The sequence below is a fragment of the Aotus nancymaae genome, unplaced genomic scaffold (genome assembly GCF_030222135.1).
Source record: "Aotus nancymaae isolate 86718 unplaced genomic scaffold, 86718_ANA_hifiasm-v0.15.2.pri h1tg000008l, whole genome shotgun sequence".
Classification (NCBI taxonomy): Eukaryota; Metazoa; Chordata; class Mammalia; order Primates; family Aotidae; genus Aotus; species Aotus nancymaae.
The window spans coordinates 35774512-35905366 of NW_026988419.1; the positions used below are offsets into that span (position 1 = coordinate 35774512).

The window sequence follows — 130855 nt, forward strand, 5'->3', positions numbered from 1 at the left end:
AAAACAATACAGAGGTTCCTCAAAAAACTAAAAATATAAAAAACTAAAAATGACCCAGGAATCCCAGTTCTGTCTATATATTCAAAGAAACTGAAATCAGTATGTCAAAGAGATATCTTCACTCACATATTGAATGCAACATTATTCACAAAAGCCAAGACATGGAAGCAATCTAAGTATCCATCAACAGATGAAAGGGTAAAGAAAATGTGGTATATGTACACAATAGAAAGCTATTCAGCCTTTATAAAAAAAGGAAATCTTGTCATTTGCAACAGTATAGGTGCACCTGGAGGACATTATGTCAAGTGAAATAAGCCAACCACAGAAAGACAAATACTGCATGATCTCACTTACATAAAGAATCTTAAAAAGTCAAATTTATAGAAACAGAAAAAGGGAAGACATTGGTCAAAGGGTACAAAATTTTACTTAAATAGAATGAATAAGTTTTACTGATACATTTCAAAATTGCTAAAAGAGTATATTTTAAATGTTCTCACCACAAGAAAAATGATAAGCAGACGAGGTGACGGATATGTTAATTCGCTTGACTTAATTATTCTACAATATATACATATATCAAAATATCACATTATGCCCCATATACAACTGTGTGTTTATAAAATATTTTTATTTATCAATTAAAAAAAGTAAAGAACCACAGAACATCAGAGTTGTTAAAGAACCAACCGGTGAGCTTTTTAGATTCGCCTACCACCGGGATGGCAGAAGCTTCCAAGAGTGAGAACTTACAGTGTGCCAATGAAAAGGAATCTGTTCTCTCATAAATTGCTAACATGAAAATCAATCAGGAGAAATCAATTAAAATTTAAAATCCACATAGCCATTGAGGGGAAAAGAACAAAGAAAATAGTTCTCTGGCAATAATTAATTGTTCTTCACTCTTAATCCAGAAGGATGTCATAGTGGTCCAGAAGGACAGCTGTGTTCTAGCCATGAGCTAGCCTGTCTGAAGTATCAAGAAGTCTCCTCGTTTTTATCTTATTTAAAAAAAGCCACCTGTTCCTAAGCATCACCACTAAAACTTTCCTTTACAGGTAAAGATATCCGAAAGTCCTTCTGGGAGTTAGGGACAAAAAAGTAAGTATCTGATCTCACTCTATTGATAAGGATTAGAGGATAATCCATCTGGTGAGCCTCTTAATGGTCCAAGTGTCTAAAGTAAGAGTAAAATGGTGGGGGCTTGGATAAAGTGTGTTATGAAGTAAGGCTTATCCGTTCATTTATTCCCTTATTCTACAAATATTTTCTGAGTTCATACTTTATGCTACGCAGTAGGTTCTATATTGTATATTCTTGTATCTAAGTAGTGCTCATAGTAAACAGCATAAGTAAATAAATGAACTAATTTTCACCAAAAAAAATCCAATAAATCAAATATTGTTCTAGTCTTTGTCTCTGTAAAACCCTCTCCAAGAGTAAGTGTTGTGTTCCTTGTAGGAGAAAAGATCTGAGCTGTCCTCTTTGCTTCCTTAAGGCAGATTTTTTTTTAGACTCTGTCCCTCACCTCTCCTATTTCAAACATCCAACCATTACAGAGAAAAAGAAAGCACCTACAATCCTCCAAAATGAAACAATACATTTATAGACCTGGAAGCAAGAAAAAAATGAAATTGAAACAAAAGCATCTTCTAAACACATATTTCCATGTTGTTTTATCTATCAAGTCAAATCTCTCCCTGGTCTGGGCTATCTCTGTACCTGACAACTCTTCTACTGCCATGCTTAACACAATGAATGTATAAACTTTCTACTTACTTAGCTGCTTCTTGCACTAGACCACAGGCTGCCACTAGGTCTCGCTACCAGAGCAAGAACTAGGACTTAATCATTGCTATATCCCATGCCATAGCATAAAGCCTCCCCACAGGAGGCACAAGATGGTTATCCACATCTATGAACTAGAGAATGCATCCAAAGGGTTATCAAGAAAATGAGAGCCAGAAGTAGATATTAGGAGCTATAATCTGAAGTTAGAAAACTCAAGAGGCAAGACGGGAAGAATTGCCAGCTAGGGAATGCAAGCAAGAAGGGGAGGTTTGGGTAAATCCCTGAAACAAAGACTATGTTCTGAACAGATTGTGTGAAGGAAAAAGATGAGAAACATTGGCAAGTTGGAAGAAAACTTAAGAAAATGGGATATTTAGGTTTGCAATTTGTAATGTGCTATACTTTTCTGTTTATATTGGTAAACAGCATCTCTAATATGTGAAGCCAGATTTCTGAATGAGTCTCACCAATCCCTCTCCATCATCACCCATGCCCAACAGTCTCAATTCCTCACTAGTATCTCTTTAACCCTTTCCCAGTGTTTGATTCTCACTCCTATCACCTTTGTTCAGGTCCCCATTATTTTTCACTTGAGTTGTTTGCTCCTCCAAATTCAATTATCTGTTTCCAGTCTGTGTCCCTCAAAAACTCTTCTTTGATATGAAAATATCTTACTAAAATTTGGCTCTGATTATACTACTTCCTGGTTCAATCATCTTCAATGGCCCCCTATTTACAAAGGTCTCCAGAATAAAATTCTCTTTATTGCCACAAAGTATAAGTAACATGGCAGAGTGCTCCCTACCTGAACAACAGAGTCAAATGGAACTAAGTTTTGAAAATGGCATCCACCACTTACTAGCAATGCAATCACGAGAGTCACTTTTGCCTAAGACTCAGGTTTCCAATGAGATAGAGAAAAAGAGAGAACTAACACTTTTAAAAAGAGTGTGGCTAGCCCAGCATTGGGTACATGATACAGGCCCAGTATCTTTCCCTCAATTTTTCTGCCCAGACCAGCACTCCAGCCTTGATGATGCCCTTACCCAACCCTGGACACTGTGCTCTATGATGTTATCCTCTGTGCTCCCAAAGACTATTGATCTTAATTTATATATCACTTACCCTGTCATGCTTGTATTTTATTTTCTAAGTATATTTATTTATAGTTACTGTTTTGAATAATCAGTTTTTTCTACCTTCTAGATTTAAAATGCTTTGAGAACAAAGTTTTGACCTTGTTGATCAAGATTGCCCAACTGGTGGCCCAACACAAATTGATAAACTTTCTCAAAACATTATGAGTTTTTTGTGATTTATTTTTTTAGCTCATCAGCTATTGTTAGGGTTAGTGTATTTTATGTGTGACCCAAGACAATTTTTCTTCTTTCAATGTGGCCCAGGGAAGCCAAAAGATTAGACACCCCTGTTCTTCATCTTCATATCTCCCATATTATATTCCATTATGTGCTGCATAGAATAGGAACTCTTTAAGTGTCTACTAAATTGGGGTTCATTGTATAATTTTATGTGATTTATCCAAGTTTTAAGCTGAACATGCCTTTTGGTGTAAGAATTAATAGTAAGGAGCAGAATAGAGAATTGCCATACTGAAAATAGAGTATATCCCTATAGTACCCAACACCAGCCTTGAAATACAGTTAGTGTTCCCCAAGTTAATTTTTGTCAGATTAAAAACCTACTGTGGAATATGTTTTTTAAGAGAATGTTGTCCTTGAAAATAAATGGTTTTAGTCAAAAAATATTTGGGCAAGAGAGGATAGTAACATCTACCCAAATCCATCAACAGTCTTGGGGGCGAAAAAATGCCTAAAGAAGATCAGTTCTAATGGGATTGGACAGCAAAATTAACATACTTTAGAATATGAGTGTTCATCTAAATAGGTTTGTATTTTCTATTTCCACAGAGACTTAAATCTGAGAAAATGAGCTTAAATTGCATACAGAAATGTACAATGACCTAGGATTCTTTGGGTAAGATACACAAAAATTGTTTCCTATTTTATTTTGGGTAAATAATATGAAGAGCTAATCTTTGAACAAATTAAAAATTAATATAGTCACTCTTTTTTAATTCTATATCTTGAAGGCAAAGTAACCAAAGTCAAACTTTTATAGTAATATGTACTATAGTTATTACTGATATAAGTTTTAACAGTTGTTACTGTTGATTCTTTAAAAATATATGGCAAAATGGTTAAGATCAAGAACTGTGGCGGGGTTGGGGGGCGGACCCAGGGTTAAATCTCCTACAGCTCTAGATCATGACCAAATTACCTTTCCTCCAAATCTCTGTTTCATCACATACTATCGCGACAATTGGAGCATCTAACTGAAAGGTTGCTGTGAGAATGAAAAGATTAGATGATGCTGGTCATAAAGCATTGTGCCTGAAACAAAATGAGTACTTGAAAAATGGCAGCTATAATAATGGTAATCATTACTATAAGTTTATCCAGTTGTAATCATTTTAGCTACCTACTAGAAATACATATTCTTTACAAAGCAGTCTTCTTTCATCCAGGCGTGGTGGCGTGGGCCTGCCTGTGGTCCCAGCTACTCAGGAGGCTGAGGTGCGGGGATCACTTGAGCCTGGGAGGTTGAGGCTGAAGTGAGCGAGATTGCACCACCGCACTCCAGCCTGGGCGACAGAGTGAGCCTCCGTGTCTACATAGTTAACTGGCCGGGAGTGGCGGCTCACGCCTCTAATCCCAACACTTTGGGAGGCCTAGACAGGCAGATTACTTGAGGTCAGGAGTTCAAGCCTAGCCAACATAGTGAAACCCCGTCTCCACTAAAAATATAAAAATTAGCTGGGCGTGGTGGCGGGGACCTGTAAATCTCAGCTACTTGGGAGACTGAAACAGGAGAATCGCTTGAACCCGGAAGGCGAAGGTTGCAGTGAGCTGAGATCGCGCCATTGCACTCCAGCCTGGGCCACAGTGCGAGACTCCGTCTCAAAATTAAAAATAATTGGTTAATTCATTAGTTTAAAAACAAAGCAATCTTCTTTCAAAGGCGATCCCAAGGCTGCTGGAGGCTGGACCCGCTAAGTCGCCCCCTACCGCGCGGGTGGCTTCGTCCCGGACCCCCTTTCGGTGCTGTGCGGCTGCTGGAGGCACTCAGCGGAGCCAGGGCGGGCACCGGAGCCCGACTGGGCTGAGCCGCAGGTCCTGACCAAGCCACCCGCACGGCCCCGCCCGCCCGGCGGGATGAGTGACGGCGGCAACAGGTGCAGAGCGGCATCCGCGGCTTCTCGGGAGCCCCCGAGTTTGGCGCGTCAGGCCCCGAGGGTCAGAGTTTGACTCTGGAACTTTCTTCGCTTTACACCAGTCTTCGGAAGTCACCAGTCAACCGGCTTCTTCTACCTCAGTAAAGCCTTAAGGTCACCTCAATCTCTCGAAACCCACCAGTCCCAGAAGCCGACTATTCTCAAGTGGAGGAGAGGGGAAGGAGTGCGGTGCATGGAGCTTTGCCTGACCGCTCGCTCTCTCCTCCCCAGCCGTCTGAGAGCAGGCGAGAGGGGTCCTAGAACCGAGCCCTCGCTCCGCACGCCCCACGCCCGCCACGCTGTGCTGTGCGCTCTGCCCCTGAGGCGCCCCGGCTCGGAGTCCCAGGGCCACAGCCGAAACTCGCCCGCCCGCGCCCCTCTCCGGCTTGCGGCGCCCGCCTGCACCGCCGCCTGCCACCCGAGGCGACGCCGTTTGCTCCTCCCCACCCGCCAGGTGGCAGGTTCAGGGCCTGGGACCGAGCCTGCTCCCCTACAGCTGCCACCCCCGCCCTCCCCGCCAGGGGGCGAGAGTCCCAGCCAGGACACGCACGCTGCTGCCTTGGCGTGAAGGTGGTTTCAAACTTTAAACTTCTCTTCCCTACTCGTCGTCTCTGAAGAGGGGAGAGGAAGATGGAAACCGAGTCCAGGCCGGTGAGTACGGCGATCAGGGCCCGCGGTAGCGGGGAGAAGGAGCAGTGTGGAGCCCGTCGTCCCTGAGAGCCCGGAAGGGCAAGGTGTAGACCCCAAACTCTCGCTATCTGGTTGGGAAGAAACGTAGCCAGGTGCCCCATCGACCGCTGCGAGGAGCCCCCGCCCGCAGGCCTCGTCTGGCTGTGTCGTGAGGTCAGGAAGGCGCCGCCACGGGGCCTGGACTGGGTGTAGACGAGCTAGGGGACCTCAGGCGCGGATGTTTCTGGAGGTGGCGGCAGCCGGGCACCCAAGGGAGTCCGAGCAGATAAACCACTTTCCCGCTGAAACTGGGCTCGACAGCATCTTTGACGCTCCCTCCGGCCGAACTCCACCCAGCCGCCCAAGGCAGGAGTTGCCAGGGCGGTCGACGCCTCCACTCCCCGATTGGTCAGCGAGGACCAGAAGGTCTGAGAGACCTGGGGCGTGGGGTAGGGGCAGGCTTTAGCCCAGGTAGGACTCGGACACTCTAGCACTGGCTGCGTGCCAAAGCCTGTCAGGGCGGACTCGGGGAAGTGAGGGAGGGCGGCCAGGACAGGCCCGAGGGGCAGGGGCAACGTGCCGCCCCGCCCCGCCCTGCCACCAGCAGCCAATCAGAGCGCGCCGCACGAGGGTGGTGGCCAGCTGCGCACGAGGGAGGCCGGCGGTTGGGTCGTTTGCAGTTGAGGGTTCCCGCCACTGCTAGTGGCGGATTTACAGGGCAAAATTTCTCGCTGGCTCTCCTTCTCTTGCCTCCCACACTTAGGTGGGGAGGGGGTGGATCCTCGTGTCAGTCCCCAAGTTCACGATGACCCGAGAGAACTCGAGGAAGTTGTCGCCGCGGCCATTTCTCCCAGTGCCTCAACTTGCTGGCCTCGGAGGGGTAGGAGCGCCGAAGCCATGACTGCGATGGTTAGCCCGCCCTGTTCCTGCTGTCTTCGTTTGTAAAATAGATGCTAGATCTCGAGGTTGATTCTCAAGGGGAGGAGGCAGTGAGGGCACATTGCTTTGGAGGAGACGTTTAATAAACTCTTTAGTGCTGGAAGTTTTAGCAAGCGGAGGAGCCTTCAAACCCTACTGCAGTCCCCATCTAAGTGCTTCCATAACACTTGAGGAATTATTGCTAGTGGCATTTCAGGCTTTCTTTGTTGTTTAACTCAAATGTATCACTAATTGGTTCTAATGAACTTAGATGTTGCCTTTACCTGAGCCTTGCTATCGCTTAACATTAAAATATTTTGTAGACTGCTAGTACACTGTATTTTTTAGCCCTCAGCCTGTTTGGCATATCGTGAGCAGGTCTGTCCTGAAGAAATGATTCACTCATTTGATCATTCAACAGATATTCATTGAGCACCTGCTGTGTACTGTCAGTACTTTAGATGCTGCCGAGAAAAATGCAAAACTTCTGCCCCAGTGCATTACATAATAGTGGAAAGGGACAGAAAATAAACATAATAAGTAAATTATATCGTATGTTAGAAAATGATGAGGGAGAAAAATTAAGCAGTTCGAGCCCACAGTAGACCAGGAGCCTTAGAGAGCGGAGGAGAATGAAGTGGATTGAGTGTAAAAGGTTGTTTTTCTTTTCTCAGGGAGCATCCTTTAGTTTCTCGAGATTGGAAATAAAGCACTGTTTACTTCCATTCATTTCATCCCTCTCTCAGTGAAATATGATGGGGCTTATCCCTTACTTAAACTTGAGAACGAATGAGTTCATCTTATTCGTCTTATTTTCAGTAAGAGAATTTCATGAAGAACGATTTTTTTAATTTAGCAAATAGGTAATTTTGACACTGTAAACAAATGGGCATAGAGCTGTTATATTATCTCTAGCAACACAAAACAGTTGAACAATACTAAGCATCCCAGAATTACCCATTCTGAGCATTATATCCTACTGAACAAAGTGACTGAAGCCAATAATAACCTCTAAGTGCCCAGAGAGAAAGCTGTTAAGATTAGAGTCCCAATTTTTTTAATTGGAAACTAGAACATAGTAATTATTAACTGCGGTGGCTTTTCTGTGTTTTAAAAGAAGTATTTACGTATTCCTCATTGGGAGTACATACTTTCTTAACTGGAGGAGGAAGAGAGCCCATAAGATCTAGCCTATAGCCTACTTGCCACTGCTGCCCTAGTCATTTCTTTGTATGTCTTGCAGAGATTAATTTAGGGATTGCAGTTTTATTGGCCAGAGAAGAAAGAGCAGGACAAATTTGAAAAAGAACAACTCTATTACCTGGAAACTCATTTTCATGTGTTTGTTTCTCAGAGAATTGGAATTATGAACTTCAAGTTTTTTGTTATTTTCTTTTTCTTCTTTTCGAGACAGGATCTTGCTTTGTTGTTCAGGCTGGTCTTGAACTCCTGGCCTCAAGCAATCCTCCTGCCTCAGCCTCCTGGGATTATAGGCACAAGCCACAAAACCCATTTTACTTCAAGTTTTTTGAAGCATACATTTAGTATATTAGACTGTCCCAGAAGTCTGTTTAGTGTTTCCAGATGGAAAATAATTCACAAGTTTTTGAATTGGTTTCTTTTCGACATAATTCTCGTCTTTTTTTTTTTTTTCAATTATACCTTAAAAGTATATTATCTTACCATTCTGCAAAGGTTTACACATTTATATATATTTATTAAAATTTAAATTAGGTCCTCTAACTTAGAATTGTGAACATATGGATATGTACTGAACTAATTCTTTGGAATAAACATTTATTAGCTATAAGTATATAATTTTTAACAAAATCAGTCCAATCTTCAAATTGACAAATGCATTTAAAATTTTTACTTTCAGGATGAAAATGGTGAATGTGAATGTCAGAGTTTATTAACTTGGCAATGACCATTAGTTAAAGACCACCAGGAATACATACATCACTTAATAAAGTTGGGTCTGCTAATTGTTCAAACAAGGGAAAATATAAACCATAGGGCCTCTCAGTCAGAGGGTGTTAGAACTTGTAAGATATAGGCTTGTGTTGAATGATTTTTAGAGAGGGTTTAAGTAGAGCTTTACTCTAGAATGCATGTTGTCAGGAAATGGTAGTAATTCTATGATTGGGTGTGTTAACTTTTATCTAAAAGGCAAGAGAAATGGATCTAGACTAAAGCTATAAAGAAAGAGCAGTCACTTATCATCCAGAATAGGGGGATGTTTGGTTATTCTTATGGTTTGGGCAATGCCTTTGTTTTTGTCAGCATTCAAACATGATTATGAAGTGGTCTTGTTTTTAATCTTCATCCGTCAGATCACAGGGTGACTTAGTCTGGTGATGGTGTTCTGTTAACAAGAGAACACCACAGCCTAGCTGTGAGTGCCAGGCCAATTCCTAACAACACCAGGGCCTAGTTGATTGTGTCAGACTGGAACTGCTTTTCTCTTTCTCAAACATCTTCATGAGTTTAATATTCCCCTTAATACTTAAGTAATAGGTTTGATAATGATATAAGCATTTTAAGTAATATACTTAATATTTAAGATCTCTATAGTGGAGTACATTCTGTTTTCTAGTTCTGTTCCTCTAAAAAGCTCTTATCTCTAATTATAATTTTTGTAATATTAAAAGTAAAGTCTAGAATACTAAATTTTGCCTAAATGACTCCTTTTGTGAAAGATAAATGTTTTCAGTCTGCATCAAAAGCAGACTGCATTGTACCCAGTGCTGAAAGTTTAAAAGAATCTTATTTTACAGCAAACATCAAATCAGATGCAAACAGGTTCATTATCTCCATCCTCCAATCCTGTGTCACCTGTGCCTTTGAATAACCCAACAAGTGCCCCAAGATATGGAACAGTGATCCCTAATCGCATCTTTGTAGGAGGAATTGACTTTGAGGTACCTATTTATGCATGCAGTAAAGTGTATTTTTTTGTTAGAAGTCTTTAGTTCTCAGAAATTGTTTCTTGTGCAACTATAAAATAATAACATGTTTGCATAATGATTAATAGATTTCGAATTGTCTTATCATAAAGAGTCTTTTCAACCAGCACGTAGGTACATAGAGCATAAACAATTATTCAAGTTCAAATACAAGGAAATTGAGCCTCATTGACTTGCTATAGGCTCCTTAGCCTTTTAAGGAGACTTTTAAGCATTTTAAGTAATATATTTAATATTTAAGATCTCTATAGTGGAGTACATTCTGTTTCCAGAATGTATTGGAAGCTAGTACATTCTTCTAGTTTTGTACTGGAAACTTAGTTTTCTCTCTTATAGCTCCACACTCTTCCATACCAGAACAAATTATACTTTCTTGCCTAATACTCCAATAGCCAAAATAATGATGATTATTATTTTCTAAACAGACTCCATTTTTTAAAAACTTAGTTTTATGAAATCCTATTTCTTTATCCTAACTCTTACCTCAGGTTCCTGAGCAACCTCCTAGGCTTCTATTCTTTGCAAAGTACTTTCTATGTTAGAATTTAGGATTTGATCACCAAAAAAGTCCTGTGTCCTTGTCAGAATAAAGCATCTTAAAAGTAATCCTAGCACTTTGAGAGGCCGAGGCAGGCAGATCGCCTGAGGTCAGGAGTTTGAGACCAGCCTGGCCACCATGGTGAAATCCCGTCTCTACTAAAAAATGCAAAAAATTAGCTGGGTGCAGTGGTAGGCACCTGTAATCCTACCTACTTGGGAGGCTGAGGCAGGGAGAATTGCTTGAACCCTGGAGGCAGAGGCTGCAGTGAGCTGACACCATGTCACTGCTGCACTCCAGTCTGAGCAACAGAGCAAGACTCCATCTCAAAAAAAAAAAAAAAAGGTAATATATTCAAGCAGAAAAAATAACTATTGGGTATCAGACTTAGTACCTGGGTGCTGAAATAATCTGTACAACAAACCCCCATGACAAGTTTATCTTTATAACACATCTGCACATGTATCCCGAACCTAAAATGAAAGTTTTTTAAAAAGTAATATATTTACATCATGTTATTAGCCATTCCTCTCTTTCAAGGAAGCATAGTTCGTGAGATGTGCAGCACGACCTGCCCTTGCATATGGGAGGTAATAGAAAACACCTACAAGAAAGGCATGCATTGATATTTTAATGGAATACTCTTACTTTCAAATGAATATATAGAAGGATTTCCAAGCTTCTATTTTACATATTAGAAATTATATGGAGAGTTATCTTTTTTAACAAAAAAAGAAAACCTTCCTTCTGCCATTAGGTGTGACATTTGACATTTATAACTCACTATTTCCATATAATCAATCCATTACAATTCGGGTGAAATTTCTTTTTTCCTGCATGAGAGAAATGTTACATTTAGTGTATTTGCCAAAACAATGAGTCTTAAACAAGTGTATGGTTGTTTCACTAAAAATAAAGTAAGAAAAATTATTTCTTATAAAATGTTTATTCTTAAAAAGATTTCCTGTATTTGTGGAAAATACTGACGGCTGGCAGAAATATTCAATTTGGGAATTCATTTATATTACAATAGCATAGCATGTTTTTAAAAATAAGTTATCGATAAATATAAACATTCATATGGCCAGGTTATTTTAGGTTACTGGAGCCCATCAGCTACAGCATGAGCTTTGGAGACGGTGTTATAATGCAGCCATAGCTTTAGGGTAACTGCTAGGGCTCCCTCCTCTACACTTACACCTTTTTCAAAACCACAGATAAAGGCCAGCAAAGAAATAGTTTACTCTAACAGCAAGTAGTCACAGATGTTTTAACCTCTCATTTTTAGAAGCAAACCGACTATACCTCTTAATGCTTATTTTTCTTGACTATCCCATTGTCACTGAAAAAGTGGAGCTACAAAATTGAGCTAGTGATTATTCTACCAGAGAATAGCTGGAATTAATTTGTTTTCAAATATCTAATAACAATCCTTACTCTAGCATTGATTTCATTTTCTGTTAACTGAAATAAAAGGCATTTAATTCTTCTTAGATTGAATCAATATTTGTCATTATCCAGCTTAGCAGGCTTTATGTTACCAGCTAAAAACCAGTGGTGTATATAAGTAGTGAGGTAGTAGTTGAACTCAAAAGGCATAGCTCTGCTCTAGAGCATGTCTTTTTCCAGTGTATATAAAGAAATTTTTTTCTAAAGAAAAGTTACTCTTGGAGACAAACAGTAGCAGCTAAACCAGAAAATGAGATTGCAGTGAATTTAGTGTCAGTATTCTGGGAAAAGGTGACGTGAGTCTATCAGACTATTTCAATTAAAAAACCAGATATGCCAAAACTATCTTTGTAGATACCCTGTATGTTTTAAATCTAATTATGATTCCAATTTTTATTTTTAATATCAAAACAATGTCTGAATTTAGCTGAAATACATATGGAGTACAGATAAGGAATCTAATAACTTTAAATCTTACAGTCACTCTGTTGTTCTCACAGTTAAGTTCAAGCACTTTTGGAAATACATTCCTTTCCTAAAACCTGACTTAGGAAAGGAGTTCCTGACTACTGATTAAAATAGAATGAATGGTGTAGGCCAACACAACCTACTTCCACTGCCATGACTGTCAGCTTCTCTGTGCCACAAGAGCCAACAGTAATATACCCTTACTATGGAAATAGCATTCCTAATACAAATTGCTTTTTAAAAAACTGGCCAGCTAGAGAACAAGAATCATTTAAAGATTTCTTTAAACAGTGAGCATTGCGGTTTTAAAATAAGTCAGCTTAAATTTTTTATTGACATATACTAATTTAACAACATAACTATCGCATAAAGCAAGGTGTTTACAGTGATTTTAATCACCTAGTGGTTTATGCACTGTTTTGATGATGAGAGGCATTTTTCATGCATCTTATCTATAACTTTCTGTCTCCAGAGCAAGCATAAGAATTATTCATCTTTTATCAACTAAAAAATGTTTTTTCTTTTTATGCCATTAGACAAATGAAAGTGATTTAAGAAAATTTTTTTCCCAGTATGGGTCTGTGAAAGAAGTGAAGATTGTAAATGACAGAGCTGGAGTATCCAGAGGGTTAGTATCACTATAGATTACATATAGAATTAACAACTCTATTTTTATTGGATTACTAGGTTTTGTATGCTAATTTACTTCGGTTCCATTTTCCAGTAGAGACTATCATGCCCTCTTCTTTCCTCTCACCTTTTGATTTCCTATTTTGTGTGTGTGTGTGTGTGTATGTGTGTGTGGTTATGTGTGCATGTGTGTGTATTTTGGAGGGAGGAGGCACTAATATTTCTTAATTTGTTGGGAAGTTATTTTTGCATGGGTGGAGGGACCATTCATTGTTAGGCAGCAAGCACTTAATGTGAGTAGCAGATGTACATTAGCTGAGGAACCAGAAGCTAAAGGAATCAGATTCTTTTGGAATTATATACCTGCTTTAGGCTATAGAGAGCTTTATTTGAAAACAGCTGACACCAAGAAATGTCTGTAGGTTGTGCCTCAGAGACCTAATTAGGGGACCAAAGTGAGAAATATAATTCTAATGAGAATGATTTTAATTGCCATATCAATGAGAATGAAAATTGAGAAGAAAGCAGTTGAATGTGTCTTTAAATGTATAGAGCTATTTTAGTGGATTGCTATGTGTACAAAGCCAAATTTCAGAAAGGAAAAAGGTAGTTTGCATAGTGTACTCACTTAAGGAGTTGGACTGCAAAGTTAAAGAAAATAGATAAGGCAGTAAGGGATTGTATTTATTTTCTTTGAAAAGAGGCGAGACATACAAATTTACAAGCAAAGAGAAGAGACCCAATGAGGTGGTATTAGTGAGAAACAACATTCAACAGATAGATACTCTGGAAGAGATTGGATTCTACAGAAAGGTTATTTTTAAACAGATGAGATACATCCTCAGAATGCCAAACAATATTAAGATGAATGAGATTTACTGCTTTTGTTTGACTAACAGAATTTGCAATGTTTTGGTAATATCCATTTTTTATCATTGAAAAACACACATGAAAATGTAAACTGTATTTTATGCCTTTTCCACTGGGTGGTGTGTGTGTTCTACCAAAAAAAGTAGTCTAAAAATAATTCCTTAACTTTTTAATGTTTGGGCAAATAGATAAAGAGAAATTTCTTTGTTTAAAAGAAGAAACTTTGTATATGATGCAGTAATTATGAATTGAAGAAAATAGTAGAGAAGATATTTAGCATTACTTAGAAGAGTTTTCTTAAGTTATCTAAATAGCCATTATGCTTTGAGAGATACACTTTTTCTTTCTTTTTTCTCTACCTATTTTGGCTTTTTGGACATAGAGCACATCATTTATGTGTATTTGTATCTTGAACATTATATGAATTGTGCTTGAAGGTAGCCATGAATTAAAAACATGAACTTGCTCATGCCTGTAATCCCACACTTTGGGAGGCCAAGGTGGGCAGATCACAAGGTCAGGAGATCGAGACCATCCTGCTAACATAATGAAATAACCCCGTCTCTACTAAAAATAAAAAAAAATTGCCAGGTGTGGTGGCATGCACCTGTAGTCCCAGCTACTCGGGAGGCTGAGGCAGGAGAATCGCTTGAACCCAGGAGGTGGAGGTTGCAGTGAGCCGAGATTGTGCCACTGTTCTCCATCCTGGACAACAGAGCAAGACCCATCTCAAAAAATAAAGAAAAAAAGAAAAGCATGAAATCTGGGTTTTATGTATTTTTAATTGATATTGTCTGAAAAATATGCTAATAATTACATTATCAATTATATGTGTTAATAATGGTAATTAAATAATACATTTACAGTCATTCACCAATATAAGAAATTTTATTATGTTGAAATTTTTAATTTTTTAAAGTTATTTTTCTACTTTGATTTCTCTTAACCAAACTCCTGTTAGCTTAAAAGGAGATTATTGCTCTGTATTGAAATTTATTGCATCCCAGTTTTTAAGCCACAGCATGAATCTCTTGGGCTTTTCTTCCTTACATACAGTTGAGAGCTGAAGCTGTTTCAAGATCTCAGGGGTTTTTTTTTTTCCTTTTAGTTCCCTGACTCTAAGAGGAGGTGACAGTGTTAAGCTGTGAATGATCCTTCTAAAATTCCCACACTGGTGCAGCATAGAAAGACGCTTATTCCGACAGTGGCCCACTATTTAAAAACAAAATTTTTAAAAAATTTGATATAATTAATATAACATTCCAAGAAAATGATTAATTAGTAATAATTAATTAATAATCCTTGTTATTTAGGTATGGTTTCATTGCTTTTGAAGCACAAGGAGATGCACAAAAAATTTTACAAGAGGTATGATCTTTTGGTGTATTTAACTTTATTTCTGGAACTTTTTTATTTGAAGCTAATCTTTTCATGGTTCAAATACAATAATCAATTGCTTTTTTTAAAAAAAATTGCATCTTAAGATTGGCATTGGTCTCTAGGAAACTTTTTCTGCAGAAGAGCAAATTCCAAAATCATTGCAAGTATGGTTGTGAAATTGTAATATAATGTTTCACTTTATTTGTTTAAACTAAGAACTTGGGAATATGTCTTTTGCCAAGTGTTAATAGCATTTTGAATGTTTAACACTACAAACATGAATTCCAACAGCGAGGTTATCTGAAATGATTTCTCTCCTGTGAAAAACTTTATATAAACTAAGAATATTCACAGAAAAAAAGTCTATAGCCAGTAATTTAGTGTAATAACTTTAAGTTAAGGCAAATATAGCATTTAACTTTTTTAGAAAAAGAGTAGAATTTGAATTTGAATCATATGCAGTCAATTCTTATTTGTGGCAGTTATGTTCTATTCTATAACATTACTAGGAACACTGAATTAGCAAATATTGAACTACTCTTTCTAGAGGAAATACAGGGTAAGCTTCCCAAGAACCTCTGGTCACAATATTGCTGTCAACCAATCAATATATAACCTTGTTTCATGTGTTTTTCCATTTAAAGGCATCATATATAATAGATTAATGGCTCATTAACATTGAACTCATAGCCAATAGCACTGTAATTCATGCTTGAATTAAGCACATCTAATATATATCTTCTCCATAAGGCCTATGGCAGTCTTCTTGTGCCAACCAGCACTTCAGCACCACACATGGGGGCCATTTTAAATAGCAAAATCACCAACAAAAAGCACAAAAATCGAGAAAACATGGCACTAAATAGAAAGCTCTCTCTTAGAGTATGAGCACTGGAACAAGAAGAAAGAACATCGCCTTATTTGACCTCAGCTGAGAGCATGTGCATCAGGCTACTCAAATTTTCCACTACTCTGCACATGGCCACTAATAACCTCAAAATTGCTACAAATATTAATTTTAGGGTTACAAATAAATTTTAGCAAATAGGCAAATTTATAAATACAGAATCCATGACTAATGAGGATTGACTGTATTACAAATGGGGATTTGCAGTCAGATCCAGATCTATTTCAATCTGAAGACTGCTCTTTCCCACTATTCCTTGCTGCTTTCAAAGAATGTTATAGTCTGAATTTTTGAAATTCTTTCTACCTAGTTTTTCCTTATTGATTTTATAAATAACAGTGCTAAAATAATAAAATAGTTTCTTTTTTCTTTGTTTTAGGCTGAAAAACTTAATTATAAGGGTAAGAAGCTGAATATTGGTCCAGCAATAAGAAAACAAGAAGTAGGGATCTCTCGTATGTATTGAGACCTGATGTATTTTTAAATATTTTTGCATGGTTCTTTTTTGAAATATTAGACTTTTTATGGAACTTTATTAAAATATCATGTTTCTTTCATTTAATAAAGTTATTTTAGCAAAGTTGGTGGTCAAATGAATAATTTTTGCCACAAAATAATATATCTCAGTTTTTTTGGCTGGGAAAAAAATGTATATATACAATGATGCTTAAGTATATTCCATGTAGTTACATCATTAAAGGAAAAATCTTTTGTGACAAAAATATCATTTAAAATAACAAAAGTAATTAGAAGTAATTTAATAATTTAGACTTACTAATAAGAAAAAATTTAATTAGAAAGTAATTTAAAATTAATCAGAGTAAAAACATTGAAAGTGAAAACATAGAACTAATATCAGAAACTCGATGCATGCTATGTACTGTAACCCAGCCAGGTGTGTCATAATTTTCAGGGGGGACAATCCTAGCGCTTTAAGAATTAGCTAAATTATGTATCTACCTTCCTCAAATTTCTCTAATGCTTTCAATTCTATTATTTTTTCCTCACTCTATTTATTAGGTTGGCATCTTTATAGTTAACTTTTTACCTTTAATATTTATTAAAATCCCTAACACCGTTTGGCTAGAAGGAGAAATGTGATATAAAATTAGTAACTAACTTATTTTCCCTTAGCCAAATCCTAGTGCCTACGGGGATGTTTAAAGCATTGCCACAACTACAACAAAAGAGATTAACATATGTTAAGTTTAATTTTGACTTAGTATTTGTTAATTTAGGAGACAAAGTATCTCCGGTAGGTTATTACCAAATGAAATGCACTAAATATGGCAGAATGCTGAATATTTTCAGACTACTGTTGTTACTTGCAAAGTTTAAGCTGGAACATACAGTAATGGTCCTTTAGCCTATTATCACCAGCAATCACCACTAAATAGAAATGTTCATAGTATGATCCACCAGTTGCTGAAATAGAAAATAAATCAGCACTATGCTGAATGCTTTTGAATATACAAATAGTTTTTTTAAAACTATTTAGTAGCCGGGCGCGGTGGCTCACGCCTGTAATCCCAGCACTTTGGGAGGCCGAGGAGGGTGGATCACGAGGTCAAGAGATCGAGACCATCCTGGTCAACATGGTGAAACCCCGTCTCTACTAAAAATACAGAAAATTAGCTGGGCATGGTGGCGCGCGCCTGTAGTCCCAGCTACTCGGGAGGCTGAGGCAGGAGAATTGCCTGAACCCAGGAGGCGGAGGTTGCGGTGAGCCGAGATCGTGCCATTGCACTCCAGCTTAGGTAACAAGAGTGAAACTCCGTCTCAAGTTCTTCATATATACCCCAAAACCTAAAATGCAATAATAAAAAAAAAAAACTATTTAGTGCAAGGGTCAGTGTTATAGATTTTCATTTATTTCATTTAATCTTCATAGAAACCCATGAAGTATTATTATCTCTATTTTTGTAAATAGAAAATTCAGTCTCGAAAAGGTAAAATCATTGTTTTAAAAATGTTTCTGCTGAAGTACTCCTAAAGGTAAAGGAGAGTTAATTTTGGCATGTTGTCATTCCTAACCCACTGCAGCATACTAGAATTGCAAATTTTCTCATGGTTTATTTAAAAAATCATGTATAATTTGCATTCTTTTCCATAATATCATAGTGTTTATTTGAATACAAATGTTTATTTGAATACAAAAATGTTTTCCAAAAACAACTGAATAAAACTTATTCTCTAGGAAGATTACTATGTTCAGCCTCTGCTTTTTCATATCTCCTGGTTTGCCATCCATCCCTTATCCAACTTGGAGAAGTATGGGGTTAAATAGCCTAATGGTGAGTGGTAGCATTAGCCTTCAAATGCAGGACTGTTTGACTCCAAAGTTCTTTTGACTTTTCTCCAAAGAAAAATAGGTATTAAAAGTACATTTACAAATAAGGGATTCTTATCTTAGTTTTTTCTTACATCTGTCATTTCTTTCCATCTCCATTACTAACACCCTAGTCCCAACCAACCACTTTGCTTACCTTAATTCCTGGAAAACCATCCTAAGTGGTCTCTCTAAATCCAATCCATCTACCTTTCAATCCATTGTTCACAAGGCAGCCAAAGTGATCTTTCAAAAGTGCACCTCGGCCGGGCGCGGTGGCTCAAGCCTGTAATCCCAGCACTTTGGGAGGCCAAGGCGGGTGGATCACGAGGTCAAGAGATCGAGACCATCCCGGTCAACATGGTGAAACCCCGTCTCTACTAATACAAAAAATTAGCTGGGCATGGTGGCGCGTGCCTGTAATCCCAGCTACCCAGGAGGCTGAGGCAGGAGAATTGCCTGAACCCAGGAGGCGGAGGTTGCGGTGAGCCGAGATCGCGCCATTGCACTCCAGCCTGGGTAACGAGAGCGAAACTCCGTCTCAAAAAAAAAAAAAAAAAAAAAAAAAAGTGCACCTCTAATTGTTTTATGCTCACTTTATTTTAAGGTGTTGTTCCCTTTTCTTTCCATGCTTTAGCCATCTAGCCTTCTTTCAGTTCCAGAACATACTATATTGCTGTTCTCAGAATCTCATATTCTGTTCTCTTTACCTAGAATATTCTTTGCCATCCTATTCATTCTTTAGAGCTTAGCTGAAACATCATTTTATCACAAATGTTCCATATATATGTGTATATAGAGAGAGAGATTTCACATAGGTTTTATATGTGCAATAATTGAAATGTTCAGTATTGTACTTTATACTGCCTCCCCATGTATTTATCAAAATTGTATTTAATTAATTAACTATATAATCAACTAATGACTGTCTTTAGTCATTAGTTGTAACTTCTTTGAGGATACAGACCCATGCCATGTCTAATTTTTTAATTTTTTTGCTGTATCACTAGGGCCCAGTTCAATGCCTTGAAATAGTATGCACTGAAATTTTATTTATTTATTTAGCAGGTAAAGCGTGGTTCATTGATTATCTTTTGGGGGGAATCCATGGACCTCCTGAATTGTGTGTAAAATTGTGTTTGTATATATATCTGAGGAAAAAGGTCCCTGGTTTTCATAGAATTCTCAAAAGGATCTAATTAAGAACCATTAAAATAATAACAATACTAGATCAAATACAGTGAAAATATAAAAGCTGAGGAGCAATAGTATTACTTAACGTGGTAGGCTGTTGCTATTTAACGTGTGGTTTGCAGACAGTATCAGTACATTGGAAGCTGTCAAAATGCAAATTCTTAGGCCCTGTTCCAGATTTACTGATTCAGAATCTCTTAAGATAAGTCCCTGGAATTTGTATTTTAATAAACAATGTAGGTGATTCTAATTTATGTGAAATTTTGAGAAGCACTGGTGGAAGAAGCATTGTCAGTTTCACTAATTTATATAACCTTGCTGGTTAAGACCCTAATCTAATTTGACCAATTTAACTTTTAAAATCTCCTCCATGACAAAAAATATATATGTATATTATTTATTGTTTTTTGGTTTGGTGGAGGTGGTTATATAACTTGGCCTGGAAAAAGAGATGAGAACCCCAGACTAGCCACATGAAGACTTACAGTCATGTTTACAACAGCAGCAGTTGTAGCAATGGGAGAGTAGATAAAAAATAGATCATAGAAAAGAGAGAGAAAAGAGAGCCATAGCATGAATGAATGTTTGCTGGTAGGATAGCTAAAGAATTAGTAGGGTGGAACCAAAATGTCTTCAGGAAAGCAGAATCTTCTCCAACTTTACTGCCTCCATCACCTTTGGACTTTCAGAAATAAAAGGTCTAGCCAAACCTTAGGAACTTGAGTACAGTGTATGTAGTCATCAAGTAACTTTAAATTATACATAAATTATGTTTGTACAAATGATTACTTTGCTGGTTATAATCTAAATTGTTAAGCTTTGTGTAACATTATACTGGTGTTGGAATCTGAACTGATAAATTTTTAGTATTTGTTAGTATTATTTATCTTTTCTTTTAATCACCTTAAACAAAAAGCTTTAAAGTATTGAGTTCAAAAATACATGCTTCAAAGATACTTTGACATAAGGATTTTTTTTTAAATACCTGTGTCATCCAATTTTTACTATAGCCACATAGGTTTATTAAGATAAATATTTTTATGAAGCGTTTAGAAACTACAGTTTTAACAGTTAAATTGAACATTTCAATTATTATCATTTAATCTTTGCTTTAGGTTCTAGTATAATGCCAGCAGTTGGAACAATGTATCTAACAACTTCAACTGGATATCCTTATATTTATCATAATGGTGTTGCTTATTTTCATACTCCAGAGGTAACTTCTGTCCCACCACCTTGGCCTGTAAGTAATTTCATTTAAAAAGGATTTCCATCTATTACTATCAATTTGTTAATGTTTGCTTTATTTCTGAAATATTTCAACAACAGATAATTACATATAATAATATAACACACATCTCTACAAACCAAATATAATAGACATCAACATTTTGCCATATTTACTCAAGTTCTTAAAATGGGAAGTAAAGTAAGACAGCTTCAGGCCAGTTCTCCTTATCCCCACCTCCTTACCCTCTTTCCCTCTTCAGAAGTAAGCAGAATATCTCTCCTATTCATTTTAGATAGTTTTACTACAAATATATGAATTCATAAATGACATATAGTATTGCTTTGGTGGTTTTTAAATATTGTACAAATAATCTGGTTTTTATACTCAGCATTATATTTTGTAGATCAAACCAAGTTTATCTCTTTTTAAATTATGTCATGTCCATCCTTACATATCTAATTCACCTTTTTAAATATTTTATAACATTCCATTGTATGAGTGGATTACAATTTTTTATATTCCTCTATTGATGGACATTTTAAGTTTTTTCTACAAACAAGGCTACATTGAATATCCAGATCTTATATGTATTATGTGAGAGTTTTTCTAGAACAGTGATTTTCTAAGGTTTTGCTTATTATATAAATTCTCTTATATAAATTTCTCTAAATTTTTTGAAATAGTATGAGTACATTCACTCATGTTTAAGTTGCTATCTGGAATTTTTTGTAGTTTAAATAGTTTAGGAATATTGTATATTATAGATTTATATATTTTCATCAAAACTTTGTATCTGTAAATTTAGCTTATTTTACTAGTGGAAAGTATCTGCTCTATAACTCAGTTAACAAAACCAGTTAACCAAATAAAACTACTGAATAAAACTTTCTATTAGAAAATTCCAACTTTATTTTTAAACTCAAATAAATGAACTAATATGTATCCATGTGACCTTCAGCTAATTTAAGTTTGTTCCCTAGATAAAATAGTATCATCTCTCCTTTAATATTTCTTATGCAAGCTCTTTCTGCTTTGCCTTCTTTCATTTCTCAGGGCATTGCCCTCTTTTTTTTTTTTTTTTTTTAATTGCATTTTAGGTTTTGGGGTACATGTGAAAAACATGCAAGGTTGTTGCATAGGTGCATACGTGGCAGTATGATTTGCTGCCTCCCTCCCCTTCACCTAAATCTGGCATTTCTCCCCATGCTATCCCTCCCCAACTCCCCACCCCCCCCCGCTATCCCCCATCCCCCCCAACAGACCCCCGTGTATAGTGCTCCCCTCCCTGTGTCCATGTGTTCTCCTTGTTCAACACCCGCCTATGAGTGAGAACATGTGGTGTTTGATTTTGTGTTCTTGTGTCAGTTTGCTGAGAATGATGTTTTCCAGGTTCATCCATGTCCCTACGAAGGATGTGAACTCCTCGTTTTTAATGGCTGCATAATATTCCATGGTGTATATGTGCCACATTTTTCCTGTCCAGTCTATCATCGATGGGCATTTGGACTGGTTCCAGGTCTTTGCTATTGTAAACTGTGCTGCAATGAACATTCGTGTGCATGTGTCCTTATAGTAGAACGATTTATAATCCTTTGGATATATGCCCAGTAATGGGATTGCTGGGTCAAATGGAATTTCTATTTCTAGGTCCTTGAGGAATCGCCACACTGTTTTCCACAGTGGTTGAACTAATTTACACTCCCACCAACAGTGTAAAAGTGTTCCTATTTCTCCACATCCTCTCCAGCATCTGTTGTCTCCAGATTTTTTAATGATCGCCATTCTAACTGGCTTAGATGGTATCTCAATGTAGTTTTGATTTGCATTTCTCTAATGACCAGTGATGATGAGCATTTTTTCATATGTTTGTTGGCCTCATGTATGTCTTCTTTTGTAAAGTATCTGTTCATATCCTTCGCCTATTTTTGAATGGGCTTGTTTGTTTTTTTCTTGTAAATCTTTTTTAGTTCATTGTAAATTCTGGATATCAGCCCTTTGTCAGACGGGTAGGCTGCAAAAATTTTTTCCCATTCTGTTGGTTGCCGATTCACTCTATTGACTGTTTCTTTTGCCATGCAAAAGCTGTGGAGTTTGATTAGGTCCCATTTGTCTATTTTGGCTTTTGTTGCCAATGCTTTTGGTGTTTTGGTCATGAAGTCCTTGCCTACGCCTATGTCCTGAATGGTTTTGCCTAGGTTTCCTTCTAGTGTTTTTATGGTGTTACGTCTTATGTTTAAGTCTTTAATCCATCTGGAGTCAATTTTAGTGTAAGGTGTCAGGAAGGGGTCCAGTTTCTGCTTTCTGCATATGGCTAGCCAGTTTTCCCAACACCACTTATTGAACAGGGAATCCTTTCCCCATTGCTTGTTTTTGTCAGGTTTGTCAAAGATCGGGTGGTTGTAGATATGTTGTGTCGCCTCCGACGCCTTTGTTCTGTTCCATTGGTCTATATCTCTGTTTTGGTACCAGTACCATGCTGTTTTGATTACTGTAGCCTTGTAGTAGAGTTTGATGTCCGGTAGTGTGATGCCTCCCGCTTTGTTCTTTTTGCTTAGAAGTGACTTGGCTATGCGGGCTCTCTTTTGGTTCCATATGAAGTTTAAGGTGGTTTTTTCCAGTTCTGTGAGGAAGGTCATTGGTAGCTTGATGGGGATAGCGTTGAATTTGTAAATTACTTTGGGCAGTATGGCCATTTTCACGATATTAATTCTTCCTAACCATGAACATGGAATGTTTCTCCATCTGTTTGTATCCTCTCTTATTTCATTGAGCAGTGATTTGTAGTTCTCCTTGAAGAGGTCCTTTACGTTCCTTGTTAGTTGTATTCCTAGGCATTTTATTCTCTTTGTAGCAATTGTGAATGGCAGTTCGTTCTTGATTTGGCTCTCTTTAAGTCTGTTATTGGTGTATAGGAATGCTTGTGATTTTTGCACATTGATTTTGTATCCTGAGACTTTGCTGAAGTTGCTTATCAGTTTCAGGAGATTTTGGGCTGAGGTGATAGGGTCTTCTAGATATACAAGCATGTCATCTGCAAATAGAGACAATTTGACTTCCTCCTTTCCTAATCGAATACCCTTTATTTCTTTTTCTTGCCTGATTGCTCTGGCTAGAACTTCCAGTACTATATTGAATAGGAGTGGTGAGAGAGGGCATCCTTGTCTAGTGCCAGATTTCAAAGGGAATGCTTCCAGTTTTTGCCCATTCAGTATGATATTGGCTGTCGGTTTGTCATAAATAGCTTTTATTATTTTGAGATATGTTCCGTCGATACCTAGTTTATTGAGAGTTTTTAGCATAAAGGGCTGTTGAATTTTGTCGAAGGCCTTCTCTGCATCAATTGAGATAATCATGTGGTTTTTGTTTTTGGTTCTGTTTATGTGGTGAATTACATTTATAGACTTGCGTATATTGAACCAGCCTTGTATCCCCGGGATGAATCCTACTTGATCATGGTGGATAAGCTTTTTGATGTGTTGTTGTAATCGGCTTGCCAGTATTTTATTGAAGATTTTTGCATCTATGTTCATCATATTGGCCTGTAGTTTTCTTTTCTTGTTGAGTCTCTGCCGGGTTTTGTATTAGGATGATGTTGGTCTCATAAAATGATTTGGGAAGGATTCCCTCTTTTTGGATTATTTGGAATAGTTTCAGTAGGAATGGTACCAGTTCCTCTTTGTATGTCTGGTAGAATTCGGCTGTGAAACCATCTGGGCCTGGGCTTTTTTTGGGTGGTAGGCTCTTAATTGCTGCCTCGACTTCAGACCTTGTTATTGGTCTATTCAGGGTTTCGACTTCTTCCTGGTTTACGCATGGGAGGAGGCTACTGTCCAGGAATTTATCCATTTCTTCCAGGTTTTCTAATTTATGTGCATAGAGTTGTTTGTAATAATCTCTGATGATGGTTTGAATTTCTGTGGCATCTGTGGTGATATCCCCTTTATCATTTTTTATTGCATCTATTTGGTTATTCTCTCTTTTCTTTTTTATTAGTCTGGCTAGTGGTCTGTCTATTTTGTTGATCTTTTCAAAAAACCAGCTCCTGGATTTATTGATTTTTTGAAGGGTTTTTCGTGTCTCTATCTCCTTCAATTCTGCTTTGATCTTAGTTATTTCTTGTCTTCTGCTAGGTTTTGATTTTTTTTGATCTTGCTCCTCTAGCTCTTTCAATTTTGATGATAGGGTGTCAATTTTAGTTCTCTCCTTTCTTCTCGTGTGGGCACTTATTGCTATATATTTTCCTCTAGAGACTGCTTTAAATGTGTCCCAGAGATTCTGGTATGTGGTGTCTTCGTTCTCGTTGGTTTCAAAGAACATCTTTATTTCTGCCTTCATTTCATTGTTTATCCAGTCAACATGCAGGAGAAAGTTGTTCAATTTCCATGAGGCTGTGCAGTTCTGGGTTGGTTTCTGAATTCTGAGTTCTAACTTGATTGCACTGTGGTCTGAGAGACTGTTTGTTATGGTTTCCGTTCTTTTGCATTTGCTGAGGAGTGATTTACTTCCAATTATGTGGTCAATTTTAGAGTAGGTGTGATGTGGTGCTGAGAAGAATGTATATTCTGTGGATTTGGGCTGGAGAGTTCTGTAAATGTCTATTAGGTTTGCTTGTTCCAGGTCTGAGTTCAAGTCCTGGATATCCTTATTAATCTTCTGTCTCGTTGATCTGTCTAATATTGACAATGGTGTGTTGAAGTCTCCCACTATTAATGTGTGGGAGTCTAAGTCTCTTTTCAAGTCTTTAAGAACTTGCCTTATGTATCTGGGTGCTCCTGTATTAGGTGCATATATATTTAGAATCGTTAGCTCTTCTTGTTGCATTGATCCTTTTACCCTTATGTAATGTCCTTCTTTGTCTCTTTTGATCTTTGTTGCTTTAAAGTCTATTTTATCAGAGATGAGAATTGCAACTCCTGCTTTTTTTTGCTCTCCGTTTGCTTGGTAAATCTTCCTCCATCCCTTTATTTTGAGCCTTTGTGTATCCTTGCATGTGAGGTGGGTTTCCTGGATACAGCACACTGATGGGTTTTGGCTTTTTATCCAATTTGCCAGTCTGTGTCTTTTGATTGGGGCATTTAGTCCATTTACATTTAGGGTTAATATTGTTATGTGTGAGTTTGGTCCTGTCATTTTGATGCTAGCTGGCTGTTTTGCCCATTGGTTGATGCAGATTCTTCATTGTGTTGCTGCTCTTTACCATTTCGTGCGTTTTTGGAGTGGCTGGTGCTGGTTGTTTTTTTCTATGTGTAGTGTCTCCTTCAGGAGCTCTTGTAAAGCTGGTCTGGTGGTGATGAAATCTGTGAGTACTTGCTTGTTCACAAAGGATTTTATTTTTCCTTCATTTATGAAGCTTAGTTTGGCTGGATATGAAATTCTGGGTTGAAAGTTCTTTTCTTTAAGGATGTTGAATATCGGCCCCCACTCTCTTCTGGCCTGTAGGGTTTCTGCTGAGAGATCTGCTGTGAGTCTGATGGGTTTCCCTTTGTGGGTAACCCAACCTTTCTCTCTGGCTGCCCTTAGTATTTTCTCCTTCATTTCAACCCTGGCGAATCTGATGATTATGTGCCTTGGGGTTGCTCTTCTAGAGGAATATCTTTGTGGTGTTCTCTGTATTTCCTGGACTTGAATATTGGCCTGCCTTGCTAGGTTGGGGAAGTTTTCCTGGATAATATCCTGAAGAGTATTTTCCAGCTTGGATGCATTCTCTTCGTCACATTCAGGTACACCTATCAAACATAGATTAGGTCTTTTCACGTAGTCCCATATTTCTTGTTGACTCTGTTCATTCCTTTTTACCTTGTTTTCTCTAATCTTCCCTTCTCGTTTTATTTCATTGAGTTGATCTTCGACTTCTGATATCCTTTCTTCTGCTTGGTCAATTCGGCTGTTGAAACTTGTGCATGCTTCGCGAAGTTCTCGTGTTGTGTTTTTCAGCTCCATCAATTCACTCATATTCCTCTCTAAGTTGTCCATTCTCGTTAGCATTTCATCAAGTCTTTTTTCAAGGTTCTTAGTTTCTTTGCATTGGGTTAGAACATGTTCTTTTAGCTCACAGAAGTTTCTTATTATCCATTTTCTGAAAGCTGATTCTGTCATTTACCCGTCCAGTCTTGTTCCCGTGCTGGTGAGGAGTTATGCTGCCTTGTAGGGGGAGAGGTGTTCTGGTTTTGGTTGTTTTCATCCTTTTTGCGCTGGTTTCTTCCCATCTTTGTGGATTTATCCGCCTATTGACTTTGTAGTTGCTGTCTTTCTGATTTTGGTAATTTTAAGTCTGCAGCAGCTGAACTCTTAAACCCCCTTTTCTTCTCCCCAGGTGTTCTGGCCGAGGGGGTTAGCGCTTTATGCTTTTCAGCTATGTTGCTACCATTTTCCCTGCCCATAAGGTGGCAGTCTAGTCACACTCAGCCTGCAGAGGCTTCGCTGAGCTGTTTTGGGCTCCGCCCAGCTTCCGTGTGAGCTTCCCTGCAGTCCTGTGGGTGTAGTTAGAACTGCTTCCGCTATGCTGGCCCGCCCCTGTAGTGACGGAGTCTCTGTAGTGGCGGGTTGTCTTGGTTACGGAAAATTGCCTCGGGAACTGCAGGGTGTTTCCCGATGGAGGACGCCCCTCCCCCACAGAGCTGGACCGTCCCGGGTTCAGCCGTGTTTCCAGAGGGGCCCTCTTTGCCCGGTAATCTCTTGGCTTGCCTCCTTGCCACAGCTCCCCTTGCTGGCCCAGAGGGGACACAGTCTCGTTCACTTTGCTCAAGGAGCCGCTGCTCCCTGCCCCCGGTGCAGGCCGAGCGGCTGCTCTGGTCCAACCAGCAGCGCTGGGAACCCGTGGAGCTTCTCCGCCTGTGAATCTCCTGGTCTGTGGGCAGTTAAAATCCGCTGCCCTGTGTGCCGCTGCATCAGCCGAAGCAGCGGCTCTGAGATTCGTGGCGCTCCCTTGCCCGGGGTCTCCTGGCTTGGCTCCCTGCTTCAGCTCCCCTTGCTGGCTCAGAGGGAACTCTGTCTCTTTTGCTCTGCATAAGAAGCCACTGCCCCCCGCCCCAGGGCGTAGGCTGAGCAGCCACGCCACTCAAACCAGTGGTGCTGGCGACCCATGGGGCTTGTCCTCCTGTGAATCTCCTGGTCTGTGGGCAGTAAAAATTCGTCTGGAAATGCGGCGTCCACTCACCCTCTGCGCCTTCTCTCGGAGCTGCAATCCCGACTTCCTCCTAAGCGGCCATCTTGGATCCTCAGCATTGTCCTCTTGAGTTGTGTGTCTGTTTGATGCCCTGTTTTTTGTTTTTTTTTTTTTTTTTTTTGGAGGAGATAAACCAATTTTTTTGTCTATTATGTTATACAAAAATCTACAAATAATAGATTTGTATAGAAAAAAATGGTAATAAATGAGAGCGTAAAACATCATATATAATTTAAATTTGGTATTTTTTTCCCATGATATTAGGATGATAATCATTTCAAAGCATGTGTCTAGCTTCAGACTTGATTTGTTCAATGACCAAAGCCTGCCGTAAAACTATGGCTTTCAGTGTCTGTCTGCTCTACTTGCTCTTGACAAAACTTTTGAGGTCTTCAAGAAAAGTAATGTACTCCTGGTGCTCCAGGGCTGTGCTGAGCTCCACCAACTCATCTGCAAAAGTGTTGTCCACCCCTTGGTCCGCAAGGAAATCCATTAGGTGGTCATATAAGGCCCAGTCCAGGGAATCTGTGTTTAGTGTATAATTAGTATCCTTCCATTCAGAGTCGCCAGTGGACTGAAAGCTAACTTCCCTGATAGAGAAGATGTCACTCTCAGCCTCATCCTCTTGTCCAACCTCATCTTCTGGATAATGACAGTCCAGCACAAGGGCCTTCTTGCCATCATTCTTTATAACTTCAACCACAAAATTGGGAGTTGACGTCAATTCAGGCTCCTGTTCTTCAACCTTCTGCCCTTGTGAGGGTTCCTCTTCACCATCAAATGTTGATGGGATGCTGTTGTTAATGTTGAAAGTGACAGTGATTGTTTCCCCGGCAACTTTCCGCACTAATTTAGCTTCTGTCCCATTCAGTTCCAGCTCCCAACCTCCAGACATCTTAGGGAGGGTTTTATGCTTCTGGATTTTTCTTTCCTCCTTAATTTCATCACTCAGGAAATCAACAAAAGCTTTGTCTCCTTCGGTGTGCAGCGCTCCGCAGCCACAGCCGCAGGCGCAGGGCCCGCGAGGCCGCAGGAGGCCCGGCCGCTGCTCGGAACCTGCGCGCACGCTGAGCAGCCCGAAGGGCTGGGTGCACAGCCGGGGCGCCGGCTGCAGGAGCTGCCAGAATGGCGAAGCAGGCGAGGCGGTAGCCGCGGTGCGGAGGCTGGCAACGGAGGAGCCCAGCACACGGGGCACGCAGCGTAGCAGAGGCAGCATCGCGGAGAGGACTGCAAACACGTGCAGATGCAAAGGCGCCCTGTTGTTATTATTTAATAACATTATAGCAAGATTCAGAAGAAGTGAGAAATATGCCTTTCTTTAGAGAAGCAAAAGAGTGATGGTGAAGGTGGAGTTTTTAAAAGAAGAATCCATGTTACACAGACGCAGTCATGGGTGGATCACATCAGAAAGGAGTATATATGAAGTTTAGAATCTGAAAATTGGTACTCTTAAAGTTATTCATGTCCACGTATTACTGGAAAATTTTTGTATTTCCCTAATGTACCTTGGTCTAGGCAAGGATATATACATAGAATTTCACATTCATCAAGTATGCACATCTTTGACTAGATGTTGCCAAAGAGCTTTTGAAAGCTATTTGAAATCCTAGCCAACAGTTTATGACAGCCCTAATTTTTCCATAAGCTGCCAACCCTTAAAATTACCAGATTTTTACATGTATACCAATATTATTTTATGCAGTGGTATTTTGTTTTATTTTTATTTTTTTTTTTATTTTTTGTCTAACTTCTAGTAATATTGAATATATTTTTGTATATTTATGGTCATTCCACTTTCTTCTGTGAGCTGCCTGTTCATATCCATTGTCCATTTTTCTATTGGGGTGATTTATTTTTAATCTTGAGTTTATTACATGAATTTTGTGGGTTGTCAATATCTTCTTCCAGTTTATGGCTTGTCCATTAACTCTTTTTTATTTTTTTCTCATAAAAAAATTATTGTTTTTTTGCTCTTTGTTACAAGACTTTTTTCCTCTTTTTTGTTTTTATTTTTTACTACAGGAATATAGTTATTCTATTTTTTATTTTTAATTCCATATTATTGCCACTTTTCACTGCCAGATCTTAAATCTTGAATTTATGTATTAACTAATCCATCTGTTTCTTACTATTTTGAAATTAATCCTCTGCCAAATACTAAGTTTCCATGTGTATGGGTCTTTTTTCTGCTCTCTATTTTGTTCCATTGGTATATTTGTTTGCCTTGTTCAATTCTAATTATTTTGACTTTATAATGAGTCTTGAAATCTTAAAGGACTTTGTTCTTCTTCAGGATTCTCTCTTCTATCCTATGTCTTTGTTTTTATAAGTATACATTTTATAATTCAGCTTGTTTAGTTCTGTGAAAAGCCCTTTTTGTTATTAGAATTACATTAAATAGTGTGGGTAACTTGGCACATTTCAGTATTTTAAATATTGACTCTTTATATCCCTGAACATGATACATCTCTCCATTTATTTGTCTTATTTTACTTCTATCCATAAAAAAGTTTTCTTTCTCCATAAAAAAGCTTGACACATCTTTTGTTGAATTTATTCTTAGTGCACTATAGTTTTGTTGCTTTCATGAAAGCTGTTATTTAAATCATGTTTTCTAATAGATTATAGCTGATGTATAGCAATGCTCTTGATTTTTCAATATTGATATTGTATCAGCAACCCTACCAAACTCTCATTTACACAATTATTTATGATTTGGTATACTTCTAATTCTTTCTCTTCTTTTTTTCCTGGAGTTTTTGCACTGATGGTGTCTCTGCTACAGTATTGATAGAGTGAAAACATCATGACCTTGTTCTTGAAAAAGGAAGCAAGTTCAGTGATTCACCATTAAGCTTTACATGTGTGCATATACATATACATACATATGATAAATTTATAAGTGGAAAACCTATGTATATACACATATAAATACATACGTATGCATATAAATATATATATGTATACACACACAAACATAGAGAGAGAGAGACACACACACACACGCATACTTTGTAGGTTTTGGAAGATACTCTTAACCAGAATTTCTCAATCTTAGCACTGTTGACATTTTGAGCCAGATGATTTCTTGGTTGAGGAACTGTCCTGTGCACTGTAGGATGTTTAGAAGTGTCCCTGGGATCCTCATAGTTATGACAATCAAAAATGTCTCCCAACATTGCCAGATGTTCCCTAGAGGACAAAATCATTCATGGTTGAGAGTTACTGCCCTAAATAAATTAAGGAAGCTACTTTCTACTATTCATTAAGAGTTTTTAATCATAAAAAGGTCTGGAATTTTAACAAATACATTTTCTGTCTCTGCTGAAATTATAGTTTTTCTCCTTTAATCTATTAATACAGCAAATTACATTATTATTTTCTAATGTTAATCTGTGATACAGTTTTATTAGCATACCATAGTGTGTGAATTGTAAAAAACATACTTTTCTTCAGTTTTCAGGGTCTGAACCTTAAAACAATACAAGTTAGATTCCACATTAGAGACTGAATTTTAATTGCTGTATTAGAGCCAGTTTTACTATCTTGCAATACAACTTGCCTATTTTATTAATAATCTGGTTTTAAGTAATCTGTTTTGGGGCTTAAAAGAGTAAGCCCAAAAAGTGAAAGATCACTTTGAATAATCAAGTGTTACTTGTACTTTTTTCAGACGTAGATTTTTCACTTATTAGTTTATCAACCTATTAACTAATTTAAATGTCAAATTACTAAAATAAAAATAAAATATCTTTGCTTTAATTATATGTATAGCAAAGGAATAGAACATTGATTATTTGTAACTAGTGGAAAAATTAGTTACGACTATTCATTCAGTTCTAAATGATATTATAAACATTAACTGTTTACTGCTGGTCCCCACAATGGAAACAGGCAGTGTCAGCCTAAGTGTGGCTGTCATTTTCCTCTAAGTATCGTCTTAGAACTATATTTTCATAATCTTTGGAGGAAAAAGTTGGAAAAGCAACTTTTCTGGTGGTTGTTTTAGCATTACTATGGAACTTAAACCACATGGAAGTAAGGATACTATGATGATTTTAACAAAGAGACTTAGTAGAGTTGGTAATAATATCAATAAGAGGTAGAAAAATAACATTTCTAATCGTAAACCAGAAGTTGACTGGGTTTAGGTAATAATTTGAGATAAATTTTATTGTGAGCTATTTTAAAGGCTTCTGCCTAATTTTTCTATTTTTCCATCCTTTTATAGTCACGTTCTATATCTAGCTCCCCTGTGATGGTAGCTCAGCCCATTTATCAGCAACCTGCATATCACTACCAGGTAAACACAAATTACAATTAAAATTCTCTCTGAAACTTTCAGTCCTTTCTTAGGTAACTTCCATTTATTTCTCATGCAACCATTCTACTAATTACAAAGAGATAGCTCATTAGAGAAATGCAAATCAAAACCACCATGAGATACCATCTCACACCAGTCAGAATGGCTACTATTAAACAGTCAAGAAATAACAGATGCTGGTGAGGTTACAGAGAACAGGAACACTTATACACTGTTAGTTGGAATGTAAATTAGCTCAACCATTGTGGAGGGCAGTATGGAAATTCCTCAAAGAACTAAAAGCAGAACTACCACTCGACCCGTTACTGGGTATATACCCAAAGGAATATAAATCATTCTACCATAAAGACACATGCATGCAAATGTTCATTGCAGCACTATCCACAATAGCAAAGACATGGAATCAACCTAAATACCCATCAATGACAGATGAATAAAGAAAATGTGGTACATATACACCAAGGAATACTATGCAGCCATAAAAAAGAATGAGATCATATCTTTTGCAGGGACATGGATGGAGCTGGAGGCTACCCTTAGCAAACTAACAGAGGAACAGAAAAACAAATACCACATGTTCTCACTTGTAAGTGTGAGCTAAGTGATGAGAACTCATGAATGCAAAGAAAGGAATAGTAGACACTGGGGTCTACTTGAGGGTGGAGGGTGGGAAGAGGGAGAAGAGCAGAAAAGATAACTATTGGGTACTAGGCTTACTACCTGAGTTATGAAATAATTTGTGCAACAAACCCCTGTGACACGAGTTTACCTATGTATCAAATCTTCACACGTATCCCTGAACCTAAAATAAAAGTTTTTAAAATAAATAAAATAAAATAAATGATTAGTTAGAAAACAAAAAATGAAGAAGAGGTAGTTAATCCTTGGTGGTGGTTTTTCTTTTTTAAAATTTTTCGTTGACAAATGATAAGTAATCTATTCATGTAGTACATGGTGATGTTTTGATACATATAATATGGTGATCAAATGAGGGTAATTAGCATATCCATCATCTCAAACATTTATCATTTCTTTGTGTTGGGAACATTCAGTAGCCTCCTTCTAGCTGTTTGAAACTATGTATTATTGTTAACTATAATCATCCTATAGTGGTATAGAACACTAGAACTTATTCCTCCTATCTAGCTGTAATTTGGGGACTTTTTTGTGGGGGTTTTCTTTGTGTGTGTGTGTTTTTTTTTTATTTTTATTTCCATAGGTTTGTGGGGATTTGGTTCCTTAGTGGTGATTTTTGAGATTTTGGTGCACCCATCACCCTTGCAGTATACACGAACACAATTTGTAGTCTTTCATCCCTCACCCCCTTCCCACCCCTTCCCTCTAAGTCCCCAGAGTCCATTGTATCATTCTGATGCCTTTGTATTCTCATAGCTTAGCTCCCACTTATAAGTGAGAATATGGAATGTTTGGTTTTACATTCCTGAGGTAGCTGTAATTTTGTATCCTTTCACAAACCTCTCCCTATTTTTCCTTTCCCTCTATCCTTCTCAGCCCCTAGTATTCTTTTTACTTCTATGAGATCAACTTAGTTTTTTTTCATAGCACACAGCACTCTTTATTGTGATGCTCAGTGGAAAACATCTGTAAATCAGCTTACTGCAGTGATGACAGTTGCAATGCATGCTAAGGCACTTCTATTACATAAAAAAGGGATTAGGGTGGGAGTTACATTCATTTCTTTGTGACAGCAATGGGACCTGAATTCAGAGCTTTGCAGGCATATGCAGCTTTTACATCACTTCATTATTTGAGAGTTTGTTTCCTTTAACAACAACAACAACAAAAATGTCTTCTTGCCATACGTAAGTCTTAATGCAGCATATGCAAAACCAGGAATACAAGTAAGTTTGGCAACCAGTGTAGACCAGCAGAGGACAAGCTACTCTCTTCTAAACATGGCTCAAACAGCAGTGAAAAAGACTTGGAAACTTATCCTTTATTACAAGAAAGGGGGGAAAAAAGAAACCTTTTCTTTTTGGAGATATCTGTGCAGGTGGCATATTTTTGAGACCAGTGTTTTTTAGCTTCCACATATGAGTGAGAACATGTGGTGTTTAACTTTCTGTTCCTGGCTTATTTCACTTAACATAATGACCTTCAGTTCCATCCATGTTGCCATGAGTGATAGGATTTTATTCTTTTTCATAACCAAATAGTATTCCATCACATATATATATTATATATATATATACACCACATTTTCTTTATTCGTCTGTTGTTGGACACCTATGTTGATTCCATATCTTGGTTACTGTGAATAATGCTGTAATAAAGATGGGGATGCTGATGTATCTCTGATACAATGATTTCCTTTTTTCCAAATACATTCCCAGTAGTGGGGATTACCAGATCATATGCTAGTTCTATTTGAGGTTTTTTTAGGGACCTCCATACTGTTCTCCACAGTGGTTGTACTAATTTGCATTCCCACTAACAGGGTAAAAGAGTTCCCTTTTCTCTACATCCTCACCAGCATTTATTATTTTTGTCTTTTTGACAATAACCATCCTAACTGAGATGAGAAAATACCTCTTTGTGGTTTTGATTTAGTTTCCTGATAATTAGTGATGTTGAGCATTTTTTCATATATTTGTTAACCATTTCTTTTCTTTTACAAAATGTCTGTTCAGATCATTTGCCCATTTTTAATCAGTTTATTTTTTGTTTGTTTGTTTTGCTGTTGAGATGTCTCAGTTCCTTGTATATTTTGGATATTAATTCTGTATCAGATAAGTAGTTTACAGATGTTTTCTCCCATTCAACATGATGCCTCTTCACTCTGTTGATTGTTTTCTTCACCGTGCAGGAACTTTTTAGTTTAATATAATCAAACTAATGGAATGAATTAGGGAGAATTCCCTCTGCTTCAATTTTTTGTAATGGTTTGTGAAGACCTGGTATTCTTATCTAAAGGTTTGGTGGAATTCAGCCATGTAGTTCTGCACTTTCCTTTGTTGGAAGACATCGTAATTACTGATTCAATTTTGTTACTTGTTATTTGTTTCTTAAGGTTTTCAATTTCTTCTTGGTTCAGTCTTGGTAGATTGTGTATGTTCAGAAATTTATCTGTTTCTTCTAGGTTTTCTAATTTATTAGCATGTAGTTGTTCATAGTAGTCTCTAATGATCCTTTGTATTTCTGTGGTATCCATTGTGATGTCTTTTTCATTGCTGATTTTATTTATCTAAGTCTTCTTTCGTTTTTCTAAGGCTAGCTAATCGTTTGTCAGTTTTGTTTTTCTTTTTAAAAATCAACCTTTTGTTTTATTAATATTTTGTATTGTTTTGTAGCCTCAACGTTGTTTATTTCTGCTCTGATTGTTAATATTTCTTTTCTTCTACTAATTTTGGGTTTAGCTTGTTTTTGCTTTTCTAGTTCCTAGAGGTACATTGTAAGGGTGTTTGTTTGAAATATTTAGTTTTTTTTATGTAAGCATTCATTGCTATAAATTTGCCTCTTAATACTGCTATTGTTGTGTCCCACAGGTTTTGGTATGTTGTGTTTCTATTTTCATTCTTAATTTCTTCCTTCACCCACTGGTCATTCAGGAGTATGTTGCTTAATTTCCATAGCTTCGTATAGTTTTTCTTGCTATTGATGTCTTGTTTTATTTCATTTTGGTCAGTTAAGGTACTTGATATGATTTCAGGTTTTTAATTTCTTGAGATTTGTTTTGTTTCCTAAAATATTGTCATTCTGGAGAATGTTTCATGTACTGATGATATTTTGCAGCTGTTCAGTTAAATGTTCTCTAAATGGCTGTTAGGTCTGTTTGGCCTATGGTGCCATTTAAATCCAAGTTTCTTTGTTTATTTTCTGTTTGTTTGTTTGTTTTGAGATGGAGTCTCACTCTGTCACCCCGGCTGGAGTGCAATGGCGCGATATAGGCTCACTGCAACCTCCACCTCCTGAGTTCAAGCGATTCTCCTGCCTCAGCCTCCTGAGTAGCTAGGATTACAGGCGCACACCACCAGGCCTGGCTAATTTTTGTATTTTTAGTAGAGATGGGGTTTCACCATGTAGGTCAGGCCGGCTAATCTGAAACTCCTGAGCTTGTGATCTACCCACCTCAGCCTCAGCCTCCCAAAGTGCTGGGATTACAGGCATGAGCCACAGTGTCCGACCTGTTTATTTTCTTTCTATATGATCTATACAATGCTGAGAGTGGGATATTGAAGTCCCCAACTACTATTTTATTGGGGTCTCTCCCTCTCTCTTTAGGTCAAATAAGACTTGCATTATATTATCTGGGTGCTTTGGTGTTGGGTACATATATATTTACAATTGTTATATTTTCTTGCTAAATTGATCCCTTTATTAAATGTTCTTCTTCGTCTCTTTTTAAAACTTTTCACTTGAAGTCGGTTTTGTTTGATATAAGTATGGCTACTCCTGCCTGCTTTGGTTTTCATTTGCATGGAACATGTTTTTCCATCCCTTCACTTTCAGTCTATGTGTGTCTTTACAGTTAAGGTGAGTTTATTTTAGGTAGCATATAATTGGGTCTCTCTTTTTTATCTATTCAGCCAGTGTCTATCTTTTAAATGGAGAATTTAACCCATTTACATTCAGGGTTATTATTGATAGGTGAGGACTTACTCCTGTCATTTTTTTTTTATTGTTTTCTGTTTTGGGTTGTTTTTTTTTTTTTTTTTTTTTTGTATATCTTTTTTTCCTTATTCTCTCTCTTATTGGTGATTTTTGGCAGCTGGGTTCTCTGCAATAATAAGATTTGATTCTTTTCTCTTTGTCCTCGTGTAATGGCTCTCCCAGTGAATTTTATAGTTTTGCATGTTTCATGATGGTGCTTATCATCTTTTCACTTCCTGATGTAAGACTCCCTTGAGTATTTTCTTGTAAGGCCAATCTAGTGGTGATAAATTCTCTTCAGTTTTTGCTTGTCTATGAAAGAGCTGGGTTTTTCAGAGGCAGTGTATAGTGGCATGCTCATAGCTCACTGCAGCATCAAACTTTTGAGCTCAAGAAATCTCTCCCACCTTAGCCTGCCACGTAGCTGAGACTACAGGCATGTGCCATGCCTGGCTAATTTTTTTCTAAGAGATAGGGTCTTGCTATGTTGCCCAGGCTGGTCTCAAATTCCTGGGCTCAAGCATCTTCCTGCCTCAGTCTTCCAAAGCACTGGGACTACAGGTGTGAGCCACCACACCTGGACTTGTGAAAGACTTTATTTCTCCTTCATTTCTGAAGGATAGCTTTACTGAGTACAATATTCTTGGCTGGGAGGTTTCTACCTTGGGTTTTTTGAATATGTCATCCCATTCTCCCCTGGCCTGTAAGATTTCTGCTAAGAAATCTGCTGTTAGTATAACAGGGATTTCTTTAATTGTGACTTGACACTTTTTCTTGCTGCTTTTAAATTCTTCTTTTTAAAATGAAAAAAACAAATGTGTTATTATTTCATTAAAACACGTTTGATGAAATAAGGGCAGCATTAAACATGTTTTCCTCACCTTTTGCCTTCTCTTTTCCTTCTGGAATGCCCATTATATGAATGAATATTTATCCTCTTCATGGTATCTTATAAATCCTGTAGGTTTTCTTCATTCTTCTTTTTTTTTTTTCCTGCCTGTGTTATTTCAAAAGACCTGCCTTCAAGTTCAGAAATTCTTTCTTCTTCTTAGTCTAGTGTATTGTTGAAATTCTCGGTTAGATTTTTATTTCATTCATTGATTTCTTCAGCTCTAGGATATCCATTTGTTTGTTTGTTTTTGATATCTATCTCTTTGTTGAATTTCTCATTCAAATTATGAGTTGTTTTCCTGATTTTGTTGAATTGTCTATCTGTATTCTCTTGTATCTCACTGAGTTTCCTTCAGATTATTATTTTGAATTGTTTTTCTGGCATGAAATACATATAACTATTTCTGTATGATTGGGGTCCGTTAATAGAGAATTATTGTTTTCATTAGAGGTGACATGTTTCCTTGATGGTTGATGTGTCCCTACATTGATTTCTACACATCTGGTGTGAAAGTCATCTTTTCAAATTTGGAGTAGGTTTCATAGGGGAAGACTTATTTCCATGAATGAGTCTTGGGGTGTTGGTTCAGTGGGGTGCATTGGCCTTGGTTCTAGGTGGACACACTAGTATAGTCTCTGTGTAGTCTCAAGCTATAATCCTCTCGGGTTGTATTTGCAGGTTTCTCAGTGATCTAGGACAAGAAAGTCTGTGACAATGGTGGTGGGGCTTTGCCAGGGGTGGGCTTGCTGGGCTGTTGCCCAGGTCAGGGTTGTATCTGGATCATGGTAAGGCTGGCTCACCGGGCTTGGGGCCACAAGACTGTTACTCTGGCTGAGAGCACAGACATGTAATTTCTAAGCCAGCCTGGGGTAGTGCCCACCAGAGGCAGTCTGTGGGGCTGTTTCTCAGGTCAGGTATGCAGGCACTTGGCTCCTTGGCTGGCCTGGGGGTGTGTCTGCTGGGGCAACCCATGGGACTGTTTCCTAGGCCTGCAACACAGCTGCATGGCCATTCATTTGGCTAAGGATATGTTTGTCAGGGGCTACTTCTCCAGCTTGGGATGCAGGTGCACAACTGCTCACCTGGCCAAGGGGCATGTCTGCTGGGGGTGGCCCATGGGGCTATTTCTCAAGTCTGGGATGTAGGCACAGGGTGGATCACCTGGCCTGGAAATGTTTCTGTGAGGGCTGTTCCATAGGCCCAGGATACAGGCACAGGGCTACTTGGTCAGCCTGGGATCATGCCCACTGAAAGTGGACTATGGAGCTGCTTCTCAGGCCTGGGACACAGGCTCAAGGCTGCTCAGCTGTCCTAGGGATGTGTCTTCTGGAGGGGTGGGCATGAGGCCTGAGGCATGGACACACAGCCACTCCTACTCTCCTGGGGACGTTTCTGCCAGGGGAAGTTTCCAGAGCTATTTCTTGGGCTCTAATTCCATACACAGGGCAGATCAGAGGCTTATCTGCAGAACATGAGGCACCTCTGGGTGGTTTCTCAGCCCTGTATGCAGATGTGTAACCATTCTATCCTGGGAGCATTTCAGCTGCTATGAGGATTGAGGACCTCTCTTGCTCAAGGGATTGCAGCAGTTGGACCAGCTCAAGAGTGGATTCACCCTGGGCAAGACAGCCAGATTGTCCCTCTAGCTGGAAGTGAAGGCAACAGAAGTTGGTTTCCCTACGGTACAGGACCAGAATCAGCCAATCTTGAGCCTCAGGTTCCATGCTGCTGGGGTTCGGCCACTGGTATGGACTTGGCAGAATGAAAATGGAACCCCAGTGCTGGACACATGCAATAGCTACTGGCCCCCTAGAAGAGGGAGCACTTCAGAGGTGGCTATGGCCTCGAGATGCTATCATGCTGCAGCAGCTTGACTCACAGGGTGGGGTTGAGAGGGTGGGGAGTACACACTTTGTACTCCTAATTTGGGGCAATACAGCCACAAATTCCCAGCAGCTCTCCAAACTGTGAGACTTGCAACACATTCTTCTGTTGCAAGGAGTGTAGATGTCTGCAGTAGCAATGCAGGCTGGTGGGGATCTTCTGCTTACCTTTTCCCTGCAATGAGAAATTGCAGAACTCCAGGCAGATCCAATCCTATCAGGAGAGAAGGGGTTGCAGAGGCTGAGTGGCTCCAGGCTGCACTCCTGGATTTGAAATCACCACAAGTGTGTCTCCACTCCCCTGCTGCACTCCAGTACTCTCCCTTTGATGCTCCTGTCAAATTGTAGCTGTTTATTTGTTGCCTTAGTCCTTTCTTGTGGCAGGGTGGGGAGCCAGTGGAAAATGAATGCCAGGCATCTCTGGTCAGTCATATTGCTGACATCATGCCTCTCTTTTTTTAAGACGGAACTAAACAATGTCATACAAGAAGATGGACGCTTTGCTTCCTTTTACCAAATATAATGAGGTCAGATTTGGTCCCCTGGCTAACATTTAAACTAAAAAGTCTTTAGCAATAATTCCCCAAGTAAGATATAGGTATTGGATGCAAGTTAGTTTTTAAATGTTAACATATGTCAGTTTTCCACATAATTTACATTAAAGTAAATAATATATTGTGGTTTATTATGTATTATGACATCCTCTTTCAGTTAACCAGGACTCTTCATTAATTCTAGTAAGAAATTGGGGATAAGTGAACTATAATGCCAAACCATTTTGGTCCAGAGCAAGGTCATCGATTTATGGTTTGCAGACCAAACTCCAGCCAGCAGACTGTTTTTGTAAATAAAGCATTATTGGAACACAGCCACATTTGTTTAATTATTGTCTGTGGCTCCTTTTGTGCTACAGTGGATGAGCTGAGTAGTTGCAGATACTCCTTTTTTCCCCCTTATCCCAACCCTAGGCAACCAGTCATCTATTTACCTGTTTTTCTAGATTTGCCTATTGTGGATATATCCTATAAAATGAATCATGCAATATGAGGTCTTTTGTGACTGGCTTCTTACATTTAGCATAATGTTTTGAAGATTTATCTATGTGATGGCATGTCTCAGTACTTCATTCTTGAATAATAGCCAATTATATGGCTGCAGTGTATACCACATTTTGTTTATACATTCATCAGATGATGGGCAAGATGGTGGACACTTGAGTTGTTTCTATCTTTTGACTGTTATAAATAATGCTGCCATGGACATTCACATACAAATGTTTATGTAGACATATATTTTTATTTCTCTTAGGTCTTATAACTAGAGTGGAATTGCTGGGTCATATGATAACTCTATGTTTAACCTTTTAAAGAAATAGACTATTTTCCAAAAGGCGGCACCATTTTACATTCCCGCCAGCAGATTTTGAGGGCTCTAATTTTTCCACATGCCCATCAACACTTGCAATCTACTTTTTTGATTAAAGCCATCCTAGTGGGTATGAAGTGGTGTTGTATTATTGTTTTTATTTTTATTTCTCTGAAGGCTAGTGGTGTTGAGCATTATTTCTTGTTTTTATTGGCCATATGTATGTATTCTTTGGAGAAAATTCTATTCGTATCACTTGGCTGTTTTTAAGTTGGCTTACTGGTCTTTTACTGGTCTTTTGATTATTAAGTTTTAAGAGTTCTTTTTTTTTTTTTTTTGAAACAGAGTCTCACTCTGTCGCCAGGTGCCAGGCTGGAGTGCGGTGGCGCAATCTCGGCTCACTGCAACCTCCGCCTCCCGGGTTCAAGCAAGTCTCCTGCCTCAGCCTCCCGAGTAGCTGAGACTACAGGCGCACGCCACCATGCCCAGCTAATTTGTGTATTTTTAGTAGAGACGGGGTTTCACCATATTGTCCAGGATGATCTCAATCTCTTGACCTCGTGATCCGCCAGCCTCGGCCTCCCAAAGTGCTGGGATTACAGGCATGAGCCACCGCACCCGGCCCTGTAAGAGTTCTTTATACACTCTTGATATAAGTTCCATATTTTCTTTCATCCTGTGGGTTGTATTTTCACTTGCACAAAAGTTTATTTTAGAGTTTTGATGAAATCTAATTTAACTATTTTTTTGTTCTTGTTGCTTTGTTGTTTGTGCTTTTGGAGTCATAATTTTTAAAACATTTCCTAATTCAAGGTCACAGACATTTACACCTGTTTTTTTTTCCTAAGAGTTTTATAATTTTTGCTCTTACATTTAAGTTTCTGATCCATTTTGAGTTAATTTTTGTATATGGCTTGAGTTAATTTTTGTGTATGGTGTGAGGATCTAAGGTCATATTTTTGCCTGTAGATATCCAGTTTTAACCCTTGTTTATAATCTGAGTGAGCTTTTGTTTTCTTTTATTTGATTTTAGGCCACTACACAGTATTTACCAGGACAGCAGTGGAGTGTTCCTCAGGTAAATGTTAACTCCTAATTTTAAATCCTTCTTTCATTATATTCTTGTGAAGACTGCATGAATACTAAAGTCAGGAGAACTAGGTTTGAGACTTCTTCTATTCGTTAACTGTGATTCTTTCAGCAGTTCATTTTCAGTTTCTTCATTTGTAAAATGGATGTAATGATACTATATTTTTGTAAGTTTCCTTACATGATTTTTGTGAATATCAAATGATAATGTATAAGTGAAAGCATTTTATAAATGAGTGCTGTATAAACATGAAATTTTACCGTTTTTCACTATTAGTATTATTTGAAAATTTAGCATTTTTCTAGCTTTACTTCAGATTTGGCTTCAGTTTTTATTCAGTTCCTAAATAAGTATTCTATTTTCCAACTTTTGGTAACAAATAGTTTATCACCAAAAAAATTGTTTAATGACATGTTCTCACTTCCATTAGAAGTAACAGAGCTGAGAGCAGACATTTATGTCAATTTAAATACCATTGGCCACATTATTACAACCTTTACTGGTGATACTAATATAATCATAATTATTATCTGAATTTATATGTGAGGTTCTGAGTCATTAAGAAGTTTTAGTGCTTGCCAGTGATAGGATTCTTTAACTACATCTACTCAATTGGAATTTATAACAGATTAGGTCCTAATCTGTTGCTGAGATACTTACATGCTATTCCTTAAAAAAAAAAAAAAATAGGAAAATATAAAACAGATACTTCTCTCATCTGTTGGGTAAGTCATTTGGTTTAATGGAAATAACTAATCATATTTGAATTAGAAATATGGTTTTGTATTTTAGTCTCCTGCCTCTTCTGCTCCATTCTTATACCGACAACCTTCTGAAGTTATTTATCAACCAGTGGAAATTGCACAGGATGGTGGATGTGTTCCTCCTCCACTGTCTCTGATGGAAATTTCAGTTCCAGAGGTATGTATTAGTCTAAAAGTAATTGATCTATAACTACCTCATGTTAACATTTATTTCTTTTTCTCTCTTTTTTAAATTTGTTCAAGACCCTTATTGAAACTGCTTCGTCTCTGTTTTGTTGATTTATTCAAATCTCTTCCCTCTTCTTATATCTAGGAATGCATCGTCTTAGACTTTTTCACTAATTAGTTCTGAAACATTCCCCAAATCAACTGTTTGCTCCACTATGCCAATCTTTGACTTGATCTTTTTGAAATAGTAAAATTCCAAATGCTCTGCATTCTAATTTTGGCTGTCAATCTATATTGTTCCTAACATTCTATTAGTCAAAAGCATATAATTAAGGTGAAGAAGAAAAAAATCTTTAAAAAATTTATCCTACAAAAATGTAAATTAAATTTATAATTAGAAATTTTAATATCCTGTTTAGCATGTTTAAATTATATTTCTGATCCATTACTGATATCTTCACCATCTGTGTGTCAGGAACTGTGCGTGGTATGTTTTATGTTATATCTATTTTATTTTTTTTTTTTTAAGTTCCAGGATATATGTGCAGGAGGTACAGGTTTGTTACATAGGGAAACGTATGCCATGGTGTTTTGCTGCACCTATCAACCCATCACCCAGGTGATAAGCCCAGCATGCATTAGCTATTTATCCTGATGTTCTCCCTTCCCCAGCCCCCGATAGGTCCCAGTGTGTAGTGTTCCCCTCTCTGTGTCCATGCATTCTCATTGCTCAGCTCCCACTTACAAGTGAGAATGTGCAGTGTTTGGTTTTCTCTTTCTGTATTAGTTTGGTGAAGACAATGGCTTCCAGCTCCATCCATGTCCCTGCAAAGGACATGATCTCATTCCTTTTTATGGCTGCATAGCATTCCATGGTGTATATGTACCACATTTTCTTTATCCAGTCTATCACTGATGGGCATTTGGATTGATTCCATGTCTTTACTGTTGTGAATAGTACTGCAATGACATACATGTGCATATATTTTTATAATAGAATGATTTATATTTTGGGGGTATATACCCAGTAATGGGATTGCTGGGTCAAATGGTATTTCTGCCTCTAGGTCTTTGGGGAATCACCACACTGTCTTCAACAATGGTTGAACTAATTTACATTTCCACCAATAATGCAAAGAAGCATTTCTATTTCTCCACAGCCTCACCAGCATCTCTTGTTTCTTGACTTTTTAACAATCACCTATCTGACTGGTGTGAGATGGTATCTCATTGTGGTTTTGATTAGGATTTCCCTAATGAGCAGCGAAGTTGAGCTTTTTTTATGTTTGTTGGCTGCATAAATGTCTTCTTTTGAGAAGTGTCTGTTCATGTGTTTTGCCTACTTTTTAACAGGGTTGCTTGTTTTTTTCTTGTAAATTTGTTTAAGTTCCTTGTATATTCTGGATATTAGACCTTTGTCAGATGGATAGACAGCAAAAATTTTCTCCCATTCTGTAGGTTGTCTGTTGACTCTGATGATAGTTTCTTTTGCTGAACAGAAGCTCTTTACTTAAGTAGATACTGATTAGTCAATTTTTGCTTTGGTTGCAAGTGCTTTTGATGTTTTCATCATTAAATCTTTGCCTGTGCCTATGTCCTGAATGAATGGTATTGCCTAGATTTTTTTCCCCATGGTTTTTATAGTTTTGGGTTTTACATTTAAGTCTTTAATCCATCTTGAGTTAATTTTTGTATAAGGTGTAAGGAAGGGGTCCAATTTCAATTTTCTACATATGGCTAGCCAGTTTTCCCAGAAACATTTTTTTTATTATACTTTTAAGTTCTGGGATACATGTGCAGAATGTGCAGGTTTGTTACATAGGTATATATGTGCTATGGTGGTTTGCTGCACCCATCAACCCGTCATCTACATTAGATAATTCTCCTAACGCTCTCCCTCCCATTGTCTCCCACCCCTCAACAGGCCCCAGTGTGTGACGTTCCCCTCCCTATGTCCATGTGTTCTCATTGTTCAACTCACACTTATGAGTGAAACATGCAGTGTTTGGTTTTATGTTTCTGTGTTAGTTTGTTTGTTGAGAATAATGGTTTCCAGCTTCATCCATGTCCCTGCAAAGGATATGAACTCATTCTTTTTTACAGCTGCATAGTATATTCCGTGGTGTATAGGTGCCACATTTTCTTTATCCATTCTATCATTGATGGGCATTTGGGTTGGTTCCAAGTCTTTGCTATTGTAAATAGTGCTGCAGTAAACATACCTGTACATATGTCTTTATAGCAGAATGATTTATAGTCCTTTGAGTATATACCCAGTAATGGGATTGCTGGGTCAAATGGTATTTCTGGTTCTAGATTCTTGAGGAATCATCACACTGTCTTCCACAATGGTTGAACTAATTTACAATTCCCACCAACAGTGTAAAAGCATTCCTACTTCTCCAGATCCTCTCCAGCATCTGTTTCCTCACTTTTTAATGATCACCATTCTAACTGGCGTGAGATGGTTCTCATTGTGGTTTTAATTTACATTTCTCTAATGACCAGTGATAATGAGCTTTTGTTCATGTGTTTGTTGGCCGCATAAATGTCTTCTTTTGAGAAGTGTCTGTTCATATCCTTCACACACTTTTTGATGGATTTTTTTTTTTTTATTGTAAATTTGTTTAAGTTCTTTGTAGATTCTGAATATTAGCCCTTTGTCAGATGGATAGATTGCAAAAATTTTCTCCTATTCTGTAGGTTGCCTGTTCACTCTGATGATAGTTTCTTTTTCTGTTCTGAAGCTCTTTAGTTTAATTAGATCCGATAGATCAATTTTAGCTTTTATTGCCATTGCTTTTGGTGTTTTAGTCATGAAGACTTTGCCCATGCCTATATCCCAAATGGTATTGTCTAGGTTTTCTTCTAGGGTTTATATGGTTTTAGGTCTGACATTTAAGTCTTTAATCCATCTGGAGTTAATTTTTTTTATAAGGAAGGGGGTCTAACTTCAGTTTTCTGCATATGGCTAGCCAGTTTACCCAACACCATTTATTAAATAGGAAATCCTTTTCCCATAGCTTGTTTTTGTCAGGTTTGTCAAAGATCAGATGGTTGTAGATGTGTGGTGTTATTTCTGAGGCCTCTGTTCCAGTTCATTGGTCTATATATCTGTTTTGTTACCAGTACCATAAACTTTGGTTACTGTGGCCTTGTATAGTTTGAAGTCAGGTAGAGTGACGCCTCCAGCTTCATTCTTTTTACTTAGGATTGTTTGACTATATGGGCTCTTTTTGGTTCCATATGAAATTTAAAGTAGCTTTTTTTAATTCTGTGAAAAAAGGCAGTAGTAGCTGGATGGGAATAGCATTGAATCTATAAATTACTTTGGGCAGTATGGCTATTTTCACAATACGGATTCTTCCTATCCATGAGCATAGAATATTTTTCCATTTGTTTGTGTCCTCTCATTTCCTTGAGCTGCGGTTGTAGTTCTCTTTGAAGAGGTCCTTCTTATCCCTTGTAAGTTGTATCCCTAGATATTTTATTCTCTTTGTAGCAATTTTGAATGGGAATTCACTCATGATTTGGCTCTCTGTCTGTTATTGGTGTATACGAATGCTTGTGATTTTTGCACATCGATTTTGTATTCTGAGACTGCTGAAATTGCTTATCAGCTTAAGGAGATTTGGGGCTGAGACCAATGGGGTTTTCTAAATATGCAATCATGTCATCTGCAAACAGAGGAAATTTGACTTCCTCTCTTCCTATTTGAATACTCGTTATTTTTGAATCTTGCCTGATTGCCCTGGCCAGAACCTCCAATACTCTGTCAAATAGGAATGGTGAGAGAGGGCATCCTTGTCTTGTGCTAGTTTTCAGAGGGAATGCTTCTAGCTTTTGCCCATCTAGTATGATATTGGCTATGGGTTTGTCATAAATAGCTCTTATTATTTTGAGATATGTTTCATCAATACCTAGTTTATTGAGTGTTTTTAGCCTGAAGGGGATGTTTAATTTTATCAAAGGCCTTTTCTGCATCTATCGAGATAATCACATGGTTTTTGTCACTGGTTCTGTTTATGTGATGGATTATGTTTATTGATTTTTGGATGTTGAACCAGCCTTGCATCCCAAGGATGAAGCTGACTTGATCATGGTGGATAAGCTTTTTGATGTGCTGCTGGATTTGGTCTGCCAGTATTTTACCGAGGATTTTCACATTGATGTTCATCAGGGATACTGCCCTGAAATTTTCTTTTTTTGTTGTGTCTCAGTCAGGTTTTGGTATCAGGATGATGCTAGCCTCATAAAATGAGTTAGAAAGGAATACCTCTTTTTCTATGGTTTGGAATAGTTTCAGAAGGAATGGTACCAACTCCTCGTTGTACCTTTGGTAGAATTCAGCTGTGACTCCTTCTGGTCCTGGGCTTTTTTTTGGTTGGTAGGCTATTACTGCCTCAATTTCAGAACTTGTTACTGGTCTATTCAGGGATTTGACTTCTTCCTTGTTTAATCTTGGGAGAGTGTATGTGTCTAGGAATTTATCCATTTCTTCTAGATTTTCTAATGTATTTGCGTAGAGGTGTTTATAGTATTCTCTGTTTGTATTTCTGTGGGGTCAGTGGTGTTATCCCCTTTATCATTTTTTATTGTATCTATTTGATTCTTCTCTCTTTTCTTCTTTATTAGTCTGGCTAGCAGTCTATCTATTTTGTTGATCTCTTTAAAAAGCCAGCTCACAGATTCATTGATTTTTTTTGAAGGGTTTTTTGTGTCTCTATCTCCTTCAGTTTTCCTCTGATCTTAGTTATTTCTTACATTCTGCTAGCTTTCAAATTTGTTTGCTCTTGCTTCTCTTGTTCTTTTAATTGTGATGTTAGAGGGTCGATTTTAGATTGTTCCCACTTTCTCCGGTGGGCATTTAGTTCTATAAGTTTCCCTGTAAAAACTGCTTTGGCTGTGTCCCAGAGATTCTGGTATGTTGTGTCTTTGTTCTCATGGGTTTGAAAGAACATCTGTATTTCTGCCTTAATTTTGTTATTTACCCAGTAGTCATTCAGGAGAAGGTTGTTCAGTTTCCATGTAGTTGTGCTGTTTTGAATGAGTTTCCTAATCTATAGTTCTAATTTGATTGCACTGTGGTCTGAGAGACTGTTTGGTATGATTTCTGTTCTTTTGCATTTGCTGAGGAGTGTTTTACTTCCAATTGTGTGGTAAATTTTAGAATAAGTGCTACGTGGTACTGAGAAGAATGTATATTTGTTGATTTGGTGTGGAGAGTTCTGTAGATGTCTATTAGATCTGCTTGTCCAGAACTGAGTTCAACTCCTGAATATCCTCATTAACTTTCTGTCTCATTGATCTGTCTAATATTGACAGTGGGGTGTTAAAGTCTCCCACTATTATTGTGTGGGAGTCTAAGTCTCATTGTAGGTCTCTAAGAACTTGCTTTATGAATCTGGGTCCTCCTGTATTGGGTGCCTATACATTTAGGATAGTTAGCTCTTCTTGTTGATCGAACCCCTTACCATTATATAATGCCCTTTTTTGTCTTTTTTGATCTTTGTTGGTTTGAAGTCTGTTTTATCAGAAACTAGGATTCCAACTCTTGCTCTTTTTTACTTTCCATTTGCTTGGTAAATATTCCTCCATCCCTTTATTTTCAGCCTATATGTGTCTTTGCACATGAGATGGGTCTCCTGAATACAGCACACCAATGGGTCTTGAGTCTATCCAATTTGCTGGTCTGTGCCTTTTAGTTTGGACATTTACCCCATTTACATTTGAGGTTAATATTGTTGTGTGAATTTGATCCTGTCATTTTGATGCTAGCTGGTTATTTTGCCAATAAGTTGATGTAGTTTCTTCATAGTATCAATGATCTTTACATTTTGGTGTGTTTTTGCAGCGACTGGTACTGGTTTTTCCTTTTCATATTTAGTGCTTCCTTCAGGAACTCTTGTAAGGCAGGCCTGGTGGTGACAAAATCCCTCAGTGTTTGCTTGTCTGTGAAGGATTTGATTTCCCCTTCACTTATGAAGCTTTGGCTGGATATGAAATTCTGGGTTGAAAATTCTTTTCTTTAATAATATTGAATATTGGCCCTCACTCTCTTCTGGCTTGTAGGATTTCTGCAGAGAGATCCGCTGTTAGTCTGATGGACCTCCGTTTGTGGATAACCTGACCTTTCTCTCTGACTGCCCTCAACATTTTTTCCTTCATTTCAACCTTGGTGAATCTGGCGATTATGTGTCTTGGGGGTGGTCTTCTCGAGGAGTATTTTAGTGGAGTTCTCTGTATTTCCTGAATTTGAATGTTGGCCTGTCTTGCTAGGTTGGGGAAGTTCTCCTGGATAATATCCTGAAATGTGTTTTCCAACTTGTTTCCATTCTCCCTGTCACTTTCAGGTACACCAATCAAATGTAGGTTTGGCCTTTTCACATAGTCCCCTATTTCTTTGAGGCTTTGTTCATTCCTTTTTATTCTTTTTGCTCTAATCTTGTCTTTATGCTTCATTTTGTTAAATTGATCTTCAATCTCTGAATCCTTTCTTCGACTTGATCAATTGGGCTGTTGATACTTGTGTATGCTTCATGAAGTTCTCATGCTGTTTTTCAGCTCCATCAGGTCATTTATATTCTTCTCGAAACTGGTTATTCTAGTTAGCAGTTCCTGTAACCTTTTATCAAGGTTCTTAGCTTCCTTGCACTGGGTTAGAACATGCTCTTTTAGCTCAGAGGAGTTTGTTATTACCCATCTTCTGAAGCCTACTTCTGTCAATTTGTCAAACTCATTCTCCATCCAGTTTTGTTCCTTTACTGGCAAGGAGCTGTGATCCTTTGGAGGGGAAGAGGCATTCTGGTTTTGGAATTTTCAGCATTTTTGTGCTGGGTTTTCTTCATCTTTGTGGATTTGGCTACCTTTGATCTTTGATGCTAATGACCTTTGGATGGGGTTTTTGCATGGACTCCTTTTTGTTGATGTTGATGTTAGTGCTTTATGTTTGTTAGTTTTCCTTCTAACGGTCAGGTCCCTCTTCTGCAGGTCTGCTGGAGTTTGCTGGAGGTCCACCCAGACCCTGTTTATCTGGGTATCACCAGCGGAAGCTGCAGAACAGCAAAGATTGCTGCCTGCTCCTTCCTCTGGAAGCTTCGTCCTAGAGGGTCACCCACAAGATGCCAGCTGGAGCTCTCCTATATGAGGTGTCTGTCAACCCCTACTGGGAGGTTTCTCCCAGTCAGGAGGCATGGGGGTCATGGACCCACTTGAAGAGGCAGTCTGTCCCTTAGCAGAGCTTGAGCACTGTACTGGGAGATCCACTGCTCTCTGCAGAGCCAGCAGGCAGGAACGATTAAGTCTGCTGAAGCTCCACCCACAGCTGCCCCTTCCCCCAGGTGCTCTGTCCCAGGGAAATGGGAATTTTATCTATAAGCCCCTGACTGGGGCTACTGCCTTTCTTTCAGAGATGCCCTGCCCAGAGAGGAGGAATCTAGAGAGGCAGTCTGGCTACAGCGGCTTTGCAGTGCTGAGGTGTGTTCCGCCCAGTTCAAACTTCCCAGAGGCTTTGTTTACCCTATGAGGGGAAAACCATCTATTCAAGCCTCAGTAATGGTGGGTCCCCCTCCCCCCAACCTGGAGCATCCCAGGTCAACCTCAAACTGTGCTGGCAGCAAGAATTTCAAGCCAGTGGGTCTTAGCTTGCTGGGTTCCTTAGAAGTGGGATTTGCTGAGCAAAACCACTTGGCTCCCTGATTTCAGCTCCCTTTCCAGAGGAGTGAATGGTTCTGTCTTGCTGGGGTTCCAGGCACCACTGGGGTACAAACAAAAAAACCTCCTGCAGCTGGTTCGGTGTCTGCCCAAATGGCTGCCCAGTTTTGTGCTTAAAATCTGGGATCCTGGTGATGTAGCACCCGATGGAATTTCCTGTTCTGCAGGTTGCGAAAACCATGGAAAAAGCATAGTATCTGGGCCTGATAGCACTGTCCCTCACAGCACAGTTCCTCATGGCTTCCCTTGGCTGGGAGAGGGAGTTCCCCGACCCCTTGCACTTCCCAGGTAAGGCAATGCCTCACCCTAATTCTGCTCGCCCTCCATGGGCTGCACCCACTGTCTAACCAGTCCCAATGAGATTAACTGGGCACCTCAGTTGGAATTGCAGAAATCATCTGCCTTCTGTGTTGGTCTCGCTGGGAGCTGCAGACTGGAGCTATTCCTATTCAGCCATCTTGCCCTGGACCTCCCCAGCACCATTTATTAAACAGTGAATCCTTTCCCCATTGCTTGTTTTTGTCAGATTTGTTGAAGATGGTTGTAGATGTGCAGTCTTATTTCTGAGTTCTCTATCCTGGTCCATTGGTCTATCTGTCTGTTTTTGTACCAATACCATGTGCATGATATGTTTTAAATCATTGTCATGAAAGATTAGGAAATTAGCATTCACCTCTCAATTTAAGTACATTGTTTTATTACTTTTGTAACATTATAATTCTGTTCTGAGACAATAATTTCCACAGTCAGATCTTAATATTTACTATCAATACTTTTACTAGGATTTCTTTATTCTTTGTTTCATGCCCCACATATTTTTTTTTTGTGGTTGCTTTTTTCTTTTTTTCCCCAGTTTTACCAAAGTGTAATTAACAAAAAATGGTATACATTTACAGTGTACAGCATGATGTTTCGCTATAGGTACACATTGTGAAAAGATTACCCCAATCATGTTAATCCATCACCTCATATGGTTATCCTTTTTTTTGTTTGTGGTGAGAACATTTAAAGTACCTTAATTCATAGCAATTTTCAAGTATATAATACATTATTATTAACTGTAGTCACCATGCTATGCAGTAGATCTCCAGAGCATATTCATCCTTTAGAACCAAAACTCTGCATCCTTTGACCAACATCTTCCATCTCATTCCCCATCCCCAGCCCCTGGCAACCACCATTCTTCTTTCTGCTTCTATGAGTTCGACTTTTTCACATTCTGCATATAAGTGAAATCATGCAGTATCTGTCTTTCTGTGCTTGGCTTATTTCACTTACCATAATGTCCTCCAGGTTCATCCATGTTGTCGTAAATGACAGGATCTCCTTCTTTGTTAAGGCTGAACAGTATTCCATTGTGTATAGAGATACTACATTTTCTTTATCCATTCACCCACTGATGGACACTAAAGTTGATTCCATATCTATTGACTATTAAGAATAATGCTGCAGTAAACATTGAAGTGCAGATTTCTCTTTGACATACTGACTTCGTTTCCTTTAGATATGTATACACAGTAATGGGATTTCTAGATCATATGAGAGTATTTTTAATTTTTTGAGAAACTGCCCTACTGTTTTCCAAAATGACCATACTAATTTACATTCCCACCGTCAGTGTACAAGGATTCCCTTTCTTCCACATCCTTGCCAGAGATCATTTTCGTTCCTTGTGAAGTCCTTTTTATCACAGGTATTCTGTATTGGGATGTGGCAGTGCTACTTCCTTTCCCACTTTTACCCTGCTTCACCTCCAGCAGTGTTCCTTAGGTAAAAGCTAGATAGCAGACAAGAAAAAATGTATAAATATGATTTCTCCATCAATTCTACCTTCCCTGTTACTAAGTCATGTAAAATAGGATCTCTGTGGAGATATTTTGTGCTTCTACTTCACCCTACCAATACATACTTCTGCACTCAAGACGCTAAAATATCTTTGAAGAGGTCTTCCAGAACATCAACCTCTAGGGAAATCTTTATCCTTTCTGATGTCTGAGGAGGCTTCAGAATCTTCCTCTATATTGGTCCAACTTGCACTTGGCAGACATTTTACATTGTGTTTGGTTTGGGAGTCATAGACGTTTTCCTCTTTAATTGATGATGGCATTTTACAAATCTATATTTTGTCCTTTTTGTTATTTTCTTGTTTGCAAGGAGCAGGTAGTGAGATAAGAATGCTTTTACATTTGATTTTTTGTCAGAATCTCTTTTGGCATTAAATCATTATTTTTAATTCCTGATATCAGATGCTGTCAGAATATATGCACTATTTAATAGAATCTAGTAAGGCTTTTCTGAAAATATTGCTCATTATTATCTTATAACTTGTACTTTGTGTGGTATTTCCATACAAAATATTTGCATGTTTTGGTTTCAATATTGTTTCTAGTAGACGGTATAGTCTGACTAATATATAACTTAATGAATAGAGTGGGATGGTTTATAGAGTTTTTTTCCCTAAAATTAAGAACTTCAGAACTTTTCTTGAGAGTGTTATAGTCAGACTTCCTTTTTAAAAAACAAAGTTAGCATCTTCACTCACTTATTTCAATGATTATATTAAACCTTTGCCAAGCCCTCAGTACTACCAGATTGCCCCCACTCCAACAACTGCCTGTGTCATTCTGAGAATATAGCTTTGCCTTCTCTTTTGCAGAGTAAGAACCAATTTGTGGAAACCAGCTCAGCCTCCAACCCTCAAAACACAAACTTACCTGAATCCTAACTCATCCTTAGCTTCTTATATTTATTTAGTGACTTTCAGTCTTGTCCAAGGTTGTTTACACCTCTTGCAATCTAGATGCTGTCAGTTCCCTCCTCCTCAGGGACCTCATTCCATCTACTGTTATTTTTCTCTCTTGGACTTGAAGTCTTCTTGTCTCTATTGGTTTACAGCTTCACCACTTACTGTGTTACTTTGAGGAATTACTTAAACCCTTCATAGTCTTGCTTTCAAAATTTTCTTATTTGTAAAATGAGGACGTCAGGAATATCTATTTTGCAGGATTGATGTAAAGACTAGAGATATGTATACAAAGTTCTTTGTATAGTGCCTAGCACCTTGTAAGAGGCAATGTTATCGATAACTATGATACACACCCTCACCAATTCCCTAATTTTCTGCTACCCTTCAAAGCTAAGTTTCTTGAAAAAGTAATCTACATTCAGAATTTCTGCTACTTCACTATCCATTCACTCCTCACCTGCTGAAGTCTACTTCATTACCTTTCTGCCAAAGCTGCCTTGGACAAAGGTCCTTAATGGCTTCCTAACTGCCACAAACTTTCCTTCCTTTTTAGTCTTATTTGACTTCTCAAAACATCGTACCTACTCTTTAAAACTCTTCCTACCCTTGATTTCCATGATACTACTCTCTTCTGGCAATCCTTTTACCTCCATTTGTTTTCCTTTAAAGGCAGATTTCATATTTTGTTCTCCATTCTTTCACCACATATACTCATTCTGATGTTATCATCCATAGCCATATATCTAGCCCCAGTCTCACTCCTGAGTTTTAGACTGCACTATCCACTACAATAGCCACTAGCCACATGTGGCAATTGAGCACTTGAAATGTGGCAAAACCAAACTGAGCTGTCCCCTAAGTGTAAAATACATACTGGATTTTGAAGACACCATATGAAAAAAGAATGTAAAACATCTTGGTAATGTTTATATTGATTATACTTTTATATGATAATAGTTTAATATGTATTAGTTTAAATAAAGTGCATTACTAAAAATTAATTTTATCTTTTTTTTCTTTTCTAACATGACAATGGGAAAATTTTAAATAACATGTGTAGCTCACATTATACTTTTATTTGACAATGCTGGTCTAGAGCCACATCTATCAATAGTATACTTCTACTAGAATTCCTACAAATATCACAAATTTTGTATATCACAAACCTAACTCCTTCTCTCCAACCCGTCACGCACAATTACATGAATATTAAGCTTTCCTTGTATTCTATATCCCAATGAATGGTACCACCATCTAGTGGACAAGCCATAATTGCGTTTATTTTGACTTTATAATGAGTCTTGAAATCTTAAAGGACTTTGTTCTTCTTCAGGATTCTCTCTTCTATCCTATGTCTTTGCTTTTATAAGTATACATTTTATAATTCAGCTTGTTTAGTTCTGTGAAAAGCCCTTTTTGTTATTAGAATTACATTAAACAGTGTGGGTAACTTGGGACATTTCAGTATTTTAAAATATTAACTCTTTATATCCCTGAACATGATACATCTTTATTTGTCTTATTTTACTTCTATCCATAAAAAAAGTTTTCTTTCTCCATAAAAAAGCTTGACACATCTTTTGTTGAATTTATTCTTAGTGCACTATAGTTTTGTTGCTTTCATGAAAGCTGTTATTTAAATCATGTTTTCTAATAGATTATAGCTGATGTATAGCAATGCTCTTGATTTTTCAATATTGATATTGTATCAGCAACCCTGCCAAACTCTCATTTACACAACTATTTATGATTTGGTATACTTCTAATTCTTTCTCTTCTTTTTTTCCTGGAGTTTTTGCACTGATGGTGTCTCTGCTACAGTATTGATAGAGTGAAAACATCATGACCTTGTTCTTGAAAAAGGAAGCAAGTTCAGTGATTCACCATTAAGCTTTACATGTGTGCATATACATATACATACATATGATAAATTTATAAGTGGAAAACCTATGTATATACACATATAAATACATACGTATGCATATAAATATATATATGTATACACACACAAACATAGAGAGAGAGAGACACACACACACACGCATACTTTGTAGGTTTTGGAAGATACTCTTAACCAGAATTTCTCAATCTTAGCACTGTTGACATTTTGAGCCAGATGATTTCTTGGTTGAGGAACTGTCCTGTGCACTGTAGGATGTTTAGAAGTGTCCCTGGGATCCTCATAGTTATGACAATCAAAAATGTCTCCCAACATTGCCAGATGTTCCCTAGAGGACAAAATCATTCATGGCTGAGAGTTACTGCCCTAAATAAATTAAGGAAGCTACTTTCTACTATTCATTAAGAGTTTTTAATCATAAAAAGGTCTGGAATTTTAACAAATACATTTTCTGTCTCTGCTGAAATTATAGTTTTTCTCCTTTAATCTATTAATACAGCAAATTACATTATTATTTTCTAATGTTAATCTGTGATACAGTTTTATTAGCATACCATAGTGTGTGAATTGTAAAAAACATACTTTTCTTCAGTTTTCAGGGTCTGAACCTTAAAACAATACAAGTTAGATTCCACATTAGAGACTGAATTTTAATTGCTGTATTAGAGCCAGTTTTACTATCTTGCAATACAACTTGCCTATTTTATTAATAATCTGGTTTTAAGTAATCTGTTTTGGGGCTTAAAAGAGTAAGCCCAAAAAGTGAAAGATCACTTTGAATAATCAAGTGTTACTTGTACTTTTTTCAGACATAGATTTTTCACTTATTAGTTTATCAACCTATTAACTAATTTAAGTGTCAAATTACTAAAATAAAAATAAAATATCTTTGCTTTAATTATATGTATAGCAAAGGAATAGAACATTGATTATTTGTAACTAGTGGAAAAATTAGTTACAACTATTCATTCAGTTCTAAATGATATTATAAACATTAACTGTTTACTGCTGGTCCCCACAATGGAAACAGGCAGTGTCAGCCTAAGTGTGGCTGTCATTTTCCTCTAAGTATCGTCTTAGAACTATATTTTCATAATCTTTGGAGGAAAAAGTTGGAAAAGCAACTTTTCTGGTGGTTGTTTTAGCATTACTATGGAACTTAAACCACATGGAAGTAAGGATACTATGATGATTTTAACAAAGAGACTTAGTAGAGTTGGTAATAATATCAATAAGAGGTAGAAAAATAACATTTCTAATCGTAAACCAGAAGTTGACTGGGTTTAGGTAATAATTTGAGATAAATTTTATTGTGAGCTATTTTAAAGGCTTCTGCCTAATTTTTCTATTTTTCCATCCTTTTATAGTCACGTTCTATATCTAGCTCCCCTGTGATGGTAGCTCAGCCCATTTATCAGCAACCTGCATATCACTACCAGGTAAACACAAATTACAATTAAAATTCTCTCTGAAACTTTCAGTCCTTTCTTAGGTAACTTCCATTTATTTCTCATGCAACCATTCTACTAATTACAAAGAGATAGCTCATTAGAGAAATGCAAATCAAAACCACCATGAGATACCATCTCACACCAGTCAGAATGGCTACTATTAAACAGTCAAGAAATAACAGATGCTGGTGAGGTTACAGAGAACAGGAACACTTATACACTGTTAGTTGGAATGTAAATTAGCTCAACCATTGTGGAGGGCAGTATGGAAATTCCTCAAAGAACTAAAAGCAGAACTACCACTCGACCCGTTACTGGGTATATACCCAAAGGAATATAAATCATTCTACCATAAAGACACATGCATGCAAATGTTCATTGCAGCACTATCCACAATAGCAAAGACATGGAATCAACCTAAATACCCATCAATGACAGATGAATAAAGAAAATGTGGTACATATACACCAAGGAATACTATGCAGCCATAAAAAAGAATGAGATCATATCTTTTGCAGGGACATGGATGGAGCTGGAGGCTACCCTTAGCAAACTAACAGAGGAACAGAAAAACAAATACCACATGTTCTCACTTGTAAGTGTGAGCTAAGTGATGAGAACTCATGAATGCAAAGAAAGGAATAGTAGACACTGGGGTCTACTTGAGGGTGGAGGGTGGGAAGAGGGAGAAGAGCAGAAAAGATAACTATTGGGTACTAGGCTTACTACCTGAGTTATGAAATAATTTGTGCAACAAACCCCTGTGACACGAGTTTACCTATGTATCAAATCTTCACACGTATCCCTGAACCTAAAATAAAAGTTTTTAAAATAAATAAAATAAAATAAATGATTAGTTAGAAAACAAAAAATGAAGAAGAGGTAGTTAATCCTTGGTGGTGGTTTTTCTTTTTTAAATTTTTTTCGTTGACAAATGATAAGTAATCTATTCATGTAGTACATGGTGATGTTTTGATACATATAATATGGTGATCAAATGAGGGTAATTAGCATATCCATCATCTCAAACATTTATCATTTCTTTGTGTTGGGAACATTCAGTAGCCTCCTTCTAGCTGTTTGAAACTATGTATTATTGTTAACTATAATCATCCTATAGTGGTATAGAACACTAGAACTTATTCCTCCTATCTAGCTGTAATTTGGGGACTTTTTTGTGGGGGTTTTCTTTGTGTGTGTGTGTGTGTTTTTTTATTTTTATTTCCATAGGTTTGTGGGGATTTGGTTCCTTAGTGGTGATTTTTGAGATTTTGGTGCACCCATCACCCTTGCAGTATACACTGAACACAATTTGTAGTCTTTCGTCCCTCACCCCCTTCCCACCCCTTCCCTCTAAGTCCCCAGAGTCCATTGTATCATTCTGATGCCTTTGTATCCTCATAGCTTAGCTCCCACTTATAAGTGAGAATATGGAATGTTTGGTTTTACATTCCTGAGGTAGCTGTAATTTTGTATCCTTTCACAAACCTCTCCCTATTTTTCCTTTCCCTCTATCCTTCTCAGCCCCTAGTATTCTTTTTACTTCTATGAGATCAACTTAGTTTTTTTTCATAGCACACAGCACTCTTTATTGTGATGCTCAGTGGAAAACATCTGTAAATCAGCTTACTGCAGTGATGACAGTTGCAATGCATGCTAAGGCACTTTTATTACATAAAAACGGGATTAGGGTGGGAGTTACATTCATTTCTTTGTGACAGCAATGGGACCTGAATTCAGAGCTTTGCAGGCATATGCAGCTTTTACATCACTTCATTATTTGAGAGTTTGTTTCCTTTAACAACAACAACAACAAAAATGTCTTCTTGCCATACGTAAGTCTTAATGCAGCATATGCAAAACCAGGAATACAAGTAAGTCCGGCAACCAGTGTAGACCAGCAGAGGACAAGCTACTCTCTTCTAAACATGGCTCAAACAGCAGTGAAAAAGACTTGGAAACTTATCCTTTATTACAAGAAAGGGGGGAAAAAAGAAACCTTTTCTTTTTGGAGATATCTGTGCAGGTGGCATATTTTTGAGACCAGTGTTTTTTAGCTTCCACATATGAGTGAGAACATGTGGTGTTTAACTTTCTGTTCCTGGCTTATTTCACTTAACATAATGACCTTCAGTTCCATCCATGTTGCCATGAGTGATAGGATTTTATTCTTTTTCATAACCAAATAGTATTCCATCACATATATATATTATATATATATATACACCACATTTTCTTTATTCGTCTGTTGTTGGACACCTATGTTGATTCCATATCTTGGTTACTGTGAATAATGCTGTAATAAAGATGGGGATGCTGATGTATCTCTGATACAATGATTTCCTTTTTTCCAAATACATTCCCAGTAGTGGGGATTACCAGATCATATGCTAGTTCTATTTGAGGTTTTTTTAGGGACCTCCATACTGTTCTCCACAGTGGTTGTACTAATTTGCATTCCCACTAACAGGGTAAAAGAGTTCCCTTTTCTCTACATCCTCACCAGCATTTATTATTTTTGTCTTTTTGACAATAACCATCCTAACTGAGATGAGAAAATACCTCTTTGTGGTTTTGATTTAGTTTCCTGATAATTAGTGATGTTGAGCATTTTTTCATATATTTGTTAACCATTTCTTTTCTTTTACAAAATGTCTGTTCAGATCATTTGCCCATTTTTAATCAGTTTATTTTTTGTTTGTTTGTTTTGCTGTTGAGATGTCTCAGTTCCTTGTATATTTTGGATATTAATTCTGTATCAGATAAGTAGTTTACAGATGTTTTCTCCCATTCAACATGATGCCTCTTCACTCTGTTGATTGTTTTCTTCACCGTGCAGGAACTTTTTAGTTTAATATAATCAAACTAATGGAATGAATTAGGGAGAATTCCCTCTGCTTCAATTTTTTGTAATGGTTTGTGAAGACCTGGTATTCTTATCTAAAGGTTTGGTGGAATTCAGCCATGTAGTTCTGCACTTTCCTTTGTTGGAAGACATCGTAATTACTGATTCAATTTTGTTACTTGTTATTTGTTTCTTAAGGTTTTCAATTTCTTCTTGGTTCAGTCTTGGTAGATTGTGTATGTTCAGAAATTTATCTGTTTCTTCTAGGTTTTCTAATTTATTAGCATGTAGTTGTTCATAGTAGTCTCTAATGATCCTTTGTATTTCTGTGGTATCCATTGTGATGTCTTTTTCATTGCTGATTTTATTTATCTAAGTCTTCTTTCGTTTTTCTAAGGCTAGCTAATCGTTTGTCGGTTTTGTTTTTCTTTTTAAAAATCAACCTTTTGTTTTATTAATATTTTGTATTGTTTTGTAGCCTCAACGTTGTTTATTTCTGCTCTGATTGTTAATATTTCTTTTCTTCTACTAATTTTGGGTTTAGCTTGTTTTTGCTTTTCTAGTTCCTAGAGGTACATTGTAAGGGTGTTTGTTTGAAATATTTAGTTTTTTTTATGTAAGCATTCATTGCTATAAATTTGCCTCTTAATACTGCTATTGTTGTGTCCCACAGGTTTTGGTATGTTGTGTTTCTATTTTCATTCTTAATTTCTTCCTTCACCCACTGGTCATTCAGGAGTATGTTGCTTAATTTCCATAGCTTCGTATAGTTTTTCTTGCTATTGATGTCTTGTTTTATTTCATTTTGGTCAGTTAAGGTACTTGATATGATTTCAGGTTTTTAATTTCTTGAGATTTGTTTTGTTTCCTAAAATATTGTCATTCTGGAGAATGTTTCATGTACTGATGATATTTTGCAGCTGTTCAGTTAAATGTTCTCTAAATGGCTGTTAGGTCTGTTTGGCCTATGGTGCCATTTAAATCCAAGTTTCTTTGTTTATTTTCTGTTTGTTTGTTTGTTTTGAGATGGAGTCTCACTCTGTCACCCCGGCTGGAGTGCAATGGCGCGATATAGGCTCACTGCAACCTCCACCTCCTGAGTTCAAGCGATTCTCCTGCCTCAGCCTCCTGAGTAGCTAGGATTACAGGCGCACACCACCAGGCCTGGCTAATTTTTGTATTTTTAGTAGAGATGGGGTTTCACCATGTTGGTCAGGCCGGCTAATCTGAAACTCCTGAGCTTGTGATCTACCCACCTCAGCCTCAGCCTCCCAAAGTGCTGGGATTACAGGCATGAGCCACAGTGTCCGACCTGTTTATTTTCTTTCTATATGATCTATACAATGCTGAGAGTGGGATATTGAAGTCCCCAACTACTATTTTATTGGGGTCTCTCCCTCTCTCTTTAGGTCAAATAAGACTTGCATTATATTATCTGGGTGCTTTGGTGTTGGGTACATATATATTTACAATTGTTATATTTTCTTGCTAAATTGATCCCTTTATTAAATGTTCTTCTTCGTCTCTTTTTAAAACTTTTCACTTGAAGTCGGTTTTGTTTGATATAAGTATGGCTACTCCTGCCTGCTTTGGTTTTCATTTGCATGGAACATGTTTTTCCATCCCTTCACTTTCAGTCTATGTGTGTCTTTACAGTTAAGGTGAGTTTATTTTAGGTAGCATATAATTGGGTCTCTCTTTTTTATCTATTCAGCCAGTGTCTATCTTTTAAATGGAGAATTTAACCCATTTACATTCAGGGTTATTATTGATAGGTGAGGACTTACTCCTGTCATTTTTTTTTTTATTGTTTTCTGTTTTGGGTTTTTGTTTTGTTTTGTTTTGTTTTTGTATATCTTTTTTTCCTTATTCTCTCTCTTATTGGTGATTTTTGGCAGCTGGGTTCTCTGCAATAATAAGATTTGATTCTTTTCTCTTTGTCCTCGTGTAATGGCTCTCCCAGTGAATTTTATAGTTTTGCATGTTTCATGATGGTGCTTATCATCTTTTCACTTCCTGATGTAAGACTCCCTTGAGTATTTTCTTGTAAGGCCAATCTAGTGGTGATAAATTCTCTTCAGTTTTTGCTTGTCTATGAAAGAGCTGGGTTTTTCAGAGGCAGAGTATAGTGGCATGCTCATAGCTCACTGCAGCATCAAACTTTTGAGCTCAAGAAATCTCTCCCACCTTAGCCTGCCACGTAGCTGAGACTACAGGCATGTGCCATGCCTGGCTAATTTTTTTCTAAGAGATAGGGTCTTGCTATGTTGCCCAGGCTGGTCTCAAATTCCTGGGCTCAAGCATCTTCCTGCCTCAGTCTTCCAAAGCACTGGGACTACAGGTGTGAGCCACCACACCTGGACTTGTGAAAGACTTTATTTCTCCTTCATTTCTGAAGGATAGCTTTACTGAGTACAATATTCTTGGCTGGGAGGTTTCTACCTTGGGTTTTTTGAATATGTCATCCCATTCTCCCCTGGCCTGTAAGATTTCTGCTAAGAAATCTGCTGTTAGTATAACAGGGATTTCTTTAATTGTGACTTGACACTTTTTCTTGCTGCTTTTAAATTCTTCTTTTTAAAATGAAAAAAACAAATGTGTTATTATTTCATTAAAACACGTTTGATGAAATAAGGGCAGCATTAAACATGTTTTCCTCACCTTTTGCCTTCTCTTTTCCTTCTGGAATGCCCATTATATGAATGAATATTTATCCTCTTCATGGTATCTTATAAATCCTGTAGGTTTTCTTCATTCTTCTTTTTTTTTTTTCCTGCCTGTGTTATTTCAAAAGACCTGCCTTCAAGTTCAGAAATTCTTTCTTCTTCTTAGTCTAGTGTATTGTTGAAATTCTCGGTTAGATTTTTATTTCATTCATTGATTTCTTCAGCTCTAGGATATCCATTTGTTTGTTTGTTTTTGATATCTATCTCTTTGTTGAATTTCTCATTCAAATTATGAGTTGTTTTCCTGATTTTGTTGAATTGTCTATCTGTATTCTCTTGTATCTCACTGAGTTTCCTTCAGATTATTATTTTGAATTGTTTTTCTGGCATGAAATACATATAACTATTTCTGTATGATTGGGGTCCGTTAATAGAGAATTATTGTTTTCATTAGAGGTGACATGTTTCCTTGATGGTTGATGTGTCCCTACATTGATTTCTACACATCTGGTGTGAAAGTCATCTTTTCAAATTTGGAGTAGGTTTCATAGGGGAAGACTTATTTCCATGAATGAGTCTTGGGGTGTTGGTTCAGTGGGGTGCATTGGCCTTGGTTCTAGGTGGACACACTAGTATAGTCTCTGTGTAGTCTCAAGCTATAATCCTCTCGGGTTGTATTTGCAGGTTTCTCAGTGATCTAGGACAAGAAAGTCTGTGACAATGGTGGTGGGGCTTTGCCAGGGGTGGGCTTGCTGGGCTGTTGCCCAGGTCAGGGTTGTATCTGGATCATGGTAAGGCTGGCTCACCGGGCTTGGGGCCACAAGACTGTTACTCTGGCTGAGAGCACAGACATGTAATTTCTAAGCCAGCCTGGGGTAGTGCCCACCAGAGGCAGTCTGTGGGGCTGTTTCTCAGGTCAGGTATGCAGGCACTTGGCTCCTTGGCTGGCCTGGGGGTGTGTCTGCTGGGGCAACCCATGGGACTGTTTCCTAGGCCTGCAACACAGCTGCATGGCCATTCATTTGGCTAAGGATATGTTTGTCAGGGGCTACTTCTCCAGCTTGGGATGCAGGTGCACAACTGCTCACCTGGCCAAGGGGCATGTCTGCTGGGGGTGGCCCATGGGGCTATTTCTCAAGTCTGGGATGTAGGCACAGGGTGGATCACCTGGCCTGGAAATGTTTCTGTGAGGGCTGTTCCATAGGCCCAGGATACAGGCACAGGGCTACTTGGTCAGCCTGGGATCATGCCCACTGAAAGTGGACTATGGAGCTGCTTCTCAGGCCTGGGACACAGGCTCAAGGCTGCTCAGCTGTCCTAGGGATGTGTCTTCTGGAGGGGTGGGCATGAGGCCTGAGGCATGGACACACAGCCACTCCTACTCTCCTGGGGACGTTTCTGCCAGGGGAAGTTTCCAGAGCTATTTCTTGGGCTCTAATTCCATACACAGGGCAGATCAGAGGCTTATCTGCAGAACATGAGGCACCTCTGGGTGGTTTCTCAGCCCTGTATGCAGATGTGTAACCATTCTATCCTGGGAGCATTTCAGCTGCTATGAGGATTGAGGACCTCTCTTGCTCAAGGGATTGCAGCAGTTGGACCAGCTCAAGAGTGGATTCACCCTGGGCAAGACAGCCAGATTGTCCCTCTAGCTGGAAGTGAAGGCAACAGAAGTTGGTTTCCCTACGGTACAGGACCAGAATCAGCCAATCTTGAGCCTCAGGTTCCATGCTGCTGGGGTTCGGCCACTGGTATGGACTTGGCAGAATGAAAATGGAACCCCAGTGCTGGACACATGCAATAGCTACTGGCCCCCTAGAAGAGGGAGCACTTCAGAGGTGGCTATGGCCTCGAGATGCTATCATGCTGCAGCAGCTTGACTCACAGGGTGGGGTTGAGAGGGTGGGGAGTACACACTTTGTACTCCTAATTTGGGGCAATACAGCCACAAATTCCCAGCAGCTCTCCAAACTGTGAGACTTGCAACACATTCTTCTGTTGCAAGGAGTGTAGATGTCTGCAGTAGCAATGCAGGCTGGTGGGGATCTTCTGCTTACCTTTTCCCTGCAATGAGAAATTGCAGAACTCCAGGCAGATCCAATCCTATCAGGAGAGAAGGGGTTGCAGAGGCTGAGTGGCTCCAGGCTGCACTCCTGGATTTGAAATCACCACAAGTGTGTCTCCACTCCCCTGCTGCACTCCAGTACTCTCCCTTTGATGCTCCTGTCAAATTGTAGCTGTTTATTTGTTGCCTTAGTCCTTTCTTGTGGCAGGGTGGGGAGCCAGTGGAAAATGAATGCCAGGCATCTCTGGTCAGTCATATTGCTGACATCATGCCTCTCTTTTTTTAAGACGGAACTAAACAATGTCATACAAGAAGATGGACGCTTTGCTTCCTTTTACCAAATATAATGAGGTCAGATTTGGTCCCCTGGCTAACATTTAAACTAAAAAGTCTTTAGCAATAATTCCCCAAGTAAGATATAGGTATTGGATGCAAGTTAGTTTTTAAATGTTAACATATGTCAGTTTTCCACATAATTTACATTAAAGTAAATAATATATTGTGGTTTATTATGTATTATGACATCCTCTTTCAGTTAACCAGGACTCTTCATTAATTCTAGTAAGAAATTGGGGATAAGTGAACTATAATGCCAAACCATTTTGGTCCAGAGCAAGGTCATCGATTTATGGTTTGCAGACCAAACTCCAGCCAGCAGACTGTTTTTGTAAATAAAGCATTATTGGAACACAGCCACATTTGTTTAATTATTGTCTGTGGCTCCTTTTGTGCTACAGTGGATGAGCTGAGTAGTTGCAGATACTCCTTTTTTCCCCCTTATCCCAACCCTAGGCAACCAGTCATCTATTTACCTGTTTTTCTAGATTTGCCTATTGTGGATATATCCTATAAAATGAATCATGCAATATGAGGTCTTTTGTGACTGGCTTCTTACATTTAGCATAATGTTTTGAAGATTTATCTATGTGATGGCATGTCTCAGTACTTCATTCTTGAATAATAGCCAATTATATGGCTGCAGTGTATACCACATTTTGTTTATACATTCATCAGATGATGGGCAAGATGGTGGACACTTGAGTTGTTTCTATCTTTTGACTGTTATAAATAATGCTGCCATGGACATTCACATACAAATGTTTATGTAGACATATATTTTTATTTCTCTTAGGTCTTATAACTAGAGTGGAATTGCTGGGTCATATGATAACTCTATGTTTAACCTTTTAAAGAAATAGACTATTTTCCAAAAGGCGGCACCATTTTACATTCCCGCCAGCAGATTTTGAGGGCTCTAATTTTTCCACATGCCCATCAACACTTGCAATCTACTTTTTTGATTAAAGCCATCCTAGTGGGTATGAAGTGGTGTTGTATTATTGTTTTTATTTTTATTTCTCTGAAGGCTAGTGGTGTTGAGCATTATTTCTTGTTTTTATTGGCCATATGTATGTATTCTTTGGAGAAAATTCTATTCGTATCACTTGGCTGTTTTTAAGTTGGCTTACTGGTCTTTTACTGGTCTTTTGATTATTAAGTTTTAAGAGTTCTTTTTTTTTTTTTTTTGAAACAGAGTCTCACTCTGTCGCCAGGTGCCAGGCTGGAGTGCGGTGGCGCAATCTCGGCTCACTGCAACCTCCGCCTCCCGGGTTCAAGCAAGTCTCCTGCCTCAGCCTCCCGAGTAGCTGAGACTACAGGCGCACGCCACCATGCCCAGCTAATTTGTGTATTTTTAGTAGAGACGGGGTTTCACCATATTGTCCAGGATGATCTCAATCTCTTGACCTCGTGATCCGCCAGCCTCGGCCTCCCAAAGTGCTGGGATTACAGGCATGAGCCACCGCACCCGGCCCTGTAAGAGTTCTTTATACACTCTTGATATAAGTTCCATATTTTCTTTCATCCTGTGGGTTGTATTTTCACTTGCACAAAAGTTTATTTTAGAGTTTTGATGAAATCTAATTTAACTATTTTTTTGTTCTTGTTGCTTTGTTGTTTGTGCTTTTGGAGTCATAATTTTTAAAACATTTCCTAATTCAAGGTCACAGACATTTACACCTGTTTTTTTTTCCTAAGAGTTTTATAATTTTTGCTCTTACATTTAAGTTTCTGATCCATTTTGAGTTAATTTTTGTATATGGCTTGAGTTAATTTTTGTGTATGGTGTGAGGATCTAAGGTCATATTTTTGCCTGTAGATATCCAGTTTTAACCCTTGTTTATAATCTGAGTGAGCTTTTGTTTTCTTTTATTTGATTTTAGGCCACTACACAGTATTTACCAGGACAGCAGTGGAGTGTTCCTCAGGTAAATGTTAACTCCTAATTTTAAATCCTTCTTTCATTATATTCTTGTGAAGACTGCATGAATACTAAAGTCAGGAGAACTAGGTTTGAGACTTCTTCTATTCGTTAACTGTGATTCTTTCAGCAGTTCATTTTCAGTTTCTTCATTTGTAAAATGGATGTAATGATACTATATTTTTGTAAGTTTCCTTACATGATTTTTGTGAATATCAAATGATAATGTATAAGTGAAAGCATTTTATAAATGAGTGCTGTATAAACATGAAATTTTACCGTTTTTCACTATTAGTATTATTTGAAAATTTAGCATTTTTCTAGCTTTACTTCAGATTTGGCTTCAGTTTTTATTCAGTTCCTAAATAAGTATTCTATTTTCCAACTTTTGGTAACAAATAGTTTATCACCAAAAAAATTGTTTAATGACATGTTCTCACTTCCATTAGAAGTAACAGAGCTGAGAGCAGACATTTATGTCAATTTAAATACCATTGGCCACATTATTACAACCTTTACTGGTGATACTAATATAATCATAATTATTATCTGAATTTATATGTGAGGTTCTGAGTCATTAAGAAGTTTTAGTGCTTGCCAGTGATAGGATTCTTTAACTACATCTACTCAATTGGAATTTATAACAGATTAGGTCCTAATCTGTTGCTGAGATACTTACATGCTATTCCTTAAAAAAAAAAAAAAATAGGAAAATATAAAACAGATACTTCTCTCATCTGTTGGGTAAGTCATTTGGTTTAATGGAAATAACTAATCATATTTGAATTAGAAATATGGTTTTGTATTTTAGTCTCCTGCCTCTTCTGCTCCATTCTTATACCGACAACCTTCTGAAGTTATTTATCAACCAGTGGAAATTGCACAGGATGGTGGATGTGTTCCTCCTCCACTGTCTCTGATGGAAATTTCAGTTCCAGAGGTATGTATTAGTCTAAAAGTAATTGATCTATAACTACCTCATGTTAACATTTATTTCTTTTTCTCTCTTTTTTAAATTTGTTCAAGACCCTTATTGAAACTGCTTCGTCTCTGTTTTGTTGATTTATTCAAATCTCTTCCCTCTTCTTATATCTAGGAATGCATCGTCTTAGACTTTTTCACTAATTAGTTCTGAAACATTCCCCAAATCAACTGTTTGCTCCACTATGCCAATCTTTGACTTGATCTTTTTGAAATAGTAAAATTCCAAATGCTCTGCATTCTAATTTTGGCTGTCAATCTATATTGTTCCTAACATTCTATTAGTCAAAAGCATATAATTAAGGTGAAGAAGAAAAAAATCTTTAAAAAATTTATCCTACAAAAATGTAAATTAAATTTATAATTAGAAATTTTAATATCCTGTTTAGCATGTTTAAATTATATTTCTGATCCATTACTGATATCTTCACCATCTGTGTGTCAGGAACTGTGCGTGGTATGTTTTATGTTATATTTATTTTATTTTATTTTATTTTATTTTAAGTTCCAGGATATATGTGCAGGAGGTACAGGTTTGTTACATAGGGAAACGTATGCCATGGTGTTTTGCTGCACCTATCAACCCATCACCCAGGTGATAAGCCCAGCATGCATTAGCTATTTATCCTGATGTTCTCCCTTCCCCAGCCCCCGATAGGTCCCAGTGTGTAGTGTTCCCCTCTCTGTGTCCATGCATTCTCATTGCTCAGCTCCCACCTACAAGTGAGAATGTGCAGTGTTTGGTTTTCTCTTTCTGTATTAGTTTGGTGAAGACAATGGCTTCCAGCTCCATCCATGTCCCTGCAAAGGACATGATCTCATTCCTTTTTATGGCTGCATAGCATTCCATGGTGTATTATGTACCACATTTTCTTTATCCAGTCTATCACTGATGGGCATTTGGATTGATTCCATGTCTTTACTGTTGTGAATAGTACTGCAATGACATACATGTGCATATATTTTTATAATAGAATGATTTATATTTTGGGGGTATATACCCAGTAATGGGATTGCTGGGTCAAATGGTATTTCTGCCTCTAGGTCTTTGGGGAATCACCACACTGTCTTCAACAATGGTTGAACTAATTTACATTTCCACCAATAATGCAAAGAAGCATTTCTATTTCTCCACAGCCTCACCAGCATCTCTTGTTTCTTGACTTTTTAACAATCACCTATCTGACTGGTGTGAGATGGTATCTCATTGTGGTTTTGATTAGGATTTCCCTAATGAGCAGCGAAGTTGAGCTTTTTTTATGTTTGTTGGCTGCATAAATGTCTTCTTTTGAGAAGTGTCTGTTCATGTGTTTTGCCTACTTTTTAACAGGGTTGCTTGTTTTTTTCTTGTAAATTTGTTTAAGTTCCTTGTATATTCTGGATATTAGACCTTTGTCAGATGGATAGACAGCAAAAATTTTCTCCCATTCTGTAGGTTGTCTGTTGACTCTGATGATAGTTTCTTTTGCTGAACAGAAGCTCTTTACTTAAGTAGATACTGATTAGTCAATTTTTGCTTTGGTTGCAAGTGCTTTTGATGTTTTCATCATTAAATCTTTGCCTGTGCCTATGTCCTGAATGAATGGTATTGCCTAGATTTTTTTCCCCATGGTTTTTATAGTTTTGGGTTTTACATTTAAGTCTTTAATCCATCTTGAGTTAATTTTTGTATAAGGTGTAAGGAAGGGGTCCAATTTCAATTTTCTACATATGGCTAGCCAGTTTTCCCAGAAACATTTTTTTTATTATACTTTTAAGTTCTGGGATACATGTGCAGAATGTGCAGGTTTGTTACATAGGTATATATGTGCTATGGTGGTTTGCTGCACCCATCAACCCTTCATCTACATTAGATAATTCTCCTAACGCTCTCCCTCCCATTGTCTCCCACCCCTCAACAGGCCCCAGTGTGTGACGTTCCCCTCCCTATGTCCATGTGTTCTCATTGTTCAACTCACACTTATGAGTGAAACATGCAGTGTTTGGTTTTATGTTTCTGTGTTAGTTTGTTTGTTGAGAATAATGGTTTCCAGCTTCATCCATGTCCCTGCAAAGGACATGAACTCATTCTTTTTTACGGCTGCATAGTATATTCCGTGGTGTATAGGTGCCACATTTTCTTTATCCATTCTATCATTGATGGGCATTTGGGTTGGTTCCAAGTCTTTGCTATTGTAAATAGTGCTGCAGTAAACATACCTGTACATATGTCTTTATAGCAGAATGATTTATAGTCCTTTGAGTATATACCCAGTAATGGGATTGCTGGGTCAAATGGTATTTCTGGTTCTAGATTCTTGAGGAATCATCACACTGTCTTCCACAATGGTTGAACTAATTTACAATTCTCACCAACAGTGTAAAAGCATTCCTACTTCTCCAGATCCTCTCCAGCATCTGTTTCCTCACTTTTTAATGATCACCATTCTAACTGGCGTGAGATGGTTCTCATTGTGGTTTTAATTCACATTTCTCTAATGACCAGTGATAATGAGCTTTTGTTCATGTGTTTGTTGGCCGCATAAATGTCTTCTTTTGCGAAGTGTCTGTTCATATCCTTCACACACTTTTTGATCGATTTGTTTTTTTTTAATTGTAAATCTGTTTTAAGTTCTTTGTAGATTCTGGATATTAGCCCTTTGTCAGATGGATAGATTGCAAAAATTTTCTCCTATTCTGTAGGCTGCCTGTTCATTCTGATGATAGTTTCTTTTTCTGTTCTGAAGCTCTTTAGTTTAATTAGATCCAATAGATCAATTTTAGCTTTTATTGCCATTGCTTTTGGTGTTTTAGTCATGAAGCCTTTGCCCATGCCTATATCCCAAATGGTATTGTCTAGGTTTTCTTCTAGGGTTTATATGGTTTTAGGTCTTACATTTAAGTCTTTAATCCATCTGGAGTTAATTTTTTTTATAAGGAAGGGAGTCTAACTTCAGTTTTCTGCATATGGCTGGCCAGTTTACCCAACACCATTTATTAAATAGGAAATCCTTTTCCCATAGCTTATTTTTGTCAGGTCTGTCAAAGATCAGATGGTTGTAGATGTGTGGTGTTATTTCTGAGGCCTCTGTTCCAGTTCATTGGTCTATACATCTATTTTGTTACCAGTACCATAAACTTTTGGTTACTGTGGCCTTGTATAGTTTGAAGTCAGGTAGAGTGACGCCTCCAGCTTCATTCTTTTTACTTAGGATTGTTTGACTATATGGGCTCTTTTTGGTTCCATATGAAATTTAAAGTAGCTTTTTTTAATTCTGTGAAAAAAGGCAGTAGTAGCTGGATGGGAATAGCATTGAATCTATAAATTACTTTGGGCAGTATGGCTATTTTCACAATACGGATTCTTCCTATCCATGAGCATAGAATATTTTTCCATTTGTTTGTGTCCTCTCATTTCCTTGAGCTGCGGTTGTAGTTCTCTTTGAAGAGGTCCTTCTTATCCCTTGTAAGTTGTATCCCTAGATATTTTATTCTCTTTGTAGCAATTTTGAATGGGAATTCACTCATGATTTGGCTCTCTGTCTGTTATTGGTGTATACGAATGCTTGTGATTTTTGCACATTGATTTTGTATTCTGAGACTGCTGAAATTGCTTATCAGCTTAAGGAGATTTGGGGCTGAGACCAATGGGGTTTTCTAAATATGCAATCATGTCATCTGCAAACAGAGGAAATTTGACTTCCTCTCTTCCTATTTGAATACTCGTTATTTTTGAATCTTGCCTGATTGCCCTGGCCAGAACCTCCAATACTCTGTCAAATAGGAATGGTGAGAGAGGGCATCCTTGTCTTGTGCTAGTTTTCAGAGGGAATGCTTCTAGCTTTTGCCCATCTAGTATGATATTGGCTATGGGTTTGTCATAAATAGCTCTTATTATTTTGAGATATGTTTCATCAATACCTAGTTTATTGAGTGTTTTTAGCCTGAAGGGGATGTTTAATTTTATCAAAGACCTTTTCTGCATCTATCGAGATAATCACATGGCTTTTGTCACTGGTTCTGTTTATGTGATGGATTATGTTTATTGATTTTTGGATGTTGAACCAGCCTTGCATCCCAAGGATGAAGCTGACTTGATCATGGTGGATAAGCTTTTTGATGTGCTGCTGGATTTGGTCTGCCAGTATTTTACCGAGGATTTTCACATTGATGTTCATCAGGGATACTGCCCTGAAATTTTCTTTTTTTGTTGTGTCTCAGTCAGGTTTTGGTATCAGGATGATGCTAGCCTCATAAAATGAGTTAGAAAGGAATACCTCTTTTTCTATGGTTTGGAATAGTTTCAGAAGGAATGGTACCAACTCCTCGTTGTACCTTTGGTAGAATTCAGCTGTGACTCCTTCTGGTCCTGGGCTTTTTTTTGGTTGGTAGGCTATTACTGCCTCAATTTCAGAACTTGTTACTGGTCTATTCAGGGATTTGACTTCTTCCTTGTTTAGTCTTGGGAGAGTGTATGTGTCTAGGAATTTATCCATTTCTTCTAGATTTTCTAATGTATTTGCGTAGAGATGTTTATAGTATTCTCTGTTTGTATTTCTGTGGGGTCAGTGGTGTTATCCCCTTTATCATTTTTTATTGTATCTATTTGATTCTTCTCTCTTTTCTTCTTTATTAGTCTGGCTAGCAGTCTATCTATTTTGTTGATCTCTTTAAAAAGCTAGCTCACAGATGCATTGATTTTTTTGAAGGGTTTTTTGTGTCTCTATCTCCTTCAGTTTTCCTCTGATCTTAGTTATTTCTTACATTCTGCTAGCTTTCAAATTTGTTTGCTCTTGCTTCTCTTGTTCTTTTAATTGTGATGTTAGAGGGTCGATTTTAGATTGTTCCCACTTTCTCCGGTGGGCATTTAGTTCTATAAGTTTCCCTGTAAAAACTGCTTTGGCTGTGTCCCAGAGATTCTGGTATGTTGTGTCTTTGTTCTCATGGGTTTGAAAGAACATCTGTATTTCTGCCTTAATTTTGTTATTTACCCAGTAGTCATTCAGGAGAAGGTTGTTCAGTTTCCATGTAGTTGTGCTGTTTTGAATGAGTTTCCTAATCTATAGTTCTAATTTGATTGCACTGTGGTCTGAGAGACTGTTTGGTATGATTTCTGTTCTTTTGCATTTGCTGAGGAGTGTTTTACTTCCAATTGTGTGGTAAATTTTAGAATAAGTGCTACGTGGTACTGAGAAGAATGTATATTTGTTGATTTGGTGTGGAGAGTTCTGTAGATGTCTATTAGATCTGCTTGTCCAGAACTGAGTTCAACTCCTGAATATCCTCATTAACTTTCTGTCTCATTGATCTGTCTAATATTGACAGTGGGGTGTTAAAGTCTCCCACTATTATTGTGTGGGAGTCTAAGTCTCATTGTAGGTCTCTAAGAACTTGCTTTATGAATCTGGGTCCTCCTGTATTGGGTGCCTATACATTTAGGATAGTTAGCTCTTCTTGTTGATCGAACCCCTTACCATTATATAATGCCCTTCTTTGTCTTTTTTGATCTTTGTTGGTTTGAAGTCTGTCAGAAACTAGGATTCCAACTCTTGCTCTTTTTTACTTTCCATTTGCTTGGTAAATATTCCTCCATCCCTTTATTTTCAGCCTATATGTGTCTTTGCACATGAGATGGGTCTCCTGAATACAGCACACCAATGGGTCTTGAGTCTATCCAATTTGCTGGTCTGTGCCTTTTAGTTTGGACATTTACCCCATTTACATTTGAGGTTAATATTGTTGTGTGAATTTGATCCTGTCATTTTGATGCTAGCTGGTTATTTTGCCAATAAGTTGATGTAGTTTCTTCATAGTATCAATGATCTTTACATTTTGGTGTGTTTTTGCAGTGACTGGTACTGGTTTTTCCTTTTCATATTTAGTGCTTCCTTCAGGAACTCTTGTAAGGCAGGCCTGGTGGTGACAAAATCCCTCAGTGTTTGCTTGTCTGTGAAGGATTTGATTTCCCCTTCACTTACGAAGCTTAGTTTGGCTGGATATGAAATTCTGGGTTGAAAATTCTTTTCTTTAATAATATTGAATATTGGCCCTCACTCTCTTCTGGCTTGTAGGATTTCTGCAGAGAGATCCGCTGTTAGTCTGATGGACTTCCCTTTGTGGATAACCTGACCTTTCTCTCTGACTGCCCTCAACATTTTTTCCTTCATTTCAACCTTGGTGAATCTGGCAATTATGTGTCTTGGGAGTGGTCTTCTCAAGGAGTATTTTAGTGGAGTTCTCTGTATTTCCTGAATTTGAATGTTGGCCTGTCTTGCTAGGTTGGGGAAGTTCTCCTGGATAATATCCTGAAATGTGTTTTCCAACTTGTTTCCATTCTCCCTGTCACTTTCAGGTACACCAATCAAATGTAGGTTTGGCCTTTTCACATAGTCCCCTATTTCTTTGAGGCTTTGTTCATTCCTTTTTATTCTTTTTGCTCTAATCTTGTCTTTATGCTTAATTTTGTTACATTGATCTTCAATCTCTGAATCCTTTCTTCGACTTGATCAATTGGGCTGTTGATACTTGTGTATGCTTCATGAAGTTCTCATGCTGTTTTTCAGCTCCATCAGGTCATTTATGTTCTTCTCTAAACTGGTTATTCTAGTTAGCAGTTCCTGTAACATTTTATCAAGGTTCTTAGCTTTTTACTTTGTTTTTCTTCCATTGTATTTCAAGTTTTCCAAGCTTCTCTTTTAGAATGGAACAACTTTGGATGTTTGTGATGAGAAGTACAGAATTAGCAAACTCTTTCACGTGAAGGAAATATAATTCTAAATTAACTATAATGGTCAATTTTTTATGTATTGTGGTAACATATATGCAACTTAAAATTTTCTGTTTTAACCATTGTTAAGTGTACAATTCAATGGCATTAATTACATTCACAATGCTATTCAACCATCACTATTGTTTCCAAACATTTTCTTCATCCCAAGTTGAAACTCTGCACCCATTAAGCAATAACTCCTGCTTTGTGCTTCCTCCCAACCCCTAGTCCCTGGTAACCTCTAATCTACTTTCTGTCTGTATGAATTTGCCTATTCTAGATACTTAATATATAGTACTCTGATTTTTGTTATCTATGTTGATGGCATGTGACATTTATGGGGAGGTGAAAACAATTAATGATCTCCTCTTCCAGTTTGGGAATCATGTTCATGCCTCCTTAGTCAGATTCAGGCCAAAGAATAATAATCTAGTTATATCCATGTATATAATCAACATATTTTAACTATCTACTATGTAGCAGGGAATTTTTCATAATCTCTTATGACCAAGTTTCTTAGTGAAACTCTTGCATCATCCCTTTAAGTAAATGAACTTTGTCTGCAGTAAAGAACCACAGATTGATCAACTGTTGAGATGGTAATATGAATCCTGCATACAGTGTACTTTGGTGAGGAAGGTAGGCATAGTCTTTGCACTAAAATAATGGATGTTAGCTATTTCGCACTCATATTTATGTTCTGGCACATCTTATGTGTTGAACTCAATACCAAGAGAGTCTTACTTTAAGAAGCCTCCAGCCTTCTCATGTCCCTTCACCCCATCACACTCACCGCCATTATCACTCACTGCATCCCTTCACTGCCTTTACCACTATACAGCAAACATGAAATAAAACCATAATTTTGACATAGTGTCAAAACCTATAGTGTTACTAAACATTACTTATAGAGGCTTCATTTTTAGTATTGTTAGAAAATCTTCTAAAACAGACTTCTTCTGATGTTAACATTTACTCCAAATATACTTCTGCAGAAATCGCTGATATTGCTATGCCATATTATATTATATAAGTGATAGTTATTTTCAGTTACTGAGAGAGAGCTATAGCACAAGTGATGGAAATTGTATAATTTATACAATTATACAAATTGAATAATTTGAATAGAGGACAGAGTGGTGGGTGGTATTTGGATAGGAGAAATTTCCAAAGGATATTAATGTTAAACATTCTTAAAATTTAATTCTTATAGTTTAAGAATATATATTCTCTAAATTTTCTTAGGTCTGTGAGTAGATAACATCAGAAATTGTACAGAGAAACTGGTATCTTACTCTTTAATATAGTCATATAAAGATTACCAATTCTGGCCAAGTGTGGTGGCTCATGCCTGTAATCCCAGCACTTTGGGAGGCCAAGGTAGGAGGATTGCTTGAAGCCAGAAGTTTGAGACTATAGTGAGACCCTGTCTCTACAAAATAAAATTCTTTTTAACTAGCTTGGCATGGTGGTGCAACCCTATAGTGCTAACTACTCAGGAGGCTGAGGCAGGAGCATCACTTGAGCCCAAAGATTCAAGGTTACAGTGAGCTATGATCACACCATTGCATTCTAGCCTGGGCAACAGAGTGAGACTGTGTATATTTCTAAAAATTTTTTATATTTTTTAATCACCAATTTCTCTTTTGTTAGAGATGAAAAAAATAATAATAGACTTCCAAAGTCAAAACTGAAACACAAGACAATTATGTAGAATTTTGTGTTTCTTGTTTTTATTTTTTAAGGTTAAATGTTCTATGCATTTTATACTCAATATTTTTCTTTAGGTGATTTAGTGGCCCTCAATACAAAATGATGCCCCACTCAAACACAAACACTCTCCAAAACCACTTCTGTAGTTTTCTAGTACCGTATAACTGTAGAAATGCTTTAATATGCATGTATTACTGTGTGGCAAATTATCTATTTTTATTTATAGTACATTTGTATTATAACATGGAAATCTTAATATACAAATGTTGTTCTATATTACAAAACAATCTTTTTCTAGAACATATTACTAATATTAAAATATTAGTGAATAACACTTGAAACACTAGCCTTTTTTTTACTTCCAATGCAAATTTTCTCTAGTACCAAAAATCTTGGTGATTTTTAAAATAGAACGGTGGAAATATTCTTTGGAAGAGTTCGAATCTGTTGTTTTTGTAAGCATAAGTCATTTTTAAAACTCTAATGATTACAACTTTGTGAATGTTAATCAAGAATATCCCAAAGTAGAAATTTCACATGTTAAAACTAACTGGAAGCAACAAATCTATTCAATGAAATAGAAACCTTATACAGAGTTCAGAGCGCAAGTCTAACTTCTGTGAGGTACTGTTTACCAGAAACTACTCATTGACTGTAAGCCACAGCCTATACACACTGTCAAGTCAAATACAAAAATGAATAAATACAAAACAGACCTATATAGAGGTAACTAGATTAATATGATACTAATTAGGGCTATCATTCCCTAATTCAGCAGTAACATCTTACACAGAATCAAGTTTTAGGCCAGATGTCGTAACTCACACCTGAACCCCAGCACTTTGGGAGGCCAAGGCAGGAGGATCACTTGAGCCAGTAGTTTGAGGCCAGCCTGGCAATATGGCAAGACATCTCTAATTTAAAAAAAGAAAAAAAAGATGTAATCCCAGCACTTTGGGAGGCCGAGGCGGATGGATCATGAGGTCAAGAGATCAAGACCATCCTGGTCAACATGGTGAAACCCCGTCTCTACTAAAAATACAGAAAATTAGCTGGGCATGGTGACGCGTGCCTGTAATCCCAGCTACTCGGGAGGCTGAGGCAGGAGAATTGCCTGAACCCAGGAGGTGGAGGTTGCGGTGAGCCGAGATCGCGCCATTGCACTCCAGCCTGGGTAACAAGAGCGAAACTCCGTCTCAAAAAAAAAAGAAAAGAAAAAAGAGAATTAAGTTTTAAAGTCAAAAAAGTGAAACCATATAATGTCAAAATTATTCCACCAACTAGGAAGGAACAAAAGGAAAATCTGTGTTTCTGGCTATATGAACTATTATGTTTCTAAGATAAATATCAAATCCCAAGGTATGAAGGGTATGAGTGGAGAATTCTAAAGTGTTTCTGTTTTCTTACAGTATTTTTACACTTTTGCATTAATATGAGTCTAATAAAATTGTTCTTATATGGATTAAGTTCAATGTGTATTTTATTTAACGCTCATGTCTACCAACAAGCCATGAAAGCATATGGATATTAAGGATCATATTTAACCACTTGCCAGGCTATAAGGAATTTCTTCTAATTAAAGTGCTGATTGGACTTAAATGAAAAACACAACTAATGGTCTACAAAGTATGATTCAGAAGTAAATTTGAAAGGGATCTGAACTACTACCACTATCTACTTCTAGTTCAGAGACCCAAAGCATGTACTTACCTAAAAATTAGCAACTGTCTCTACTTAAAAAGCTTCTGCTGCTTGTGTGTTTTTCCCAACCATTTACTCATTTGAGTATCATTAATACTTCTTATAAATCAATTTAGAGACTAAAATTTTCTTGTATTCTGTAAAACCTAGGAAGGACAAGTATAAAACAATATGGTGCTTTGTAACTCTGAACATATAAGGAAGGTATAAATTTTCATGTATGCTGTATATAGCCAAACAATAGCCTCAGATTCTCTAGAATAAATTTTTTACTCATAAAGAACTAAGCAGGAGGAGCAAAAAATGCTTCCTTTTTGATGTAAATCTAAAAGCAAGGACATAGAACAGTTAGGAGAATCAAGTGTTCATGACACCAATTATAATTGTCCTGGGTAGATCCCCATTGAAGGAGGAGTAAACAGAAATATATATATTATATGAGTTCTGTGAAAAAAAATTGAATATGGCACTAAATTGAAGGCAAGGATGAATAGTACAAATACGTATAAGAACATATGTATGAGAGGAAATTAAATACAATTTTTAAAATATATCCCATATTCTCAATAACAGATCTTTAAAAAACAATTGAAAACTGAAAAACAGGAAAAATGAAATGGTTGCCGGCTAGTGTAAGAAAATACTGCCCAAAAACTGTTGACATGATGGAAAGAATCATATTTGCCTTTGTCATAAAAGGCCAGTAGTCACAACAGAAAATGAAATCCTTGACAGAGAAAGATATTTTTAATTCTTCCAGAATGTAAAAGAAAATAACATGAAAGATGAAATGATGAAATAAAATGCTAGAATAGAGAGAGCAGAGAGACAGATCCAACCAAAACATAGTAATTCTCAAGAAAAGAATACAGAATAAATGGAACAAAAAGAACGTGCAGAAATTTTAACAGCAAAACAAAAACACTGTGACTCGAATTTACTAATCAAACCAGGATTCATCATGCTTCAAGCAAAATTAATGAGAGGCAATCCATGCATAGTTATCCTAGCAATTATCTTACCCCCATCATCCCACTCCACCAAACGTCCTTGGCCTTTTAACATTTTATTTTATTTTATTTATTTTTTTTATTTTTATTTTTATTTTTAGATGGAGTTTCACTCTTGTTACCCAGGCTGGAGTGCAATGGCGCGATCTCGGCTCACTGCGACCTCCGCCTCCTGGGTTCAGGCAATTCTCCTACCTCAGCCTCCTGAGTAGCTGGGATTACAGGCACGCGCCACCATGCCCAGCTAATTTTTTGTATTTTTAGTAGAGACGGGGTTTCACCATGTTGACCAGGATGGTCTCGATCTCTTGACCTCGTGATCCACCGCCTCGGCCTCCCAAAGTGCAGGGATTACAGGCGTGAGCCACCGCGCCCGGCCTTTTAACATTTTATTTTAAAATAATTTTACACTTACAGAAAAGTTGTAAAGAAATAATACAGAGAGTTCATCTATCTCTTCACTCAACTTCTGATTTTAACAGCTTATATAATCAAAACAATTAGTAAAACCAAGAAATTAGCATTCATAAAGTACTATTAAGTAAACTACAAACTTCACCAGCTTTTTCACTAATGTTCTTTTTCTGTTCTAGGATCTAATCTTAAATCCTACATTAATTTGTCATGTCTCCTTATTCTCCATCAATCTGTGACATTTACATAGTCTTTTGTTGTCTTTCATGACCTTGATTTCTTTTTAAAATACTGATTAGTTATTTTGTAGAATACTCTTCACTTTGGGTTTGGCCTATGTTTTCTCTTAATTAGATAAAGGTTTTGAATTTGGAACAATAATATCACAGAGGTGATATGCCCTTATCAGTGTGTCATGTCAGGGGATATGAGATGCCAATGTGTCTCATTACTGGCAGTGTTGACTTTGATAACTTTAAGCATAAAGAGTAACTTGCCCACAGTAGCATGGTTGAGTAAGTGGCAGATCCAAGATTCTAATCCAAGTATGTTTTCTACCATAGAGAAAAAGTTAGCTGGTCCCTTAAATCCCTGCAGTGAAGATCACTGACAAACCATGCACAAAGAACTTCCCATTAGGATTTTAGTGCCTCCCTCATAACTATGAACATGCAGCCACATTAGAAGAAAACCTCTAGAGTGAGAGAACAAAATAAACAGAAAAAAAGAAATTCATAAGAAACTTACAATGCAGGGAGCAGAAGAAAATATCAAAGAAACTACAATTAATATCCTCTCAGAAATAGGCAAAAACTAATGAGAAGTGGTACATGCATAGACACCCTGATACGTTTTCTCTCAAACATCTGTCCTTTTGATTTTTTAGTCTTGTATTTTGAAATAATTTCAGATTTACTGAAAAACTGTAAAAATAATAGAGTTTCTATATATCCTTCACCTACTTCATCCTTTGGCTGGCAGGCACTGGCACAGGAAAGGAACATGAGTACATTCTAAACTATACACCTTATTCTAAAATTTCACTAGCTTTTCCACTAATGTGACAACTGAAATAAATTATGTGTGAGTTAAACATTAAAGGCAAAAGTTTTCAGAAAAAGAACCAAAAAAGACTGAGGTGAATAATAATAGAGAAAAGATAAAATTAGATTAATCCAAGAAGTCAAATATTTTTTAAATTGCAGAAAGAGGGGTAGAGAAAATCATTCAGAGGAAATTATCAATAAATTAATACAAGAAAACTTCCTAGAAATTTAAGGACAAGAGTCTCTAAATTGAAAGGGCCTACCAACTATTCACCACAATTACTGCAAAAGACTCACACTAAGTCAAATTATTGTGAAATTTCAGAATGGCAGGAATAATAGAAAAAAGTCCAAAAGCTTCTAAGGAGAGAAAATAGATCACATTTCCCCTTGATCTTATCTATTTTTTAAAATAAATTTTGCAATAACTTTTACCTTAAATGTATCGCACCATTGCACTCCAGCCTGGGTAACAAGAGCGAAACTCCGTCTCAAAAAAAAAAAAGAAAAGAAAAAAGAGAAAGTTTAGTATATTTTTTGCAGTAATTTTCTGCTTCCTTTTTCCTTTTGCAGACTTTAAATAGAATTCTATCTATTTGAGTGAGTTTTTCTATGTACAACTAAATCAGATAAAATACATTCAGATAAAATTCCATTCCATACATTTTCTTTGCCATTCTTTCTTTAGTACTTTAGATCTTAGGTATACCATTCACAAACCAGTGTTGTTTAAGTGTATTGTACTTTTTGTTTATATTTAAACTTCAAAATGATAACAGGTTTTAAAGTATTTGTACATTGCAGAACACTATCTTTGCAGAATAAATTATTTCTGCAATGAGATATTCCTAACCCAAATTGTATTAGCTCTTTATTGCAATGTGAAAATAGCTGCTTATTTCATCTTGTAAACCTTTAAGGAAGAGTTCTTCATGTCATCCTAGAAATTTAAACCAAGGTTTATTTAAAAACCTCCTCATTAAACTTTAAAGTTTGGTCAAAAAATTTTTACTTAAATAATATTTATAGGATCTTTTCTGTTCCATACTGTCAATTTTGTCTTACTCCTATAATGCTTATATGAGCTGGAGATTACCTCAATTCCTTTTATTTTTACTTCCTATATTGACTTGGTACATTTTTTCTCATTTTTGAATGCTGCTCCTTAAGAAATTTTCTTAAAAATAAGGAAAGGGAATAAAAATCAGATTAGTTTGTTTATCCTTCTAATCTGGCAAAAATATACATATTTAATTGGAGGATGATATTACAACTATAGCCAGAATAAGCTGGGCACGGTGGCTCATGCCTTAATCCCACCACTTTGGAAGATCAAGGTGGGCAGATCACTTGAGGCCAGGAGTTTGAGACCAGCCTGACCAGTGCGGTGAAACCCTGCCTCTACTAAAAATACAAAAAAAAAAAAAAATAGCTGGGCGTGGTGGTGCATACCTGTAATCCCAGCAACTCGGGAGCCTGAGGCATGAGAATCACTTGAACCCAAGAAGCAGAGGTTTCAGTGAGCCAAGATCATGCCACTGCACTCCATCCTGGGTGACAGAGCAAAACTGTCTCAAAAACAAACAAACAAACAAAAACTATAGCTAAAATAAAACTTGACTTACAGATTTGTTATTATTGCCATTTCTTTAAATATTGCTACATACTGTCAAATCTGGCAGAATCTTCATATATTATGAATCATTAGTTAACTCTGTAAGTCACATAAATAAGTTGTCCTTCACATAGAAATAGCATATGGACTCTACCATATAACAAGCGTTAAGTAAGAGCTCATTCTCAGTAGTTCATCAAATATCCATTGAGCATAACATTTGAAAAATAGTATCTGCAGTGCTGTAAATACAATTAATAAGACCTTACCCTCAAGATTACTTTCAGCTGTCTTCATGACCTAAGCCCGTAGTGTTCTTGTAACTTTAACTGTTACTTTAGAATTGTCAATGGCACCAGGCACAGTGGTTCATGTCTGTAATTTCAGCACTTTGGGAGGCCGAGGCAGGTGGATCACAAGGTCAGGAGTTCAAGACCAGCCTGGCAACATGGTGAAACCCTGTCTCTACTAAAAATACAAAAACTATCCAGGCGTGGCGGCACATGCCTATAGTCCCAGCTACTCGGGAGGCTGAGGTAGGAAAATTGCTTGAACCCAGGAGGCAGAGGTTGCAGTGAGCCAAGATCATGCCACTGCACCCCAGCCTGGGTGACAGAGCAAAAAGAAAAAAAAGAATTGTCAATGACTATTTCCTTTAAATATGGCAAAATTCAGTGCCAACATGTACTTTTTATTGAAACTGGAAGGACCTAAGTTAAATTAGCTTGCTTTGGAAATAAGTAAAAGGAATAAATGAGGGAAATATCAATAGATCTTCTCTAGGATATCAGGTTAAGTTATATATACTATAATGCACATTTCTAAAATTTCTTATGTGAACATTTATGACTCAAAGGTATCACTTTTCTATTTTGAAATGAGTAAAAACTATTAGCAACAAGGCAAGGATGTCCCCTCTTACCATTTTTTTCAACTAACAGTAAAACACAGAATAAGTAGAGATTTAACTTAACCATGGTAACAAATGCACACATACTTACTTTCCTAAATATCTAAACATATATCTATTTAATCCTGTTATTTGTAGTCTCAAAAGCACTAGTGTTTTATAGCTTCTTTCTCTCAAGGTGTCTATTAAACTTGTAATTTCTGATTGAATTAAAGTGAATCCAATATATTTAAGTCTGGTAATAAATTATTCTCACATTATAAAGTTGTCTTAGTTCAGGCTGCTATAACAGCTATATCATAGACTGGGTAGCTTATGCAACAAACATTTATTTCTCAAAGTTTTGGAGACCAAGAGGTTGGAAAGTCCAACACTGAAGTGCTGGAAGGTCTGGTATCTGTTAAGAACTAACTTCCTGGTTTGCTGATGTCTGTCTTCTCCAGTCTGCGAGGTGAAAAGCAGAGAGAGCAGAAGAAAGCTCTTTCCTGTCTCTTCTTACAAGGGCACTAATCCCATTCATGAGAGCTCACCCTGATGACCTAATTACCTCCCAAAGATCCCACCTCCAAATACCATCACACTGGGCTTTTACATATGAATTTGGGTGGGATACAAACATTCAGTCCATACCAAGAATATATTCACCATATGTACTTAGAGCACCTTAATAACGTTTCCTTTCCTAGTATATCAGAAGTTCTTAGCCTGGAAACTTCTTTCCAGCCTGGAAAGTTAAACCAGGGGTCACAAAAGGGCCCAGTAGTAAATGTTTTGAGCTTTACAGGCTAAATACATAGTTGCTATCAAAACTAGTCAACTCTGCCATTGTAGCATGAAAGTAGCCGTAGACAAAACAGAAACAATGAGTAAGACTGTGTTCCAGTAAAACTTTATCTATAAAACAGGTGATGGGGAGGGATAGCATTAGGAGAAATACCTAATGTAGATGATGGGTTTATGGGTGCAGCAAACCGTAGACAAAACAAACAATGAGTAAGACTGTGTTCCAGTAAAACTTTATCTATAAAACAGGTGATGGGGAGGGATAGCATTAGGAGAAATACCTAATGTAGATGATGGGTTTATGGGTGCAGCAAACCACCATGGCACATGTACACCTGTGTAACAAACCTGCATGTTCTGCACGTGTACCCCAGAACTTAAAGTATAATAAAAAGTAATAATAAATAAATAAAATTTTTTAAAAAAACAGATGATGAGCCAGATTTGGCCTGCTGTCCATAGTTTTATGACCCTTGAGTTACAGTATAATATGAAATATAGCATAAATGCATTTGCTATAATTTTATTTTTAATTATTTCTTTTAAATCTATTTTTTAGTTTAACATGGATTATCTGACCCTGAGCCTCTGGGCTATTTTAATATTTACATTTGCCATAAGCCCTTACTAGCCAAAATACTGAAGTGAGGGGGAAGTGTAAGTAAAAGGTAATTTGAGATATTTATTCATTCATTACTGTGTAAGGATGAGTATAGGTTGATATGATATTCTGAGTAAATCTTACACTTCTTTTATTGGGAAAAATCTTACTGTTTTATTTTCAGGTCCAATTATGGGTGTCCATTCTTAGTTTGAGCACTTACTTTCCTTGAATTCTGTGTCTGTCATTCCTTCTAATTGAACATTCTTTTCTCCTTTTACCTAATCTTTTTTTCTTTTCCGTTAGAACCTAGACTACTTGGATAGGCACTGTACTTACCATTACATAAAATTCTACTCATGAAACCTTAATCTCTTACAGAATAGTTTTTAAAAATTATTTGAATAATATCTTCCTCTACTTTCAGGACATATGATGAGAGCAGGTAGTAGGATTTTGTATTCTACACATCATTAACAGCATTTTAAATTTACCTTAGAAAGGTGTGGGGGAGGAATATAGGGGTATGCTTTTCATTCCATATGAAATTATTTCATATGAAATTGTTTCTTCAGTATTGCAATCTATTCAAACTACTCATCTTAAGATATATTGCCAAGATCTGTTTGACAGCTTCTTATTAGCCAAATCCCAAAGGTCTTGTGCTAGTCCTTGTCTTCTTAGATTTTCTTTAATTCAATACTGTCAACTAGTCTGTCTTCAGATCTGGTGTTTATGTTTTCCCTTCAAGATTCAGGTATAGATAAGGGCAGCACTGATCATAAACCTGACTGCATTTGCACAAAACACTAGAGTTATTAGCCTCTCCCTTCCTGCCTTAAATCCTGATGCTTGCTTCTCTTCCTTATTAATAAATGTTCTTTTTGGCATTTTCTTTTCTTGAATAAGGCACTTCTGTCTGCATTAAAAACCTGTTTAGGCAGATATCCTTTTTCCTCAATGATTTTCGTAATGGCATATTGGAATTCATCTGCTGCCTTCTGGAACTCATCTGCTGCCTTTTGGAAGCTGTTTCTCCTGTTATCTTGACATTTTTTAAGCCAAACCTCTTTCTAAAATTATCAAATCACCCTTTAGTGGCATAAATTATCCAGCTTTAGATCCTTCACCTTCCTTTTGCTTTAAGTTTTTATATAATGACTTTGCTTTTTCTCAAATCATATTAGAGTCCATAGGTTTGCCTTTCTTATAGCAATCCCACATCCACATAAAAGCTACATTTTCTAACACAAAATAAAAAGATATTATTTTACAAAAAGTGCAAGGTGTTTGTGCCTGCTGCCATAGCTGCAGCAGTGCCTTCATGAATTTCCTTTTTTTTTACAGTGGTCCTTATGCTGGATTCATTTGTCTTGAAGTGGTGGGTAGCCTCAGCTGCAGACCTCAATCTGCAGTATATACCAAGCAATTCAACGTTTTCTCATAATGTCATGACTTTCCTTCTTGGGAGCACTTCCTGCATCATTAGTGGAATTTCTTAAGGGTCTTATGGTGTTATTCAAGGTTTACAGTAATGCACTAAACACGAGAAATATGCAAAAACTGAGAAAGATTAAATTTTACTTTGATATGCAATTTGCTGGAGAGGTGAACTGCTCACACAGAGATGATTATCATCACATGGTATTTTAAGCAGACACAATACTTGAGCTCATCATTTGAGCGTACTGCAATAGTAATAGGAAGTTGCTATGAAATTTTTATAGTAGTACAGTATGAACCTACTGTAAATTTTATGAAGTTATGATATAATACTGCATCTTTACATTTGTTTACATTTCTCTCAACCACAAATGGCACCATGTATGGTCTGTTTTTATATGCAGAAGTTTTGATAAATTTTAACTTTTTATTAAAAATTTGTGTATATTTTATGGTAGTAAATGATAGAATGACCCTACATATATTTTATGCACTCGTGACATACCTAACTTTAAAAATGCCTTATTAATTTTTTTCAGTATTTCTTAGGCAGTACAGCTTATCTGCGAGTTTTTTCAAATTGTTGCAAATCTCCAAATAATTTTCTGATATATTTATTGAAAAAAACTTCACATATAAGTGGCCAGGTGCGGTGGCTCATGCCTGTAATCTCAGCACTTTGGGAGGCTAAAGTGGGTGAACCACTCAAGGCCAGGAGTTTGAGACCATCCTGGCCAACATGGTGAAACCCTGTCTCTACTAAAAATACAAAAATTAGCCAGGAATGGTGGTGCATGCCTGTAATCCCAGCTACGCAGGTGGCTAAGGCACAAGAATCACTTGAGCCCAGGAGGCAGAGGTTGCAATGAGCCAAGATTTCACCATTGCACTCCAGCCTGGGTGAAAGAGTGAAATTCTGTCTCAGGGAAAAAAAAAAAAAAAACTTCATATATATTTAATAAGTACACCCATGCAGTTCAAACTTATGTTGTTCAAGGGTCAGCTTTATTAATTTATCTCTCCACTGCCAAATCCTTTTTCAAAGCTACATTACTGCCTAATAGGATTACTATATATATATATATATATATTTTTTTTTTTTTTTTTTTTTTTGAGACAGAGTCTTGTTCTGTCACCCAAGCTGGAGTGCAGTGGCACGATCTCAGCTCACTGCAACCTCTGCCTCCCAGGTTCAAGCAATTCTGCCTCAGCTTCCTAAGTAGCTGGGACTACAGGCGTGTGCCACCACACTCAGCTGATTTTTGTGTTTTTAGTAGAGATGGGCTATCACCATATTGGCTGGGCTGATCTCGAACTCCTGACCTCATGATCCACCCACCTTGGCCTGGATCCATCAGGTAATCCACCTGCCTCAGCCTCCCAAAGTGCTGGGATTACAGACATAAGCCACCGTGCCCGGCCTAGGATTACTATACATTTCTTCAAAACTTCTACATCTTCAATTTCCATCTTTTAGTCATACATAAAATTTGAATTTAGCTTTTTATCTGACATTAAGTTTTCCCCTCTTATCACTCTCATCAACTGTTAGCCACACCCTTACCATTAAATATTATATTCTCTGGCCAGGCACAGTGGCTCATGCCTGTAATCCCAGCACTTTGGGAGCCCAGGGTGGGTGGATTGCCTGAAGTCAGGAGTTCAAGACCAGCCTAAGCAGCACATGAAACCCCACCTCTACTAAAAATTCAAAAATTATCCAGGCGTGGTGACGTGACCTGTAGTCCCAGCTACTTTGAGGCTGAGACACAAGAATTGCTTGAACCTGGGAGGCGGAGGTTGCAGTGACCTAAGATCACACCACTGCACTCCAGCCTGGGCAACAGAGTGATATATATTCTCTCCAGTTTTACCATATTTATCAACCTAAATTATTCATATATAAATATACTGAAGTTAGTACTGGTCCCTGTTCTCTCTAGCACATTGAGCCTTTAACCAAATAGTTTCACATACATAAAACAGTTTAACTTCATATATCTCTATTTCACCTGGGAGGACCAGTGTTCATTGGGTTACAGCCAATAACCTATAAGTAGTTAACTGGGTATGACTAGCTGGTGTATTATCATAATAGATTTTATTCATTCAGCAAATACTTATTGAGCACCTACCTTGTGTTTATCATTATTCTAGATACTGGGAATACAGCTATGAACATTAGTAAATGGTACTGGACAGTATTAAACAGGTCAGGGAAATTTAGGCCAGTCTGTAGAATTTGGTTTTAGCAAACCCAACAAAGTTGAGCCATTAGAGCCATGCTGTCTCCAATATCGTACCCACTAGCTACATGAGACTATTTAATTTTTATTTTAAATTAACTTAAATTAAATTAAAAATTCAGTTCCTGAGTTGCAACTAACCACATTTCAAGTGCTAAATAGCCACATGTGACTAGTGGCCACCATACTTGATAGTGTAGACGTAAAACATTCCCATTAACATAGACTGTTCTATTAGACAGCACTGCTCTAGAGATAGTAGAACAAATATGGAAAATTTTGAGCCTATCCAAAATTTAAAATATGTCTTAGGACAGCTTGATTCCCTAAATTAGGAGCTGGCTTAGACCTAAATTGCCGAAAAGGTAGTAGTAGCTAGGTTGATTCTTTGACCCACACTAGTATTAACAACAACAACAATACAAATGCCAGATGACACAGGTATGTGAAATTCTTCTGAATTATACAGCGTAAGTACCTATATGCCTGTCCTACTTATATCCACTTAAAGGATGCTTTTGGGGTTTAGACAACTTTCTAAAGAGGCTCCTGCCAAAAACACAATTCCTCTTTTAAAAACAAGTTTTTAAGACCCACCTAAGAGAAGGAAATGTTGTAACTCGTAATCTGTGCTGACTCATCCCTCATTTTATTTACCAAACATTTATACTGTAACACTAGACTAGAGATTGTTTAATATCGATTCTAAGCTCTCAGCAGAAACAAGCTGCTCCTGAGTTCAGGGGCCCTCCTAATTGCTAGCCTCTCACTTTTTAACATTTTAATTTAATTGGTACCAAAGTTCTGCAGATATTTAGTGAATGTTGATTGATGGTCTGCACTCATCTGTTCTAACTTATCTTTTTTTCTTCCATTCAGTGTTCCTGATCTATATTTTCTCTTTACTTAACAGACAGTGCGGAGCATTCATTATTAAGACAATTGGGCAGCTCTAGTCCAGCTCAACTGATTTATTGTCCAGTGATCCTTGTGTGGCCGAGATCCAGCTTCAACAAAACGGCTAGAAGCTGCCTGTTGTGAAACTTAGGGTTAGTTAATACCTCACCATACTCAGTTATTCCACTATAAGCTGTCTAAATTTGATAAAATTTGCTTTTTCAGCTGTTCTACAAAATTATTTAGGTAGATGTGGCATGTTGGTTTTTTATGTGCTAATCTAACTGTAATGACCTTTTCTACAACGTGTTTTATCCATTCCATAAATAACCACATTGAAATAAATAACCACATTGAAAATAGTGAGGTGTCTTATTTTCTCTGCTTTGTGTTATTTTTCCTTATCAAACTATTAGACGTTATGTTTCATATTATTTGATATTTATTTTCATATTTAGGATAAGAATCACTTTTAATTATAATACTTTTAAACTTTCATATATTTTACAATGTATGCTATTTTAATCTTAATGATTTAATTCTATTTTTTGCTTTGCCGTTTTGTCGTTTAATATGCTTTTGTCTAATTTTTCATTCATCTGTAACTGTTACTTCTTAATTTTGCATCTGCCATGGTTTTCAGAATCTGAATAGTATTTATATTTCTTTTTTATAACATTTTCCAAATATTAAAAATACCATCAACATGAGCAATATTCTTGCCTTTTCATGTAATTTGACTATATTAAATTTTTTCTCCAATGTTTAAGACAATATTGAAATCCTCCTATAGCATAATTTATTTGGTATCAAATTTCATAAAATATGTATCCACCTTGGGAATTTTGATAAAAGAAGGGTTCACCTCTGACATGATCGCATAACATTGATTGAAATTCCACCAAATTAATGTTCTTTGAATGCTTTCATCTTTAAACCTTTTCTTCTTATATGCAACCAATATATTCAATTATATATGTGATTAATTTTAAAAAGGACAATTGTTTCCATAAAATGCAAAACTATTTTTTACACCAAAAGAAAATTTTAGATTCTGATTATAAAGCCCATTTTTACTATAAAATTGGAAAATAGATGGGAGGGGGAGTCATTCATTCTTCAAAAGGTACAGAACAAATCCTACGTAGGGGTTTTTAATCTCTAAAATTTCTGCAGTAGTACAGGAAATACTCCTCTTTACATTCTTTTGCAGTTCTTTCACTGACTTGCTAATTTTAGGTGGTGGGGGCAGGGGAGCCATAAAAGTTGGTATTCCCCTAATAAATCTATCTCTTTTATCTCCTGTTTCAACCCAAATGTATTCCATGCTCAACAGCAGCAGCAGAAATAATAGGATATAGATCACAGAGCTTTTTCTGGTGAGTCGAATAGGGTGTTTTCTTTTGAAACTGTAATCAATATGTTTGCTAGTCAAATTGTTTTATGAGAACAGCAGAACCTTATGAATGTATACTAGCATACAAGGATCTCAAGTACATTAATTATTCTCAGTTTTAGGAATGTAAATAGATTAAGTCCCACAATGAAATTTCAAAAGTTTTTGTTCTGTAAGGAAAAAATTACTAACCACTGATGTTCGAGATTTTCTTTTAATAGCACTATCCTTGAGAACCAAAAAGTTTATGTTTTTATTTTCAAATGTTAAACAAGATGCTAAACAAATCCTGGACTGCTAATAAAAATTAATTTGGATAAGGAATTTTGATAATAATTGATACCCAAGTGTGTTTCTTCCACAGAGCTATATAAATAATATGCATACACGTATATACATGTTTATATACATATATACACACACATATACAATTTATACATATACACTTTCTTAGAATTTAGCTTTATTTTTAGAAGCTAATAAAAATTTTGGAGTTTCTTGACAATCTGAATAAATGGAGGATATCATTCAGCCTTCTTTATGGCCTAGCTTAATAGCCCAAATATGTTACTCTTTTTTTTTTTTTTTTTTTTAAGAGACATTCTTGCTCTGTGGCCCAGGTTGGAATGCAGTTATTCAATCACGGCTCACTGTGACCTCAAACTCCTGGCCTCAAGCCATCCTCTCACCTCAGCCTCCCCAGTAGCTAGGATTACGGGCATGTACCACTACACTCAGTTAATCTTTTATTTTTTGTAGAGACAGGATCTTACTAGGTTCCCCAAGCTGGTCTCAAACTCCTGAGCTCAAGTGATCCTTCTACTTTGGCCATCCAAAGTGCTGAGATTATAGGCGTCAGCCACTGTACTCAGCCCCAAACGTGTTACTTCTAAGAACATAGATTGAGAGAACAAAAATTCTCCATACATATACTAAGCAAAACCCATTTTATTTCTTTCTATTTTGTAGTATATCTCTAATAGATAATTTTGAAAAGTAAGGTTTTACTTAGGACCCATTTTGAAGGACAATCTGAAGAAATTATCTGAAATTCACTTGGTGTTGGAATAAAATGGATAATACAGATATTAGTACATGTACCAAAATCACAAGGTAATAACTTTGCAAACTGTTTTCCCAAAATCTCTAATACAATCAGAGATAGAAAGATGGTAACATGTCAAAAGATAAAAAGTCTTGGGAAATTAGACTTTAACTTTGTCAGCTGATTTCAGAAGGATGGCTTGGAGAGAGGTATGATTTAGTTTATAACAGATTGCTTTATAAATTTCACAAGAACAGTACAATTATTTTCAAACAAATTTATACATGATAATCCCCATATGTAGGAGTGTGTTTCCTGGATTTATACTACACTTAACTATAAAATAATGAATTGGGGGTTACACACAAAAACTCTTTGTATATTTCCCAGAAACTGTGATTCAGTAGAATTAAAATACAGAATCAAAGGACTTTAGGAGGGTATCCAATATAACTTCAATATCATGCTTCAACATGCTCTTTGTTGTAATAAATTGTTGGCCTCTAGACCTATAGTTTGACTCCAATTTCTCCTGAAATCCCTACAGATTTAAAAGTGGCAAAGGGGAAATTTTTACCCAAAGGATGAATATAAATAATATTTATAATTGGTGCTGTTTCTTTCAACTCTTATTCAGTGTTTTTAATCCCTGTGCATAAGTCCTTTAAAATATGGCATCAGCTTTGTCCTTCCATGTTGAATACCACTCTCTGATTAGCAGCTACAGTGGCTGCTGTTTGTTGGACTTACTCTTCCCTTTGAAACACAGGAGTGTGAGAAGTGGCCTCTCTATTCTTAGAGACCAAGGCCCCTCATTTCCTCCCCTGTTAAGAGTTTTCTCACTTCAGAAGATGAGCAACAGTTGGTGGTTGTTCATCAGAGAAACTCTGGGGGACGTAGATCCTCACACTTCTTGGAATATACCTGTAAGATTCTGGTATACCCTTAGGCCTAAAGAGAAAATGTCTAAGAAGAAAGTTCTTTGATTAGACTTGTACTTTTTTCTTTCTCCATTTTTCTAAGAGTTTTTATTTCCTGGGAAAAATTATTGTTTTAAAAGATGGTAGTTTTTGTGTTGTTATTTTGTTTTATAATGAGTCAAGTTTCTTTCCAGAGGTATAAAGCCTTCAAAGCAACTGTCCCTAACTTCTTTTCTTTTTTCTTTTTTTTCTTTTTTTGAGACAGTCTCACTCTGTTGCCAGGCTCCAAGCTGGAGTGCAGTGGCACAATCTCGGCTCACTGCAACCTCTGCCTCCCGGGTTCAAGCAATTCTCCTGCCTCAGCCTCCTGAGTAGCTGGGATTACAGGAGCATGCCACCACGCCCAGCTAATTTTTGTATTTTTAGTAGAGACGGGGTTTCACCATGTTGGCCAGGATGATCTCGATCTCTTGACCTCGTGATCTGCCCACCTCGGCCTCCCAACCCTAACTTCTTAATATTTATTTTCTCCCTTTGCTAACCACTGACCAGTTTTGTGGCATTCTCTCTATACCTTTGTCTTTGATAGTTTTTAATCCTTTAAAAAGTTTTCCCCTCAGAAAATTTCAAGCTAGGAATTAAACTCTACTTGTTCTATCTCATGAGTTCCATAATCCTATTAGTTGCCCTTTCTCTTTTTCTATTTTTTTTTTTTTTTTTTTTTTTTTGCAGAGGACCAGGAAGGATGGTGTGGGGGACAGTGTCTCTCTCTTGTCCAGGCCAATGAGATCATAGCTCACTGCAACCTCAAACTCCTGGACTAAGCAATCTTCCCGCTTCAGCCTCCAGAGTAGCTAGAACTACAGACATGTACCAACATTACTATACCTGCCAATTTCTTAAAATTTTTTTTGTAGAAATGAGGTCTCATTAGGTTTCCCAGGCTTGTCTTGAACTCCTGGCCTCAAGAGATCCTCCCACCTCAGCCTCCCAAAGTGCTGGGATTTACAGGTGTTGAGTCACTGCACTGGGCCTTAGTTGTCCTCTTTCAATCTGGGAAGACTTTCCTGTCTACCCACTGGAATAGCTCTTCTCCAACTTGTTCTCCAAATACTATACCCTTGTTTGGATCAATTTTTTTAAAAACTGATGTGCTGACAGTGAGAAAGACCTCCCTTCATTCTAGGCTTCTCCCCTTTCCAGCTACTAGCCTTATGATGGAGGACCTCTATTTTCTGTTTTGGGTAGAATGTTTCCAAATTTCTAGAGACTCTGAGTCTTTTCTTACTCACTAAATTCAGTTAACCTCCTTGACTAAAAATGATAGGACTTAAGGATATTCATTATGTAGCCCTTATGTATGTACTGTCATCTCTGCTTTCATTTTCAAATAAAATTCTACACTTAAAGAAAAAAACGCAATTAAGCATATTTAATTTTGTAAGAGTTTTGTCCAGTTCCAAGCATATCACAGGTGATATTTAAATCCAAAGAATATTTTCACAAAAGTCTATATTAACTTAAATATATAATCTAATCATGCTAACTGGAATTCTAGATTTGGAAAATAAAGGCAAAAGAGAGTCCTTCCTTAGGGAAGTCCTTCCCTTGACTTCCCTAAGAAAAGGATAAAAGAGAATGCCTATTAACCCAAAAGACTTAATCAAGTTTGGTAGAATTTCCAGTAGTGTAACGCAACACGAAAACATTTCAGACAATGTTATGGGAAAGATGTTTGGCTAAGGAATCCAGCTTAAATGTAGATAAATCATACTTAAGAATGTCATTCTTAGTTTTCACAGCTCTTTTCTTCCATTTCTAAACCCACTGGTATATTCTTAAAGCTCCAAGGTTTTCACAACGGTTCCTAATAATAACAGAGCAAGCATTTTAGAAGTATGAAAAAAGAGAACCAGAATAGTTTTTGCTTGAACATGGAGTGTTATATCCTTTTAATTTTCTATTAATTTTGCTTTATATATTATAAGAGAAAAATTTAAAAGATGATGATCGGAGAATTACCTTTGTTACTAAATCCTAAAGATCAGACGAAACTAGCAAGTATATGTTAGTTAATACAAATCTTTTGTACATCTGTGTTTTCTTCTTTATTTCAAAAAAGCTGTCCTGTTTGCCTGGAAGGATTTCACAGGTACAACCCTAGTTAAGGATAAAATACTGACATTTTTCACTGCAATTTAGTCGATTTCTGTTTGTGAAGGCTGAGTCTATCGTATATTCTATGAGTTATTGCAGTAAAGTATTTTCTCCATCAAATGGGACTTGTGGTATTTACGTTAATAGTGGTTTTACTTTTGTTCATGAAGCATTTGAGATAAAAACATTTCTAAATTCATCCTTCAATATCTCATAGTATTTGAATTTTGCTCTTTGGGGTACAATTGTGCATGTCATCATTCAGGTTTTTTTAAATCTAGTGGAATATAATCATCTGAAACTTGAGGCTTTGTGATAATATATAGTGAAGTCCTTTTATATTATAGAAATATCTTGGTGATTAGAGCTTTTAAATCACTATATTATATATATATACACAAATATATGCATACATACATGTATAGATATAAAGAAGGATAATAGAGAAAATATATATTAATTAGAACAGACAGTATTATTGTAATATTACTTATTAACAAGTAGTGTGGCACCTATTCTATTTGTCTGGACTGGGAATCTGAGGCTAGAGAAAGGTTCTAATTTTTTAACAGGTGAGTTTTTGCAGCTTTATCTATTAGCTATCATTCCATCCCTTTGTGAAGGTATCATAAAAAGCAACTGACAAATCCCATCTAATTAATGGATCAGAATTCTGTGGACTTATTTCTAGTTTGGAGGGAAACTGACCAACATCTGATTTTTGATAAATATAAAATTCTGAATTCCTCATTAAGGTATAGTTTGTCTTGCATCAAATGTTTAACTGGTGGTTTCCTACAGAACTGGAGTTTAAGTATTTGTATTGGTGATCTAAAGCATTATTTATTTAACTTCTCCCTGCCCCCCAGTGAATAAATGACTTTGTTATCTTAGTAACTGTATTAAAAATAGCAATGGAGAATTCAGGACATCTTTTCACATCACCTTCAGTGCGCACAGCCTCCTTTGTTAACCCAAGTGTACCAGGTGAATATTATGGTTATGCCATGATAGGAAAAAAGTTTAGAAAGCTGAAGAAAGGATAATGTGTTTGGTTTTTTAATGGAACTTTTTGAAGCTAAACACTATTTTTTAAGATTCAAACTTTGATTTGGGATATAAACCTAACACTGTATACAATTCATTTAATCCATTCACTTGCTTCTTCAAAATTACCTTCTAAAGCACTGTCACCTTTGCTTAAATTTTGTATATCCATTATAGAGATTTCAGCTTCCCTTATTTTCTTCTACATGATGAATTATTTGGAGAAACATCCAGAAGTCATTCTAAATGTCATTTCTTCACATAAATCATCCAGTTGGTCTTTCCTCATTAACATCCTTCAAACAAAATATCTTCATACATGATAGCTAAAGGTAAGTGACAATACAGTTTTTACTGACATGATTTAATCTCAGGTCATGCAGTTTCAAAAGAATCTCATCTTTATTGTTAATAAAGTATAGTCCATTCTGTTACAGTAAGACAGACTTACAATTACTTTCTGTCTGAATAGGATCATGTGTAGTAGCATAACTACATCTTTTTTCAGAACTGATTACAACTTTAGATACGTGCCAAGTTCCAATGTAATTATTAGTTTAACCTTCTCTGAAACAACATTATAAGGATTCAGAATTATGAGTCCTTGTTCTACAACACATATTTCCTCTTGAATCTCACTCCCACCTGTGTTGATGAGCAGCAGACTTGATTTTTGTTATCTTAATAGAAATCAAGGTGATTCACCTATAGAGGAGGTCCTCTGATGTTTCATCAGTCATATCAAATTCCACTTTAACTTCTGATCCTTGTAATAGACAGTTCTTAACTTTGCTGATCTCTGCTCAGAGATCTTACATGGGGGTAATCATCTACTTATCATCCAAATATGAATATTTAAGAGGGAAAGGGAGCACCAAAAATAATTAAAATTATGATTTTTGAAATATGTGTTTACTGGCCGACAAAGAAGTTTGCCAAATTAATAAGCTTATAAAATCATTCTATTCAAAAACTGTTTTCCAAAACTGCAATTCTAGTAATACAGTAAGCGTAAGCCTAGACTGTCTCAGGGAAATTGTAATATAGCTAACCCTATTAATATATTACACAATAAATGTAACATTAAATCAGGATCAAAAAGTATGATCTAAAAAGGAATTAAGCTATAGGGCCTAGGCCTAGACTGCTTTATTACTTTAATCCTTGAAGCTTTATGGTTTCCAGTTTAGCCAGTGATACAGCTATACAGACAGACTGACTTAGGTTTAGATAGTATTTTCGTATGTTATAAATATGAAATCATAGAATTATATAATTTAAGGACTCAAATAAATCCCAGAGATCCTATTATCTCTCACTTTATATATGAAGAAACAGAATCTATACCTATGGAATAGTCTTAAGATACTAGTCTTGAAATTTTGGTAACTTAACCTGTTTTCACTGTTCTACAGAAAAGCTTTTTTTAAATGATTGAAGATTGTTCAAAGTCCATGATAATATTCCAAGTAAAAATGGTATTAACTTGGTTGATGATGTGCCATAAAGTCCTGCTTAAAATACCACATTTTGCTGACTTTATTATTTCAAAACAAGAGTAATACCTTTTATTTTTATAGCACCTTACAATTTTCAAGCACTTCACATGCATTGTCTCATTTTATCCACTCAATATTTTTGTAAGATAATCAGGTACTTTTTTATGAGAGAAGTGAAGCTCAGAACGGTTAAGAGAATTGCCCAAGGTGACATTACTATTAAGTGTTAGAACTCAGAACTTTTTTTTTACTAATAGGAAACAAGTGATTTCTGGGGAGTGGAGGCGGGAGGAGGGTGGGAGGGGTGAAAGGGAAGTTCCTTAACACAATGCTTTTCAAAAATAATATTGTCCCACCCAAGAGTTATGAACCATCTTTCATTGAATCACCAAAATTAAATCTAACTCAAGTAAATGTCTGTCCTAATCCATTCAGCATCTGGGAATTTGAATCAGAAAATCTTTCACTCCTAAGAAACAAATTGTGATAAACATAAAACTGTTTAATCATGCTTTTATCAAGTAACCTAAATATGAACCAGTTTTCTAACCAAAGTAATGGAAATAAATTACCCTAGAATTTAATTTTCTTTAAAAACATTGTGCAAGTCAGCGTTCTGGGAAATATAAGAAGAAACACAACACGAGAAGAAAGAACTTATAAAGTATCCCAGAAAAACTTTAAGCCCTGCCATAGCAAAAGATACTTATAGGCTATGTCATCTCCTCTTTATATATTGGGAATATGGTACATTTCCACTGCTTATGAAAGCATAAAGTTCACCAAAAATAAATGTCATTTTTCTTCTTTCTTCCTTTCTCTTCTTCTTGCTAATTGCCCAATGTAGGCATGTATCAGTCTTAGTACAGGCCCTCCTTGTAGAATAAGAACTTCAATGCCTTTTGATATTTTTTAAAATATGTTTTAGATGATAGCTAAGAGACCTATGTAAAAATAAGATTCATCACAGTTCTTCAAAGATACATCATGTCCAACAAAACAGCTACACTTCAGAAAAAAATGTAAAATACAGCATTGTGTATTCATTATGCAATTCATAGTAAAGTCTCTTAATTTGGAAGTATAAAAGCTTGTCTCAAATGTGATATGAGGTGTATAATTTACCGTTATCCAATCTGTGGCATTTTAGCTAACAAGGTGGTATTTGCTTTGGTAATAACTACAGTCAAGGGTATTTAATCTGGTTGCTGCAGGCTTGTTAGGAAAAATGTAAGAATACAGTAAGAAATTTGGTAAATTCATACAACTTCAGTTGTTAATAAGTGGATAAGTCTTATTAGGTTCATTAAGTTCATTTGCATTAAAACTGTATGTATGAAAAAGTTTCAGTGTTTGTAGCCTCTAATAAAATTCTCTGGTTTTATTACTATAATAATTCATTCAAATAAAACTTTTGAATATTGATGTTTTCATGTTTAGAGATAAACATGTATTTAAACAATTAGCAAAATATCATTTTAAATACTTAGATTCATTAATTTATGACTACATACTTTCACTTAGAATCACATACTATTTGATTCTAGAAATTGGAACATCGTTCTAAAAATAAGAAACAAGGAAATAAGGACAAACAAAAATAGGGACTATATAGTTATTTAAAATTTTAACAATTTGCACCAGCACACATAAACAGGTTTAGGATATATAAGAAACTACTCAAAACACAAGTGAAATATACCATATTTCACAATAAAGGTAAGTATATTTTTCTGAATTTCTCTTTTGGCACTCATCATTTTCATAATCTAGCTGTCAAGAAACAGATTCCTAATCTTGAAACACTAACTGATATATTTTAGTTCAAGGTTCTTATTTGGACTTTTCATCTTTAGATCTTTAAATCTCATTATACTACTTCCTCTTCCCCACAATACTTAAAACAATGCCCTCAGTATATACACATTGACTGACTGTGGTGTTGGTACTAAAGGTGATGCTAAGGCTTTGGCATTAACACAAGATTGAGTCCCAGGCTCTCATGTTTTACAAGTTGTATAACCCTAGCCAAGTTGCCTAATTTCTCTGTACCTCAGTTTCTCATTACCCCATTTATTCCTAGTGTTCCATTATTGGAACACCAAGCATGTAGGAGTTATTTTATATCCTGCTGCTCAAGGTCATCGCCAAGGTCTGATTGCAAAAATTCAAAAAATTGCAACCTCAGGCATAAATGGGTTAAATACAGGAAGAGTACCTCAAGGGGCTGACAGGAAAAATAAATGAGAGACCACAAATAAGGAATACAGAACTGTTGGTTCTCTCCCCTCAACTTCACTTATTACTGAACAGAAAATTTGGCAAAATTATGGCCATGTGATTCCCCCCTTTTAATAACCCACTGAGACTTACTGAACAGGTAAGCATATTTGGCTGACAGTTATATTCCAAAAGCAAGCTGTTATTTTCACAAAGGTATAGATGGAAAAAGACAAAGTTTTAGAGTCACAAAACCTTGACTGTCATAATTTTTTTTCCTACACTTAGTGGTGATGATACACTTAGTAGTAAGCATTAAAGACTGAAATGCTAATGTCTAGTGTGAGTTGCTATACTTTTACTGTCATGGGTTTTGTTTTGTTTTGTTTTTTGCAGACTTAAACATTTCTTGTAATTTTCAATGTTAGCTTTTTACGCTTTGAGGCGATGTGGTTAGATCATACAAGTTTATAACTGTAACTTTATGCATTATTCCCTTTAGATTAAATTTCACTTTTTTAGTAATGGTTTGCCCCCAGTATAGATTGTATAATATTAATATTGCTATACTTGCTTTCTTTTGGATGATATATGCCTAGTGTTTCTTCATATGTCTTATTTTCTTCTATGTTTAAGTATATCCCTTTTAACTACATATATAGCCAGCTTTTTAAATTTAATTTTGAGCCATTTGTCTTTTAAGAAGACTCATATGAAGTTTTATTTTATTACAATTACTGACCTGTTTGTATTTATTTCTGCCATTTTATTGTGGGTTTTCTATTTACAATATTTTCCCTTTTTCTTTGCCTCTTTTTTTCCTTCCTGTCTTCTATTGGATTGCTCCTTCCTGGCTTCTGTTGGATTGTTTTCTTTCACCTCTCTTCATCTGGCTTGAAAGAAATACATTCTAATTGTATTCTTTTGTGATTAACCTACAATGTATACCATGTTTACTAACTTTATATTTTTAATATCTATAGCTTTTTAACCAATAGAAGCTTCTAGATTGGTTTCAAAGGAAGCCAGACTACTGAAGCTGTTTTATTTAATGTGGTCCAAAAAATATTTTAATCAGGAAAAAATGTGTAATTGGTCATACTTTTGTGGAATGTATTAAGAGAATAGTATGATGATACAAACCTATAGCAATCATTATCTAGTTTTTGAAGCTTCATCATCACATTAAATCCCATAAACAATTGATTCTCAACTAATGAGGGGTACACGCACAAGGTATGGCCTTAATAGTAGTAGTACAGCGGTGTTAGTACCATTTCTCCCACATCATACTCTAAGAAAGGTGGCATCCTCCATTTCCATAGTTATTCCTGGTGTGTCTCTTCAACTTACCCAGTGAGTCAGGCCCTCTGCAGATGCTTCATCCAGAAATGACTCAAGGGCAAGGCTCATCTCTCCTTGGAGCTATAATTTTCTTCCTGCAGATGGCACACTTGGTTTCCTGAAACATCTTGACATCTCACACCATCCTGTTCTTAAGTGAAGAGCGATGGACTTTAAAATCCATGGTGAGTAAACTGTGCCATTAGCTAAGGGGGTGAAATTCAGTTCAAGGCCAAGGACGAAACATATGTACTATGCCTTGCTTACCTTGGTGAACATCCAGGTATGGCTGAACCTCCCAACTGGTACTCATCAGAAGAGGCATGGTAGAGGATATATTATTTCTAGTTGTTGGGGCAATAGGAATATCTTCTTGGTGTGTAGATCCTCCCAGTTCCCTTCCCTCATCATGAAAAGTAAGTAGAAACTAGTATGATACAATCCTAAACAAAGTATTTAAATAGGGCCAACTGTTTCCTGCTAGGTAGTTCCTTTAATTCAGAGGATCTATTCTGGGTTACCCAAAACTACCTACTAAAAAGAAGAAGCTAATTTCACCTCTAAATTAGTTAGTCCCTTCCCCTCTGCTCAAAGTAGTTATTGGTGGCATAGGAAGGAAGCCTAACCTGGGCTTCTTCTATCCTCCAGAAAGAATAAGATAGTCTTCTTAAAAGGTTAAAGTTCCTATTAACCTTAATTAACTTGATTGTTACTGTTATTAACCTCCAAATTTGGTGTGTTGCTCTTGATAAGAGTTAACCAATCCTCTCCAAACTTCCTGCAAGAGGAAGGGACAGGGTGAATTTTGTAGTGCTGAAATTACATGTATTATCTTAGTTTTACAAGAGACTCAAAGGCTTTCTTCTAGAATCTGTGCTCTTGGTTACCCCTGTGTCCTAGCTCCTCCCGAGCTCTCTGAACTAGTAAACCATTGCTGCAAAAATAGACAAATGGCTGTCAATATGTCTACACCCTTTTAGGTCCATTGATACTCACTTTCTGGCAAAAGACAAGGCAAGGACCCACCAGCACCCCAGGCCTCACTAATATAAAGAGTTGTTCTATTATCCGGTAGAACTATGGATCATAGGGTATTGCCTCTAGGAGGCAATTACAGATTATCATATGTTAGCTTTATGGACCAATAAGATACTCAGCCAGAAGGCGTAGCCTCCCCATAACTCCAGGTTACACTAATGCTAGCCAATATCACCACTACATACTTGGTAGAGGTGGGGCAGTCAGAGATCAAGAAAACCATCCCTACCATAATGCCCCAAAGAAGAACCTGTCGAATGCTTGGGACTATCACTTGGTACTACTTCATGATGATGTCATCCTCATTGAGGGCTCACAACCTGACCAACTACTGGTTTCACTTCAGTTTTGAAACTTCCCAGAGCTAAAGAGCTAAGTCCCAGTCACAGGTACAGCCTTGTAGAGTGGGGAGTAGGGGAAAGGGGGAAGACCTGTGTCCCAGTGCCCATGTTCCAGCCTAGGCCTGTCTTAAGTACTCGGGCATCAACTTCATATTCAATTTACAAAGTCCACAGATTGAGAGAAATAATGAGGTCTACATGCAGAATAAACTGAGGTTTCAATAAAATCAGAGATTATGTCTATTTCTTGCTCCTTCCCGTAGCCACAGGTCTTCTGACTTCTGAGTTGTCTTATCTATGAGTTCACTTGTGAAACACCCCTCATATATGCAATGGTGCCACTTAAAATATGCATTGCCCACTTCTCACATGACTTCACAGAGAGGATTATAGTCTACTGAGTGAGTTGACATCTTTTTATTACTCTCCTAATGTAACACCACAAATACCTGATCTAGGCAGTGCTCTATGACCTCCTGCAATACTGCTTCCAGGAATATACCAAAATGAATATTTAAGAACTTCAAGAGTAGTATTTAGAAGACAGTTACTTTCTGGCAAAGGGATCCAGAAAAAAAGTATAATGTATTAACCAGATAAAGTATTAACAGTGCTGGGGAAGAGGATTCTACAAGTGTATTATCTTCTACCAGAAGTGGTTAGGATGCCTCCTCTTGGAAGTACATACCCTCCAGTTTTCACCTATTCTCCATTTGCTATTCTTAAACTAGTGGATCAACTCAGACACATCACTGAGTACCCAAAGAATATTTGCTATATCTATTGTGCCTCCTACAGAGAATCCAACTGGTTCATCTTCAATATCACCACAGAAGTCAGATCCAACTTACCACACATTCCTCCATTAAAAATATCCTGTCTTTGTAATAATTACACCTTGTCCTATCTGGTTCCCCTATGTTCTTGTGCCCTCCAGTACCACTAATATCCATAGCCAGCTAAAGGCCTGTACAACTGACAGACTGCACTAAAAGAACTGCATTGACACCCTCCAGCAAGCAAAGGTCCATTGCATTGACCAGCACTAGGCTATAAGACAGATCATTCAAGTGGAAGACACTGTCTCCATCCATGGTAGGAACTGTAACACTGCTATAAGGACACTTCCATGGCAGAAGTTATCATCTCATTGGTTTGCAAATATGTTTTTCTTCATCCATATAAATAATCTTTTACCACTCTCTGCTCTATCCCTCTGTAGGAGATATTATACTTCATACTATGCCCCAGTAGTCTGTGCTAATAGCCCCAGCAGTTCACTTGAATATGTCATGTGGAAAGCTCAGACTTATGAACAGGGAGGGTCTGAAGGAACATTTGTGGAAACAGTCCTTCCACCTTTAGAAAGACTTCAAGAATTCTCTTCTAAGCAATATTCCAGCAACCAAAAATTCCACATTTTGCTGATTAATAAACAGAAACTAGAACTGAATGATGGTACCTAAAATAAATCTAGGGGAACTACCAGTGCAACAGTTTAATTCACTGTGAGCCCTCTGTACTTGCCCATACTTAGACTGTATATTCCAAGGCAAGTTCTCATTTTGAACTTTGGCCCAGTTGTCCAATCACCTGTGAGACATAACTCTGGCTTACTATGCTGTAGTTACTGTATAAATTGCTAACATCTTCTCTGTGATGTTCTCTTTCTTTTTTTTTTTTTTATAAAGATGGGGTTTCACCATGTTGGTCAGACTGGTCTTGAACGCCCGACCTCAGGTAATCCACCTGCCTTGGCCTCCAAAGTGCTTGGATTACAGGCGTGAGCCACTACACCCAGCCTTTCTCTGTGATGTTCTCTTATGGAGCCTTGGAGAGATCCCTAAATCCAGTATGAGATTCCTGGAGCATTGGTCAGTTCCTCCTTTCACCATCACCTTCAACAAATGCAACAGAACAGATCTGAATAAGGTACTTACAAACTTTTAAACTTTAATAACTTAAGTTAAAAGAGCAAAAGAAATAATCAGTTAAAATTACTTGATATTAAGTATATTAACATTTATAATAACTATTACACAAATTCTATATTGTATTATAGATCCTGATTGACCAAAAAAAATCATGAGGTAAATTATGTACATGGATAACAAAATTAAGAATATAAGAAATATAAAGAAAATATTGCCCTTTTGAACTATTTACAAGTTTTTTAATTATACACGTAACCTAATGTTATTAAAGTTTAAAATTTTTAACATATGAAGTGCCTCAAGAGAGTTTTATAATTTATCATATAAACAACCTGACACATTTACTTATTCACTTATTAAACATTTAACAGAATAAATGTCATTTTCAGTAGTCTGAAAAAGAACGAAGATTCTGGGGGTGTTTTGCTTTACATTAAAACAGTAGTGGTTGCAGAGCTATCCCTCATTTTAAGAAAAGCAATAAAAATGTAAAGATCTGCAAAATTAAAAAGCAGAAAACTAACTTATTCTAAATACTCTGAAACTGCAATCTTTAGTAATTAATGTGTGAGACTAGAGCCATCTACCGGTTGAAGTGCGATGTTACAAAACCCAACCGCTGGACAATTAACAAAGCAGGGAGCCCTAGTTTCAAGAACTTAAATGGGGATGCACAAGGGCAAAAATCATCTGGTCTAGGACACTGGTTCAAAGGTTTAATAAAATACTCTCTTTTTACTCAGGAAACCCAATATGTGTAACAAAATAGGGTACCCCTGTAAAAGCCCCTGTAAGGGGCCTCCAACCCTAACCCTCAAAAAGGAGTCACTGCACTAATTAGCCTGAGAAGCAAAGGCCAGGCCAGTGAAAAGCCACAAGAGGTAGTTTGGGCAAATAACTTTGGTTTGGAAGGAGGCACAAAGAAGGAACAGCATTATCAACACTGTCTCTTACCCATCTTTCCCCTCAAGACATCTTAGACACACAGTGCACAAAGGACAATGGTCAACAGTCACAGAGAAATGAAGAACAGGAGTAGGCACCTGAAAGGCTACAAACCTCTTTTCACAGGGACAGTTTATGTGCTCATTTGATTCCACACTAGAAAACACTAGTATAACTTTCCTGAAAATGAAAAACCAAAAAAATAACGTTTTGACCACAAACCGATGAGAACTGATTTTCTAGGTCCTGTGGGCTTTCACCACCCAAGTCCTGGACTGGTCTAGTTTTGGAAACAAAACCCCAGTTTCAGGTCCCAGCCTCCTTCCTTCAAAGGGGCATGGATGTCCATAGAATCGAGGCAAGAAATAGAGCTCTCCAAGACTCCTCTCTGAGGCAGAGACCCCCAGCCTGGACAGCAGCTTGTCAGCTAGGCTTGGGGTGACAGGCTGCAGCAAGGTCCCAAAGACTCGCAAACATTCCAAGGCCACATGAAGCACAGTACCCAGCCAGGGAGCATCTACTGGGCTCTCCCAGTTCAGCTTCCATGGTGCATGCCTTTGGACAAAACCATTAGTTTGCCGGACACAGCTGGAAACGGCCTCTAGAGCCTTATATATCTGAAAGTTATCATAGTGGTCTGCTACCTGCTTTGGCAAAGTGGCCACTGCGCTTACCAGAGCATAATCCTCTGCCTGAGCACGAACTGATGGCCCCACCAACCCTGGCTCACTGGGGAAGCAGTTAGTGCAGAAGGCCGGGTAGGTCTCAGAAGGATTTATTCTTTTGGCAGCGCATCGGTTCAAGAGGCCTCCCAAGGCATCTGCAAGCTCGGAGTTCAGCAACTTAACCACCTTTTCATCATAGTAGTCACAGTCCCAGTTGGGGACGCCCTGCCGAAGGAGAAAGTAGCGGAAGCCATCCACAGTATAGCGGTTAAGGCAAGTCCTAGGATCCACCACGTTGCCCAAGCTTTTGGACATCTTTTGGCCACAGACTGTCCAGTGGGAATGGACATAGATGCGCTGTGGTGGGCTCATGCCAGCCCCTAAGAGGAAGGCAGGCCAATAGATGGCATGGAATTTGAGGATGTCCTTACCTATGATATGAGAGGTGGCCGGCCACCAAGATTTGAACTCAGCATTTGGGTAGCCAATTACAGTGAGGTAGTTGACCAGGGCATCCAGCCATACATAGATGGTCTGCGAGTCATCCCCGGGCACCGGAATGCCCCAGTGCAAGTGGCTACTTCTGCGAGACACGGATAGGTCAGGCAGCTCCTCGTCCAACCACTGTAGAACTACGTGATGAAATGGTTCGGGGGTGATCGCCTGAGGGTTGCCCCGCAGCCACCGCTGGAGTGGCTCCCGAAACTGGGAAAGCCTGAAAATGTAGTTTTCTTCCTTGGTCCAGGAGACTGGATGCCCACTCTCGAGAGACACAGGAAACGAATCCCCCGATGGGCCCGACTGCCAGGTGACCTTGGCTTCAGGCAGGAAGCACTCGTCGGAGGCGCAATACCAACCTTCATAGAGGCCCTTGTAGAGCAGACCCCGGGACTTAAGCGCCCCCCAGAATTGCTGCACAGCCACCCGGTGCCGGGCCTCCGTGGTGCGGATAAAATCAGTGCAGGAAATACCGGCCTCCTGGAAAAGCTGCTGGAACTGCTCAGAGACTCGGTCGCATAGCTCGGTCGGGGCCAGGCCCGCAGTAGCTGCTGCCTGCTGAATCTTCAGCCCATGCTCGTCGGTACCAGTGGAGAATCGCGTAGCAGCCGTGCTGGGACTTCGGAGGCGACGGTGACGGCAAAGGGCGTCCGCCAAGAGTGCCGAGTACAGGTGCCCGATGTGAGGTGCCGCGTTCACGTAGAAAATGGGTGTAGTGAAGTAGGCGCGCGCATCACTAGCATCATCGCGGGCACTGAGAGAGCCCGAACCGTAGTAGCGTGGGCCGAAGTCTTCCAGGAGAGAGAGCCTACTAGCCCCCGTGCGTCCTAGCAGCCGGAGGACAGATGTTCGCAGCATGGTGCAGACCGGCCCGAAGCGGAGACTGCGGCGTTCTGACAGCACGTGTGACAGGCGCATGCGCAGCAGGGTCGCGCCGCGGCTTCCGGCCGGAAAGCCAATGAAACGCAGCTCCGAGCGCCGGCCCTCACCGCTCCGCCCGCGCCTGCGCCCTCCGTGGGCCAAAAGCCGCGGCGCCCTGAGGGCGGCGGCTGACCAGAAAGATACCTTCTAGCTGCCGGATTTAGGAGAGGTTATGAAAGAAGACGAACCTCTTTGCCTTTTTATAGAATACTGTGTTACCTGCTTGGATTGGAATTTTTTTTTTTTTTTTGAGACGGATTCTCGCTCTGTCTCCAGGCTCGATTGCAGTGGCGTGATCTCGGCTCACTGCAATCTCCGCCTCTCGATTCAAGCGATTCCCCTGCCTCAGCCTACCGAGTAGCTGGGACTACAAGCGCGCACCACCACGCCCGGCTAATTTTTTGTACTTTCGTAGAGACGGGGTTTCACTTGGTCAGGATGGTCTCGATCTTCTGACCTCGTAATCCGCCCTCCTCAGCCTCCCAAAGTGCTGGGATTACAGGCGTGCCCGACTTGGATTGCAATTTTATATTTATGATCTGTTTCCCCCTCTAGGCTGAGCTGCTTGTAGGCAGGAGTTTTATATTCAGGCGTTTGTCTAAACCCCGTCCGCTGGCATACTGCAGGACAGAGTATGGCTCTGCACATGCCCCAGTCGATACCTAAAATGTCATCTAAATTTTATCTCAGAGCCTAAATCAATCTGGAAGGGAAGGAGAGAGAAAAGAAGCAAAATCATTACCTACAGTACTTGAGAGAAGGATAAGAACTGAGAAAGTAAGACAAGTCTTTTCTCTAACACTTTTTGTTGAATTAACAAAAGTAGATTTGTGATCTGCCAAGTTCTTGCCAAAGTTTGAGATACAGGAAAGTGGAGTGCAATATGCTGTCACTGAGCACATAAAGAATAATTTTCAAATGTATTTCTAAAAAATAGTTAATTTTGTTAATGGTCTTGAAGTTCTAAAAGTGTTTTTCAAGTTTGGTTTTAGTAATGGAACCCTAGAATATTTTTTAGGGGAGGAAACCTCAGGAGCCCAGAATTGAATTATTGTTAATCCGTGGTACATAACACACTCTCATCTTTGACCTTTTTTTTTTTTTTTTTTTTTTTTTCATTTAAGTGGCATATACATTTAATAATAAAATAGAATGGAGCAGCAATGAACCTATAACCCAACCTAAGAACTAGAAATCGTTTCAGAGTGTGGTCCTCAGAGCAGCAGAACTAACAGCACCTGGAACTTCCCTTGGTGGGCCCCACCCCCACCTACTGAATCAGAAAACTCTGAGGGTGGGGCCCAGTAATTCAGATTTTAAGGTGATTCTGATGCACATTAAAGTTTGGGAAATACTGAACTAGAAAATTACCAGTGATTTAGATCTGTGTGCTCCTTTTCTTCTCATACCGTCCTCTTCATTTTCCTGAGGTAGGACAATTCAGGTCATTGTCCTGAATTTTGTTCTTGCACATTTGTGTTATCACATACATAGTATGTCTAAGTAACATATTGTCTAATTTTGCTTATATTTAAATATTCTAAAAAGAATATAATACTACATATAGTCTTCAACTTGCCTTTTTATTCAGCATTTTGTTGCTATATTAATCCATGTTGTTGCATGTAACTGCATTCATATGTTCTTAATACATGTGGTTGCATATAATTCATTCATTTTGACTGCTGTATGAATGAATACATAAGGTAACTTGGATCTGATTTCCTTAGTGATATGATGAAAGGTGGACCAGTGTAATTCTGTATAAGAGATACAAAGAGTAACTTCGGATACTAAGTTGATGTGCTCTATTTTATCCAGCAGTTTAAGAATGACCTATAGCCATCTGGTCTTCAACACAGTTGACAAAAACAAGCAATGGCAAAAGATTCCCTATTCAATAAATGGTACTGGGAACTAGCTAGCTATATACAGAAGATTAAACTGGACCCCTTTCTTATACCATATACAAAAATTAACTCAAAATGGATTAAAGACTAAAATGTAAAACCTAAAACTAAAAACCTTGGAAAGTAACCTAGGAAATACTATTCTGGGCATAGAATCTGGCAAAAATTTCATCATGAGAATGCCAAAAGCAATTGCAACAAAAACAAAAGTTGACAAATGGGACCTAATTAAAGAGTTTCTGCACAGCAAAATAAACTATCAACAAAGAAAGCAGATAACCTACAGAATGGGAGAAAATATTTTAAAACTATGAATTTAACAGAGGTCTAATATCCAGAATCTATAAGGAATTTAAACAAATCAATAAGCAAAAAACAACCTCATTAAAAAGGCAAAGGACATAAACAGACACTTCTCAAAAGGAGATATACATGTGGCCAACAAGCATATAAAAAAAATGCTCAACATCACTCATCATTACAGAAATGCAAATCAAAACCACATTAAGATACCATCTCACACCAGACAGAATGAATATTATTAAAAAGTCAAAAAACAACAGATGCTGGAAAGGTTGCAGAGAAAAGGAACACATATATACTGCTGGAGGGAATGTAAATTAGTTCAGCCATTATAGAAAGCAGTTTGGTGATTTCCCAAAGAACATAAAGCAATCCCGTTATTGAGTATATATCCAAAGGAATATAAATCATTCTACTATAAAGACACAGCACTCCTATGTTTATTGCAGCACTGTTCACAATATCAAAGATGTGGAATTTTCCCTAAATGCCCATCAACAGTAGACTGGATCAAGAAAATGTGTTACATATACACCATGGAATACTACACAACCATAAAAAAGAACAAGATCATGTCCTTTACAGCAGTATGGATGGAGCCGTACACCATTATCCTAAGTAAACCAACACAGGAACAGAAAACCAAATATCACATGTTCTCACAAGTTGAAGCAAAACATTGAGTAAATATGGACACAAAGGAAACAGCAGACACTGGAACCTACTTGTGGGTGGAGGAAGAGAGAGGAGAGTAAGGATTGAAAAACCACCTGTCGCATACCATGCTTTTTACCTGGGTGGAGAAATAATGTGTACACCAAACTGCCATGACACACAATTTACCTATATAACAAACAGATGCATGTACCCCTGAACCTAATGCAAATTAAAAAAAAAAAATGGCAAGTGAAAGATAGGTAAAACTTAAAACTGGAAGCTATATACAGCATGCTCCAGAACTGGGAGATAAATTGAGGTTAGGTGTCTGAGAAACCAGGTTATCCAGTGATTCTTACTATCTCTTTTCCTTTTACACTGAAGAAGTGCTTCAACGTACAAGTGTGCTATTTTTTCTCCCATTTAAAAAAAAAATTCTCAGTCCCCGTTACTGCACCATTTCTTTCCTTTGCTTTAGAGCAGAACTCCTTAAGAGAAATGGCTGTTGATACTCACTTAAGTGATTCAAGTTTTGGCTCTTAGGAACAATACTGCAATTAACACTGTTACATATTCTCCTGATATATATATGCTCTCTTGGATACATACATGGAAATGATATTGCTGGATCATAGAAATATGAGTGTTCCATTTTTTAAAATAATCCCAAGTTATTTTCCAATGGTTAAACAAATTTGCACTCTATTCAGCAATATACCCTTGAATAGATCTCTCCAATACTTGGTATTTTCTCTCTCAATTTTTGTCAGGCAAATAGGTATAAAGTATTATCTCACTAGTGTTTATTTATAACAGCAGTGTTCACAATAGACAAAAGGCAGAAACAGCCCAAATGTCCATCATCTGATGAATGAATAAACAAATGTGATATATCTATACAATGGAATATTACTCAGCAATAAAAAAGAATAAAGTGGGAGAGGGAAGATGGTGGTTAGGAGACAGGGTTGATATGCAGTTCCCACTTGGATGGACAGAACAGTGTGTGGAGATTCACACCATGAACTTTTGCTCCGGGAACCACTGTGGGAGCATATCGGGAAAACCAAAACAAATCATGGATCCTTTAAAATAAGTGGCAGGCCACTGAAAATTCTACAAGACAGGTGAAAAACTCTGGTGCTGCCTCAAAAGCACCACCTCCTGGCTGGAGGCCAACCAATTTAGGACATTACTGCAACTCATGACTGAACAACCCTGATGCAAGGAAGCAGAAAACAATAGCTAATTCCACTGCCTGCAACATCCTGGCTAAACAGTGGTTCTGAATCTGTCCACGTGACAACTTCACTGCTGGCATAAACAGCATTTGAGAAAACAGGCACACTAAACATATCTACAACCAAGGACTCTCACAGAGTCTGTGTCACTCCCCTAAGATCTCCACCAGAACACGTGCTGGTATCCACATCTGGGAGACCTAAAAATTAATTGCATCACAGGACTCCTCTCAGACATTCTCCAGCACCAGCCCAGAGCCTGGTAGCCCTGCTAGATGGCCAGACCCAGAAGAACAATAACAATCACTGCAGTCGGGCTTGCTAGAGCCCCATCTTTAGGGGAAGGGCGAGTGCACCACATCAAGGGATCACCCCATGGGACAAAAGAATCTGAACAGCAGCCCTTGAGTTTCAGATTGTTCCACTGAACAATTGTCTACCCAAATGAGCAGGAATCACAAAAGTAATTCTGATATTATGACAAAACAAGTTTCTATAACACCCCCAAAAAACTACACTAGCTCCCAGCAATGGATCCAAAGCAACAAGAAATCTCAGAATTGCCAGATTAAAAATTCAGAAGGGTGATTATTAAACTACTCTAAAAGATAACAGAGAAAGAAATTTTAAAAAACAATACAGAGTATGGATGAAAAATGCTCCAGAGAAATAGATACCATAAAGAAAAAACAATCACAACACTTGGAAATGAAGGACACACTTAGAGAAATACAAAATGCACTGGAAACTTTCAACAATAGAATCCAACAAGTAGAAGAACTTCAGAGCTCGGAGACAAGGACAAAGAAAAAGGGATTTAAAAAACAAATGAAGAGGCTGGGTGCAGTGGCTCATGCCTGTTATCCTGGCACTTTGGGAGGCCATGGTGGGCAGATTACCTGAGGTCGGGAGTTCAAGATCAGTCTGGCCAACATCGTGAAACCCTGTCTCTACTAAAAATATAACAAACCCTGTCTCTACTAAAAAATTAGCCAGGCATGGTGGCATGCGCCTGTAATCCCAGCTACTCGGGAGGCTGAGGCAGGGGAATTGCTTGAACCAGGGAAGTGGAGGTTGCAGTGAGCCAAGATTGCACCACTGCACTCCAGCCTGGGTGGCAGAGTAGGACTCCATCTCAAAAATAAATAAATAAATAATTAACAAAGCCTCCAAGAAAGTTGAGATTATGTTAAACAACCAAACTTAAGAATAATTGGTGTTCCTGAGGAAAAAGAGAACTCTAAAAGTTTGGAAAACATATTTGAAGGAATAATCAAGGAAAACTTCCCTGGCCTCGCTAGAGATCTAGACATCCAAATACAGGAAGCTCTAAGAACACCTGGGAAATTCATCACAAAAAGATCATGACCCAGGCACGTAGTCATCAGGTAATCTAAAGTCAAGATGAAGGAAAGAATCCTTTTTTTTTTTTCTTTTTTTTTCTAAGACAGGGTTTCACCGTGTTGGCCAGGCTGGTCTTGAACTCCTGACCTCAGGTGATCTGCCCACCTCGGTCTCCCAAAGTGCTGAGATTACAGGTGTGAGCCACCATGCCTGGCAGGAAAGAATCTTAAGAGCTGTGAGGCAAAAGCATCAGGTAACCTATAAAGGAAAAACGTATCAGATTAACAGATTTCTCAGCAGAAACCTTGTAAGCCAGAAGGGACTGGATTTATCTTTAGCCTCCTCAAACAAAATAATTGCCAGCCAAGGATTTTGTATCTAGCAAAACTAAGCTTCATAAATGAAGGGAAAATAAAGTATTTTTCAGACAAACAAATGCTGAGAGAATTCACCACTACCAAGCCAGCGCTGTGGGTCAAGATGGCCAGAGAGAGACCTATGTTAATTCTAGCTAAATAATTATAGCTTGCTTGGCTGAGAGTACACTGAAGTTTATACACTGAACTAAACTATATTATTGGTGCAGTTAATTAGAAATCAAGCGGCAATAGGAAGCCTAAGGTAAAGACAATCTGAGAGCTCAGTAACACTGGGGAACACCTCGGGGTGGTTGCAGAGCAGGCAATACTGCTCTGGTCCCACGAATGCCTTCTCAACATGGAGACTGCAGGAGTCTTGTAAAGAAAGCTTATGCAAAGATCTCTGAGAAGGGAGGCGACCTCTGCTTACAAGATCTGGGAGGGTCTTTGCAGATGGGAGCTGGCAAGGAGGAGAAAAGCCCTGTAGGGCAGAGATCACAGAACACCTCAGGCTCTGCCTAAGTTCTCAGAATATGGAGTAATTTTAATTGCTCTATGTCCTCAGTGCTAGGGAGATGAAAGCCCCTTGATGAATTGGATGTGGTCAGACCTCGTGGCTCCTCATCAGCTATAATTCTGATGCAGCTGCACCCTGATAACAATCTGTGATAAATTCAGAGTACTAGTTTAGCATGTTTTAGAAGGATCTCAAGTGCTGTTAAATGCTCAGAGCACTAATTTAGCATGTCTTAGAAGGATTATAAATGCTCCCCCCCCCACCCGCCCCGACATCTTACCAACCCCTTCACCCTCCCCAATGAAATTATGAACACAATGAAAGTGTTTAGAGCCCAGAGCTTGGGGCCAACACTATTCCCATGCTTGCCCTGGTCCCCTGGACCCATGCTGTAAATTCTACTCTTGTGTCTCTGTCTTTATTTCCTTTTCTCACTCCCTTATCACTGCCAGTACTAAGGGCACCCATGTTCGGGGTTGGGGTTGGTACCCAACAAGCACTACAAGAATTGCTAAAAGGAGTTCTAAATCTTGAAACAAAACCTTTAAATACACCAAAATAGAAACTCCTTAAAGCATATATCTCACAGGGCCTATAAAATGACAACACAATGAAAAATGGTATTCAGGCAACAACTAGCATTATGAATAAAACAGTACCTCAAATCTCAGTAATAATGTTGAATGTAAATGACCTAAATGCTCCACTTAACATTTTCAGAATGGGCCGGGGGTGGTGGCTCACACCTGTAATCCAAGCACTTTGGAGGCCAAGGCGGGTGGATCACCTGAGGTCGGGAGTTCAAGACCAGCCTGACTAACATGGTGAAACCCCGTCTTAAAAAAAAAAAAAAAAAAAAAAATATTTCAGAATGACAGAATGGATAAAAATCCACCAAACAAGTATCTGCTGTTTTCAAGATACTCACCTATTGCATAGAGACTCACATAAATCTAAAAGAAAGTAGTGGGAAAAGAGAGGTCATGCAAATGGAAACCAACAGTGAGCAGAAGTAGTTATTCTTATATCAGTCAAACAAATTTTAAAGAAACAACAGTTTAAAAAGATAAAGAGGGACACTAAATAATGATTTAAAAAATAAGTCCAACAGGAAGATACCACAATCCTAAATATATATGCACCTAAAACAAGAGGTCCCAAATTTATAAAAAAATTATTACTAGACATAAGAAATGAGATAGATGGCAGCACGATAATAGTGGGGAACTTCAGTACTCCACTGACACCACTAGACAGGTCATCAAGACAGAAAATCAACAAAGAAACTGTGGATTTAAGCTATATTCTAGAACAAGTGGACTTATCAGCTATTTATAGAACATTCTACCCAACAACTGCAGAATATGCATTCTTTTCATCAGCACATGAAATATTCTCCAAGATAGACCATATGATAGGTCACAAAACAAATATCAATACATTTTTAAAAATTGAAATTATATCAAGTACTCTCTCAGACTACAGTGGAATAAAATTGGAAATTAACTCCAAAAAGAACTCTCAAAACTATACAAATACATGGAAATTAAATATATGCTCCTGAATGATCTTTGGGTCAACAATGAAATCAAGATGGCAATTTAAAAATTCTTTGAGCTGAATGGTAATAGGGACACAACTTATCAAAGCCTTTGGGATACAGTAAAAGTGGTGCTAAGAGGAAAGTTAATAGCATTAAATGCCTACATCAAAAAGTCTGAAAAGCATAAATAATATAAGTTCACACTTCATGAAACTAGAAAAACAAGAACAAACCAAACCCAGATCCAGCAGAAGAAAAGAAATAACAAAGATCAGAGCAGAGCTAAATGAATTTGAAACCAAAAAACAATACAAAAGTTAAATGAAACAAAAAGCTGGTTCTTTGAAAAGATAAACAAAATTGATAGACCATTAGCAAAGTTAACCAAGAAAAGAAAGATCCAAATAAGCTCAATTAGAAGTGAAACAGAAGATATTACAACTGATACCACAGAAATACAAAAGATCATTCACAGCTACTATGAACACCTTTATACACACAAACTAGAAAATCCAGAGGAGGTAGATAAACTACTGGAAATATATAACCCTCTTGAAATAGTAATTTTTAAAATTGCCAACAACAAAAAAAGTCCAAAAGCAGATGGATTCACAGCTGAATTATCTCAGGCATTCAAAAAGAATATACCAGTCTTACTGAAACTATTCCAAAAGATAAAGAGGGAATTATCCCTAAATCATTCTGTGAAACCAGTATCACCCCAACACCAAAACCAGGAAAGGACATAAAAAATAGAACATTACAGACCAATATCCCTGAAGAACATAGATGCAAAAAATCCTTAACAAAACACTAGCTAACCAAATCCAATATATACTAGCTAACCAAATCCAATACTAGCTAAATGAATATCAAAAAGATAATCAAGTGGGTTTCATACCAGGGATGCAGAAATGGTTTAACATGCAAATCAATAAATGTGATACATCACATAAACAGAATTAAAAACAAACACCGTATGATCATCTCAATAGATACATAAAAAGCATTTGACAAAATCCAGCTCAGCAAAATCAGCATACCTCAAGATAATAAAAGCCATCTATGGCAAACCCACAGCCAACATTATACTGAATGGGGAAACGCTGAAACCATTCTTCCTGAGAACTGGGGCAAGACAAGGATGTCCACTTGTACCACTTCTATTCAACATAGTATTTGAAGTCCTAGCCAGAACAATTAGACAAGAGAAAGAAATAAAGGGCATCCAAATCAGTAGTGGAAGCCAAACTGTCACTGTTTGCTAATGATATGATCATATACCTGACTGAGAACAGTGGCTCACATCTGTAATCCCAACACTTTGGGATGCCAAGGCAGGTAGATCACTTGAGGTCAAGAGTTTGAGACTAGCCTGGCCAACATGGTGAAACCCTATCTCTACTAAAAGTACAAAAGTTAGCCAGGCATAATGGTGGGTGCCTGTAATGCCAGCTATTTGGGAGGCTGAGTCAAAAGAATCTGCTTGAATTCAGGAGGCAGTGATTGCAGTGAGCCAAGATTGCACCACTGCACTCCAGCCTGGGTGACAGAGTGAGACTCCATCTCAAAAAATAAAAATAAAGTAAAAATAAAAATGATCATATACTTAGAAAACCCTAAAGACTCATCCAAAAAGCTCCTAAATCTGATAAATGAATTTAGTAAAGATTCAGAATACAAAATTAATATATGCAAATCAGTAGCACTGCTATACACCAACAATGACCAAGCTGAGAAATCAAGAACTCAATCCATTTTACAACAGCTGCAAAAAAAAAAAAAAAAAAAAGATAAAATACTTAGGAATATATCTAACCAAGATGGTGAAAGATCTCTACAAGGAAAAGTACAAAACACTGCTAAAAGAAATCATAGATGGGCCAGGTACTATAGCTCATGCCTGTAATCCCAGCACTTTGAGAGGCCAAGGCAGGTGGATTGTGAGGTCAGGAGTTCAAGACCAGCCTGGCCAAGATGGTGAAACCCTGTCTCTACTAAAAATACAAAAAAAAAAAAAAAAAATTAGCCAGGCATGGCGGCAGGCACCTGTAATCCCAGCTACTCGGGAGGCTGAGGCAAAAAATTGCTTGAACCCAGCAGGTGGAGGTTGCAGTGAGCCAAGATCACACCACTGCACTCCAGCCTGGGTGACAGAGTGAGACTCTGTCTCAAAAAAAAAAAAAAAAAAAAAAAGGAAATAAAAGAAATCATAGATGACACAAACAAATGGAAATACGTCCCATGCTCATGGATGGGTAGAATCAATATTGTGAAAATAAACATACTGCCAAAAGCAATCTACAAATTCAATGCAGTTCCCATCAAAATACCATCATCATTCTTCACAGAACTAGAAAGAACAATCCTAAAATTTGTAAGGAACCAAAAAAGAGCCCACATAACCAAATTAAGACTAAGCAAAAAGAATAAATCTGGTGGCATCACATTACCCCACCTCAAACTATGCTACAAGTTTATAGTTACCAAAACAGCATGGTAGTGGTATCGAAAATGGGCAAATAGACCAATAAAACAAAAAAGAGAACTCAGAAATAAAGCCAAATATTTACAGGCAACTGATCTTCAACCTAGCAAACAAAAACATGAAGTGGGGAAAGGACACCCTATTCAACAAATGATGCTGGGATAACTGACAAGGCACATGTAGAAGAATGAAGCTGGATCCTCATCTCTTACCTTATACAAAAATCAACTGAAGATGGAACAAACAAATCTAAGACCTGAAACCATAAAAATTATAAAAGGTAACTTCGGAAAAACTCTTCTAGACATTGGTTTAGGCAAAGAGGTCATGACCAAGAACCCAAAAGCAAATGCAGCATAAACAAAGATAAACAGATGGGACCTAATTAAACCAAAAAGCTTCTGCACAGCAAAAGAAATAATCAGTGGAGTAAACAGACAACCCACAGAGTGGGAGAAAATATTCACAAACTGCATCTGACAAAGGACTAATATCCAAAATCTACAAGGAGCTCAAATCAGCAAGAATGGAAATAAATAATCCCACTAAAATGTGGGCAAAGGACACAAATATACAGTATTCAAAAGAAAATATGCAAATGACAAAAAAATGAAAAAATGCTCAACATCACTAATTATCAGGAAAATGCAAATCAAAACGAGGAAGAGATACCACTGTACTCCTGCAAGAATGGCCATAATTTAAAAGTAAAAAAATAACAGATGTTGGCAGGGATGTGGTAAACAGGGAACACTTCTGCACTGTTGGTGGGAATATAAACTGTACAGCCACTATGGAAAACAGTATGGAGATTCCTTAAAGAACTAAAAGTAGAACTACCATTTGATCCAGCAATCCCACTACTTGGTATCTACCCAAAGGAAAAGAAGTCATTGTATGAAAAACACTTGCACGCACTTGTTTATAGCAACACAATTCACAATTGCAAAAATATAGAACCAGCCTAAATGCCCATCAGCCAACAAGTGGATAAAGAAAATGGGGTATATGTATACCATGGAATACTACTCAGGCATTATTTTATTTGTACGAAATAATGGCATTCTCAGCAACCTGAATGGAGCTGGAGACCATTATTCTAAGTGAGGTAACTTGAGAATGGAAAACCAAGTATCGTATGTTCTCGCTTATTAGCGGGAGCTAAGCTATGAGGACACAAAGGCATAAGAATGATATGATGGACTTTGGGAACTCTGGGGGAAAGGTGGGACATGGGTGAGGGATAAAAGACTACACATTGGCACTGGATGCAGTGGCTCATCCCAGTAATCCCAACACTTTGGGAGGCCGAGGCAGGTGGATCACTTGAGGCCAGGAGTTCAAGACCAGCCTCACCAACATGGTGAAACCCCGTCTCTAATAAAAATACAAAAATTAGCCGGGCGTGGTGGTGCACGCCTTTAATCCCAGCTACTCAGGAGGCTGAGCCATGAGAATCGCTTGAACCCGGGGCAAGGGTGGAGGTTGCAGTGAGCTGAGATAACTCCACTGCACTCCAACCTAGGTGCCAGAGCAAGACTCCATCAAAAAAAAAAAAAAAAAAAAAGACTACATATTGAGTACAGCTCAGTGATGGGTGCACCAAAATCTTGGAAATCACCACTAAATAAGTTTTTCATGTAACCGAACACCACCTGTTACCCTAAAAGTATTGAAATAAAGTTTTGTTTTTAATTTTTTCAAAAGAAAAGAGCAAGTGAGTGATGCACTGTCTCTCTCTCTCTCTCTCTCTCTCACACACACACACACACACACACACACACACACACCCCTTCTGTCCCTCTTCTTCCCTGAAGCAGGCCATAAAACCTAGCTGACTTTCCACTGAAAGTAGGTCATGAAATCCTCATTTCAGATAAAGGGCTTCTCCTTATACCCAAAGGAGAGAAATGTCCTCTTCTCAAGACACAGAGGCACCAAGAGGAATCTCAACAAATAGGTTTTGCTGAGTTCCCCCAGTTTATTACCATTAAATGACACCCTTCTGCCATTTAATCATACTTCTGCAGCCAAACTGTCCTCAAAAATACACAACTTTCCCTATTTCTTTAACTCTTTATTTCTGCAGGTTCCTTTGTAAAAATTTATATTAAATAATTTGAGTGCTTAGAGGCAGAGGTTCAGCGAGCTGAGATCACACCACTGCTCTCCAACCTGGGCCACAGAGACTCAGCCTCAAAACAAAAAGAAGAAGAAGAAGAACCCAGACACAATATTACATGAAATATCCAGAACAGGCAAATATATAGAGACAGGAAGTAGGTAAGTGATTGCTGGGGGCTGAGGGAAATTGGAATGGAGAGTGAATGCTTACTTGGTAATGGGGTTTCCTCTTGGGATGATGAAAAGTTCTGGAGCTAGATAGGGGTGTTCATTGTACAATATTGTAAATGTACTTAATGCCATTGAATTGTGTACTTTAAAATGCCCAAAGTGATAAGTTCTATACAGCATTATGTATACTTTGTCACAACTGTTTTAAATATGACCTTGATATGGTTTGGATTTACATTTCTCCAAATACGATTGAAGTTGAGCATCTCCTCATATATGCATGAACCATATATGTTACTTGCCTGTGACATGCCTGTTTCTATTTTGTGCCTGTTTTTCTATTGGCTAGTCTTTTTCTTTACTTATTTGCCAGAGTTCTTTATATACTTTTTTTCTCTATGCAATTTTTAAATTTATTTTTTAAATTGGCACAACTGTACATATTTATGAGGTACATAGTCATGTTTCAACACATATAATGTATAGTGATGAGATCAGAGTAGCATACATCATCTCAAACATTTATCATTTATTTGTGTTGGGAACATTCAGTATCCTCTCCTCTAGCTACTTGAAAAATATATATAATATGTCATTGTTAACTAAAGTAACACTACACTGCTATAGAATACTAGAACTTGTTCCACCTATCTAGCTGAAATTTTGTATCTTTTAACAAATCTCCCCTTATCATCCCCACTTCCCTCTACCCTTCTTAGCCTATAGTAACCTCTTATTCACTCTTCTATAAGATTAGCTATGCTGGATTCCACATATGAGCAAGCTCATACAGTATTTGTCTTTCTGTGTCTGGCTTATTTTGCTTAACATAATGTCCTCCAGGTTCTTCTGTGTTGCCACAAATAACAGGATTACATTTTTTATGACTGAATAGTATTCCCTTGTGTGTGCATGTGTGTGTGTGTGTGCACGTGTGCACGTGCACGCACACATTTTCTTTATCCATTCATTCATTGAAAGACACTTAGGTTGCTTCCATGTCTTGGCTGTTGTGAATACTGCTACAATAAACATGGGGGTGCCAATATTTATTTGACACACTGACATCCCTTTCCTCTAGACAAATACCTAGTAATGGGATTGCTGGATACTTTTCCTTCATTAGTTGATAATTTGCAAGTATCACCTACCAATTTATATCTTGCCTTTTCACATTAAGAAGTTTTAATGAATAGAAGCCTTAATTATAATATAGTAGAATATATTAAATTTTATTTTATGATTATCATTTTTATCTTAAAAACACTCTTGTACTCTAAGTCAGAATACATATCAACATTTTCACATAAAAGTATAAAATTTTTTCTTTTTATCCTAAGCAAAAAGAACAAAGCTGGAGGCATCATGCTACCTGACTTCAGACTATACTACAAGGCTACAGTAACCAAAACAGCATGATACTGGTACCAAAACAGAGATATAGACCAATGGCACAGAACAGAGACCTCAGAAATAACACCACACATCTACAACCATCTGATCTTCAACAAACCTGACAAAAACAAGCAATGGGGAGTGGATTCCCTATTTAATAAATGGTGCTGGGGGAAACTGGCTAGCCATCTGCAGAAAACAGAAACTGGACCCCTTCCTTACACTTTACACAAAAAATAACTCAAGATGCATTAAAGACTTAAATGTAAAACCCCAAACCATAAAAACCCTAGAAGAAAACCTAGGCAATACCATTCAGGACATTGGCATGGCCAAAGACTTAATGACTAAAACACCAAAAGCAATGGCCACAAAAGCCAAAATTGACACATGGGATCTAATTAAACTGAAGAGCTTCTGCACAGCAAAGGAAACTATCAACAGAGTGAACAGGCAACCTACAGAATGGGAGAATATTTTTGCAATCTACCCATCTGACAAAGGTCCAATCTCCAAAATCTACAAGGAACTTAAACAAATTTACAAGAAAAAAAAAACCCCATCAAAAAGTGGGCAAAGGACATGAACAGACACTTCCAAAAGAAGACATTTATGCGGCCAAAAAACATGAAAAAAATCTCATTATCACTGCTCATTAGAGAAATGCAAATCAAAAACACAATGAGATACTATCTCCCACCAGTTAAAATGGTGATTATTAAGAAATCAGGAAATGGGCCAGGCGTGGTGGCTCATGCCTATAATCCCAGCACTTTGGCAGATCATGAGGTTAGAAGATCAAGACCATCCTGGCTAACATGGTGAAACCCAGTTTACACTAAAAAAAAAAAAAAAAAATTTAGCTCAGCATGGTGGCACACGCATGTAATCCCACTTAGGAGGCTGAGGCAGGAGAATCTCTTGAACCCAGGAGGCAGAGGTTTCAGTGGGCCAAGACCACACCACTGCACTCCAGCCTGGGTGACAGACCAAGACTCCATCTCAAAAAAAAAAAAGAAGTCAGGAAACAACAGATGCTGCAAAGGCTGTGGAGAAATAGAAACACTTTTACACTGTTGGTGGGAATGTAAATTAGTTCAGCCATTGTGGAAGACAGTGGGGGGATTCCTCAAGAAACTAGAACCAGAAATACCATTTGACTCTGCAATCCCATTATTGGGTATATACCCAAAGGATTATAAATCATTCTACTATAAAGACACATGCACACATATGTTTATTGCAGCACTATTTACAATAGCAAAGACTTGGGACCAATCCAAATGCCCATCAATGATAGACTGGATAAAGAAAATGTGGCATAGATACACTATGGAATATTATGCAGCCATAAAAAAAATGAGTTCATGTCCTTTGCAGGGACATGGATGAAGCTGGAAACCATCATTCTCACCAAACTAACACAGGAACAGAAAACCAAGCACTGAATGTTCTCACTCATAAATGTGAGTTGAACAATGAGAACACATGGACACAGGGAGAGGAACATCACACACTGGGGCCTGTTGGGGGATGGGGGTAAGGGGAGGGAGAGCATTAAGACAAATACCTAATGCATGTGGGGCTTAAAACCTAGATGACAGGTTGGTAGGTGCAGCAAATCACAGTGGCACATGTATACCTAAGTAACAAACATGCACATTCTACACATGTAACCAAGAACCTAAAGTAAAATTTTTAAAAACAAAGAATAAAGAGAAAGAAATTTAAAAAAAAAAAAATTTTTTTTTTGCTTTCAATGTTTAAGTTCTTTATATAGAACTGAAAGCTTTGTGTATAGCAGGAGGTAGGGATCCAATTGTTCCCCATGTGGATAACCAGTTGTCTCAGTTTCATTTCTCCACTGACCTACCATGCCACCTTCATCAGATATTACATTTCCACGTGCCAGGTCTGTTTCTAGGCTCTTTATCTGTTGTACTGGCTAATTTATCTATGACTTACTAAAAACACTATTTTGATTATTGTAGCTTTATACTAAATTTTAGTATATGAAGAACTTATCTGTCCTCCTTATTCTTCTTCAGAAGAATCTCAGTCATTTTTTGCCCTTTTATCTTTCACATAAGTATTAAAATCAACAAGTTCCTTACAAAAGACCTGTTTGGTTTAGGTCACCATTGCATTAAATCTATGGCTCGATGATAGGTGTCAAGGGCTGGGGGAGGTTGACATATTTACTATATTAAGTGTTCCTAAAAATGATTATTAATATATCCCCATTTACTTAAATCTCTTTTAATGCTATTTAGTAAAGTTTTATGATTTTCTACACATAAGTCTGGCTTAATACTTTGATGGATTTATTCCTAATTTATTTATAATATAAATGGTGTCATGTTCTGATAGTTAGGGCTTTTAAATTGTTACTGGTATATGAAACTGATCAAAGCTAAGCTGTTATATTTGAAGAAAGGATGGAGGGAAACCCAGAGCCCTGCCTGTTTGGCCTCCCCTCATGATCAAATCCCCTCTCTTCACCAAAGCTGGCACCTCTTTAGAATCAAAGAGTTCTGCCATACACAGTTTGAAAACACTGCTCCAGAAGACTAAATAGTTAAGAATAGTCAGTAGTCTAAAAAAAAAAAAAAAAGAAAGAAACATATTTTTGTAACTTCTGGACATTGAAAAATTATAAACCCACAAAAATTTTGAAGAATGTGATGCTGAGAAGCTAGACTATAGAGCAAAATTAAAAGTTGAAATAATTCAAGCCATCATCAGAGATTATTACAAACAACTCTATGCACATAAACTAGAAAACCTGGAAGAAATGGATAACTTCCTGGACACTTGCCTCCTCCCAAGCCTAAACCAGGAAGAAGTCGAAACCCTGAATAGACCAATAACAAGGTCTGAAGTCAAGGCAGCAATTAAGAGCTTACCACCCAACAAAAGCCCAGGTCCAGGTGGGTTCACAGCCGAATTCTACCAGACATACAAAGGGGAGCTGGTACCATTCCTTCTGAAACTATTCCAAATAATAAAAAGAGGGAATCCTTCCCAAATCATTTTATGAGACCAACATCACCTTGAAACCAAAACCTGGCAGAGACTCAACAAGAAAAGAAAACTACAGGCCAATATCCATGATGAACATAGATGCAAAAATCTTCAATAAAATACTGGCAAGCTGATTGCAACAGCACATCAAAAAGCTTATCCACCATGATCAAGTAGGATTCATCCTGGGGATGCAAGGCTGGTTCAACATACGCAAGTCTATAAACGTAATTCACCACATAAACAGAACCAAAGACAAAAACCACATGATTATCTCAATTGATGCAGAAAAGGCCTTCGACAAAATTCAACAGCCCTTTATGCTAAAAACCCTCAATAAACTAGGTATTGACAGAATGTATCTCAAAATAATAAAAGCTATTTACAACAAACCAACAGCCAATATCATACTGAATGGGCAAAAACTGGAAGCATTCCCTTTGAAATCTGGCACTAGACAAGGATGCCCTCTCTAACCACGCCTATTCAATATAGTACTGGAAGTTCTAGCCAGAGCAATCAGGCAAGAAAAAGAAATAAAGGGCATTCAAATAGGAAAGGAGGAAGTCAAATTGTCTCTATTTGCAGATGACATGATTGTATAGCTACAAGACCCCATTGTCTCAGCTCAAAATCTCCTGAAACTGATAAGCAACTTCAGCAAAGTCTCAGGATACAAAATCAATGTGCAAAAATCACAAGCATTCCTATACACCAATAACAGAATTAAAGAGAGCCAAATCATGAAGTCCTTGCCTACGCCTATGTCCTGAATGGTTTTGCCTAGGTTTTCCTCTAGGGTTTCTATGGTGTTAGGTCTTATGTTTAAGTCTTTAATCCATCTGGAGTTAATTTTAGTGTAAGGTGTCAGGAAGGGGTCCAGTTTCTGCTTTCTGCATATGGCTAGCCAGTTTTCCCAACACCACTTATTAAACAGGGAATCCTTTCCCCATTGCTTGTTTTTGTCAGGTTTGTCAAAGATTGGATGGCTGTAGATATGTTGTGTTGCCTCCGAGGCCTCTGTTCTGTTCCATTGGTCTATATCTCTGTTTTGGTACCAGTATCATGCTGTTTTGATTACTGTAGCCTTGTAGTATAGTTTGATGTCTGGTAGTGTGATGCCTCCCACTTTGTTCTTTTTGCTTAGAATTGACTTGGCTATGCGGGCTCTCTTTTGGTTCCATATGAAGTTTAAGGTGGATTTTTCCAGTTCTGTGAAGAAGGTCATTGGTAGCTTGATGGGGAGAGCTTTGAATCTGTAAATTACTTTGGGCAATATGGCCATTTTCACGATATTGATTCTTCCTAACCATGAACATGGAATGTTTCTCCATCTGTTTGTCTCCTCTCTTATTTTGTTGAGCAGTGGTTTGTAGTTCTCCTTGAAGAGGTCCTTTACGTTCCTTGTTAGTTGTATTCCTAGGTATTTTATTCTCTTTGTAGCAATTGTGAATGGCAGTTCGTTCTTGATTTGGCTCTCTTTAAGCATTGGCAACAAAAGCCAAAATAGACAAATGGGACCTAATCAAACTCCACAGCTTCTGCACGACAAAAAGAAACAGTCATTAGAGTGAATCGGCAACCAACAGAATGGGAAAAAATTTTTGCAGCTTACCCATCTGACAAAGGGCTGATATCCAGAATTTACAAAGAACTAAAACAGATTTACAAGAAAAAAACAAACAAGCCCATTCAAAAATGGGTGAAGGATATGAACAGATACTTTACAAAAGAAGACATACATGAGGCCAACAAGCATATGAAAAAATGCTCATCATCACTGGTCATTAGAGAAATGCAAATAAAAACTAGATTGAGATACCATCTCACGCAAGTTAGAATGGCGATCATTAAAAAATCTGGAGACAACAGATGCTGGAGAGGATGTGGAGAAATAGGAACACTTTTACACTGTTGGTGGGAGTGTAAATTAGTGCAACCATTGTGGAAGACAGTGTGGCGATTCCTCAAGGACCTAGAAATAGAAATTCCATTTGACCCAGCAATCCCACTACTGGGTATACATCCAAAGGATTATAAATCATTCTACTATAAGGACACATGCACACGAATGTTCATTGCAGCACAGTTTACAATAGCAAAGACCTGGAACCAACCCAAATGCCCATTGATGATAGACTGGACAGGGAAAATGTGGCACATATACAGCATGGAATATTATGTAGCCATAAAAAACGATGAGTTTGCGTCCTTTGTAGGGACATGGATGAACCTGGAAACCATCATTCTCAGCAAACTGACACAAGAACACAAAATCAAACGCCGCATGTTCTCACTCACAGGCAGGTGTTGAACAATGAGAATACATGGACACAGGGAGGAGAGCACTATACACTGGGGTCTGTTGGGGGGAAATAGGGGAGGGACAGCGGGGGATGGGGAGTTGGGGAGAGAGAGCATGGGGAGAAATGCCACATATAGGTGAAGGGTAGGAAGGAAACAAATCATACTGCCACGTATGCACCTATGCAACAATCTTGCACGTTCTTCACATGTATCCCAAAACCTAAAATGCAATTTAAATAAATAAATAAATAAATAAGTGAAAAATAAATAAAATAAAATAAAAGTTGAAATATAAATCATAGTCTATCTAAACTATAAAGTATGGGATAAATGTAGCATTTCTAAACATTAAACAAAGAACAGCTTTCTCAATAAGTAATGCTTTTCAATAAGTCATTAACATCTTGGGAAACTTGACTACATTATGAAACCAATGATAAAGTAGTTAAAACTCAGCATTGGTCTGCTAGCTTGTGAATTCTGGAGAGCACAAAATGTGGCTTTTTCATCTTTGCATCCAGGTAGTGCCTTACATGTACAGTAGACACTCCATAAATACTTGAATTTTTGAATTTACTTCTTTGAGAAGGGATATCCAAGATAGACTAGAGTTAAAAGTTCCTATTACGCAAAAAATTTTCTCTGTAGGGAATGGGTTGGATAATACATAATTAACTCTTAGAAGCTTTATGTCTTTGGTAAACTCAGTTGATCCAAAATTCTAGTAGCTATCAGAATACTATGCCACATTTTCATAAGTTACCTTCATTCATTCAAGGACTAAGGGAGCCCATACTAGAGCACAGACAAGAATTGATAATACATCTCCATCATACCTACCCACATACAAACCTGCACTTGGGGAAACCTTATTTACAATACAGAACTGAAAGCTGTCCCTGAAATCTGCATTGGCAGCAAACAAATATAATTCATTACAGAAAAAGTGACCAGAATTAGAAGACATTTATTCCAAAATTTTATCCTGATTACTGTTAGTATTCAATATCTGATAAGCCTGGGGAAACATCACTGATAAAAGACTCTCTATGGAAACAAATATGGTCGTGACAATTGGGTATCAGGCTGGAAGATAAATGACCTGGATCCACAGCTTACCCTTTTATTAGCATTGCTAGATGGATCAGAGTTAAAGCAGTTCGGAAGAATGAATAGGTGGACCACAGAATTTTTAGGACAATGAAACTACTCTGTGTAGCACTACAATGGTAAATACACATTATACATTTGTCAAAACTCACAGAATGTACACATGAAGTGAACCCTAATGTCAACAATGGACTTTGGGAGATAATGATGTGTCAAGGTAAGTTCATCAATTGTAACAAATGTGCCACTCTGGGGAGGGACGGTGATAGTGGGGGAGGCTATGCATGTATGAAAAAGGAGCAGATGGGAATTCTTTGCTTTCTGTTCAGTTTTGCTGTGAACCTAAAGCTGCTCTAAAAAAATAAAGTTTATTAATTTTTTTAAAACTAACAAAAAACAGAAAAAAAATTTATTCCAAAAAGATAAATATACTACTGAAGAGATGCAGATTATTCTTACAGACATAAAAGAGAGGCAGAAAAAAAAATTTTTTTTTTAAGATGGAGTCTCACTCTGTCGCTCAGGCTGGAGTGCAGTGGCATGATCTCAGCTCACTGCAACCTCCACCTCCAGGTTTAAGCGATTCTTGTGCCTCAGCCTCCCGAGTAGCTGGGACAATAGCCATGCACCACCACGCCTGACTAATTTTTGTATTTTTTTTTTTAGTAAAGATGGAGTTTCACCATGTTGGCCAGGATGGTCTGGAACACGTGACCTCAAGTGATCTGCCCTCCTCGGCCTCCCAAAGTGCTGGGATTACAGCGCCCAGCAGAGAAAAATTTTTCAATGAAAGTGTTTTTAGATGAATATATAGGCATAAAAGATAGAGGCAAAATATGTGGAAACAACTGATAAAAACTTAAAATATATAAGGTTAATACCTTAAACAGTTTTATGGCTAACCACATATTTAGTTAAGTAATACATATGAGTTATTTAGTCACTAGAATGAATTTTCTCTGCTTATTGGTTCCTAACTGATTTCTGTGTCATGAGTTACTGGCCTCAAGTGATCCTCCTGCCTTGACCTCCCAAAGTGTGAGGATTACAGGCATGAACCACTGTGTCCATCCTCTAAGTGATTTCTTTGTATGTAAACAACTTGACTATGAAGTAGAATCTAAGTATTTAGGAAATAATCCAGAGTGAGGAAAAAAGTAACCCTTACAAAAATCTTCACAGTAAAAGTTTGAAAATCACCAAAATGTTACTTGATAAGCATTGTATTAATGCAGTGAAATCCCATATAATTGTTAAAATAGCAGGAATGTGTGCCATATTGATAAATGAAAATGTTTTTAAAATATCATTAAGAGTCAAAGTTTTATTTTGTTAGAATTTGGAGGAGAAAATTACCTAAGTGATTGTTCAATTATGAATTTAAGGAACTATAGTTCCTTTTACTAAAGGTAAAAATAATTCCTTAAGGGCCTACTGATGTACCACATTCATTCAGTCATCAGCTCTCTATTGGACTATTGCATTTACCCTCTTGACTGGTATCCATTCTTGCTCTAATTAAAACCATATTCCTGAAATCAGCCACGGTAACCAATCTAAAAGGCAAACTGATGTCACTTGCCTGCTTCAGACTCCTCACTTGATTATTCCATTTGATTATTTGACTCACCTTTGCTGCCTACAAAATAAAGTCCAAATTCCCTTTGTACAGTATACAAAGTTCATTACAGCTTAGCCCTTGCCTCCCTTACAGCTTAGTCTTGTCTCACATTTTATGTCAACTGCTTCATGTTCCTTCAATATGCCATACTCTTTCATGATTCCATGACTTTGCTCATGCTTTTCTCTCCTCCTGGCACATGCTCCCCACCTTTCTTTATCATCTTAAGAATATTTATCCTTGGCCAGGTGTGGTGGCTTATGCCTGTAATTCCAGCACTTTGGGAGGCTGAGGCGGGTGGATCACAAGTACAGGAGTTCGAGACCAGCCTGGCAAATATGGTGAAACCCCGTCTCTACTAAAAATACAAAAAAATTAGCTGGGCATGGTGGTGCGCACCTATAGCCCCAGCTACTTGGGAGGCTGAGGCAGGAGAATCACTTGAACCCAGGAGGCGGAAGTTGCAGTAAACCAAGATTATGCCACTGCACTCCAGCCTGGGTGACAGAGCAAGGCTTTGTCTCAAAATATATATATACACACATATATATGTATATATGTGTGTATATATATATTTATTTATTTATCGTTGATGACAACTCAGACATCATCCCCCAGGCTGAGTTAGAGGCCCCATCTTGAGTTTCTATAGCATTCTTTGCATACTTTTATTTCAGCATCTACCAAATCACATTGAAATTATCTTTATATTCAGAAGCTCCTGGACTGAATCAATTAATTAATTAATTAAAAAAAGAAATTGTCTGTATATAAGTCTGTATTTCCCATTACCCTATAAGTTTCTTTAGGGCAGAGGCCATGTTTAATTATCTTGTGTACCAGCACCTAGTTCAGTGGCTGGAATATAGTAGGCATTTAATAAATATAATGGATACTTAAATAGTCTTTCAGGCACTTCAGTAAATGCTAGTGACCTTCAAAGATTCCCTTCCTGCCATACAGGACCTCACAGCCCACCATACCAAAGAGGATATGGAAAATGTCAGGCAAGAAAGGACTGTGAACAAATAAGTCACACTAGGTCAGATTCAGCTATCGTTTAGTCAAATTCATCCAGAAATTGCTTACCACCAACAATGCTCATCCTGCAGCATAAAAGACTATGGAATTTTTCTCTAAGACATTTCTGAGAAATAAAGGCAAGTAGGCAGTAGGATAATGCGCTATAAAATAAATAAGATAATGCGCTATAAAATAAATAAGCCATCCCCCTTTTAAGAGTTTTCATGCTCAGTCTTCAATGTGATTGAAAAAAATTTTCAGGCTTGTGTTCTCTAGAATCTCGACTGTGATAAGGGTTTATTTTGCAAATAATGGAAGCAATGGCAGAATCACTTCCTTCCTATTCCTACTCCCAACCCTGTTTTATAATATACACACATCAACAAATGTATTTTGTGCTCTTAGCCCAGACCTAGTGTTAAGATATGAGATAAGATTATCTCATTCAGCCTTCATAACAAGCCTATGAAGTAAGTTCTATTATTAACTCTATTTTACAGGAGAGGAAATTGAAACTTGAAGAGGTTAAGTAACTTGCCCAAGATTACATCTCTAGCAGCCCTAAGAAGCAGGATTTGAACCCAGGCAGCCTGATTCCAGGGCTCACAGTTTTGATGAGTACACCATACTTCCTGACCTATAAAAGGTAAAATGCAATAAACATTTATTACAATTGGTCCATTACAAATTGTTCTTGACCTCAGGTAAATGGAAATTTATAAGACTGAATGGGCCTGGTACAGTGGCTCACACCTGTAATCCTAACACTTTGGAAAGCCAAGGCAGGAGGATGGCTTTAGCTAAGGATTTCAAAACCAGCCTGGGCAATATAGTGAGACCCTATCTCCACAAAAAATACAAAATGAGCCAGATGTGGTGGCATGTGCCTGTGGTCTCAGCTACTTGGGAAGCTGAGGTGGGAGGATCACTTTAGCCTGGAGGAAGGTGGAGGCTGCAGTGAGCCATAATTGTGCCACTACACTCCAGCCTAGGTGACAGAGCAAGACCCCATCTCAAAAAAAAAAAAAAATGCTAAATGAATCAAGTTGTCAGTTTTGTTTTATTTTTTAATTAAGGATACTTTGAGAACTATAGAA

The 130855-nt window shown here is 37.5% G+C and overlaps 3 protein-coding genes across 7 annotated transcripts; 1 reads left to right on the forward strand and 2 right to left on the reverse strand.

The window, feature by feature from the left end:
- Window positions 1-5716: 5716 nt before the first annotated feature.
- On the forward strand, window positions 5717-92078 carry BOLL (boule homolog, RNA binding protein). Its single transcript, XM_064372760.1, has 12 exons — window positions 5717-5737; window positions 9451-9594; window positions 12631-12722; window positions 14908-14962; window positions 16261-16336; window positions 20520-20647; window positions 32032-32103; window positions 41909-41953; window positions 42758-42886; window positions 66506-66550; window positions 67355-67483; window positions 91941-92078. Exons 1-12 carry the CDS (start codon window positions 5717-5719, stop codon window positions 92076-92078), a joined length of 1074 nt encoding a protein of 357 aa, XP_064228830.1.
- Window positions 27973-29016, reverse strand: LOC110568248 (complement component 1 Q subcomponent-binding protein, mitochondrial-like). The gene has a single exon (XM_064372832.1). It carries the CDS (start codon window positions 29014-29016, stop codon window positions 28162-28164), a length of 855 nt encoding a protein of 284 aa, XP_064228902.1. The 3' UTR covers window positions 27973-28161.
- A 2777-nt stretch (window positions 92079-94855) lies between the features above and the next one.
- On the reverse strand, window positions 94856-106595 carry MARS2 (methionyl-tRNA synthetase 2, mitochondrial). Of its 5 annotated transcripts, none has more exons than XR_010341434.1 (3): window positions 104652-106588; window positions 100289-103556; window positions 94856-95542 (listed from the first exon to the last, which is right to left on the reverse strand). XR_010341434.1 is itself a non-coding variant. In XM_012454076.2 (1 exon), exon 1 carries the CDS (start codon window positions 106556-106558, stop codon window positions 104777-104779), a length of 1782 nt encoding a protein of 593 aa, XP_012309499.2. In that variant the 5' UTR covers window positions 106559-106595; the 3' UTR covers window positions 103587-104776. The 5 variants fall into 5 exon arrangements, 1 of the variants encoding a protein (XP_012309499.2); XR_010341436.1 differs by lacking the exon at window positions 94856-95542 and having other exon boundaries at window positions 97000-100425; window positions 100547-103556; XR_010341435.1 differs by lacking the exon at window positions 94856-95542 and having other exon boundaries at window positions 97000-100430; window positions 100547-103556.
- Between the last annotated feature and the right edge of the window lie 24260 nt (window positions 106596-130855).

Bases quoted from the DNA above. Each gene is read 5' to 3' on its own strand.
- LOC110568248 (XM_064372832.1), bottom strand. From the start codon at position 29,016: ATGCTGCCTCTGCTACGCTGCGTGCCCCGTGTGCTGGGCTCCTCCGTT.
- BOLL (XM_064372760.1), top strand. From the start codon at position 5,717: ATGGAAACCGAGTCCAGGCCG. The intron at 14,963-16,260 runs GTATGATCTTTT...TCTTTGTTTTAG, and splicing joins CACAAAAAATTTTACAAGAG to GCTGAAAAACTTAATTATAA. The intron at 20,648-32,031 runs GTAAGTAATTTC...ATCCTTTTATAG, and splicing joins CTGTCCCACCACCTTGGCCT to TCACGTTCTATATCTAGCTC.
- MARS2 (XM_012454076.2), bottom strand. From the start codon at position 106,558: ATGCTGCGAACATCTGTCCTCCGGCTGCTAGGACGCACGGGGGCTAGT.